We start from the raw sequence: 121,896 nt of genomic DNA on the forward strand, positions 1-121,896 counted from the left end.
GTTCAAAAAAGGGAGCCAATATGGTCTGGTCGAAAAAAAAAATTGCAGGGTGGGGTTGTTTTTATAGGGAGGGTCGAAAAAAAAAAGTCTCGACCAATCAAACTAACGCTATGATTTTCAAAGGGTATTGGACGAGTCGGAGGAGGGGGTGTTTCCTTGAAGGTTATTGGTTGAAACTGAAGCGGGGGAGGTCCTTTCGTCCTCCGTCGGGGGTGTGGTCTCAAAGGACAACTTTCTTCTCGTCGTCAGCATGCTTTTCCATTGTCGACTGCTTCGGAACAAGTCGTTTATTTTCTCCTTCATCGACGCCATTCGCTCTCGCCATGCCACGATGGGTACGACCACCAACGCTGTAAACACCCCGCATTCATCGTTGAAAGACTCCAGGGAAAAGACATCGGGCTCGGTCCACTGAGCCGGATAGGTACCGGTGATTTTTGGAGCACGGAGACTGGCACGTAAAAACCAACGACCCGAGGCTGAAGATTTCGTCTCCCAGGTAGCGCTGAACAGAATTCTTCTCTCATTCAACTCATCCATCGTCGGGTAAGTAAACAAGCTTCCTTTTACGCGTTTATCCACCGGTGAAGGATCACGCCACAGGAAATCGGGCATTGCCAGTCTTAAAACTTCCCAATCCACGGTAGATAACGATGAAAATATCGAGAAAGGGCTTCCGTCTCTTCTTTCTTTTAGCTGAAATAAGCAGATATCCCCCATTTCGTATCTGAATACAAATCCAAAAGATCCCTCCATCCCGTACGCTTCCAAGTCCCATTTCTCACGCAAAGACTCGGTCGGCGGCATCTGAATACGATTTAGAAACACTCGACTTTTTTGCGGAGCGTCAATGTAAGTTTTATTATTTTTATAAATCGACACAGGCGTTTCACTAATCATGACCGAATCGAACAAAGTCTTTACGCTAACGTATAAAGCTCCAAATAATGACTAAGCCTTACACCGCCCTTTTGTACCCCTCCTCTGCGTGTGTGTGTGTGTGTGTGTGTGTGTGAAGTGCGTGCGTGTCCACATCTCCACACGTAACATTCCCAGCCATCAATACATCGAAATCTGGAAGTTGTTTCAAACGATCGTAAACATTTAAACTATCAAATATATGGTCACATGCTGCTCAGATGACATTGCTTTCTTAAAAAACTGAACCCTCCTTTGTTCCCTCGTCAGGTCTTAACTCCACCCTCTTCCTGGTTTAACCACTCCCACCGCAGGTCTTAACTCTGCCCTCTTTCTGTTTAAAACTCCACCCTCTTCCTGGTTTAACCACTCCCACCGCAGGTCTTAACTCCACCCTCTTCCGGGTAAGCCACACCCACTTGACCTTGACATTTGAACCTGACCTTTGACTTTGACCTTTAACCTTGACCCCTCATAAATCATTTACCTTTGAACTTGACCCCTCATAAATCATTGACCTTTGACCTTGAGGGGTCATAAATCATTGATTTATGGGGGGTCATGAATCATTTTTGACTAAAGGTATCCCCTTAACTTCTCTCCTGGTCCTTCAAAAGCCATTAACTTACCTGTGCTCTATCAACACATTTTATGACGGAAGGATTGCAAAAACAACTGTTTAACGAGCAGCCTGATGAAGCCAAACAAATTTGTCTGGGACAAAAGGAAACTGAAAGAAATCCAAATAATGATCCAACAAGAAAACCTGGAAAACACACTAGGAACACATAAGGAAAAGCGCGAAAACAATCCAGCTACTGAAGAGGGAAAGCAGGGCGGGTATTAAGTCACATGAATGGCATGAAGGATGTGCGTTTGATCAAAAAGCAAGGGACACATTGTTGAAATACATTTTTGATTAAAGGCATACTACAGTAGACACTACTTATATAATGCAATAAATGTATATTATTAATACTAGTTGGTGGAAGGACTTTTAGTCACATCAGCGAGCTCACCCCACAATTTATACTAAGAGTAAGCAATATCACATCTGGGAACGTTGATTATTCCTGGCAAACTGCAAACTTGGGAGTTAAAATACTGTATTGATGGATTGTCATTGTCCGTAACAACATATAAACTGATTGCATGTGGGACAAGAAGCTTACAGCTGCACACAGAATATATAAAAGGTTTTGGAAACTACTGTATTTAGAATAGCATAGAATAGAAAGTACTTTATTGCTCCCTAGGGGAAATTCAGCATCACAGTTCGCTCACAATAAACAATAGACACTGAGGTATTTTTGAAAATGGTAAATGGGTTGTGCTTGTATAGCGCTTTTCTACCTTCAAGGTACTCAAAGCGCTTTGACACTACTTCCACATTCACCCATTCACACACACATTCACACACTGATGGAGGGAGCTGCCATGCAAGGCGCTAACCAGCACCCATCAGGAGCAAGGGTGAAGTGTCTTGCTCAGGACACAACGGACGTGACGAGGTTGGTACTAGGTGGGGATTGAACCAGGAACCCTCGGGTTGCGCACGGCCACTCTGGCACTGCGCCACGCCGTCCCTACAGCATGATTATTAATATAAATACAGTCTATTATACATTTAAGTACAGTCAAAAGGAACATATGCATTATACAGTCTGATGGCTGTCGGTATGAAGGACTTCCTGTGTCGTTCCATGTTGCATTTTGGGATTAATTTTCATATTAATCATGTCCAAAACAATATATATTAATGTATAATTTACTTTCTGTGTATGTCTGCAAGATGTTTGTAAGTGAAGGCCTTCCCAGATTGCAAATGGAAACTCTCACCACCCTCTCGAACTTTCTCCAAACCCAAATCTGTCTTTTAAAATGTACACTGTTTAAATAAACATCTTGAATGAACGACATTGCTATTTTTGTTCCTAAACACAGTCAAAAAATAAACTTTGTAAACAGTATATAGATTCACCTGGTCACAACATTAGGTACATCTGCTCACTCTTTAATCGATAGGGAGATGCATAAAAATGTCCGTTATTGTGCACATGATAAGATTAGATTAAATAATACTTTATCCTACCTTTTCTTGTGTTTCCTCAAAGCAAGACATAAAATCATCTTTGAAATTTAACGGCAAATCCAATTTTGTACTGGTCCGTCTTAACAAAACAGTTAGGAGCTCTTACCACTTTGGCTGCGAGCTAATGCTTGATGTCCAAATAAGTACGTCCACCTCACTGTGACATCACAACGTAGCTGATTTTTAAAAAAGACAACATAACAACATAAAACGGCAAGCAACATCACACCCAACTACTTGAATTTTATGATTTATTTATTTATTATTATTTTTTTTTTCTTCCTTTTTTATTTTTACTTATCAATCAATCCAACAAAACAATACACAATAATACCATGATAATACAATTCCAATTCCAAAACCAAACCCGGCCCAGCAACATTCAGAATAGCAATAAACAAAGCAATTGAGAGGACACACAAACATGACACAAAATAATCCAAAAGTAGTCAAACAAAAATGAATAATATCAACAATAGTATCAATATTAATAAAAACTCCAATATAGCAATAATTAGGACTATCTCATTGACATTATTATCACAGGCATTTATAAAAAAAATAAAAACATTTAAAAAATGAATAATAGTGTCACAGTGGCTTACACTTACATCGCATCTCATAAGCTTGACAACACATTGTGTTCAAATTTTCCACAAAGATAAAATAAGTCATATTTTAAGTTAATCTATGTGGAGGTCATCCTCCCGTGGGTCCACCTGATGCCGACAAAACATCCACGATAGCCCAGATGTCTGGTGTTAGAAATGTCTTTTTATTTGGCAGCGCACACACGCTCGGAAAACACACCAAACATTTCAGTTCCGCTCTGTGACTTTCCAGTCTCTTGCAATGTCTAGTGCGCGTCTGTTCTATAACTCCAACTCCCACACTAGTGTCTCGACCCGGCTGCTGCTAATAAGCATGGCAGGTGATTGGATTATCAGGCCCAGCTGGGTAATCCAATCACCTGCCAGCTGTGCTTCGAGGCCGGTCCTTCCACACCCCACTCTGCGGCAGGCCCGCATACCACGCCCCCTTCCACAATCTTATAGTTAAAACTCATTTAAATAATGGATCCCATATTCCAATATATGACTCATTATTATCTAAACTAAATGCAGTTTTTTCTTCTGATATCATCGACATAGCGTGTGTATACCAGTCAGTATGAGTTGGACTATCAACACATATCTATTTATTTAATATTACCCTTTTTGTTAGGCTGCATACTGAAAGAAATGCATTTTTACTCTTTGATGAAACATTACTAAATTGATGCAGATCACCAAGAATACACGTTTGCAGTGTCATTGGGATGTTTATATTTAGGAATGTGATTGCTTCTTTTGTTGTTTCCATCCATAACTCTTTTATCCTCTGACATTCCCACAATAAATGAACAAGATTTCCTTCGGCTGCCCGACACTTGTTATCTACTACACTAATTTTAAACAGTTGAGAAGATGTAAAAGGCAATCTATTCAAAATCTTAAATTGACTCAGTTTATTTGTAATGCTTCTGAAGGGCTTATTGGCATTTTTCCAAATATAATTTCATGATTTGTCCCTTTCATCCAAAATGTTTAAGTTAACCATCCATCCGAACGCATGCATCATTTTTTCATTAGACGAAAACCAACATAGATATTCAGGATTGATTTCAAGGTACGCCGGCCATTTTATATTCCAAAAAGGCAAGCAGTCATCACAGAAATATTTAACAAGGTTTATGGAGTACGAGGTGGTCTCTTCCCGCTGAACCCAAAATGGTTGTACAATAACGGGGTGTAGTTTTCACAGGGTGTGAAAGTGGTGACTAAACCCACCGCTGATCTTTCGCGTCTCTAAACCAAACCAGGAGTAGAACTGTGATGACAAACTAAATATTCGTTGCGTGAATCATTGGATTCTCTGTGGTGGAGTATCTTTCACACAGCGAGGCCATCATCTCTCTGCTCTGCCTGGCTGCAGTACCAGCACAACCACAAAGTTGGGTGCAGGTTCATACACCCTGTTTTCTACTACGGTCTAACAGTAATCCCTACAGACTGAAATATAGAGAACAAGTTTAATATTGATTATAATTTAGTTAATTCAATTTGGGGTGTTGGGTGAAATTTGTATGGGAACAAAACAGTATGACAGTCTCATCTTTCATACTGGAAAGTTAAATACTTTACAGTACATGATAGAAATGGTCAAATGTAGTATTGTAAGTTGAGTCTATTTTTCTTTCTTTCTTTTCATTAGATTTTAGAAAAGGCTGAACGTGTTGTTTTACGAGTGACCTTTCATGTAACTTTTTTCACCTGCACCGTCACATAATGTGTTTGGTGTGTTAAAGTTAAAGTTAAAGTACCAATGATTGTCACACACACACTAGGTGTGGCAAAATTATTCTCTGCATTTGACCCATCACCCTTGATTACCCCCTGGGAGGTGAGGGGAGCAGTGAGCAGCAGCAGTGCCTCGCCCGGGAATTATTTTTGGTGATTTAACCCCCAATTCCAACCCTTGATGCTGAGTTCCAAACAGGGAGGTAATGGGTCCCATTTTTATAGTCTTTGGTATGACTCGGCCGGGGTTTGAACTACGAGGTCATGAAAAGTGTTTGAATTGTAATTTTCAATATTGCACGGTGGAATAGTGCCTATGTAGCATGTTGGTCACGCAGTCAGGAAATTTAGGGTATGAATTTTTGCTTGGGCATCTCTGTGTGAACTTTGCTCATTCGCCGATTGTGCGTGTGTGTGTGTGTGTGTGTGTGTGTGTGTGTGTGTGTGTGTGTGTGTGTGTGTGTGTGTGTGTGTGTGTGTGTGTGTGTGTGTGTGTGTGTGTGTGTGTGTGTGCGTGTGTGTGTGCGTTTTCCTCGGGTACTTGGCTTCCTCCCACATTCCAAAACCATGCATGCTATTTTAGGGTGATTGGAGACTCTTGGATTGTCCATAGCTGTAAATGGCTGCTAATCTACTGTATGTACAGTATTTCTGCTTTTTGCTGAAGACTAGTTCACCTGAATTTCTCTGGGTTAGGCTGCAGCTTACTCGTGGCTTTGATAGGGTAAGCAGTATAGAAAATGGGTAGACTGTTTTTGCTTTTCAAAATACAGTAAAACCTCTAAGTTCCAGAAATGGGGTCAATGTTTGATTCATGTGAGGTTTGTCATGTTCTTGCTTGTTTTTATCCCCAAATGTTTTTTTGTTTTTTTAATGCTTTGCACAACACATTTGTGGAAATAAATTAAGGCCAACAGTTTTTTACTTCTGAAAAAAAACTTTGAAACTGAAAAATCAAGTTTTGATCAGTGTATTCAAAATAAAAATAAATGCACACATTTTTTGAGGCCGAATATAATTATGATTCACTCTGGGAATTAATGGGATGCAATTATTCATTTATATTTTTCACTTTATTATGTTTTGAAAGTTAAGATTTTTTTTTCTTAAGATTAAAATATTTCTTTATACGGTTTCAAACTACAATGTTGCTTATAATAGCGAATTTGGTAACACTGCTTTTACTCATAGTAGTCTTAAAGGCCTACTGAAATTAGATTTTCCATTCTATGTGTCATACTTGATCATTTCGCGATATTGCCATATTTTTGCTGAAAGGATTTAGTAGAGAACATCGACGATAAAGTTCGCAACTTTTGGTCGCTAATAAAAAAGCCTTGCCTGTACCGGAAGTAGAAGCCGATGTGCGCGTGACGTCACCGGTGTGAGGGCTCCTCACATTGATTACAATCATAGACACCAGCGAAAATTTCCCCATTAATTGGAGCAAGAATGAAAGATTTGTGGATGAGGATAGTGAGAGTGAAGGACTAGAAGGAAAAAAAAGAAAAGAAAAAAAAAAGACGAGGTCAGTGGGAGCGATTCATATGTTATAAGACACATTTACTAGGATAATTCTGGAAAATCCCTTATCTGGTTATTGTGTTACTAGTGTTTTAGTGAGATTATAAAGTCATACCTGAAAGTCAGAGGGATGCGGTGACCGCCAGTGTCTCTGATGGAAGCCATGGAGGAGCCAAAAAAGTCGCAGCTGCCTTTTTGACAGCTGCAGGAGAACGCAAGCTCCGCTCATGTCTCCGGTAAGTGCCGACATATTACCACAAATTTCTCACCGAAACTTGCCGGTTGACACGTGGTAGAGAAACATGTTCGCTTGACCGCTCTGCTCCATATTAAAGCTTCACAACAAAAAAAGAAACACCGGCTGTGTTTGTGTTGCTACAGCCAGCCGAAATACACCGCTTTCCACCAAATGCATTCTTCTTTGTAGTATTTATTATTAAGTGAACAAATTGCAAAAGATTCAGTAATACAGATGTCCAGAATACTGTGTAATTATGCGATTAAATCGGACGACTTTTAGCCGTGAGTGGTGCTGGGATAAAATATCGGCTACAACCAATAATGTCACAAGCACGCGTCAACATAAGCGCCATCATTCCGCAACGTTTTCAACAGGACACTTTGCGGGAAATTTAAAATTGCAATTTAGTAAACTAAACCGGCCGTATTGGCATGTGTTGCAATGTTAATATTTCATCTTTGATATATAAACTATCAGACCGCGTGGTCGGTAGTAGTGGGTTTCAGTAGGCCTTTAAAGTACACAACTGTGCTGCATCCAAAGGTGGCTAAATAAAGTGGTAAAAGTGAACCTTGCTAGGAGATGACAGTTTTGACCTTGATTGCTATTTTCAGTCAAGTGCTCTTATTTTGGTTGTACTTCCTGTTGGATTCCTTGTTTTTGCTGCACCTTTACTTTCTGATCTGCTTACTGCCAGAACACTTGTTTTACATTCGTTAAATTAGCCTACTTAGTTTCACCTGTTGCTACTGCATCCTTTTGCTTTGTACCTTGACAAGTTTGTCTTCCGTGCACTTCCATGCTGCGCCAGATATGTTCTGCACTTCCTGTGTTTTTCAATTAAATCAAAGCAAATAAAACTGTATGTAGAACTTTGCAGGCACAGGCAAGTGGCTAACACAAAGTACTTTACCAAAAGAAACAAAAAACAATAATGAAAGAAGAGACAAAAACACACGCACACACACACGCACACACACACACACACACACACAGACACACACACACACACACACACACACACACACACACACACACACACACACACACACACACACACACACAGCACTATTGATAATAACAAAGCAAAAACAAAACATGGAATGGCACTGAGGATTTGAGGAAAAACGCCAGCCTTGAGGCGGGCGGCCACACTGGAGAACAACTAAAATTAACGCCATTTAAAAAAATATCTAATAAAAACCCTATGATAAAATATATGTAAAAAAATTACATGTAAAAATATAAATATTACATTGATAAGTAAATAAAAACATAACATTGAGAGAATGATAATAGAAATATTGATGCTTAAGATAGAAAAAAACACAATCAAATTATAAAAAACAGACGATTAAAAGTTAAAAGCCTGACTAAAAAGGTGTGTCTTTAGCCTTTTTTATTTAATTTCAACGCTGTCTACAGTTCTGAGGCTCTCTGGCAAGCTTTTCCACAGGTGGGGGCCATTGTGACTAAATGCCGCCTCACCGTGGGTCTTTCTTCTGGTAATTGGTAAAGCTGAAAGGCCAGTGCTAGAGAACCTCAGGATCCATGAGGGTTGATACTGTAAAAGCAGGTCAGATAGATAAGAAGACGCAAGGCTATTAAGACATTAAAAAAAACGAGTAATAGAATTTTAAAATCAAAATTGACTTTTTGCCTGTACTTCGCCCTTACAGTTCTGCATCCTGGTGTCCAAACCAACAACGTCAATATAAGAATGTAGCAAACGCTTGGCGAAGTGCAATAAAACAAAATAACTTAAACATGCAGAAAGTGTTGACTTTCTAACAAAACATTACTTTTCAAATAAATAATTTCAGACATGGTCCTGTGGTTTGGGACCTCTGGTGTAGTCCCATAAAATGTTGGGTTGAATTGTTTTCGTTCATATGTTCCCTGAAGATGACGTGATCAAGAAGGCCGTCTATTTTTTTGGCTAAACTTTCTGTCATGATTTTACGACCCTCAGTTGAAGTATGAATCTGAGAAAAAATATATATTTTAACCCAAAATAAAGATGTGAAACTGAAAAAGAAACATTTCAACCTGTAAAAAATAATATATACTTTTTTGTCATGAATAAGCGTACCCTGGACAGGTCATTTTAAAGTTTTTAATACAATGACAGGAACATGAATTTGCTTTAATGAAATGTTTTTAAACCTTTTGCTTTTTGAAACAGCTCAACGCGAAAAGGATATAAACATGTTGTTAAAGAGAATTAAAAAAAATAGTTGCAGATTTTGTAAGAATACAGAATTTGTGATACTGTTTTAGGAGCACTTGCATTAGGAGGTGAGGAGCTACACTTCCATGTTTAGATATCAGTTTCATGCATTAATAACACAAATGTGTTAATAAATAAATGATGATCATGCTTTGATTGTCATAGATGTTAGGTGATATTTTTTCTACATGAATAAATGTTTGCATGTTGTAGAAGTGGCCCTGCGATGACGTAGCGACTTGTCTAGGGTGTACACTGCCTTCCGCCCGATTGTAGCTGAGATAGGCGCCAGCGCCCCCCGCGAACCTAAAAGGGAATAAGCGGTAGAAAATGGATGGATGGATGTTGTAGAAGTTAGTAGTAGCAGTAGTTTATTTTGGACTCGTTAAAAAACAAAGCAAAAGAAAAAAAATGGAAAAAGGAAATAATCCTTTTCAACATTACAGTAAGTTACAAAAATAGAACCAAATATTTCACAATGAAAACACATAAAAAATGAAAACACATGATCGTTGGGTTTTTTGTTATCCAAAAAGGAGTGGGAAGACATAAAACTTATTTAGCCAACCCCTTATTTTATAAATTAAATAACTGGCTTTCTTATCATCATTATTGTTATAATCATCCTCATCGCAGTCTTGGAAGATCCTTGATTTCCTGTGCCTCGGAGTCAGGTCTTGTCGCAGCGTCTCCTGTGGCTGTGCAGGCCAATTCGTGAGAGACATTCCCGGCCGCAGATGTCACATATCCAGACTGGTCCCATAAATGTTGCCAGTGTCGCAGAGCCCAGTTTCTTTCTCTTTGTCCTCTTAGCCTCATGATGTTGGTCCAGGGTGGTTTCTGACTTGAGCAGCATGTGCGGAGTGCCTGCTGCCACTCAAGGCGGTCCTTGGCTGCATCTTCCCAGCTGTCGGGGCTGATGTCAAAAGACTTGAGGTCTTGTTTGCAGACATACTTGTAACGCAGCTGGGGACGGCCAATCGGCCTCTTGCCAGTTGTGAGTTCAGCATAGAGGATGTCCTTTGGGATTCGCCCATCGTCCATCCATCGGACATGGGCCAGCCAGTGGAGACGTCGCTGCCTCAGTAGAGAGCACATGCTGGGAAGCTGTGCTCTCTCCATGATTGATTGGCTTATGATCCTGTTCCTCATGATGATGCTCAGTAGACGCCTAAGGCAGCCAAGATTGAAGATGTTTAGCCGCCGCTCTTGGTGGGATTATAGGGTCCAGGTTTCACTTCTGTACAGTACAGTGCTGGTGACACAGGCTCTGTACACCTGCACCTTTGTGTGGATAGTGAGCTTGCTGTTTTCCCATACTCTTGCTGTAAGCTTCCCAAAAGGTGAGGCAGCTTTTCCGATGCGGCCAGTGAGTTCGGCATCGAGTGACAGGCTGTTGGTGATGCTGGAACCAAGGTAGGTGAAGGTGTTTATGGTTCCAGGGTGTAGTTGTTGATGGTGATGAGGGGGGTTCGCGTCTTGGTTTTGCTCAGACTTATGGTCAGGCTGAAGTCCCGACAGGCTTTGGTGAACTGGTTCATTAGGGTTTGCAGGTGCTCTTGGGAGTGTGCTACCACTGCTGCGTCGTCCGCAAACAGCATGTCCCAGATGACGAGTGGCCTGACCTTTGTTTTGACTTTCAGACGGGCAAGGTTGAATAATTTTACTGTCTGTCCTTGTGTGAAGGTAGACTCCTTCAGTTGCTCTACCAAATGCTTGGCGCAGGAGGAGGGAAAAGAAGATCACAAACAGGGTGGGCGCCAGCATGCATCCCTGCTTGACACATCAGCAGATTTTGAAGGGGTTTGATGTGGACCCATCGAACTGGATGGTGCTATGCATGTCAGTGTGGAAGGATTGGAGGATGCAAAGGAGTTTGAGGGGACAGGCAACTAAAAGAGGCCACTCCTGCTCTCAAGGTTGAAAGCTTTCGTTAGGTCAATAAATGGCATCTACAGTGGTTTTCTCTGCTCTCTACACTTCTCCTGCAGCTGTCTCAGAGAGAAAATCATGTCAGTGGTAGACCTTCCTGCTCTGAACCCTGCTTGAGATTCTGGTTATATTTTCTCAGCGAGAACATGGAGTCTATTCAGTGCAACTCTGGCAAAGAGTTTACCAGTAGTGCTGAGTAGAGAGATACCACAGTAGTTGTTACAATCACTCCTGTCTCCCTTATTCTTGTACAGGTTTATGATGGTAGCATCCCTCATGTCCTGTGGGACAGCACCTTCACTCCAGCACAGACAGAGGAGATTGTGGAGTTTGTCAAGGAGAACAGGCATTCCACACTTCAGGATTTAGGCTGTGATTATATCACTGCTAGATGATTTATTGCATGCTAGGCTGTCAATCGCTTTGCTTAGCTCCTCAGTTGTTGGTTCCATGTCCAGTTCTTCCATTACTGGTTGACACTCAACATGGCAGAGGACTGCATCGGAGACAGTGTTGTTGCTGGTGTAGAGTTCGAAGTAGTACTCTACCCAGCGATCAAGTTGTTTCGAGCGGTCAGTGATGATTTCTCCCTGGGCCCATTTCAGCGTAATAGTTGTGTGATGTGATAGTCAAAGCGCATTTTTGATGCTGTCGTACATGCCTTTGATGTTACCGGAGTCAGTGGCTGATTGGATGTTGCTGCAAAGCTGTAGCCAGTAGCTGTTAACACAGCGACGGGAGGCGTTTTGCAGTTTTGATGCTCTGAGAGCATGTAGGGTCTTGTCACTCGACGTGCATTTGTAGTTGGTAAGGGTGATATGCTTTTCTTCCAGTATCGGTGCCAATACAGATGCGTTGGCTTCGAACCAGTCATTGGACCTTTGCAATCTTTTGCCAAAAACCGTTAGGGCCATGGTGTGGATGGTGTCTTTTAAGCCTTACCAGTACTGCTGGGCAGAGGAGCACTGAGGTAGTTGGTGTGGTGGAGGGATTCCTCAAAGGCACTGTTGAAGGAGGCAGTTGTAGTTGGATCAGCTGCTTTGCTGCTGTCCTTTGGGTTTGGCTCTGTAGATATTTTTTTCTGTAGTTTGACTCTACAGCAGACGAAAGAGTGATCGATGTCACAGTCTTGGGTGTCTCCAGGAGACTTTGTGGCGGGGTTTGGACTGAAAGTATGAGTTAGTAATGCAGGGATTGTGAAATTTGCAGAACTCAAGGAGACGCTGCCTATACTCGTTTATTCTACTAATGCCATGGTAACCCAAGCAAGATGGCCATGAGTCGTGATGTGAGCCAACTCTTGCGTTAAAGTCACTAAGCAAGTAGAGCTGATCTTGTTTGGGGATGTTTGGTGGAGAGGCTTTGTACCAGCAGGAGGAGGCTTATGCACTCAGCTCCTCTTTTCACCCACACAGGGGCTAGGTGGCGGCAGTAGCTGTAAGCTGAGAGTAGCAAATAGGGGCACCAGGCAGCATGCACCAACTACCCACCTACAGCAACTCCCATACGGTCTAGCGGTTAGGATTCCTGGTTTTCACCCAGGCGGCCCGGGTTTGACACCCGGTATGGGAACTTCTTCTTTACCATGAATTGATTAATGTAGACCCCTACTTAAACAAGTTAAAAAACGTATATAAGTTTAACTCGATCAAACATGCACTTCTGCCCCAAATCTAATGCACTGACGCACCACACGCACCCTGTGCGCGAGCACTCAGATACATTATTATATACAATGATACATTTACTAGTTGAATTACAATATATCATCAATAATATTTTACCCACTTTACCTACTTTTCTTTGGCACAAAAATAGAGTAAATACGTACAAATTAAACATACAGTATATAATCACATGAATACAGGTACTAATTGATGATTAGGCCAACCAATAACAAGTAACCACCCAAATAATTAGAATAACAATAATAACGTAAACATTTAATTGCTGGAACCCTCGTTCTTGTATATGTTGAAAATCATGTCTTTGTATCGTTTTTGTTAAACAAAATTAAGATCGGAAATTATTTTAATTCCACATCCATACTGTTCCATAGTTTAACCCCACATGTTAAAACACAAAAAGCTTCTTTGTGTTTGTACATTCAGAATTTTAAGCTTGAAATTACCCCTTAAATTATAACCCCTTTCCCTTTCAGTGAAAAACTTTTGCACATTTCCTGGTAGCAAATTGTTTTTGCTTTATATGTAATTTGTTCTGCGTGTGGTTCCACAAGATTTTTAAATTTCAACAGTTTTGAATACAAAACAAATGTATTTGTGTTATCCCTATATTCTGCCTTATAAATGAACATTATTGCTTTCTACTGCAGGGTGATGAGTAGATATAGTTTACTTATGTAATTATTGCCCTACACGTCTGCACAGAAGAGCAAATTAATGGCATTCATATCTCTGCATGACAATGTTTTAACCTTCTCTACGTACTTATTAATAAAATGTAATATTCAGCCTGTTAGGCACTCTGCAATTGTGGACAATCAATCAGAACAGGTTGTAAAATATTATACCATAGCAATGGTATTGTGCAGTCAACTGTAATTACCCAATGTGGGCCGCAGAGGGCAGTGGCAAGCATGCCTGCACTATTAAACCTAGTCTCAGTGGTAGCGAAGAAGAAGACAAGTTTGTTCAAAGAGTCTTCTTCCTTCACATCGCCGCTGCCATTACAATATCCATCCATCTATTTTCTACCGCTTCTTCCCTTTGGGGTCGCGGGAGGCGCTGGTGCCTATCTCAGCCACAATCGGGCGGAAGGCGGCGTACACCCTGGACAAGTCGCGACCTCATCGCAAGGCCAACACAGATAGACAGACAACATTCACACTCACTTTCACACACCAGGGCCAATTTAGTGTTGCCAATCAACCTATCCCCAGGTGCATGTCTTTGGAAGTGGGAGGAAGCCGGAGTACCAAGAAGGAACCCACACAGTCATGTGAAGAACATGCAAATTCCACACAGAAAGATCCTGAGCCTGGGGTTTAACCAAGGACTGCTCAGGACCTTCGTATTGTGAGGCAGGCGCACTAACCCCTCAAACACCGTGCTGCCCGCCATTATAATATACAATACTTGATTTAAATCTGCCAGAAAACATTTATTTAGGTAGAAATATCACAGAACAACAAAAAGTAACGGAATAGCATGATCGCATCATAAGACGATTTTTCGTTGTTTTGTTGGTTGGATCGGATAGGAAGCGCAGCACTATTTTTGTGAAGCCGCCAACCGGACGCGTGTGTTTGGCATGAGAAAAGACTTGTCATGTTTTGACGAAAATCTCAGATAAAATTGACTTAGACTTTTGCTGAGCTTGTATTCCATTCTACTTATACAGTTTGAGTAACAATCTACATTTTATATTATAAGTGCACTTAACTGTAATCCGAATACCGATGTGAAGCTTCTCCTCACTCCAAACAGCGATGCACGCTCAGTGTTCGCTCCAATGATGTCGTCTCGGGCGGATTGAAGGTAAAATTGTCTCGTCTTGCCCGGAGGACGACTTATCGTGGCTTTGGATATGAGATTTCCATAAGGTCCCCCTTTCGTTGTGCAGTTCTGCTAGCTAATTTCAAGCTTGTGGCTCAACAGTACCTGGACCTATTGCTCATTTCCCCAAACAACGGAACGGGCAGAGGGTCAAAAACGTTAATTGCACGTTTAAAAAAAAAGATCACCGTTAAAGGAACTTATAGTTAACGCGTTATTATCGCGGTAACTTTATCAATCCTAATTAAAATATATAAAAGTGAAAGATGAAAATGAAAAACTACTCAAAAGAATTACCAGAGTTACTCATAATTGATTGAAATGAAAAAAAATGCGTGCACCATTTTTTAATTAGAATACACTATTTTTCACTTGATCTTTTAGTTTAAAAAATGTTCCTTTTCATGAACAAAATGCTTGACCCTAATTTAGCTCCATACACATTCCGCTAGGGACAGGTGGCTTTACAAATGTGTGATGTAACCGGGAAAAATCATAATTTAGTTGTTTTCTTTTTTGATCTACTTGATCTACGTCAGCTAAAGTTTGATAAAAAATACAAAAAAACCTTGAGCTGAATCCCAAATTATATGTTGTCTAAGGAATGTATAACATTACAGTTGAAGGAGAAAAAGTACCAAAGAGCTTAGTGCTCCATCAAAAATCTTTTATATATAAAAAGGTCTGGTTAAGACTAAGATGACGACAACAGGATATTTTTCTGTGTTGGTCAGGTCAAAGCACATAACGCTTGGTTCAAGTGGACGTTTTCCGCTATAAAATAAAGGAATCAGATCCAAGAATCCAACGACGGGGCATTCCCGGTCACGGCTGCCACTATTGCAATGTGCCACCCTACAAAGGCCTGCACCATCAGCCAGCTGTAATGGGCTTTCTGAAGGCAACATCAGAGAAGCGAATGCGGTCACTCGTGGTTAACCAGTAATTATTTCATGAGCTGAGCTCCTAAGCCTTTCTCCAAACCAACTCGAGGTTCAAAGCAGTGGTGAAATTTCAGGACGAGGCACCTCCGTCATGCTACCCGTTTTGAGTATTGTGGTGTTTGTGGATTGACCAAAATTGGTCCAGGGTTCCTGATCAATAAATAACAAAAGAACATGGGGTTGTCTGCTGATGGAAGTTGGAATGTGTCGACAAGAGACTTTCTCCGACCACGGACTATGGAATATATGGTATACACATGACACGGTTTATCTACTCTAATCTTATGAATATATTGGCCTGTGACATGTTCTAAATCAAATGATTGCTCAAATGTATTGCCCATACTGAAGCTGCAATCAACAGACAACATGGGATGAATGAAAGATGTCCGCAAGTGATGGTAATCATTATTTAAAAGCAGCGTTCCGGAAAATGTTCAGTCCTTAGGGCAGTGGAACCTAAATGAAAAGAGTCTGCCTGGAACCAACCCTGGATCAAGCTGGTCTGTTGTGATGGCACAATCACTGGTGAAATGTGCAACATGTGTTGCCCTCAGCACACAAACAGTTTTGTTGGTAATGCAGTATTTTGTGGATTATACAGAATTCTAGGTACTGGATTGGACCAATCCCAAATCCATCCATCCATCTTCTTCCGCTTATCCGAGGTCGGGTCGCAGGGGCAACAGCCTAAGCAGGGAAACCCAGACTTCCCTTTCCCCAGCCACTTCGTCTAGCTCTTCCCAGGGGATCCCGAGGTGTTCCCAGGCCAGCCGAGAGACATAGTCTTCCCAACGTGTCCTGGGTCTTCCCCGTGGCCTCCTACCGGTTGGACGTGCCCTAAACACCTCCCTAGGGAGGCGTTCGGGTGGCAATCCCAAATTGAACTTCAATCCAAATGAATTAGTTTGAATCTCAGGTTGAACCTTTCGGTGGGGAGGCTGCATGTTCTGATATTTGTTCACTTCTGGCACTGCGTTCAACAACATGCATGTTAAGTTCATCGGAGACTCTAATTTTGTTTATTTGTCTTTCTATGCCCTATGAGTCAAAGTCAAGGCTTGCGGGCCAGATACGGCCCGCGATTGAATTATCTATGGCCTCTGGGATGATATTTGATTAATATTAGAACCAACCCGCAGGCCATAGCCGGCTGCTGCTGTTTTGCACGCACCAATACTCCATCAGTGTTGGCGCTAGGAAGTTTCAAAATAGTCACAGGGACCCCATCAAGTCAGAAAAATGGGGTCCCACAGTCAATTTTTGGGGTCCCACTTTTATGTAACGGTTTTAAAAACAAATGATAAATGTATGCATTATCATGTTATATCTCATATTATATATTGTGTTTTGGAAAAATGTTATCATAAATGTTACTTAATTCATAAAAAAAATAATACAAAAGGAAACACATTTTTATACGTATGTAAATTTCATTCATTCACTTTCTTCATTCCTTCATGGATCTAAACTTTACCGCTGCCGGTATTTTTTTCTCCCTATATTTTTATTGTAATATTTTCAGAATGTGTTTTTTTCTATTTTTGGCCAAAGTAAGACAAAGAAAACAATCTGAAGTTGTCTTTATGTTTTAGTTTTAATGCCATGACTTTGATAGTCCAGCCCGCATGTGCACAGATTTTCGTCCATGCGGCCCCTTAGCTAAATTGAGTTTGACAACCCTGACCTATGCCCTGTGATTGACTAGTAACCAGTACAGGATAAACTCTTCTGTAAATGAACGAACCTAACGCATCCACTCACCACTTCCCGGAGGACACGTTTGTAGAAAAAAAAAAAAAAACAGGCTTAACTACACACAAAAAAAAAAAAAACTGAGCACCCAACATTACATCAGCTTTTTTTAAATTATTTTTTTTTTATCAATTTATTTTTCCTCAACAAATTGTACTAATGCCTTGTGATTGGTGATTTACTTAGGACTAGTTCAGGATGCAACCCACATCTTGACCACACTCAGGTTCTAACTCACCCATGACCCCGTCTGCTGTCCAACCCATTTCAGGGCCGATTTGACCTGTATGAGATCTCTCAGATATCCGAGTGCAACATTTTCTGTTGCGTCAGGATGTCCCAAGTTTTGTGCGACTATAGATGCATATTTCCCCAAAACATTTGGGTTGAATTAAGAACTGTACAATCTCAGTGATAATTCACGTAAGAAGTACCACTATTCATTAGCGTTTTAATTTTCAAAGCAGTGCGGTGGGCTTTGTACTGTACCAGGACCTGGGCTTATCTATGTATGTCATTGTTTTACATTGTACTTGCACTACAGGATCACAATCTATTCTATTTTTCTTTTAATTCGATTTATATTTATAATCTAATCCTCTGAACTATTCTTTCCATATCCTTTGCTACTTAAATTATCATGTGTGCTGGCATGACAATAAGATGCTTTTTTTTTTCTCGCTGAGAAACATTTCCTTAATGTCACTAATAACAAAAACAAATCTACCAGAAAACCAAAGTACATTGAGAGACTTGTTTTATACCTGGCAACATCACACATTTGTGTGGCCACTTGTTGCTAAGCAGAATTTATGGAGCACAGTACTTAAGTACTCAAAACCAGCACTGCCACAGTAACTTTGAAAAAGTAATCTGATTAACGATGACCTTTTTAAAAAGTTACTTTACTGATTACTTTGTCTTAAAAATAACTACATTAAAGTACAAGTTACTGTATTAGTTGTATTTTGTCGCCAGTACAATGCAAAACAAACCTTAATCTTGTAATCAATAGTGAAGTGTATTATATTTATATAGCGTTTTTTCTCTATTGACTCAAAACGCTTTACATAGTGAAACCCAATATCTAATGTTTACCATTTAAACCAGTGTGGGTGGCGCTGGGAGCAGGTGGGTAAAGTGTCTTGCCCAAGGACACAACGGCAGTGACTAGGATGGCGGAAGCGGGGATCGAACCTGCAACCCTCAAGTTACTGGCACGGTCGCTCTACCAACCAAGCTATACCGCTATATTTTGACAAAAAGTCCAAATAATGGTTTGTTTTCTTAACAAAAAAAATCAAATTTCTCTACTCTCTCCTTTGTTTTTTATATTTGTGTTTATTGCTGCTTAGGATTTTTCAAACCATTAGTCCAACTCAATTACCTTGCTTAAAATGTTTTAACTGGTGGAACAAAACAACATATATACTGTACATAAAATACAATTACAATTATATACAAGTAATAGTATAAAATAAATAGTACAGTCTAATAATACAGGCAGACTCAATGAAGGACCCACCAACATCTCTTCTCTTTTCATTACCTGAACATATTCCAATTGAGGTCACCTCTGTGTCATGGTAGACAAAGGTCTGATAAAGGGCGCATTTGGGGGCTCAGGACAAACATAGTCATTGTGGCTCTCCTCATAACATGTTTCATTTACCACGTTGTTACAAACTACTATGCAAGCTGCAACCGACCGCACAATGACTATTTTGTATCCCAACCTTTACTGTAATTGATCGGAAAATTAACATCATATTCGCTAAGGAAATGACAAAAATAGTAATGCTCAGTGACTTTGGATAAGTAACTTTATTCCAATTACTGGTTTGGAAATAAAAACGCATTGGATTACTTGTTTCTGGGGTTCCTGTCGCTGGGCGGTCTGACTCCGTGGGGCCGGAGGTCTCTTGTTCCCTGGGTACCGCAGCTGATGTTTTGGGTTGGGCTCTCGCTACACATACAAACTCACGTACAATTATTTATGTACACATACATATATGTACATTCATTCATACATACATACATGCACACATTTGTACTTACCCACATACTTTGTACATAGGTATATACACTCCCACATACACACGCACATTCACTGTACAAACATGCATATACACATACAGTACTATACATATACAAGCACATATGCATACATACACTCATGCATATACTTACGTTTCATCAAATGTATATTAACTTTGTCTCCCTAGAGCAGGGGTCGGCAACCTAAAACGTTGAAAGAGCCATATTGGACCAAAAAAACAAATCTGTCTGGAGCCGCAAAAGATGAAAAGTCTTATATAACTGTTATAATGAAGGCAACACATGATGTAAGTGTCTATATTAGCTATATACAAGCCTGCTATCAAAATTATTTTAAAAGTCCTATATAAATGTTATAATGAAGACAATACATGATGTAAGTGTCTATATCAGCTATATTAGCCTACTATCAAAATGAATTTAAAAGTCTAATATGAGTGTTATAATGAAGACAATACATGATGTAAGTGTCTATATTAGCTATATAAGCCTACTATCAAAAAAAGAGGCATAATGATGCAATTTGTACATACAGCTAGCCTAAATAGTATGCTAGCATTGATTAGCTTTCAGTCATGCACTGACCAAATATGTCTGAATAGCACTCCAACAAGTCAATAACATCAACAACAGCGATCACGCACTGTATAAAATGTTTGGTGGGCAAAATGAGACAAAGAAGGAGTGGAAGATTTTACATGTAAACAAACTGTTGCGTCACAGTCCACACTATGGTGAGTTCAAGAACCTCCAAAATTAACAGTACAAAACAATGTTCACCAAATACTCTCATCGGTGAAGCATACACACAAACATGTTAAACAGTGGGCTTTCTAACACTTGGGAAGGTTTGTTTCCCCCATCTTTTACCAATTTCAATCCTTTTTGAAAAATGCCCCAGGTAGCCACTAGGGCGGCACTAAAGAGCCACATGCGGCTAGAGAGCCACGGGTTGCTGACCCCCGCCCTAGAGGAAACTGGATAAAAGACGGCAGACTGACAAAACTTAACCTATTGTTACTATAACAATCTACAAGGTTAATACAGTTTGCTTCTCTTTCTTCCCCTCCATTTATCTGCTTTCTTTTATAAATCAAGTTATCATTGCGTATATGTATTGTTGCATTTGAAACAATTGTACTTTTGATAATAGAGGTAATTATGATTATTATTAATTATCAATATAGCTATTTCTTTTGGTATTTGTATTGTTCCATTTGTAGTGTGATAGTGTTCATTGTCATTTCTGTGTTATTAATGTTCACTTCACTAAGTGCTTTTCTGCTATCATTTTGTGTATCGTATTTGTACATATTGTATTTTGTGATGTTGTTCTGTTGTTGTTGTCATCGTCGTCGTCGTTGTCGTTGTTGTCTTATCCCCTTGTAGTCCCCACAATTTCACTGACTGTCTTCCTTTTTTTCCTTCTTTCTATTCCCAATTGCTTCGGTCCGGCTATGCCAAACATTATTATAAATCAATTTAATCAAGTCAAATACATCAACAATAGGATTTACCTGGGTGGCTGGACAGGACAAAAAATATATAATTATTGTTACTAAAAAAACATGGTAATATTAGCAGTACTAAGTAACGTATAACTGGCATTGCTGCTCAAAACCCAATGAATGACAAGGGGGTCAGACTGTTCAAGAACAGGAGGTGTAACAAAGGAAATTACAGCAGTATAATTATAATCAGACAAATGTATTTATACTGCTTTATTATTCTAATCCATCAAAAATACAAAGGTTTCTTGTGGAGTCTCCACAGGTTACACCCCATCAGATACGTTGCCTAGGTTTGCTATCATCCGTAATGTGTATTTCCTTCTGGGAGTGTGCAAGGTTGTGTGAGTTTTCAACAATCTTAAGTATGCTTTAGTGGGCCCTTGTCCCTCCTTAAAATGTGGTTTCAATGTTGCCGACTCCTGCCGCGAGGGGATTTCTTTCCAAGGTTCTGTTTTAGTGATTAACTATATTCCTCCGAGGCAGCCCAGGATTGAAATAGCTAAATAAAGCCTTTAGTTCGGCCAGTATCTGCGTGTATTCTCGGAAGTTAAGACGGTTGATGTGGCTGTGTGATCCATCATGGTCACGTTTGTTCTTTTGAAAATGTCATATTTCTATAAAGAATAGTTGCGTGCGGAAAAGGCCACCCTCCTGTAGCTTAGTTTTGTGTGTTTAACGTCCCCATGATTGCAACGTGGTTTCCTGTTAAATGACACAACCGCGAATCAATTGAACCCAGCGAGATGGGAAGAAAAGTGTTATCCTTACTATTTCATGAATGTAAAGAGAAAGGCCAAAAACAAACCAATGCAGACACGTCAGAGGAAGAGCTTGGAATGGCAGCGCTGTCATGCCTCCCATCCTGCCCAGGGCACTTGCAAAAGAGACACAGCCGTAAACCCGCTTCAATGTTCTTTGCTTTTGCCTTCTTTTTAGTGGAACACATTAAAAACGGTCGAAGGCCTTTCTGTGGTCACACGCTGTTCCAATTTCCCCTTCTTCTCTTTTCTCATCTCGTCAAGGAGCTGCCAAACTAGATGTCTGAATGAACTCTGAGCTGACATAACAGCAGCTTGGTCTCATTCAGTGGTAAATTTCTGTTGATCTTCTAAAAAAAAAACTCAAGGAGACCAAGGTTTAGTTTTTAACAGACTGAACATAGATCAATACCTCCGCAATATAAGAGCTGAATCTATTGTGTGGTGTACTCATACACTGCAGTCACATTAGCAGATAATTAAATTTATATCCACACACAATCAAGACCTGATGCACATCTGAGTCTATCTAATTCCATCTGGGGTTTTTTTCTGCTTGACGTACCATGACGCATATCCGCCTTAGACCTGCCGTAGCTCGATGAATGAAAATCATGCAGCCACTTCAAGACAGACAGGTTTGTAAAAAAAATGTTTTAAAAGCTTCAGTACACATCTTAAAATCAATCGGTTGTATCACAGTTGCGCTTTGCAATTGTTTGCTACAGTTGTGACCTCAAGATGCTAAGACAGGAGACGGCTATACTGGGCTTGCCCAGCTAGGACGTGCACAGCACAGAACAAGACACCATACAGAATCCACTGATCTAGTTGTGTTCTAAGGACACTGATGATTGAAAACCAATAACATGTGTGTCCTGATTGCTAATCAGGGCAGGTGTGGGAGCCAGCGGTCAGTGGCAGATGAGGAAGCACACATGAAATGGAAACTGAGTGTGGTATGGTATACTATGCTCTTTATGGTCATTGCACAAGTACAACAAAATTTCATTTACAACACAAACCTGTTCAAGATTAGACAAACATTACACAGGAGACAGAACAGGAAAGGTAATGGGTCGCCACATAAAACATAGGAGAAAAGTAGATGCTCGGGAAAGATGAGTTAAAAAAAAAAAAGGATAAACGACTCGCCTTCTATTGGGCACAGACTGGGGCTGAGAAAAAAACTTGATACCCAATAAGCACATCTCGACATTCTACATAGAAACCACAAGACTTGCAACAGGAGGGGAGAGGACAGGCATCCTTCCCGAAGCTGCCAGCCACTAGGGCGCTACTCTGTTTTCCTTCATACCATGTGGGGTTAAGCGGCGTGGGATCGGGGTGGGGGTATGTGTGTATATGTAGCCATGGTCCATGGTATATGTGTTAAGTCTGCCTTGGACTCATTCTGCAAGTAGTGTCAAAGGAACAGAGTTTATCTTTCCAGGTGTTGTGGACAGGAAGGAGTTCGTTTTCGTCTTTGCTGCACTGTCCTAAAGGGGAATCTTGGAGCAACGACTGTATCAACTTCCAATTTGTCAATACAGGGGACCGCTTACTCTAATCAGCAGATGTCATGATATTATGATATCGTCTACATCTTTGACCTGAAATGGTCGCCAAGCACGCTGCAGTCAGCTTATCCCAAGAGTCCATCGTATGACCCGCAACAACCGTTCCGACAGGACAGACAGGTTACCCTGAACACGAGATCTTGTCAATTTTGTTGAGAAGAAAGTTGATCAATTCAATTGTTTGGATTTGGAAAGCAGTGCAAAAAGAGACAATAAGAAAGTGAAGACAAGACAAAACAAAGAAGCAAGCAGAGCAGACATGGAGAGGGGAAGGAGAGCGACCATCTTTGCAAAGAGCCAAGCGCTAGACAAAGACTAAACATGAATACACAGGAAAACACACAAGTCAAACCTGTCATGAGCAATGCTGATAGTAATCGCCCTCAGTAAAACAGATACCATTCGAAACAAAGAGAGGGTGGACTTGGTGATGGAGGGTCGCCCAACTGGTCTCCCGCCATTAAGGGCCGAAGGAACAGCCACCAGTCCAGGCCATGTGTCTTTGAAGTTAGTGCGAGGGTGACAGGTGGTGGCAGAGAGTGGAAGGCTGCTCGCTGCAGCTGGTGAAGAGAAGGACCAGCCGTGAACGCTCCAGCAGCCGCGTGGCATGGAGGACGACCATGAAACAACCACCGCAGAGACAGACATGCACAGGATCAGTGCTCCAGTAGCCACGGAGGCCCATGCCCAGGCGTTGCTGCTGTTGTCACGCAGGACGGCCTTGGAACGGTCACCGTCGCGGTCGACGAGAAGGAGTAAGACATGCGCAAGATAGGCGCTTTGTCAGCTGGCATGGAGGCAGGACAAGTTGTAGTGAAACCATGTGTTGGCGTGGAGCAGGAGGTGGCGGTGGCGTCGGGAAAATACCCACCACAGACCCACCGGAGATGAGAGAAGCTATTCTGCTTCCCGATGGACTGGACTCCCGCAATATCTGTTAATTCAAAAATCAAATAATTATACCCACTTGACATCCACTGCAGCCGATCACCCAGATAGAGGGGTCCCTCCATCTGCGATCCCTTCTCAAGGTTCCCTCTTTTACTCCAGTTGGGTTCTTCTGAGTTCCTCCTTTCCCAAATGTAAGTTTAGATCAGGGGATCTAAACGTATTTAAATTTTAATTTCCCCTCGGGGATTAATAAAGTATTTCTGATTCTGATTCTGATTCGGGGATGTTGTTAGTTTGTGAAGCCCTTTGAGACACTTTTGATTAAAGGCTTAATGAAACCCACAACTACCGACCACTCAGTCTGATAGTTTATATATCAATGATGAAATATTAACATTGCAACACATGCCGATACGGCCGGTTTAGTTTACTAAATTACAATTTTAAATTTACCGCGGAGTGTCCTGTTGACAACGTCACGGAATGATGACGAGTGTTTGTGACGTTAATGGTTGGAGGGGACATTTTAGCCCAGCACTACTTACGGCTAAAAGTCGTCACTTTTCATCGCGCAATTACACGGTATTTTGGACATCTGTGTTGCTAAATCTTTTGCAATTTGTTCAATTAATAATGGAGACGTCAAATAAAAATGCTGTTGGTGGAAAGCGGTGGATTGCTGCCTTTAGCACCAAAACACAGCCGGTGTTTCTGTGTTTGTTGTGAAGCTTTAACACAGAGCAGTCAAGCAAACATGTTTCTTTGCGTCAACCAGCAAGTTTTTGGATGGGCAAATTGTGATATTAAATCGGCTCTTACCGGAGACTTGAGTGGATTACGCAACCTCATCATGAAGCTCAAAACGGCACCTGTGATATTGGCTCCTCGGCTTCTCTGAGAGACACTGGCATTCACCACAGCCATCCGACTTTCAGGTATGACTTTATAATCTCACTAAAATACTATTATACAATAAGCAGATAAGGGATTTTCCAGAATTATCCTAGTAAATGTGTCTAATTACATCTGAAACGCTCCCACTGCCGCCGTCTGGAGCCATCGCCTTTTTTTAAATTAACTTTCCTCATCCACGAATCTTTCATCCTCGCTCAAATTAATGGGTAAATCATCGCTTTCTCGGTCCGAATTGCTCTTACTGCTGGTGGCTCACATTATAAACAATGTGAGGATGTGAGGAGCCCTCACACCGGTGACGTCACGCGCACATCGTCTGCTACATCCGGTACAGGCAAGTCTTTTTTATTAGCAACCAAAAGTTGCGAATTTTATCGTCGATGTTCTCTACTAAATCCTTTCAGCAAAATTATGGTAATATCGCGAAATGATCAAGTATGACACATAGAATGGACATGCTATCCCCGTTTGAATAAGAAAATCTCATTTCAGTAGGCCGGGCTATGTTAACAAATTTTGATTGATTGGTTGTTGGCCCTACGATGAGGTGTCAACTTGTCCAGGGTGTACAATGCCTACTGCCCAAATGGAGCTGAGATAAGTTCAAGCGCCCCCCGTGACCCCAAAAGGGTCGAGCGGTAGAGAATGGATCAATGGATGATTATATATTTGTGATTTAAAAAAAGAAAAATCACAACTTCACATGTGAAAACTGGCTTATTTATTTCAAAACTGCTTCGAAAATGCAGAAATAGGTGGAGTTTCTAATGCATCTCCCATGATAATCAACATGATTTATTGAAAAAACATGAACACTGGCTGTTTTAAAGGTAATTTCCTTTTTCCTTATCAAGATCTACTTAGACACGCACTTGTGGCTCTTCTCATTTCTATTGCTGACTATTCCAGACCAACAATACATTTTCATCACTGTAAATTACAGACAAATCTACTTCTGCTGTGCTAAAGACAAGAAAAAAAGTTTTTATTCCCGGTGGCTGACTTGAAACCAGTTCTTTTCCTGCACATTCTCTCATGGAGTTTCTATACCTGAAAATGGTGCGGAAATCCCCACGCACACTGTAGGAACTTGATGTTATTCTGTCCATAATTGATTTATATTTAGGCAGCACTGACATACAAGACAATCTGCCTTTGCTGGCAGTTATTCACGTATAAACTGTGATGACTTCATTAGCAACTGACTTTGTCGATGTTTTAGTGTACACAATGTGTGCATGACTGTGTGCTTGGCTGTCACAGGGGAAACTCCACACGCTAAAGACCTCTAATAAATGGATCACTTGTGTCTTGTTTTGTCGTCATTATTATTAAATATTTCCCCTGTTGGAATTCTCTTCGCGAGCAATCATGTACCGGATGTCACATTATTTGAAATGATTGTTGTTGCAGCCTGCCAGGTGCCCATCCTCCCGACATGCCGTGGTTAGCGTTTTACATCAGAGCACCATCAAGTATCCGTTTGGTGACTCACACCCAAGTGGGTCCATGACTAATGATAAAGATTGTTCCAAACTCCTGTGGCTACTTTTAGATGAACAGGAAAAGACAGGCAGGATCACTTGAAGCCTGTTTGGTTTTGATGGATGGATTCTACATACCGCCTCAGTGATTTTTGTGATGATTATCTTTCTAACTTAAACCTGATTTATGACTGCTGAGCAGCGGGGTTGTGTTTGCTCCAGTAGTGGAATCAAAGTTAATTAATTGGACATATGAAAGTGTTCAGTGAAGCGGTGTTTTGTATGTAATGTTATTCCCCAAACACTGGAAACAACTGGACTTTTTTGGCAGTTCGATTGTAACCCATTTGACCATTCCACTAAGCGGCTTTTCTATTCTACGGCAGGATTTAGCATTTAAACATTTGTTTTTGTAGTACAATTAAATTAGATGATAAATTAAACAACTGAATATGTATTGTAGAAATTCATGTTTTGACACTCAAGTAATAATGCCCATAAAATAGAGAACGTTGAAAATAACTTTGATTATTCTAATTTCACAATCATTTTTCTGATTGGAAGTAATTTAAACTGGATGTTTTATGTAAAAGTTTAACATACTTAACAATCTTAGGACATTAAATTTTGATTATCCTCAAAGCCAAACCGGACATAAGAGTCCTTAAATTTTTAAAGAGCTTAAAAACATTTGTTCCCCTCAAATTTTTTCAAATGTTGAACTATTTGAAGGCCTTTTGATTAGATAATGTCACAGGTGTAAATTAATTAAACAACTCATGTCTTGAGCTTATTTTCACTAATTAAAAACTGTGACATAATTTGATCTAAAGGCTTTCAAAGGGTTAAATAAAAACCTTACATGTTTGGTACATTTCAGCTATAAATGTACAAAAAAAAATATGAAACCAAAATGTTTTAATGCTCTTTGAGGAACAAAGGACTTTTATGTTCCCTTTTGGCCTTGTGGAATAACTGCCAGAGTACCGAACACCTGTGAAAGAATTAAACGTTGATATTGTGTCAGGATTCTCACTGACAGTTGGGTTATGTTTGTTTTTTTTCTCTGTGTTAGTCTTATTTTCTGTCAGCGCTCTTATTTTGGTCCCTTTTTCTGCAAGTCTCCCTGAGCGCTTTTTTCCCTCACCTGTACCTGATTGGCAGTCTAGCACACCTGGTGGCAATTGCCAATCAGGCTCCTATTTATACCTGCCTCCCACTCCAATCAGTGCTGGAGCATTGTTTGTTGTATGTTGTGGACTGCTTGCTGTTCCAGTTCTCTCTGGTTCCCTGTTCTCTTGTTAGCTGTTTCTTGTATGCTGTGAGCCATTCCTTGTTTCGTGTTCCTGTTTGCTTTTTCCTCTCTCCTGGTTCCTGTTTTACCTGCATTTTTTTTTGGACATTAAAACCATGTTTTCCTGCACCAAGCCTGCCATATCTGCATCTTGGGGTTTGTCAGCACCACTTCTTGACATATGTTTAAATGAAAGAACAGCCTCTGAGAAAGAACATGCAAAATGGTGTAAATCTATGGCCAAAACTTTTAATGAAAGGACACACAAGTCAGCCTTTGTCATACAAGTATAAAGAGAAGTTAATCACTGTATGATAAAAATAGACACATAATGGGGAGGAAATGCTACCTTGGTCATTACCATAATATGCATTCAGCTGCATGCATCTTATAAAATAATAAAAGTATGTATGGTATACTACTTACTTACAGTATAGTATCTTCTTTAATTCATAATTATCGCGGTACTTTATTAGTGCCTGTACACTGTGCAATCCTAGTATTGACTATGATTTGTGGTGGTATTTTATCAGTTTAATATCAGTATTGGATAATATTTATGGCTCCAGTATAGTGTCGAAAGGGAAAAAGTTGTATTTGGGAAACTCCTACGTAAGGAAACATTCTTGGTCTCACAGTCAGTTACAAAATATGGATTTTATTTATTTATTAATTTTTTTGTCCTTCTCAGGCGAATCATATAGTTGATGTAGATGCCCATATTGGCTATTCAGATTTACTTTACAAAAGTGAAGTGTAGGATTCTTGTCTTGTTGCCTTATTTGTATTTGACTTTATTAAATGCATTTATATTATCATTTGGTGCAGCTGGGCCGGAGCAGGAGGGGATAAAAAGAGAAAAAAGGAAGACAGAGGGGGAAATTGTGGTGATAAGAGGGGGATAAGACAGAGAGACAAAAACAACAACAGCAACAACAACAACAATAGAGCAACATCAGCAAATATGATGTGTACAAATATACTGGTAAAAGTGATAGCAAAGAAGCAGTTAGCGAAATAAATAATACAGAAATAATGAGCATTATTATACTACAAATGGAACATTACAAATACCAATAGATATAGCGCTATTGATAATAAACAATACCAATAATTTACCTCTATTATTAACAATACAGTTGTTCAAATGCAACAATACATATACGTAATGATAACTACAGATAGAAAAGAATGCCGAAAAATGGTATCTCAGCATATCAGTTAGAAAGTATTGAACAGGTGCGGTACCCAGGGAACAAGGGACCCCTGGCCCAAAGCAGGCAGGCCAGCCAGCGACAGGACCCCCAGAACCAAGCCCGCAAGGGGCCCCTGGCCCCAAGCAGGCAGGCCGGCCAGCGACAGGACCACCAGAACCAAGCCCACTATGCTGCCAGGCAGGCCAATGGCAGGCCGCAGACGAGGCACTGGAGAAGCAGGAGACCCGATCATACCCGAAAGACGGGATGCCCTGTCCCGATGGGCCGAGAGAATTCCTGAAGCCAGATGGGAAGACCGCCTCGCCGCATAAGTAACCGGGTCCACACCAGCCCAACCCTTCCCAGAAGAGCACAACGGGGGCGGCTGAAGATGGAACATCCAGCAAGTGCCTCGGCAGAACCTCCCCCTGAGGAAACAAAGAAAAAAAACCCAGACAAGCCCACAACCAGACGACTGCAAGACATCGGGCGCAAAGAACGGCGCGGCAAAGGGTGAGGGCAGGCCCGGGCTGACACCCGACAAGCCAACCATCATGACAACAAACTAAAACGAAGCCTGCAAGTCCTCCACCCCAACAACCACTACGCGCATGAGCCGTCCCAAACCACAGTAGCGGCCACCCCCTCCCACCAGACTCCGCAGCCAGGGGCACCCACACCACAAATAAACAGCAGCAAAGACAACCGCTGCAATTACTGAACTCTTTTTCAAAAATGCACATAATAGATAGATAGATAGAGAGATCGTGTAAAAAAACAAGCTGGCACCCGACCAGTATTGACATGATACAAAAGAACTCCACAGCTAAATTCACGCCAGTTTCCACAAAGAATGTCCCAAAAACCGAACAATCCGAAAGTGCACAGCACTGTTTATTTTCACAAAATTGACATTTCACTGTGACCTTAAATCTTTCAAAAAAAAAATGTTCACAGGGATATCTTGATTCATCCTTGGCAAATAAACTTTCAGACCTTAACGGCTGTCCTGACCTTTACGGAGCAAGGCTTTTTAATCTTGCCCTGCTGAGGTGCATCTTGACTGATCTTTCTTGTGTGTTCTGCTCACGTAATGCTTACGTTCTACCGGAGCAGCTCACTGTTGTGCTGCCAGTGCTCCGTCTGCTCCTCTCATCAAAACCAGTAAGCCCGGGAAATGGTCACCTTCTGTCCTTTTTCTCTCTCCAACAGGACCTGTGTTGACATATTTGGGTCATCAGACAAGGAGAGCGTGACACTCGCTGGCAGGAAAAGAAAGTATGTCTTTAGAAAGAAAATTGGATGGTAGCGAAAACGATAACGACTGACAGGAAGAACACAAGTAATCAGACCGTGGCTCTAATTTGCCTACTTCCAGAAAAACTAAACAGTCTGTGCTGCAAAGGGGCTGCACAACCACGCTATATCTTTTAGGGCCGTAATGATGATGATGATGTCATGGAGTCGGACGCCAAACAAAATGAGATGAGCAATAGTTCCATAACTTTCAAGCAAGAAATGCACAGAAACTGTTGACAAAGATACAAGACATGATATCAAAATGTGTGTTCGGAGATTGTACAATATTTATAATAGTGACCATGAAACATACAGTAAGTGACACTGACGGAAAACCGATGATTGAATTACAACTTTTCTTTTGCGTTGAATACTTTTTACCCAGCCATGTAACTGCTTCTAAACAGATTTGCCAAGGCGGTTTCCAAAATCTAGTGTTTTAGTGCTAACATTTACATATAATATTTAATATTTACATTTAAGTGCAACATTTATATTTAACATTTTGATTTGACTTTTATATATAACATGTATTATTTAGATTTAGGTATAACAAATATATTTTACATTTTCATTTGAACTTAATTAAGCATTTAATCTTCAGATTTAGATGTGACATTTACATTTACATTACATTTAGATTTAACATTTGGATTCGTCATTTAAATTTGGTTTAACATTTGGATTTACAAACCCCGTTTCCATATGAGTTGGTAAATTGTGTTCGATGTAAATATAAACGGAATACAATGATTTTCAACCCATATTGAGTTGAATATGCTACAAAGACAACATATTTGATCTTCAAACTGATAAACATATTTCTTTTTGCAAATAATCATCAACTTTAGAATTTGATGCCAGCAACATGTGACAAAGAAGTTGGGAAAGGTGGGAATAAATACTGATAAAGTTGAGGAATGCTCATCAAACACTTATTTGGAACATTCCTCAGGTGTGCAGGCTAAATCGGAACAGGTGGGTGCCATGATTGGGTATAAAAGAAACTTCCATGAAATGCTAAGTAATTCACAAACAAGGATGGGGCGAGGGTCACCAATTTGTAAGCAAATTGTCGAACAGTTTTAGAACAACATTTCTCAACGAGCTATTGCAAAGAATTTAGGGATTTTACCATCTATTGTCTGTAAAATCATCAAAAAGTTCAGAGAATCTGGATAAATCACTGCACGTCAGCAATGATATTACGGACCTTTGATCCCTCAGGCGGCACTGCATCAAAAGCCAACATCAGTGTGTAAAGGATATCACCACATGGGCTCAGGACACTTCATAAAACCACTGTCAGTAACTACAGTTGGTCGCTACATCTGTAAGTGCAAGTTAAAACTCTACTATGCAAAGCGAAAGCCATTCATCAACAACATAAAGGAACACCGCCGGCATCGCTGGGCCCGAGATCATCTAAGATGGACTGATCCAAAGTGGAAAAGTGTTCTGTGGTCTGACGAGTCCACATTTCAAATTATATTTGGAAACTGTGGACGTGGTGTCTTCCGGAACAAAGAGGAAAATAAACATCCGGATTGTTATAGGCGCAAAGTTCAAAAGCCAGCATCTGTGATGATATGGGGCTGTTTTAGTGCCCAAGGCATGGGTAATTTACACATCTGTGAAGGCACCATTAATGCTGAATGGTCCATACAGGTTTTGGAGCAACATATGTTTTCATCCAAGCAACGTTATCATGACCACCCCTGCTTATTTCAGCAAAACAATGCCAAGCCATGTGCTACAACAGCGTGGCTTCGTAAAAAAAGAGTGCGGGTACTTTCCTTGCCCGACTGCAGTCCAGACCTGTCTCCCATCGAAAATGTGTGGCGCATTATGAAGCGTAAAATACGACAGCGGAGACCCCGGATTGTTGAAGAACTTAAGCTCTACATAAAACAAGAACGGGAAAGAATTTGACTTTCAAAGCTTCAACAATTAGTTTCTTCAGTTCCCAAACAATTATTGAGTGTTGTTAAAAGAAAAGGTGATGTAACACAGTGGTGAACATGCCCTTTCTCAACTACTTTGGCAAGGGTTGCAGTCATGAAATTCTAAGTTAATTATTATTTGCAAAAAAAAATAAAGTTTATGTGTTTGAACATCAAATATCTTGTCTTTGTAGTGCATTCAATTGAATGTGGGTTGAAAAGGGTTTGCAAATCATTGTATTCCGTTTATATTTACATCTAACACAATTTCCCAACTTATATGGAAATGGGGTTTGTATATATATATATATATATATATATATATATATATATATATATATATATATATATATATATTTATATATCCATCCATCCATTTCCTACCGCTTATTCCCTTTGGATCGCGGGGGACGCTGGTGCCTATCTCAGCTACCATTGGGCGGAAGGCGGCGTACACCCTGGACAAGTCGCCACCTCATCGCAGGGCCAACACAGATAGACGGGCAACATTCACACTCACATTCACACACTCGGGCCAATTTAGTGTTTCCAATCAACCTATCCCCAGGTGCATGTCTTTGGAAGTGGGAGGAAGCCGAAGTACCCGGAGGGAACCAACGCATTCACGGGGAGGACATGCAAACTCCACACAGAAAGATCCCGAGCCCGGGATTGAACCCAGGACTAATTGTGAGGCAGACGCACTAACCCCTTGCCCACCGTGACGCCCTATATATATATATATATGTATATATATATATATATATATATATATATATATATATATATATATATATATATATATATATATGTATATATGTGTGTGTGTGTGTGTGTGTGTGTGTATAAGATAAGGAGAAAGTTGTTTTATTGTAATTTTACAGTATTTCTGGTTTTGATTTCAACAGCCCAAGAAGAAGATCCATCTTCTGGAACCAAAAATATGCTGAAAGCAATCTTCACTCGCTGAAAAAGACATGCTTTCTTCTGGTGTTTAAAAAATGACTCCCATGCATATAAGTGGCAAATACTTTGCACACAACAATAGCACATGTTGTGGTGAAAGGGACGTCAGATATTTAACATATGTATGCAAATTAAGGACGACAAAACTGAAACGGCTGTCAACACCAGCATGAACTTCAGCATGAGTCTGAATCAATCAGTCATCAAATCTGCTTTTCATCATCCCAGTCCTTCCCCTCCCTTCCTCAAATGTGCTGTATTCATATGTTTTGCCATAATCCCTGTGGAGGGTGAGAGATTTAATCTGCAAGTGACATTTAATAGTCATTTCTAACGGAAAACTGAAGAAAAATTATTTTTTAAAAATGGACACAAGTATCTCAATGATGTAGTTTTCTTCAGGGAAGAGGTACAGGAATTTAACCCTCCGAGGGAATTTATTGTGTAAAGTTTTTAGGGAATGACAGCCAATCTAGTTTGGATGTACAAATGAGGATCATTTTGTAAAGACTGTGGAAAATAATAGCACTTTTTGGCATCTATGATCAAGACACATTTCATTCAAAGTCTTTCCATCATACTATCTGTCAAAAGACAGCTGTTTGCAGTTTACTTCAATTGTCCAAACATTGTTTTTTTTCTTTACTTTTCACAATTGTCTGTGATTTTGTCATTAGGCGCGTTTCATAATATCGAAGACCCCAAAAAAACTGGCAATGGACAGTTGGGAAAACATCTCGATTTAGAGTAGTGTAATGATTAGCTATACCTAAATGCAGCATATAAAGCTGTGGGTACTCCGGCTTCCTCCGACTTCCAAAGACATGCACCTGGGGATAGGTTGATTGGCAACACTAAATCGTCCCTAGTGTGTGAATGTGAGTGTGAATGTTGTCTATTTGGCTACTACAGACTCAATCCCCTGAGCATTTGGTGGTTTTCTTTAAACTTTTAAGGATTATTGTAGTATTACTCTCAAAGAACCCGGTACATTTTGAACAATATTCAACCCAAGATTGCAACGTTATCTGAGTTTCAATGTCAAATTAGTTGCATGTTTCAACTTTCTGTCATGATCATCTCACAGGACAATTTGGACTTAATGAATACTTTCCTTAGTTTCTTTATTACTTCTTTGTTGTTCATTTTGTTTTACACCTGTTTGCCTCCAACACTTTGCTTGTCTTAGCGCTGGCTTCCTCACCTGTCCCTGATTGGGAATCTGGATGGTTTTTATCCCAGCCCTGTCATTCAGACTAGACTGGATCATTTTGCTTTGATTGCTCTGTATTGTAAGTGTTCAATAGCTTCCTTATGTTTCCTGTGCATTTATTTCCCTGCTGAACTATATTCATTTAGTTATCCCTAAAAAATGTTTTTTTTACTTGCACTTCGACTGCACTCTTTGCATCCTGGGGTCACGCCAACAGCAACCATGCGAGGCCGTAACCCTTTCAACTAATTCTTAACTACTGTGTTGTCCTAATGTTGTCAAATTCTATGGGTCGCTGTGATTTAAAGGTTGTATTGGTGCATGTTTTTGAACAACTTTACGTTCATCTGATTGAACTTGCCATGCGGCGATGAGGTGGAGACTTGTCCAGGGTGTACGCCGCCTTCCGCCCGATTGTAGTTGAGATATGCAGGAGCTCCCCCCGAAAACCCAAAGGGAATAAATGGTTGAAAATGGATGTACGGATGGATGGATGAACTTGCCACACCATGCACTCCATGCTTTAAGGAGACTAGTTATTGCACAAAGGTCTGTAAAGGCATGCTTCGTTTGTTTCAGAGAATTCCCAAAACCTCATGAACAGAGATTAAAAACCAGGCCCATCAAATCTAACGTTAAAGTAACTTTCCTTCTTGCTTGTCAGGAACTGACAGTAGAGCGAAGATGATCAATCAATCAAAGTTTACTTATATAGCTCTAAATCATGAGTGTCTCAAAGGGCTGCACAAGCCACAACAACATCCTCGGCTCAGACCCCACATCAGGGCATGAAAAAACTCAACCCAATGGGATGACATTGAGAAACCTTGGAGGGCACTGCAGATGTGGGGATCCCACAATGCACCAAATGTTCTGCAAATATTTTGAGGAAATAGATATCTGAACTGGGCTTCACGGTGGAAGAGGGGTTAGTGCGTCTGCCTTACAATACGAAGGTCTTAAGTAGTCCTGGGTTCAATCCCGGGCTCGGGGTCTTTCCGTGTGGAGTTTGCATGTTCTCCCCGTGAATGCGTGGGTTCTCTCCGGGTACTCCGGCTTCCTCCCACCTCCAAAGACATGCACCTGGGGATAGGTTGATTGGCAACACTAAATTGGCCCTAGTGTGTGAATGGGAGTGTGAATGTTGTCCGTCAATCTGTGTTGGCCCTGCCATGAAGTAGCGACTTGTCCAGGGTGTACGCCACCTTCCGCCGGATTGTAGCTGAGATAGGCACCAGCGCCCGCCGTGATCTCAAAGGGAATAAGCGGTAGGAAATGGATGGACGGATTGGGAAAAAAATAGATCATGAATCCATAGTTTTTAGTGTCAACATTTAAACTTTTTTTTTTACTTTACATCCATTTGCTTTTCAATTCTCCTTGTCGGGTGAGTTTTTGTAATAGTATTTTTAGGCTGTTAATAAATTTGCTAAGCCACTTAGGACACCCCTGGTCTAGACTTACACAGACTTGAGAAGAGATTTATGGCTCTTTGATGGGAGCCGTTCCTGTCAAAGAGCTGTTCAAAAGACTTGCTGGTTATATATATATTTTTTCAAATATCAAGAAAACTATCACTGGCACCAGTAATGTATCACAATAATTCTAATTTACATATTCTACTAATTTGTACTCTATTGGTGGAAATGATTTTGAGATATTATTATAATTTGGGTTGTGTTTTTTTTGTATGTATTAAACAAGTTGGTACCATAGTTCCATGAGTTCACCATTTTAATAATAAATACGAAAAAGAAAGTTCTGGCACAATAAAAACTATGCATACTACCCCATGCATATTTATTTTTTATTTTTACATACACAGAAAATATTTGCAAATAAGAGTCAAATGTTTATGATACATATAAATACAACTGGAATAAAAAATGTGAATACAAAACTGAGCTACAATATCTGCTGAAATACTGTTTTTTAGGCAGTAATATCTCTTCTTTGTCACGGTTGGGTCGCATGTTTATGAGTGGGTCGTTCTGCCGGACGGCAACTCCGGAGGCAACATTTAGGTGAGGAAAATGATTTATTGCTCATAAATAACACAGGATACAGAAATATCAGCTACCAAACAAAAGAGAGGCATGCCGATGGCACAGGGGGTTAAGGCAAAAACTTGAGCAAAGAAGCAGGAATTCATCCAACATAACTTGGTGCATACAGCAAACAAGGAAGCCAGATTGAATGTGGCGAACAACAGGGAATAAGTAGCTCTCATCGTGTTTGGAGGAAAAAGAATACTGAGTTGCATCCCAAGAACACCACACCTACTGTGAAGCACGGGGGTGGAAACATCATGCTTTGGGGCTGTTTTTCTGCTAAGGGGACAGGACGATTGATCCGTGTTAAGGAAAGAATGTGTTGTAATCCGGTTTCCGGATCACACATCTAGTTTGCTTAAGTCCTTTTGCATTCCCCTACTATGTTTTGGTCTCTACCGATTCCGTTTGTTAGCGCAATTCCTTGTTTTGTATGGTCACCATGACAACTTAATTTGCTCCTCCTGCACGCCCCGTTCACACACCGGTTTTTAATTATGTTCTCTGTATTTAAGCCCACCTGTTACCTTTGTTCAGCCTGGCTGTTTCGTTCGCTCAGTGCGACAGTTACGTGAGTTATTTTTCCTCTTTGTATGTACTCTGCTAAGTTATAGCTTAGCTTCGCGCGCTCGGCTCGTTCTATTATCTGGACTTTGAACTCTACCCTTGCTAACAATTAGCATTTAGCTTTCCGTGCGGTGGCACACCTTTTCTTTTCTCTTTGTCAAGTGTTTTGTTGTATTTTATGATTAAAACCAGCTCCTACCTTCACTCCTGCTTGCTCCAGTCTTTTGGCATCTAGAGGCCGACACCTCCGCGCATCGCAATGCGTTCCACAAAACGTAACAGAATGAATGGGGCCATGTATCGTGAGATTTTGAGCCAAAACCTCCTTCCATCAGTGAGAGCTTTGAATGGTTGACCAAATACTTATTTTCCACCATAATTTACAAATAAATTGTTTAAAATTCCTACAATGTGAATTCCTGGATTTTTTTTTCACATTCTGTCTCTCACAGTTGAAGTGTACCTATGATGAAAATTACATACCTCTGTCATCAATTTGAGTGGGAGAATGTGGCTGACTAAATACTATTTTGCCCCACCGTATACACATAACACACATTTTTAAAATATTTTCGGTTCCAAACAAAATATGTAACCTTCAGCTGATGAACACATTCAAAGACTGTCATAAATAAAATGCATGTAGCTACGCCAAGTTCTGTAATCATACAGAGATTGTGTAACATACTGTCTAGTGTACGTTTTGGGCAAATATACTGTACATTAAAATAATTGAAAGGCACATCTGATGTATACATACTGTATAATGTATATACATTACTTTTATTAACTCCTTACGCTGACCCAACACAAAAAACATGGTGTAACTTTGAGCCATGGAAAAAAAAAAATTATCCATCAGTGATGCATGTTTTTCATCTTATGTCCTTATACTTTGTCAAATGATGTCTGTAACTTGACCACTTTACTGCGGCTTGACGTCAATTTGTTTCCGAGTTGGAATCAATTACTCGTCATGGTATCAGCGTCAACATTTGGAGTCTGTACGAATTTCTCGTGTCACAGTTTAACCGCCACATCACTGGGAGGATTTATGGACCGAGTATGAGCCGCTCTCTCAGACTGTCATGGACCCATACGTCAAGTCCCGCAGCCTTGCACTTTTCCCTCACGTTAGCGTCTTATCTCACACATCAGGCTGACAAAAACACTTCCCCCTGCCAGCCTTATTTGCACACATAGTTGTGTACTGCGATGAAACACCTGTTAAACGCGCCTTTCGTTGTAATCCAAAAATCTATGAAACACACGTGACCAGCCTTGCTGAAACTCAAAATCAGTCTTCCAATGCAAATCTGTCCTTCTCTTGTCGTTCCGTAAGTCATCTACCACAAAACTTAATTTGTTGTGTCAGTGATTTATGCAAGATCTCTGTTTGGTGCCAGGAACTTAAGTCGCAGTCTTATATCTCTCAGTGTTATAAAACAGGGAGTAGCATAAGTCACAGAAAATTCCGCTATGTTTTCTTTTCATCCCACGAGAGTCTTTTCATAACATTAGGGAGGGTGCAGCCACCCCCGCTACCTCAAGAGGGACAAACGGTAGAAAATGGATGGATGGATGGTTATGGTTCAGAGCAGATCAAAGTATGGAAATCAGGTGAAACTGTTTGCCCCGTCCAATTCATTCAGACATGAGACCCACTATGACCTTGTATTTTTCTATACCGCTTGTCCCCATGGGGTCACCAATGAGCTGAAGTCTATCCCAGCTGACTTCAGACAAGAGGCAGCTGGGATCCACCCTGGACTGGTTACCAGTCAATCACAGGACACATGAAAACAAACAACCGTGCACACGCACACACCTTCCAACCTAAAAAACATTTAGAGCAGTGGTCTCAGACACGCGGCCCGTGGGCCAATTGCTGCCCGCGAGACCTTATTCTGCGGCCCCCACCTTAATATGAAAGTTTAAAGGCCTACTGAAACCCACTACTACCGACCACGCAGTCTGACAGTTTATATATCAATGATGAAATCTTAACTTTGCAACACATGCCAATACGGCCGGTTTATTTTACTAAACTGCAATTTTAAATTTCGCGCGGAAGTATCATGCTAAAACGTTGCGGCATGATTACGCGTGCGCGTGACATCGCGCATTGTAGAGGACAATTTGTTCCAGCACCGTTCACAACTATAAGTCGTCTCTTTTCATCGCATAATTCCACAGTATTATGGACATCTGTGTTGTTGAATCTTTTGCAATTTGTTCAATGAATAATGGAGACGTCAAAGAAGAAAGCTGTAGGTGGGAAGCGGTGTATTGCGTCCGCCTTTAGTAACACAAACACAGCCGGTGTTTCATTGTTTACATTCCCAAAAGATGACAGTCAAGCTTTACTATGGAACAGAGTGGTCAAGCGAACACGGTTGGATTGGACCACACACACAAAGTACAGTGTATTATGCAGCAATCATTTCGAAAGATCGTGCTTCGCATAGGGTCCCTTGCGAAGGGCAGAGATGGGCATCGCCACCACCAGTCAACTGGTGCTAAAGAAAGGTGCGGGCCAGAGCTTCAGGTTGTACAGGTACGACCATATAATCTCACTAAAACACTGGTAACACAATAAGCAGATAAGGGATTTTCCAGAATGATCCTAGCAAATTTGTCTAATAACATCTGAATCACTCCCACTGTATAGTCTTTTTTTTTTCTAGTCCTTCACTCTCACTTTCCTCATCCACGAATATTTCATCCTCGCTCAAATTAATGGGGAAATCGTCGCTTTCTCGGTCCGAATCGCGCTCGCTGCTGGTGGCCATGATTGTAAACAATGTTCAGATGTCAAGAGCTCCACAACCCGTGACGTCACGCGCACATCGTCTGCTACTTCCGGTACAGGCAAAGCTTTTTTATCAGCACAAAACTTGCGAACTTTATTGTCGATGTTCTCTACTAAATCCTTTCAGCAAAAATATGGCAATATCGCGAAATGATCAAGTATGACACATAGAATGGACCTGCTATCCCCGTTTAAATAAGAAAATATCATTTCAGTAGGCCTTTAATGTTAGTGCGGCCCGCAGGTTTTATATGAATGGTGCTTGACAGCGTTGTGTGCGGAGCCGAAGGAATCCACCAATCACGGTGTGGTATGTGGCTCTCGAGGGCCGAAAATTTACGTCACTTGCGTCATGCAAGCAGAGAAACGTTTTGCCGCTTTTCCACTAGACCTGCACGCGCTCTTCCTCCCTCGCTCACTCTCTCTCTCTCGAGCTCTCTCTGTCACTGTGCGTGTGTTTCTCTCTCTCTCTCCCTCTCCCGGCGCCGCTGTAACAGTCCGGGCCGGGGAGCTGAGCGGCCCGATAGCTTCCCAAGCACTCCGCTGAAGGACCGAGCGACAATGCAAAATTTTGGTGAAATGGACCCCTGCGCTGATACTCCGACAGAGAGTCGCTGGGCGAATCGGACGTGTAACAAATTAGTCGTGATGTTAGCCCGTTCGGGGCTAATTGTGCTACCGTAACTGTAAACTCCATAGCATATTTAGAACCACATTCTAGCTGCCGACATAACAACATACAACCTTCACCGGGGCTACCGTGCATGTCCGTCACTAATGTTGCATGCTGGGTAATGTAGTTCGTATATTCCCTAGCTCATAACATCACAGTAAGTATGTGTATACATTGTTGCTGACTGGAGAAATCGAATTATTATTGTTATTACTTATGACTGATTTATTTACTTAATTCCTATTTTCTTCGTTTATATTTTGATTTTATTTTGTGTTGAATAAAAATAAAGACATTTAAAAATATATATTTTTTAATATTTTCTTGCGGCCCAGCCTCACCCAGACTCTGCATCCAGTGGCGCCCAGGTAAATAAAGTTTGAGACCCCTGATTTAGAGTCTCCAATTAACCCAGAGAGCACGTTTAGTTATTTCTCATCCTCCATTGACTTGTAAGGAACACAGTTTATTTGCCGTCATTAAGGCTAGAAGTGGCTTTGCACTGTGGAGGGACGTTAGCAACTAGTGAGAATGGTATATTGCATGGAAGATCCGTTTGTTCACTTGGCGCTGTTAAATTTGCAGGACGCAGCTAGAATGTGTCATCAACATGAATTTTCACCAAATAATGATACTATTAAAAGCTCCATTGTCGGCCAAATCTATGCCATTTATATGGTATTTATCCTGAAACCTTACTCAACTCAGATGTTCCAACGGTGAAGCAGATGTACTGACCGCTCGTTCAACGTGCTGCAAACCCGACTGTTTTAATTGAATTTAAATATGCATGTTTAAAAATGTTTATGTACAAACCCTGTATCTATATGATTTGGGAAATTGTGTTAGATGTAAATATAAACGGAATATAATGATTTGCAAATTCTTTTCAACCCATATTCAATTGAATGCACTACAAAGACAACATATTTGACGTTCAAACTCATAAACTTTATTATTTTTTTGCAAATAATAATTAACTTAGAATTTAATGGCTGCAACTCGTGCCAAAGTAGTTGGGAAAGGGCATGTTCACCACTGTGTTACATCACCTTTTCTTTTAACAACACTCAATAAACATTTGGGAACTGAGGAAACTAATTGGTGAAACTTTGAAAGTGGAATTCTTTCCCATTCTTGTTTTATGTAGAGCTCTGCTGTCTTATTTTACGCTTCATAATGCGCCACACATTTTCGATGGCAGACATGTCTGGACTGCAGGTGGCCCAAGAAAGTACCCGCACTCTTTTTCTACGAAGCCACGCTGTTGTAACACATGCTGAATGTGGCTTGGCATTGTTTTGCTGAAATAAGCAGGGGCGTCCATGAAAAAGACGGGGCTTAGATGGCATCATATGTTGTTCCAAAACCCCAAAATCTTTCAGCATTAATGGTGCCTTCACAGATGTGTAAGTTACCCTTGCCTTGGGCACTAATACACCCCCATACCATCACAGATGCTGGCTTTCGAACTTTGCGTTGATAACAGTCTGGATGGTTCGCTTCCCCTTTGGTCTGGATGACACGATGTTGAATATTTCCAAAAACAATTTGAAATGTGGACTCGTCAGACCACAGAACACTTTTCCACTTTGCATCAGTCCATCTTAGATGATCTCGGGCCCGGAGAAGCCGGCAGCATTTCTGGATGTTGTTGATAAATTCGTTTCGCTTTGCATAGTAGAGCTTTAACTTGCACTTACAGATGTAGAGACAAACTGTATTCAGTGACAGTGGTTTTCTGAAGTTTTCCTCAGCCCATGTGGTGATATGCTCTAGAGATCTATGTCGATTTTGATACAGTGCCGTCTGAGGGACCAAAGGTCACAGTCATTTAATGTTGGTTTCCGGCCATGTCGCTTACGTGGAGTGATTTCTCCGGATTCTCTGAACCTTTTGATGATATTATGTACTGTAGATGTTGAAATCCCTCAATATCTTGCAAATGCACTTTGAGAAACGTTGTTCTTAAACTGTTTAACTATCTGCTCACGCGGTTGTGGACAAAGGGGTGTACCTCACCCCATCCTTTCTTGTGAAAGACTTAACATTTTTTGGGAAGCTGTTTTTATAACCAATCATGCCACCCACCTGTTCCCAATTAGCCTGCACACCTGTGGGATGTTCCAAATAAGTGTTTTATGAGCATTCCTCAACTTTATCAGTATTTATTGCCACCTTTCTCAACTTCTTTATCACTTGTTGCTGGAATCAAATTATAAAGTTAATGGTTATTTGCAAAAAAAAAATTTTATCAGTTTGAACATCAAATATGTTGTCTTTGTAGCATATTCAACTGAATATGGGTTTGAAATGATTTGCAAATCATTGTATTCTGTCTATATATACATCTAACACAATTTCCCAACTCATATGGAAACGGGGTTTGTACAATGATGGGCATGACTGAAATCTGTCGTTCGACAGTCTGCACTAATTCACTGGTAATTTCCCAGATTGTTGGAGGTCGCAGTACTTACCAGCCACACAGAAAGAATTGACGTGCAAGTCAATCACTGGGAACACGAGGGACGTTTCGTGTCAAAGTGCAACCACATGTCTGGATGAAGTGTACTACAAAAACAGAGTGACACCCAAAACTGCGAGGTGGAGGCGTGAGAAAGACTGAGGTGGTTTTCTCAACACCCATCTGACAGCTACACCCACTTGACATCTTTGCATCCTACCCTATCTGATATTTCGTCAAGTCTGAGGTCATTTTGGGCAACGTTAATAGGACTTTAACCCCGGATTTCCTCGAGATACGTAACAGCTGCTGAACGGCAACGCAATGGAATATCTCTGAGTGTCGCCATTCGTCATTAGCCACCGGCGGGCGTTTGTGACGAGTCTGTTTTGATTCAACTTGTGGAAAAAACGAGGGCTTTGCCTTGCAGAACAACGACTTTATATTTTTATTAGATGCAAGCAAGAAACAGCGTTAACAACATCTCAGGTGAGGTTTGTACACACACACTTCTCATTCAACTCTCATTCATCATGTCATAGTTGACACAGGTCCTCCAAATAACTGTTTAGTCTATGCCTGTAACATCCTTATTTCATTTTGGACCTCTCGAAACAGCATGTACACATCCATTATTGTCAAATTACGTCTGCAAACTTTTCATGAGTTGACTTCAGGTCTGTCGCCCCTCATAAGGACGTTTCAAGAAGTAAAGTATGAACCACTGTAAATACGATCATGTATTTTGTGTTGGTACATGACTTCTTGTCCAGCACATTTTTGCTGAATTGGTTTCCCGCACTGGGGGGGCTAAGAAAAATAGGAGTTTTGCACATATTTATTTAGCACAGGCCTGCACGATTGAACAGCCATGCCTGTGTTGTGCACAGAGCGCATACTTGCCAACCCTCACGAATTTTCCAGAAGACTTCGAATTTCAGTGCTCCTCCCAAAAATCTCCCAGAGCAACCATTCTCCCGAATTTCTCCTGATTTTCACCCAGACAACAATATTGAGGGTGTGACGTGATAGCACTGTCTTTGGGGTCCTCTACAACCTGTTGTCGCGTCTGCTTTTTCTCCACACAAACAGCATGCCAACCTGGTCACATATTGTATACGGCTTCTACAGACATGTAGGTGACTGCAAGACGTACTTGATCAACAGCCATACAGGTCACACTGAGGGTGGCCATATAAACAACTTTAACACTGTTACAAAAATGCACCACACTGTGAAGCCACACCAAACAAGAATGACAAACACATTTCGGGAGAACATCCGCACCGTAACACAATACAAACACAACAGAACAAATACCTAGAATCTCTTGCTGTCCTAACTCTTCAGGGACGCTACACTATACACCGCCGCTACCACCAAACCCCGCCCACTTTGAATGGAAAAATGTGGGATAGGAAGGCAAACTGATAGTAGGGTGGAATAATAGTCAAAACATGATTGGCCTGATTTACTAAACGCTTGCATGTACTGAAACACGTGCAAACTTGAGAGCACACGCAAAGCTGATCTTGACGCTAAAGCGCTTTGACTTCCTTAAAAAAAAGGTAGAAAAGCGCTCTACAAGTAGAACCCAATGTTAGACGTGTGCAAAGTGGATTGTGTCTGTTAAGTGAGCATGATAAGGTGTGCAAATCATTTTGTGTCTCTGTCATCATTAATATGCAAAATAAATGCTTGTCATCAAAACGACCACAATACAGGTAGGAGAAAATGCAAACTAAATTATTTAGCACGCGCAATGTGATTTATCAATACTCATTACTGTTTTCCGAGCCCTATTTTGAGTTTTATTGAACACGTGTTAGAAGGACGTGTGAACTCCATCCACACAAGGATGCAGGATCAGTGCTGGCGCTGCACAGTCCATGGACAGACGAGAATCCTCGGTCCAGTTTGTGTGTGTCAACATTTGGGACGGTCTAAAATAAAAAATATTAGGCATATCGTAGACATACTCTGCAACATCATTTTAAACTGTTTATAGCTGCAAGAGGAGTTAAGAGGCTGATTAAAACAAATACAATTGATGCTTTTTTGTGTCCTTGTATTTTTTTAATGCTGTTTTTCCTTTTTTTCACATACAATGTATATTATTAAAATATTATTTAAATAAAATTCAATTTCTTTAAGTGTGATTTTTTTGTGTCCTGAGAAAAGTAAAAGTGCAGCTTCTCTCCAATTAGTGCACTTTTTGCGTAGCCATCCCTAAACTTCAATGCCTTTTCTTAGCGGCACTTGCCTTTTGCTTATTTTCGGTTTAAACATTAGATACCTCTTTACCTGCACACTGCCTCCCGCTGTCGACTGCATATTGTGATCACCACAAACCATGTTCCTGACATCTACAAAGCAATTAGCTGCCTGCTGCCACCTACTGATATGGAAGAGTATTACACGGTTACTCTGCCGAGACAGCACAAACACTCAATAACGGCCCATTTGTGGATTATAATTACTGGTTTGCCCAATTTTTTTTTAACCCAATTAGGTGAACGTAGATAATCTCCCACCACACACCAGACTGTATCTCATGGTACACTAGTGTGCTGGGGCACAGTGGTTGAAAAACACTGGCCTAAATGACAATGAAAGATAATATCGAGTTGGATCGTCCTATTTACAATTGCGTTTTGGTCTGACCCTCCAAAACAGAATTTCATGTGTTTGATAAAAGTTAGCTCTATTATTCACAATCAAGGCTGCGGTATAATCAAAGGCGGCAAAGTCTGTGGCTTCAGTGCCAGGTCTAAAGACTAATAAGACAACAACAATGGTGATTCAATATTTTACAAGGACAGGTGTGTTTATTTGTATCCATATTTCATATTACAGTTTGATTTATTTCCCATTAGAATAAGGTGTGGGGGAAAAAAACTTCACAAAAACAAATACTTGCGTATTCCTAATGTTCATAAAAGCTGATGCAACATTTCTTTGTGAAACTGTGGTTAAAAAAAAAATGCAAATGACTCAACCGTACATACATCACTTAACTGTAACATGCCCCGTTGCGCCTCATTTGCATCACGTGTCAGATCAGATTTTACAAATGTTCCCGACAGCACACACAGCACAGTTGAATGTGCATCGTGGGACGTTTGTGTCACCAACTGAAAATGGATGAACGGGTGTCACACGAGAAGCGAGTGTAACAACTCGAGTAGAGGTTAGGGTCGGTTTAAGGCAACAGACCGATGGCTGACATTTAGCAACAGAGCAGGTTGTGTAAACTTGAGGAAAGCCACCAGTCACGCTTGAAAAAGACAAACTTTTGTCTTGAAATGAAGTCGTGTCTGAGTAAAATGCTTCCTGGAAGAATCACCAAGGACTGAACCAAAATCAGCAAAGTTTAAGGCAGATGTAAACACCCATCCTTCACATGACCACATAAACTGTACTTTGGGTCACGCATACTGCATTTCTATGTCCAGCACATGTCTACTTTTGCTAAAATAAACCATACCATGACCTTTCAGTGACCTCAGTCCAAGTGAATTGTATGCACAGTTAGAGAAGACTACCTGTTCTCACACAACCCAGCTATTTTACAAAACGACTACACTATCTTCTTTCCGAATTGAAGAATTAGTATTACACTACATGTTACAATAAATTGTATTATTTGCCACATAGTCTTTGCAAATCTTTGGAATAAAATCCTACTTTTCTGAAGAATATTGTACCAGACTCCATTTTACAAAACGGTGTGTGGAGAACTACAACGATCTAAAATTGGTACCCTTTTTATTTAGTTAGAAAAGTCCATCTATCCATCCATCTTCTTCCGCTTATCCGAGGTCGGGTCGCGGGGGCAGCAGCCTAAGCAGGGAAGCCCAGCCTTTCCTCTCCCCAGCCATTTCGTCCAGCTCTTCCCAGGGGATCCCGAGGCGTTCCCAGGCCAGCCGGGAGACATAGTCTTCCCAACGTGTCCTGGGTCTTCCCCGTGGCCTCCTACCGGTTGGACGTACCCTAAACACCTCCCTCGGGAGGCGTTCGGGTGGCATCCTGACCAGATGCCCGAACCACCTCATCTGGCTCCTCTCGACGTGGAGGAGCAGCGGCTTTACTTTAAGCTCCTCCCGGATGGCAGAGTTTCTCACCCTATCTCTAAGGGAGAGCCCCGCCACCCTGTGGAGGAAACTAATTTCGGTCGCTTGTACCCGTGATCTTGTCCTTTCGGTCATGACCCAAAGCTCATGACTATAAGTGAGGATAGGAACATAGATTGACCGGTAAATTGAGAGATTTGCCTTCCGGCTCAGTTCCTTCTTCACCACAACGGATCGGTACAACGTCCGTATTACTGAAGACGCCGCACCGGTCCACCTGTCGATCTCACGATCCACTCTTCTCCCACTCATGAACAAGACTCCTAGGTACTTGAAGTCCTCCACTTGGGGCAGGGTCTCCTCCCCACCCCGGAGATGGCACTCCACCCTTTTCTGGGGGAGAACCATGGACTCGAACTTGGAGGTGCTGATTCTCATTCCGGTCGCTTCACACTCAGCTGCGAACTGATCCAGTGAGAGCTGCAGATCTTGGCCAGATGAAGCCATCAAGACCACATCATCTGCAAAAAGATTTTACGCAATTTATGATTTCAAAGTCAGTGTTTTTAGACTGTGGAAGGAAAACAGAAAAATCACAAGTGGAACATTAATAGTGTCTTTACATCTTGTGCAGGGAGTTTAGAGTAGAGAGTAGTGGTCCTTGGCTTATTTGGCTCTTTAATGACAAGCTTCAACCAAAATTGTGAAGATGTTTCTCAAATATTTTCTATTCAATGAAAATATAATGCAGTTTGAACTGGAGGTAGTGCAAAATAACAGTGTGCTAGCACAAAACCATTTCATGTCTGTCAATCTGTGTTGGCCCTGCGATGAGGTGGCGACTTGTCCAGGGTGTACACCGCCTTCCACCTGAATGCAGCTGAGATAGGCTCCAGCACCCCCCGGGACACCGAAAGGGACAAGCGGCAGAAAATGGATGGATGGATTTCAGCAACTATACATTTTTATCTACAAACTCAAAATTATATTAGCAAAAATCAGTGGTGTGCCGTCAGGGCCAGCAAGGCCTTCTCTGCTGGCCGAACATAACCACAAACCATGATCATGATTGAAGATAAGAGTAATTCGGCTAGCTTATGTTGCCATGCTGTACCAAATCTGCCCAGAGCCTTCAGAATTAACAATGTGGGTGTAAGTGAACGGGGACATACAGTGATAGACAGTTGCAAAAACCAATCAGATCACGCCATGTTGTCAGTTAGGGCTTCTAGATGGCCAAAGGCAGATATATAGTAATGTTATGAGCTAGATAAAATAAGAACTCCATTACCCAGCATGTCACTATAGTGAAGAGCATGTGCAGTAACCTCCTTTGGGTAGCCATGCCGGCTACATGAACTTTAAGAACTCAGCCAACACTCATTGTCTGCATTTTTTATGATTAGACAAGACGACACATATATTTGCAAGGCCATTTTCGAGAAGGATATTTAAAGAGAAACTACATCTTGTGAGATGGCATATACTGTACGGCGTTGAATGGGTTCTACAAATTGTGAGTTCATACATTTCATTTCTTAATTTTTTCAACTTTGATATATGCTTTTTTTTATTTCAATTTTGACAGTACCACATAAGAGATATTATAATTGCTGACACGGATTTATTGATTTTTAAATGTGCCAGAAAATAACCTGTTTTGTACACTGTTCATGTGGTTTGATGCCCAGTAAATGTGTTTCTGTATAGTATTTCTCCTGCAATGGTCATGTGGTGACATCAATTAAGGTATTTTTTTTAGAGGTAATCAATGGACACAGGATATCACGGAAGGCCTGGATGGGAAACGCACGGCCCACCTCTGGCAAAAAGTGTCTGTAAAGATTTTTTTTATTTTTCTTCCACTAGCGTTTAGTTTATTCTTGTTAGCCCAGCTGACAGATCACATGTTCTTTATAAATACTCCAGCCAAGTTCCAAATTGTAGAGCCTTGAAGTTAAACCTTTATTTATGAAGCCCTCATTGTACAATATTTTGAAGTTAGGAATCACAGACCAAATAAAAATATAGTTTGGTGTACAAACCTTGTCTTAGTGTGCTAATGTCACATCCTCCTATTTGGTGCTTTGTAGCACATCTCGGGTCCTCATGTTGGCGTTAACCACTGTGCTAATTGCTACTCTTTGTGCTTTTTAAGTGTTTTTTAGTCTTTTCACAGCATAGTGATTTCAAACACCTGATATAACCCTAACCCCAACCCTATCATTTGTGAGGACCAAAATATTTGACTCTGACATGTATACATGTAAATTTGCTAAAAAAAAAAAAAACTAGCATGCGAACATCAGCTTGTTAGCAATTGACTAAAATTAGCAAGGAGCATGTTGAATTTGGAATGCTTTTAATCAGTTGAGAAATGTGGTAATTGTGGTAGTGTTACGATTCGGACGCATTTTAAATATGCAATTTGTCACCCCCGGATGCTGCAGGACTCGGACAAGCAGGAATTGCAGGTAGGAGCTGGTTTTAATACAAAAATGAAATAACACTGGTACAAAAGAACAACGAAAAGCGTGCCGAACGCACAGGAGCTAGGCTAACACTTAGCACTGAGTCAAAGTCCACAAAGACGTTCCGACCGCGTGAGAAGCTAAGACATAACTTAACGAACGTAACCGTTGCATGGAGCAAACAAAACATCCAGACAGAACTAAGGTAGCAGGCCGGTTTAAATACTAAAACAATAATCAAAAACAGCTGTGCGTCAGAAAGTAAGTGCAGGTGAAGCAAATGAAGTCGCCATAGTGATGAATACAAACAAGGAAGTGCACACAACTCAGGAAACAGAAGAGTCCAAAAACAATAAGAAAACACACAAAAAGGACTCAAGAACAAAACCATGTCCAATCCGGGAGGCGGATCGCGACAGGTAGTTTACAAAAATAGTTATTTCAAATGGGGAAAAAATGTTCCCGAAAATATGGAATTCCTGTAAATGTGGGATTTTTTTAAAAGTAAAAAAATGGTAGAGTGCCTGTCATGAATGAGCCGAATATTTTCAAAACGAAACTTTCAAATACATTTACCATAAACATTTTTTTTTTACAAATTTGCTGGCTTGATGCTAATTTATATTGAAAATCCCATATACTCAATAGTGATTAGCAAGTTCACATAGTGATTTCAAACACTTTATATGACAATGAAGTAAACAACTGAGATCTACATTCTACATTAGCAGCTGATATAGATTGAGCATAAATACTGGCAAACATGTTGATCCTCAACCATGAATAGGACTGGCACATCAAACGTCCGAATGGTATTGATTGATTGATTGATTGATTGATTGATTGATTGATTGATTGATTGATTGATTGATTGATTGATTGATTGATTGATTGATTAAAACTTTTATTAGTAGATTGCACAGCACAGTAAATATTTCATACAATTGAGCACTAAATGGTAACACCCGAAAAAGTTTTTAAACTTGTTTAAGTCGGGGTCCATGTTAATCAATTCATGGTAAGCAGACTACTAACAAACTTTGCTGGTCTTCATCTTTGACAGCAAGTTTCAGAGCTTTGTTGCCACTTTGCTGCATAAAACTAATTTCATTCAGAATAAATGACCAACGAGTTAAGAAATACGGGTTCTCTACGTTACGTTTGGTCTTTACTTTTCTTCCTTCCAAATGTGAGTGAGTCTGCATTTGATTCACAAGCATCGAAGCAATCGTCGAGTTGCCCACTATGAGTAACATCTTCGAGGTTAGTGGCTTTCCTAATGAAATGAAATAATGTTTCAATTGCTGACTTGCTTTGATCATCTTAGCGCAACAATTCCTGCGGTCTAACTGTACTAGTTGGCCTCAGATGATGTCTTTTTTCAAATTCCTCTCGGTGATCTTTTGTTTTCAGGAAATCCAAGGAAAGAATGAAAACTTGGAAATGCATCCGTCTCCCCAGATTTATTTTTGGTGAGGTGAGATTTCACAATATGTGTGAAATGGTTACAAGCCATTTCCTGCAACCTTTGCTTCTCTCCTTGTTTTTACAGGCTGATACCATTCTTGGTGGTTTCTAATGTCAATCAAAGCTGCCTGAAACCCTTGTCCAAGCAACAAAGTAGTCTAATTATTACTGCTTCAAAATCATTTGATGCTATTTGCATGGGAGAAAACACGCTTTGTTACTGAGATTGCAGTAATGGTCAGTGATGGCGGACCAGCATTGACTCTTTATAGTTCTGTGCATTGTTTTTTTTCTTTTTTAAACTTTGCCATGATATTATGCTAAGCTATTTGTCAGTGAAGGATTAAAATATTTGTAATGCTTACTACATTTATTGCTAGCATGCACATACACCTAATGCACTAATAAAATGAGTATATTGATCTTACTAACTAAGCTAACTCAGTGGTCTTGTGGTTAGAGTATCCACCCTGAGATCAGTAGGTTGTGAGTTCAAACCCAGGCCGAGTCATACCAAAGACTATTAAAATGCTTGGCACTCAGCATCAAGGGTTGAAATTGGGGTTTAAATCACCAAAATTATTCCTGAGCTGCTCACTTCCCATGGGGTGGAACAAGAAAATGGGTCAAATTCAGAGGATAATTTCACCATACCTAGTGTGTGAATGTGTGTGTGACTATCAGTGGTACTTTACCTTTACCATTATATTTCTGCATGATAGTTATTGTAATAAATCATTAGGTATTACTGTGGGGGAGACAGAGACAGCCTCTTTGTGGCCTCCCCACAAGTAGCTTACAGGTTCAAAAAGCCTACAAAATCGAAACTAATGTCTTTAACACATCCGCAGACCGCAAAAGCCTAGTTGGTTTAGCGTTACTGCAGCTCAACGTAGAAGGCCTTAGCACAGCTAAACTCAACATCATCGAATAGATCGTCATTAAAAAACAAGGCGACTATAGTTTTATTGCAGGAGACACATTGAGATATTACTGTAAATGGTAAATTGTAAAACAACACATATAAAGAGACACACAAAAGAGCCCTGACATGACGGTTAGACCAGAGTTAGATGATACAAAATGGTAAATGGATTATTGCGCTTTTCTACCTTTTAAGGAACTCAAAAGCGCTTTGACACTATTTCCACATTCCCATACCCAGACATTCACACAATGATAGTGAGAGCTTACATGCAAGGCGCTAACCAGGACCCATCAGGAGCAATGGTGAAGTGTCTTGCTCAAGGACACAACAGACGTGACTAGGATGGTAGAAGGTGGGGATTGAACCAGGAGCCTTCAGGTTGCTGGTAGAGCCACTCTCCAAACTGCGCCACACCGTCCCCGAAACAACCCAACCCCCCTTCTGGAAAAGGATATCAGACTTTGTGGAGAAAAAGAAGACAGACATTGTGCGAGGAGCCAGAGGGAGCATGATGTCTCCCTTTCCCTGCTCCTGGCCATGAGGGAATTGTATTTCTTTGCTTCAAACAAATAGACTGTCAAATAAATCTAAGACGGTGAATCTGAAAATTGAGAAGGACTTGATGAGCTTTGTAAGAGATTTAACAAACACGCGTAAGAGAAAAAGTTATTCACCACTTATCAGTTGTTACATCACTGTTGACTAAGAAGACCACTAGTGTGGGCCTTGGAGTCCGTCCATCCAGCCATCCATTTTCTACTGCTTGTCCCTTTCGGGGTCTCTTGTGGGGCTGGAGCCTATCTCAGCTGCATTGGAGTCCATCCATCCATCCATCTATCCATCCATTGTATACCGCTTGTCCCTTTCGGCGTTGCGGGGGGTGCTGGAGCCTATCTCAGCTATAAACGCGCAAAAGGAGGGATACACCCTGGACAAGTCGCCACCTTGTCGCAGGGCCAGGTTACTTGCCTATGGAATAATAATGTTCATCACCCCAATACAATTTCTCTCTCTCCGTAATTCCAAACCTCGTTATTTAGCATTTTTGTTCAGCTTGTAAACACTGGTGGTCTCAGAGAAATTTGTGTTGATGTTTTATCAGAACCTGATGACACATGGATAATACCTTACAAGACTTTTCTTGACAAAAATGTTGCTCTGTCACAAAATAAATGTAATAAACAGACAATCCATTCAATCAACTTGCAAAATGTGTTCTTGTGCCTACACATTTTATTAACAGTTTTGTGCTACTAAACAGTTTAATTTAGGCAGATTACTTTAGTCTAGTAGAGCAAGGACAAACGCAGAAAAGTATTAATTCTGTTGGAGATCATTTAGTGATGATAATTATTCATCTTCGTCATATCCTGAGAAGTTCAACCATTTGTCAATAGTTTGTCAGATGTCTTATAGTCCTCCAGGGACAAAGCTTTTGTTATGATTTTACTGGATGTTAAGGAGTACAGACAGGGCAAGTCATACTTGATGGAAATGCGGTTCAGAGCAGACAACTAAATCTGTTAATGCCCTTATTTTGTAATTCATTTGACTGAATGACATACTTTTGCTCTTTGAAAGTCATTATTGGAGCAGGGTAAAATTGGTTGTTTTGTGGTATGTTTGCCAATATAGAATCACCTTTCAAAGTAGGAATGTTACTCACACACTTAATTAGAAAAAGGAACACAAACCAAATGTAAACTTTTAGCTTTATAAGGCTTGCACGTACATGTGCACATTGCACTCACTGATTAGGAATGTAGAGAAAGCCCATATGAAAGGAAACCTAAGAATGAGTGTTTTCACACACACACACACACACACACACACACACACACACACACACACTAATGTGCAGTCTTTTGTATCCATTAAATATTTAATAATAGTTGTAAACCATTTATATGTATTAATTGTAATTTGCTCTAGGGCTTTTCTACACAATTAATTCTAAGTACTGTTGTGTAAAAAGCAACTAAAGCAAATTTTGAATACATATAAACTGAATACATGTGGTACCTCGGTTTTTAGACACTTCACTTTTTTTATGACATGGTTTCTGACAAAACCTGTTAAGATTTTAACCGTTTACAGTCCAAATTATTGTGCGACCAAACTTGGCATTTAACGCATTTTGTGTAACCATTTTGTCATTGTGAGTAATGGAATGGCCAAACAAAAAATCCCTCGTATTGATCACTTAGACCCTGACCTACTAAAGGTTTGCAGCTACTAAAACATGTGCAAAACTGATAGCACACACACAGCTTAAAGGGGAACATTATCACAATTTCAGTAGGGTTAAAACCAATAAAAATCAGTTCCCAGTGGCTTATTTTATTTTTCAAAGTTTTTTTCAAAATTTTACCCATCATGGAATATCCCGAAAAAAGGCTTTAAAGTGCTTGATTTTCGCTATCTTTAAATCCACCGTCCATTTTCCTGTCACATCATTTAGTGATGCCAACATGGCGGATAGTACAGCAAGATATAGCGACATTAGATCGGATTCAGACTCGGATTTCAGCGGCTTAAGCGATTCAACAGATTACGCATGTATTGAAACAGATGGTTGGAGTATGGAGGTAGATAGCGAAAACGAAATTGAAGAAGAAACTGAAGCTATTGAGTGAATAGCTATTGAAGCTATTCAGCGATTGCCTTCTAACCAACGATTGAGTGTCTTAGGGTATCCATACATCTCTGTGCCATGTCTGTCGTAGCATCGCCGGTAAAATGTGCAGGAGCAATTTAAATCAGTCGATTGGTAAGTGTTTGTTTGGCATTAAATGCTGGTGGAGTGAAAGGCTGGATGCAAATATAGCTACAAATTTACATACAACTAGCCTAAATAGCATGTTAGCATCGAATAGCTGGCAGTCATGCCGCGACCAAATTTGTGTGATTAGCACATAAGTCAATAACATCAACAAAACTCACCTTTGTGATTTCGTTGACTTTATCATTGGAAATGCATCTGCTTTGAGTGCCGCAGGGTATCCTGTGCCATGTCTGTCGTAGCATCGCCGGTAAAATGTACAGACGAGGGACTTTCGGATCTTTTGACACTGGTGCAACTCTAATCCGTCGATTGGTAAGTGTTTGTTTGGCATTAAATGTGGGTGGAGGGAAAGGCTGGATGCAAATATAGCTACAAATGAGGCATAACGAAGCAATATGTATATACAGCTAGCCTAAATAGCATGTTAGCATCGATTAGCATGCCATGCTAATCGATGCATACTCCACGTAAGGCAACTTGAATCCGTCTCTGATCATCTTGTTACACCCTCCGACAACACACTGACGAGGCATGATGTCTCCAAGGTACGGAAAACAGTCGAAAAAACGGAAAATAACAGAGCTGATTCGACTCGATGTTTGTAATGTGTTTGAGAAAATGGCGGATTGACTACCCGAGAGCGAATAATAGAAAGGCGTTTAATTCGCCAAAATTCACCCATTTAGAGTTCGGAAATCGGTTAAAAAAATATATGGTCCTTTTTCTGCAACATCAAAGTATATATTGACGCTTACATAGGTCTGGTGATAATGTTCCCCTTTAACTACTGCCCTCATGCGCAGAAGATTGTGTCTCTTAAGTGAGCAAAAAAAAGGCGTGCAATCCATATAGCGTGTCTATCTTCAGGAATATGTAGAATATATACTGATTATTAGTACGCCCACAAAACTGGGAGGGGAAGACTAAAACTTGCATTTCGATCATTTCAGACGCACGAATGTTCTGCAGTGTTGTGCTCGCCTGTCCGCCATAAGTGTACTAAAAATAGGTTGTGTTGTCTGGATTGCAGAAAAAGTGTTACAGATTATATATGTGTGCTGTTAGTTCACCAACATCCCACACAGGTTGGAGACCATAACATGAATGTGGAGTCAAATGAGTGTTTCCAAGGCAGATTGGATCTTGAACAGGGTTTGGACATTGAAACGTTCACATAATGAACATTTCTCCATAAGAAACAATGTAAATATGAACCACGACAAAAGTCCTTATTTTAGTTAAAGTTTGTACACTTTAAACACAATATAAAGTGCTATACAGTACTGTATATCAAACAAATAACAAAGAGGTGATGAACTAACTATTTCTTTATTAACAAACCAAAACAACAACAACAAGTTGCTGTTCTTTGTATGCGCTGCTTTGCAAACACACAAAAGTACCTTTGGTGCCCTCACAAACGATCAGAAATCACAAACGTCCTTATTTTTAACAACCATATTGCTAAAATAATAAACATTTAAAAACAAAATAATAATAGTAAACACATTGGCAAAGGTCTTATTGTGAACTGCTCCTTTGCTCGAGAGGAGAGAAAGGAGCCGACAATGGGAGAAAAGGTACTATGCGGGGGAGGAACCCGCCGTGTGGGTGTGTGTGTACGTTGGAAGAGGCGCCGCTGAACAAGAGGTAAATCTTCTCCTCTGCTGTGAAATAAGTCCGCTTTGGCATCTTTTTCCAGAATTGTCCGTCCTCATCACAATTAAAAAATTGCTGTGATATGAAGCTAGCTTCCTCAGTCCCTTCAATACAAGCAAGCACAAACTGGTTGGCAGCGGAACTCAAAGTGAATTAATTAAAAGTTCGTACACAGAGACACACAGAGTCGTCTGGGACACAGAGTCGTCTGGCACAATCTTAAAGTTTGTAAACCAAAAAGGTTGCAAATAGAGGAATGTGTAAATCGAAATGTCCTCTGTACATGCAAAACTCCATTAACTTAAGGCGATCTGCTGTACTTTTGCACTTTTTATCAATTGTAACAAAAGATAGCGCTCCTGAATGTAAACAAATGCCATGGGTGGATCTACACCTAACATCCAATGTAATGATACCAAACACAATAGCGTATCTGGTTTACTACAATGATTACATTGATATTTTTTATCATCACAAAATCTTTTTTCCTTATTTTAAAATGCATGCTATGTTTATAAACTCAGGAAATACATCCCTGGACACATGAGGACTTTAAATTTGACCAATACCATTTTTTTGTGGTCTCCATTATTAAGAAAATTATCGTAATCCATTTTTGTACCGATACGGGTACCTAAATATTGTTATCGGGACAACCCTAGCACAAGCTATTTTATTTTTTGAACACGCTGTCTAGCGCGTGGTATTTGGATCTTGGTAAATCAGGCCCTTAGTCTATGTGCTTGTTTTGTTGGGTACAATTGTGAAAAGTAAGTAGAAGTAGCACTTTCATAAATAAGTTGAGAAACACTATTGAAATCAAGAAATAACTTGTAGAAAAGTATGAAGATTGTTTTTGCTTGGCTTTCTATTTCCCCCTTCTCTCTCTGCTCTTTGCCAACAATAGTCTTTAATAAACATAAAAGTGATGAAAGTATTTTTTATTGGAAAATTGCTTTAATTTTCAACCAATTCAGTTTTTCGTCCGACATTTTGCAACACATTCTGACAAAAACTGATGTACCACCCTCAATTACATACTTTTTACGAATGACATTGATTAGGATGTATACTTAAATGTTGTATTTGTGAGAGTTCAGTATGCACTCACTGTGTTGGCCGCAAAAAGGCATGTTTTTGGCTTTGGTTGTTCATCACAGCAAGTCTTCTCTTCCCAACCAGCCAGCTGAAAGCCAGGATAATAAAAGATTTGCTGAACCAAAGAACACAGGTTTTGAAATCCATGAATTCCACAGCCGGAATGATATACTAAAGTCTTCAAAGCTTTAAAAAAAACATTAGTTGATGCCAAATAAAACATTGGTCTGACTCTATCCATGTTACTTATCAAGAGAATGAACCCAAATTGTTTTCGAGCCTTTGTCTGTATAAGACATAAACTGAGTTTCGGTACTAACTAAAAGAAACAAACATAACTATCAGCATGAAAAAGTGATGACTGAATAACTCTGACATGTAACAGGCCTGTATCATTTCCTCTCAAGAGCACAATGTGTGCAATAGTTCAATTAAGTTGTTCCATCGCTGAAAACAAAAATGTTTTGTCATCTCCCAACTGGTCCACCGGTATTCGACAGATTTTTGTCTGCAAATACAAATAACATTAACAAATGCCAAGCATAACACAGGCAATGAAACAAGCAGTGAGCTCAAATTCAAAGAGCTGTGTTCTAATGTCTTGATTACCAAACTCAGTCCCTCAGGGAGCAATTGACTTTAAGAGATGTGTTTTCTTTCTCATTAATACTGAATTGATAGTATTAACCTTGCTGTACCCCAGATCATGTGAATGCCCTTGATTAGAAAGTAAAGTTCACAAATTTTTTTAGTTTAACATGCAGCCCTAACCACATCTCTTTCAAATGTGTTCTTTGTTCCTTTCTTTCTCCTTTCCAAGTTTCTTTTTCTTTCTTTCTTATAAACTCCCTTTTGTATCTCTTTATTTTATTCCCATCCTCTCTTCTAATCCAGTGGTTCTCAACCTTTTTTCAGTGATGTACCCCCTGTGAACATTTTTTTAATTCAAGTACCCTTTAATCAGAGCAAAGCATTTTTGGTTGAAAAAAAAGAGATACATAGGTAAAATACAGCAAAATGTCATCAGTTTCTGATTTATTAAATTGTGTAACAGTGCAAAATATTTCTCATTTGTAGTGGTATTTCCTGAACTATTTGGGAAAAAAAAGATATAAAAATAACTAAAAACTTGTTGAAAAATAAACAAGTGATTCAATTATAAATAAAGATTTCTACACATAGAAGTGATCATCAACTTAAAGTGCCCTCTTTGGGGATTGTAGTAGAGATCCATCTGGATTCATGAACTTAATTCTAAACATTTCTTTACAAAAAAAAAATATTTAACATCAATATTTGTGGAACATGTCCACAAAAAATCCAGCTGTCAACACTAAATATTGCATTGTTGCATTTGTTTTCACAGTTTATGAACGTACATCCATATTTTGTTGAAGTATTATTCAATAAATATATTTATAAAGGAATTTTGAATTGTTGCTATTTTTAGAATTTTTGAAAAAAATCTCACGTACCCCTTGGCATACCTTCAAGTACCCCCAGGGGTATGCGTACCCCCAATTGAGAACCACTGTTCTAATCTTAGCAAACGTAGGTCTCATATGTGTGTTCAAGCAACATATGCCAAGCAATGCGTGCATGCAAAGATTGTGGGTGTTGTCAGAAACATGCATGTCTGCTACCTTTCATGGATAGCAATTTTCATGATGGAAATGCATGAATTGGCCTTGTAGAATGTTAACAGACATGTCACTTCAAGGATAACAGTGCCAGCCTTCATTAAAACAGTAGGCCAATTTGAAAGTATGAACTTAAAAGCCTACTGAAATGAGATTTTCTTATTTAAACGGGGATAGCAGGTCCATTCTATGTGTCATACTTGATCATTAAGCGATAATACCATATTTTGGCTGAAAGGATTTAGTAGAGAACATCGATGATAAAGTTCACAACTTTTGGTGCTGATAAAAAAGCCTCGCCTTTACCGGAAGTCGCAGACGATGACGTCACAAGGGTGAGGGCTCCTCACGTCCTCACATTGTTTTTAATAGGAGCCTCCATCAGCAAGAGCTATTTGGACTGAGAAAACGACAATTTCCCCATTAATTTGAGCGAGGATGAAAGATTCATGGATGATGATATTGATAGCGAAGGACTAGAAAAAATAAAGAATAATAAAATAAAATAAAAAGCGACGGCTCCGGGCGGCGGCAGTGTGAGCGTTTTCAGATGTAATTAGACACATTTACTAGGATAATTTTGGAAGATCCCTCATCTGCTTATTGTTTTAATAGTGTTTTAGTGAGATTGTAAAGACATACCTCGAGGTCGGATGGCTGCTTTGAACACGCAGTGTCTCAGAGAGAAGCCGAGGAGACAAGCTCACAGCTGCCTTTTAAACAGCTACTGCAGGAGGACGAATAATCCAATGATGTCTCCGGTAAGATATATGTCGCAATTTTCCCATCCAAAAATATGCTGGTTGACGTAGAGAAACATGTTCGCTTGACCGCTCTGTGTTAAAAACAAAGAAACACCGGCTTTGTCTCGGTGCTAAAGACAGCTGCAATACACCGCTTTCCACCAACAGCATTCTTCTTTGTATTCTCCATTATTAATTGGACAAATTTCAAAAGATTCAACAACACAGATCTCCAAAATACTGTGTAATCACGCCATGAACAGAGACGACTTTTAGCCGTGTTTGGTGCCTCGCTAATATGTCCCTTCCAACACGTGATGTCACGCGTACGCGTCATTATTCCGCGATGTTTTCAACAAGAAACTGAGGTAATATTTCCTGACAGTCCGTGACGTCACGCGCACGTGTCATCATTCCGCGACGTTTTCAACACGACACGTCGCGGAAAATTTAAAATTGCAATTTAGTAAACTAAACTGGCCATATTGGCATGTGTTGCAATGTTAATATTGCATCATTGATGTATAAGCTATCAGACTGCGTGGTCGGTAGTAGTGGGTTTCAGTAGGCCTTTAATGTAAATTGGACACATGTTCTCTAAAACTTCTCAGGGCATTCAATGGATCGGAACTGGACTGTGCAGTTTGTCTTAGAAGACGTTTCACCTCCCATCTAAGTAGGCTTCATCAGTTCATGCTCAGACTTAGATTGGACAGAGATGAACCCTTTGTACTAAGATTGATCAGATTCAACCAATTAGACTACACCTGACAAATCTAAGTCTATTAGCATAAACTGGTGAAGGCTACTTGGTTGAGACAGAGAACATTTTGTAAGACAAAGTAAACCAATTAGACTTAGATTGGTCAGGTCGAACCAATTAGACTAGATCTGGGTCACCCACATTTGCGGTCCTCTCCAAGATTTCTCATTGTCATCCCACTGGGTTCAGTTTTTCCTTGCCCTGATGTGGGATCTTAACCGAGAATGTCGTTGTGGCTTGTGCAGCCCTTTGACACACTTGTGATTTAGGGCTATGTAAATAAATATTGATTGATTGATTGATTGATAGTTGATTTATATTTTCTGAATATATTATGTGATAATGTTCATCGACAACTCATTGGTGTTCATTTTCAATCTATCAAGATAGAAAATATATAAATCAAAATCAAACTACAGTATGTTATTAATATAGTTTGATCATTTTCCTCGACTGATGTACTAACATTATGTGGTTTATTTTTTACATAAGTAGCATCATCTACAAAGAGATCAATAATTGCTATTGTGACATTCATTGGACAAATTTAAAACAGCTGTTTTTTTTCATTAAAAATTTTCAGGGTAATATTTATACTTGGCAAACTCATCCCGCGGGCCGGATAAAACCAGTTTGCAGGTCTGATCCGGCCCCCGGGTCGTACGTTTGACACCCCTACTCTACATGCTTCGTAGATCAGCTTTGCATCGTTAGCCCTCAAATTTGCCCGTGTTTTACTCCACACAAATCTTTATTATAGCAGTACATCTAAGAAGGACAGCTCCAGACTTGAGAAACTGATCAGGCGGGCCGGTTCTACAATCGGAATGAAACTGGACTCACTGGTGATGGTGGCAGAGAAGAGGACTGCAGACAAACCAGTGAGCATCCTGGATGATGCCAGTCACCCTCTGCATAGCGTTATCAGTAGCCAGAGGAGCCTGTTCAGTGCTAGACTGCTTCATCCCAAGTGCAGGACTAAAAGACTAAAAAACTCCTTTGTCCCACACGCCATAAGACTGTAAAACTCCTCTCTGGGGCGGGGGGCGGGGGGTACTAGGATGACAGGGGATGCAAAACAACAACAGTGCAATACGTTTTCATAACATGGTCACTACTGCCTACTTTCACTTGTTATATTCTTATTTTACTGTTATATTTTTATTCCCATTGTTACTTTTTATTTTTTATTCTTATTGTAATATTTCTCTATTTTGTTTCCATTTAAACCCCCATTATTTATTTTTTACTTTTTTTTTAAATTGATCCCAACTCTGTACACTGCTGCTGGAATTTTAATTTTCCTGAAGGAATCAATAAAGTACTATCTATCTATCTATTTATCTATCCAGGCCCTCAGTGTAGCTTGCTATTCAGAATTTAGTTTGATGGGTTTTTGAATTGAGCTCTGTAGAATGTGAGACCCTGGTAAGTGTGGCTTGACAGCATGACAAGGAGCAGATAAGAGCATGTAAACAAGCGTGGGTGCGTGCATTCTACTGTCTGTGTTTTCTTACATTCAACATGTCTGCTCATTAGTGCTTCACTGGCCTGCTGTCCTTTGGTTACGTCTCTCCGAAGGCATACCCTGGTACCGAAGAGGCAACACGGTCAATATAATATCTTAAAAAATAATAGTTTTGATAGATCATGGCAGGAAGATGCTCAACAAGCTTGCTGTTACTTTGTCTTACGGCCTTGTTCTGCTGCCTTTTTGCCTCTCCAGACGTCTGCAGCAACTCCTTCATACCTGGAGCTAAAGGTAAATATGACCACTTGTGCATTGTGAATGTGTGATTAAAAAATATAACATTGTAATTCCAAACTATAGGTTTTAGCTATGTAAATACTTTCCCATGTCTTTTTAACCAACTGCTATTTAACTTGTAGACTTCTTGTAAGCGGGTCGTCATGTAAATGTCAGTAAGTGGTCAAATGGAAAAACACAATGGAAAATTCTGAGGAAACACCAAAATAATTCTCCAGGAGTTTATAGAGTTGATGATGAAGGTAGCCAGCGTGGAATGTCCTGTAGTTTAACAGCGAGTTCACCCACTGTCTTTTGGAGGGAATGCCTTTTGTCTTTTATGACATCCAGTAGGTCATTGCTCTGCTGGTTCGGACAGACCTTATAAAAACGCACACCAGGTGATGTTAAGTATTTATTTCTTCCATTTCAGCCCAGGCAGATGCAAAAGTGACATAAGATGACGTGATGGAAGTGAGCTAAGAAGTAAAGACCATGTTTGTGTCTGCGTGTGCTGAAAAAAAAAATCCCCTTTGTAACTTTGTGTATTTAGACAGCTGTCACAATACTGTAGCGATTATTTAGACAAGACGCATCTCAGATACGACTGACCTCAAAATGTGTCTGTGACGTCGTGCGCCCACGTTTCTTCGTATTTTCAGCAGCGTCACGTAGGCTTTTTTTCCAATGTTATGCACCTCGTTGGATGTGTCACCTTATTGTTTTTTTCTACGAGTACTTTCTTCTACATACTTTTTCTTGTGAGGCAACCTTTCAGAATCCCTCAAAAAAACTCCTAAATTGGCCACAATAATGATGATGATGATCATACTCTATCAGTTTTGATTGCGGCAGTTAGTTAAGTAGTAATTTAACAGTGTAATTGTACGGTATTAGTATAGTATCGCGATACTAATGAATCATTTTCGGTAATATACCGCCTCTGAAAAATACCGATCCCGCACTGCCCCGTGCCCCGTCGTCGTCACGTCGTGTCATTGCTGGTTTTACGAGCAGACGAGCATGTTCGGCAGCACACAATCACAGAGTACTTACAAGCAGACACAGTGTGTAGACAGATATGGGAGAACGGACGCATTTTGGATTAAAAACTAACGATAAAGGTGAAGTTATAACACTGAAAAGCCCTCAGGAAGAGATGCTTTAAGACATGCTAGCTAGCTAGTGGCTAAAGTCCAGCCGCTGTGGGCAGGCAGTGTTTTAGCTACTTCTAAATAACTCATCTTAAAGTATGTTCCATACAAGTATCATCCCTGCAGGACGAGGAATAGCTAAACATGCTTCACTCCACACCGTTGCTCACCGGCGTCAAATTGTAGACAAACGCCACCTGACATTCACTGTAATGATACCAAGTACAGGAGCGATATTACTGTGATTAAGTCGATATTTTTTTGGTATCACAACCTCTTTGTTTTTTATTTATTTATATTATGTTAATAAACTCAGGAAATATGTAAATGGACAAATGAGGACTTTGAATATGACCAATGTACGATCCTGTAACTACTTGATTTCGGATTGATACCTAAATTTGTGGTATCATCCAAAACTAATGTAAAGTATCCAAACAACAGAAGAATAATTGATTAATACATTTCAACTGAAGTGTAGATAGAACATGTTAAAAGAGAAAATAAGCAGATTTTAACAGTAAATGTAGAAGTAGATTAATAATTTATTTTCTACCACTTAATAATTTTGACAAAATAATACAATGGAAAATGACACAGTATGTTACTGCATATGTCAGCAGACTAATTAGGAGCCTTTGTTTGCTTACGTAATACAAAAGACAAGTTGTCATGTATGTTCACTATTTTATTTAAGGACAAACTTGCAATAAGAAACATATGTTTAATGTACCCTAAGATTTTTTGTTAAAATAAAGTCAATAATGCAATTTCTTGTGGTCCCCTTTATTTAGAAAAGTACCTAAAAGTGTCAAAATAATTTTAGTACAGGTACCGGTACCAAAATATTGGTATTGGGACAACACTAAGTGTAAGTGAGATGTGTTATATTTATATTACTTTTATTTACCTACACATGAGAGGCAAAAATACCTCCACTTAGTATGACATAATGCAGTTTTACACAGCTGCAAACTATAACCACAACTGTATTGTTACAACTGTACAGGAAATACCCACATTAAAGAATATTCCTGAACAGTATGCAGTTGGATTTTATGAACAAATATGAAGCCGGTAAAAAAATAATAATAAAGTGATGTTAATATGCACCAATGCAAACAGGTTTGTTGCTATCCTGCCTTTGCCCAGCACCCAGGCTACAAAGTGTCCTTGGCAGCCACATCAGACATCACGTCTTGCCAAAACCTCTTTTGCATGAACTGTACAACTCATTTGTTTTTGACTCCAACAATGATCTCATAAATAATAGTTCAATGGACCTTTTGGTTTTAGAAATGAAATAGCTGTGGCATATATTACCATGTAAAAGTCTTCGACCAGCATTTGTTTTTATTGTTTTAATAAACTTTATCACAGTAGTCATTCTGAAATAATAAAACAGTGAATAAAAGGAAGGCTATAATTGGCAGAAGAAGAAAAAAAATTCCAATTTAGTCAATTTCCATGCATGATACAATAATAGTAATGCTAATAATAATAATAATCTTTGCAAATTAATTTGGGTCCTTGTGGTGTTCTACATCACCCGCTCAGGCCCATATTACCACTAAACTATGTAGATCGGTGTCACATGGACCAAGGAAGAATACATTATTTCTTGATGGTGATTAATACAGGAGTTTATTATTTCAGTTTGGGTCACTATATCATTAAAGCAGACAGTAGATTTAAAAAAAAAAAAAAGCTTTTATAATTGTAAAGGACAATGTTTTATCAATTGATTGCAATAACGTAAATTTGTTTTAACTATTAAACAAACCAAAAATTTGACTTATTTTATCTTTGTGAAAATATTGGACACAGTGCGTTGTCAAGCTTATGAGATGCGATGCAAGTGTAAGCCACTGTGACACTATTGTTCTTTTTTTGTGTCTAATGATAATGTAAATGAGGGATTATTAATCACTGCTATGATGAAATTATAACTAATATTGATACTGTTGTTGATAATATTCATTTTTGTTTCACTACTTTTGGTTTGTTCTGTGTCGTGTTTGTGTCTTCTCAATTGCTCTGTTTATTGCAGTTCTAAGTGTTGCTGGGTCAGGTTTGGTTTTGGAATTGGATTGCATTGTTATGGTATTGCTGTGTATTGTTTTGTTGGATTAATAAAAAATACAAAAATAAATAAATAAATACATAAAATAAAATAAAGAATTAATTTTTTTAAAAAGGAGAATCGATTCTGAATCGCTCAACGTGAAAATCGCGATTCAAATTTGAATCGATTTATTCCCACACCCCTAGTACAAAGTATTTCAATGGTTGGAATCTGAGCTTTTGAATGATATGCCCTTTACTATGGTAATCTAATTAGTTACTATTGTCATCTAATTAGTTACTATGGTAATTTATGTCACAGCAGCTCAGACGAGCCACCAAGCAATGTGGGTGGGAAGCGTTTCCACAGAAGCGGAAGGAGATTTTCACATCAAAGTTCTAAAGCTTAGTGATATATCAGATATATCAGATTGTAGGTGGGTTTATTTTGTACCCTTCGCGTTCATATTTCACTGTTTGTTGCATTTTTGTTGCGTTTCACTTGATTGTAAAATAGGTCGATCGAAAGCGGGTGTGACCTTCATATTTTGTCAATATTCAGTGTTTTATTGTTCATAGAAAAATCTAAATTTCCATTATGTTTTTTAAGGTGGTCTGTCATAACGTTTTTAGCATTCAATCAGACATCATTGTGAGGTTTTGTATTAGTGTTCCTAAAAATAGATATACCGACCCCCAGACACCTTTTTTTCTCTAAATGTGGCCCTTGAGTCAAAATAATTCCCCAGGCCTGCTTTAAAGGAACGGCCAATCCACCAGAATCACAATGGCACACCTGTCTGTTTTTCATCCTCTTCAACCAGGAAGTAACCTGCTAATGAACAAACACAAATAGCACAATGTTCACTTTTTACCTTGAAGATCTACTAAGTGATATTTGAGTTACAGTATATGTGCTCAATAAAGTATTGCAAAAATATCTAATTGTGGCCTAAGACTTTTGTGAATTACTGCATAATCAAAAATATTAATCCAAACAAACTGTGTGTACATCATAACTTACACACAAAAAGACAAAAGGCCAAATTGGATTGTGTATTGTTAACATGGTAAAGCTGTTCCATTTTAGAATATGCCCGCAAATGCTTTTTTTATTTTGTTTGTTTGCTAATCCTTTCTTTGTATGAAGGAGATCAAGGTGAGATCGGAGAAGAGGGAGATGAGGGAAAAGTGGGGAAGAACGGCCCTCCAGGAGTTCCAGGTATTTTGTTAAATTACAGTTCTGTTTCTTTTAAATTAACAATTTTTATACTGAAATGATTTGCACCAAGTTTTATCTTCATACAAGAGGTGTTGTCCAGGTCCACTTCCCATGGACTTAAATAAACAAGAATTGCCAGAGTCATCTGGTAGTGGTAAACCCAGCATCAAACAATTTACTGTTCACTCGTAAACATCATAACATCATCAAAGCTCACCTTTAAGCATTTACGCACAGCGCCAACATTTGGCAACTAGGAGATGATAGAAGAAAGGTTAAAAAAAAGAAGATAAATCTATTTGTTGCAGCATCGGACAAAATCATGTTTAAAGGGGGACATTATCACAACTTCAGAAGGGTTAAAACCAATAAAAATCAGTTCCCATTGGCTTTGTTTATTTTTCTAAGTTTTTTTCAAAATTTTACCCTTCATGGACTATCCCCAAAAAAGCTTTAAAGTGCCTGATTTTCGCTATCTGTGAAGCTACCGTTCATTTTCCTGTGACGTCATCCAGTGATGCCAATACAAACAAATATGGCTGATAGCACAGCAAGATATAGCGACATTAGCTCGGATTCAGACTCGGATTTCAGCGGCTTAAGCGATTCAACAGATTACGCATGTATTGAAACGGATGGTTGGAGTATGGAGGCTGATAGCGAAAACGAAATTGAAGAAGAAACTGAAGCTATTGAGCGAATAGCTATTGACGCTATTCGGCCATGTCTGCCTTAGCATCGCCGGTAAAATGTGCAGACCAAACAATCGGGACTTTCGCATTGACACTGGAGCTACTTAAATCTGTCGATTGGTAAGTGTTTATTTGGCATTAAATGTGGGTCGAGAGAAAGGTTGTATGCAAATATAGCTACAAATTTACATACAGCTAGCCTAAATAGCATGTTAGTATCGATTAGCTGGCAGTCATGCCGCGACCAAATATCTCTGATTAGCACATAAATCAATAACATCAACAAAACTCACCTCTGTGATTTCGTTGACTTTATCGTTGGAAATGCATCTGCAGGTTATCCATACATCTCTGTGCCATGTCTGCCTTAGCATTGCCGGTAAAATGTGCAGACCAAACGATTGATTGTTAGCATATATTAGCATGACGTGCTAATCAATGCATATTCTACGTAAATCAACTTGAATCCGTCCCTGATCGCGTTGTTACACCCTCCGACAACACACCGACGAGGCATGATGTCTCCAAGGTACGGTATAATAGTTGAAAAAGTGGAAAATAACAGAGCTGATTTGACTTGCTGCATGTAATGTGTTTGACAAAATGGCGGTTGACTACCTAGGTGACGTCACGTTTTGACGTCATCGCTCCGAGAGCAAATAATAGAAAGGCGTTTAATTCGCCAAAATTCACCCATTTAGAATTCGGAAATCGGTAAAAAAAATATATGGTCTTTTTTCTACAATATCAAGGTATATATTGACACTTACATGGGTCTGGTGATAATGTTCCCCTCTAAGTTTTACTTTTGCATCACACGGGACATATTTGTGATGCATTTAAAGACCTCAACTAAAGTTTGAAACAGAGGCGTCGCTAGTTTCTAAAGACAGGGGAGGCTTAGCCCCCAGTAGATGCACTAATAATACTGATAATAAATATATTATTAAGGGTGTCTCATTATGATTAATATACACTGACTATAATCCTGGATGAATCAGATAATCTCTACTTTAAACATACTACGTGTGTGTATAAGGCACAGTAACGTTAGGTTTAGTGTGAGGTGGGCGCCTTTCAGGAGTCTAATAATAATAATAATAATAATAATAATAAATAAGTATTAATAAAAAACTAAATGGTACCACCCAAAAAAAAATTGGGCACCAAACGAAGCCTTGAGTTTTAAGTTAAGGTTTGCCTTCTACCCTACTTTGCTTTTTTGATACTTTGCCTTTTCGCTTTGTAAGAGTTGACCTTCCTTCCATCCATTTCCTACCGCTTATTCCCTTTGGGGTTGGGGGGGAGCTGGTGCCTATCTCAGCCACAATCGGGCGGAAGGCGGGGTACACCCTGGACAAGTCGCCACCTCATTGCAGGGCCAACACAGATAGACAGACAACATTCACACTCACATTCACACACTAGGGTCAATTTAGTGTTGCCAATCAACCTATCCCCAGGTGCATGTCTTTGGAAGTGGGAGGAAGCCGGAGTGTGAGTTGACCTTGTGTAAGCTAAATACTTGATTGAAACTGCCACAATGTCCCTTAATTGTGGGGTAAAGCATCAAGATATTGAAACATGACACTCCCATTTCTTTACGCCGCTGCGATGACTTTTAGTCTTGCGTGTTAAGCCATAACCTGACCTCAAAAATAAGTCCTTCATCTTCTGTGAAGTGCTTGAAATTGAGGAATGTCTTTGCGGTTGAATATTGGCTCTCTTGGTTGCTTTGTTGGGTCTCTGGCCATGCTATCTCCACCCCAGCGGACGATGGCCTGGAACACCACAGAGGCCACCACAGTATATGTTTCTCAAAATTTGTATTCATAGCTGTATGTAGAAGTGGCTGGTTGTATCCGCTGCTTTAATGTCTTTAATGTCATTTGTTTTCTTTGATGTTTGATGTTTCCCTCTTCCACACATGTAAGCGGGATGTGTACTATGGCTATGAGTTGTTGTTGGTTTTTTCCCTTGGCCTCAGTCTGTACCCCCTCTCCAGGGCCCAGGCTTAGACCGATGTTTTTTTTTATTTTTATTTTTTTATTTATTTTAATCTTCTAATTTTTTCTCCCATTCCCCCCCACTTGTTTACCTGTATCTCACCTTTTTTGTAAGGGGCGCTGGAAGCCGCCAGACCCATCAGCGATCTTGTTCTGTCTCCCTGTAATGTTTGTCTGGTCTTGAATGGGATTGTGCTGAAAATTTTAATTTTCCTGAAGGAACTCTCCTGAAGGATAAATAAAGTACTATCTAATCCATCTATTGGTAAAGGTCAGGAGAATAAAGGGTCGAAGCATTGCATAGCCCCAAGACCGTCCGGCTTATGGGCAACAATATGCCCTTTTCCACCAAAAGTTCAGGAACTTTAGAGTCCTAGGACTACAGATTCCTGTAAGGGTGTGGTTTGTGTTTCCACCGCATTACACAGTTCAGGGTAGTTTATACAAATGAGGCTGATGACGTATGGAGGAGTGGTTTATTATATTTCACAAGTTCCTGGAAAAGTTCCTGTGGTGGAAAAGGGCCTACTAGAACAGGAACATTTCCCATTTACCTGGGTAAATGAAGTCCCCCCTGTGTTTTCATAAAAAACTACCTGTGTATATTTAGTCCTTAATTAACTTTTTTGCCAGCTAGATAGGACTTTTGGTAGGTTCCCGAAACTTTATCAGGGGTGGGCTTTGCTGTCAAATGCTATTTGGTTAAACCCAAATGGGGGCGTTCCTAAAATGTATTTTTTTAAACAAAAGCTGGACCGCCATTACAGAATGCTGAATGACTTTTTTACATTTCACATTTCTTGTGCATGTGTATTACAAAAAACTTGACAATAGAAAGAAACAAGGTCAAAGGAAATTTCCGACTTGCAGGAACTTGAGTGAGCATATTTGTGCGGATTCAGCTCATCTTTCCACTGAAGAACGCTGATATTGACCACAAAGAACTACCTGACTCTCATGAATTCATCTTTACTGAGAGGACGACTTTCTGACTGTTGTGGACATTGTGGACAAAAGCCTGACTTTTTATGAACAATTCGGTCCACTTTATTTTTTTAAATCATATCGTTTTGTGTATTACTGCTTTGTATTTCATTTAATTACTTTTTAGTGAAACATCTTTGTTTTGTTTTTTTACATGTTACAGTGTAGAAATATAGTAAGCCACTCCTCCATACATCATCAGCCTGATTTGCATAAACTACCCTGAATTGTGATATGCAATGGAAACACAAACCACACACTTCTATTTCCTAGAACCGGAGGTTCCAGGAACCTAAAGTTCCTAAAATGTTGGTGGGAAATGACCGATTGTAATAGGAACCAAAGTGTTTTACAAAAGATGAACCCTCAGCCTCTCGATTTTCATGGCCTACCTTAATTGAGCCATCTGAGATGCTTTGTTGGTCCTGATAATTTTGTGCATAATAATATTTTTTTAAATAACTCTAAGCAAGACATCCCATTATGGGATGTCTTCCCAAGAGGTTGGCAAGTGATAATGCTATAAATAGGTTTTAGTCTCTGGATCAGGGGTAGGGAACCAATCGCTCTAGAGCCAGACGTGGCTCTTTTGATGACTGCACCTGGCTCTCAGATAAATCTTAGCTGACATTGCTTAACATGATAAGTAATGAATAATTCAGCTGGTAATCACAGTGTCAAAAATAACGTTAAAAATACAAACCATTCCCATGCATTTTAATCCATCTATCCGGTTTCTACCGCACCTGTTCAAGAAGTATTTTATTTATTTTTGGTTAACCTCAGAATAACAATGTTATTAAAAAGAATAAGAGACGTATTATACTCTAAAAATGTTGATCTTTCTTAAAATGCACGCATGTAGTTGTATTCAGTGTTAAAAAATATATATATATATGGCTCTCACGGAAATACTTTTATAAATATTTGGCTTGTATGGCTCTCTCAGCCAAAAAGGTTCCCGACCCCTGCTCTGGATCATTGATATGGAGCCATGTTTTGACCAGCATGATTAGTCCTCCTGATTGTCTTGACACTTGGCCAAGCGAGCTTGGTAATGATTGCTAATTATTCTGTTTCTGGAAACTTAAAATAGTTATGAGGAATAGAAGTTTGATTTACATTATTCTTGATGTCTTGGGTGGTTATGCATCCACCTTCCAAAAAGGCAGCCTCAAATGCCCAATGGAATCTTTATACACTACATGGTCAAAAAGTAGGTCACCACCCAGCAGGCACAAGACATTAAAACAACGTTGAGAACTTGTTGAATTAGGTCCTGACGTTGAGCAACTCAACCATAACATTGGAACAACTTGCTTTTTGACAACATTTAATCAATGTCTCCAGACTTGAGAAACTGATCAGGCGGGCCGGTTCTACAATGGGAATGAAACTGGACTCACTGGTGACGGTGGCAGGGAAGAGGACTGTTGACAAACTAGTGAGCATCCTGGATGATGCCAGTCACCCTCTGCATAGCGTTATCAGTAGCCAGAGGAGCCTGTTCAGTGCTAGACTGCTTCATCCCAAGTGCAGGACTAATAGACTCAAAAACTCCTTTGTCCCACACGCCATTAGACTGTACAACTCCTCTCTGGGGCGGGGGGCGGGGGGTACTAGGATGACAGGGGATGCAAAACAATAACAGTGCAATACGTTTTCATATCATGGTCACTACTGCCTACTTTGTCTTGTTATATTCTTATTTTACTGTTATTATATTCCCATTGTTGCTTTTAATTTTTTATTCTTACTGTAATATTTCTCTATTGTGTTTCCATTTAACCCCCCATTATTTACTTTTTACTTTTTTTTTTTTTTAAATTGATCTCAACTCTGTACACTGCTGCTGGAATTTTAATTTTCCTGAAGGAATCAATAAAGTACTATCTATCTATCTATCTATCTATCTATCTATCTATCTATCTATCTATCTATCCATCTATCTATCTATCTATCTATCTATCTATCTATCTATCTATCTATCTATCTATCTATCTATCTATCTATCTATCTATCTATCTATCTATCTATCTATCTATGTCAGGTTCTGACGCTGGTTTGACCAACGAAATTTGGTAATTTCCCAACAAACATATAGATCCAACATTGGACATCAACGTTGTCTCAATTTACAAATACAACTGTAAGGATCTCCCATTGGAAGATTACTCCATACTCCATGGTGTTTCAAGTTATTTGACCTGGGTAGCACGGTGAAACAAGGGTTAGTGTGTGTGCCTCACAATAAGAACGTCCTGGGTTCAATCCCTGGGCTCTGGGTCTTTCTGTGTGGAGTTTGCATGTTCTCCTCATGACTGCGTGGGTTCCCTCCGGGTACTCTGGCCTCCTCCCAACTCCAAAAACATGCACCTGGGGTTGATTGGAAACACGAAATTGGCCCTAGTGTGTGAATGTGAGTGTGAATGTCGTCTGTCTATCTGTGATGAGGTGGAGACTTGTCCAGATTGTGCCCCGCCTTCTGTCCGAATGCAGCTGGGATAGGCTGCAAAACCCGTCACTATACTATACTGTATTTTGGGGATGGGTACCTTTCTCATCTGAAGAAATATGGTACCAATTTCCAGCAGATGGCAATCAGTACCGGTTCTCAACGGTACCAATTGCTGGTACCATTGTCTGTGTCAACGTCTTAATAAATTGTCATTTGTTTTTTAATAAAATCACAAACTTATGTAACATTTGTCTCTGAACTGATAACAACCATGCTTTAACACTTCTGAGTCTGATTAGGTATTATATAGTAAATGTGAATGGCGTGGCGCAGTTGGGACTGTAGCCGTGGCAGCAACCTGAGGGTTCCTGGTTCGACCCCCATCTTCGACCAACCTAGTCACGTCCGTTGTGTCCTTGAGCAAGACACTTCACCCTTGCTCTTGATGAGTCGTGATTAGCGCCTTGCATGGCAGCTCCCGCCATCAGTGTGTGAATGTGTGTGTGAATGCTTTGAGTACCTTAAAGGTAGAAAAGGGCTATACAAGAATAACCCATTTATCAAATGTTACATGCAGTAGCAATTAAATGATGTTAGATGGCAGTAGTGTATAAATTACTTTGAGTTTCTTTGTCAGGAAGTAGTCTTTGCCAAGAAGCTGAATGTGTCATTCTTGTCTTTTGTTGTGTGTTTGTACTGTATTACACACCAGTTGTTTGATTGTTACATGCTTCCTAACAGCCTTTTTATGCAAGCACATACATGTACACTGCAGAGGACACCGCCTTTAAAATTGTTTGTATTTGCAGATTTTCGGACTAGGGTTGTATAGTACCATCCATCCATCCATCCATCCATCATCTTCCGCTTATCCGAGGTCGGGTCGTGGGGGCAGCAGCCTAAGCAGGGAAGCCCAGATGTCCCTCTCCCCAGCCACTTCGTCTAGCTCTTCCCGGGGGATCCCGAGGCATTCCCAGGCCAACCGGGAGACATGGTCTTCCCAACGTGTCCTGGGTCTTCCCCGTGGCCTCCTACCGGTTGGACGTGCCCTAAACACCTCCCTAGGGAGGCGTTCAGGTGGCATCCTGACCAGATGCCCGAGCCGCGATACAAATTAATCATATTCTGTACTATACCGCCTCTAAAAAGTTGTCCTGTATGTTATACTATTTTATTTAAGGACAAACTTGCAATACGAAACATATGTTTAATGTACCGTAAGATTGGTTGTTAAAATAAAGCCAATAATGCAATTTTTTGTGAAAAGTATCGAAATACCCAAAAGCATCGGAATACATTTTGATACCGCAACAGGGACAGCACTGGTTTGGACATGCATGTCAATCACACACACAACACTACCATTGTTGCACCTGCGAGCACAAACACACACACACACACACACACACACACGCGCGAGCGCGCGCAAACACACACACACGCGCACACTCACACACACACACACACACATGGGAACGTCACTAATTACTTGCAGCTTGTGTCTCTCCACAAATCTTCATTCAGTAATGTTATGAAAGTAAGTAAATGTGACTTTGCCATCATAAGTGTGTATATACTTATTGTGGCAACATCACAGCCTCTCAGTTTGTCAGGAGCTCAACAGATGACGCATACATTCCCAGTCTTAATTTAGGAGATTTTACAGGAAACAGTGGCTTAATTTTGGAATGTTAACAGGGACTACCGGAGAGTTACTGCTCTGGAAACAAAAACAATGCGTTGCTATTGGTTTATTAATGTCAACAAATGTTGGTGGGCTTTTTTAGTTGTTGTTTTTTTTTTTAATTGACATTAAAGCTCTTTTAAACTGAGCTGTGAATTTGTTGTTGTGAAAGTTAATTGCTGTGTGGCCCCATGTTGGGAAAGCCAGCAGGGAAGCACATGTTGACAAATGGAAATTGTGCCTCAGGAGGTTAGTTTGATGTAAACCAGTTCTCTGTGCTCTGTCCAGTACAAGGCACAGGTCCAGTACTTGATCGTTACTGAAAAATCTGAGTTCAACTCAGGATTGTGATCAGAAAATTCCGTTCACCGTCTGATTTTTTATTTTTTTTAAGTAGCTCGAGGTGGTTTCAAATGTGTCTTCCTCGTGAATAATGAGCGCTTCCACCTTTTTAATCCACTGGCAGCTGCACGGGGAATCCAGACGTTAAGCCAGTTGGAGGGTTTGGCCATTATAAAGAGCAACAGTAGTGATAGGAAGAGCTGTTATCTAAAAGATGTATGGACGGTTAAACTGGCAAGTAAGCACAGGGAAAAATACCATGAATTAAAAGCAAGCAGTCGGAAGAGAGAGCAACGGATCCAATTTCTTCATATAGCTGAGGATTCGATTCTCCGGGCTTAATTTTCAATTTGTTCTGTGTAAACTGAAGTATTTTTAGTGAATTTAGATTTTGACAATCCTAGTACATTGTTAAGATGAAAATCAACTTGTAAAAGGGTTAAACTTGGTGTGTGTCTGCATGTCTGTCTGTCAGTGTGTGTGTGTGTGTGTGTGTGTGTGTGCGTGCGTGCGTGCGTGCGTGTGTGTGTGCGTGTGCGTGCGTCCAAACTCTCAGAGCAACAGGCCTCTAGTTTGTTTGTTTAGTTTAAACATCATTAATTGCCAGTGCAATAGTTTTGTGGTGAATTAATCACAGTCTACATGCCAATCCCAACTTTAGTGAAGATTTGAAAATAGAAATTACTTTAAAGGCCTACTGAAACCCACTACTACCGACCACGCAGTCTGATAGTTTATATATCAATGATGAAATATTAATATTGCAACACATGCCAATACGGCCTTTTTAGTTTACTAAGTTGCAATTTTAAATTTCCCGGGACTTTTTTCTTGAAAATGTCGCGTAATGATGACGTGTACGCTGAATATGAGCGCTGCGTACACACACAGCTAAAAGTCGTCTGTTTTAACGGCATAATTACGCAGTATTTTGGACATCTGTGTTGCTGAATATTTTGCAATTTGTTCAACTAATATTGGAGAAGTCAAAGTAGAAAGACGGAGTTGGGAAGCTTTAGCCTTTAGCCACACAAACACATGGTGATTCCTTGTTTAAAATTCATGGAGGTGAAACTTTAGCATGGATCCCAGCGGACATGGATCCCGACCGAATGTCAACCAGCAGGTTTCGGTTAGAAAATTGTGGTTAAAAAGTCAGTTCTTACCGGATATCAGCTGAGCTTGTGCCGTCCATACAGCTGCCGTCGACTTCCCCGAGACACTGCGCGTCAACACCCGGCTGTGGACGTACACTTCCTGCTATCAGGTACTGTTAAACTCACTAAAACACTAGCAACACAATAGAAAGATAAGGGATTTCCCAGAATTATCCTAGTTAATGTCTCTAAAAACATATGAATCTGTCTCAATACAACACGATTGCAACCGCGTTTTGTTTTTTTTAGCTTGTTTTTTTTTTTTTTCCATCAATATCCTCAAACACGAATCTTTCATCCTCGCTCAAATTAATGGCGAAATTGTCGTTTTCTCAGTCTAAATAGCTGTTTTTGTTGGAGGCTCCCATTAAAATCAATGTGAATATATGAGGAGCCATCAACATGTGACGTCATCGTCTGCGACTTCCGGTAGAGGCAGGGCTTTTCTCCAGTTGCGAACTTTATCGTGGATGTTCTCAACTAAATCCTTTTAGCAAAAATATGGCAATATCGCGAAATTATCAAGTATGACACATAGAATGGACCTGCTATCCCCGTTTAATATAAGAAAATCTCATTTCAGTAGGCCTTTAAATTACCGTATTAGGTCGGTGAAAAATCCACATTGTGTGTGCTTTGACTTTATGGACTCTTTGGAGTCATTCTACTTTCTTTTTATGGTTATTTAGGCTGGCTGCTAATTATAATTATTATTAATCCTATTTTGTCTATAGTTAACTTGTGTGTACCTTAAACAGATCATTTAAATATTTTAATACTATTAACTTGGGACTGGACAATTTGCTTTATGCAAAGGTTTGTTTGGTAAATAATATGCTTGTGACGACCGGGTTGCATCGTGATGCGGGGGTTTGTTCTCCCAAGAATGCAGATCGGGCTTCGGACACAGCGTGCAGGTAGGAACAAATGATTTATTTAGAAATAAATCAGACTTTAACAAAGAAAAATGTGCTCATAGCACTAAAGGCAGAAACTAAAGGAGCTGGAGTGGGAGCTAGACGGTAAAAAGAGCCTACCGTGGAAGATAGCAGGTACAGACCAGGAAATAAACGTTGTCATCTGTTGTATGAAACAAACTAGGGTGCCAGACCGAGTGAGGCTAGGGCATGGACTAAATAGCCCTGTGAATAGTGCCTGGGCAAATGTTGCGTGTCCCGAACACTAACCAGAGGCAGGTGAACACAATCTGCCATGAAGGCAACTGAGACACACAAACTCAAAAGGTGCTGAGAACACAAGTGAACTGAAAAATGTAAACAGACTATTATCTGGGCAGCAGATCATAAAAATGCTTTTTTAAACACTCTTCGACAGACACTATCTCACACAAGCAAACATACCGTCTCACACATGCTTACCGCTTGTGGTTCACTTAATAAACTAACCATACATTAATGAGAATTAAAAAAAACTGTGCCTCCTTAGTCTTCATGAGAGTCCGTTGTAAACGTTCTAGCGGGATCTGTCTTTGTGGAAGAGAAGAAGTACCCTTTGTATCAGCTTTCAGCTTAATGGCTCCACTTGCTCACAGCGACGGTAGATGGAAATAACTTTGGTCTTGTCAAGAGAGCGACCTGCCAGGGTTTTGAAGTTAAACTTGCCATTTGATATAATATACTGTACACTTTTGTTTGTCCATTTCTTCTTGCTATTCATGGCTCAACATCAGCTGGAACGTCGCGGCTTTGGACTGAGGGTCATTTTTTCCCATAAAAAAATAGCACAGTTAAAATAAATGTTTGTTAAATCGTTATTATCGCTTTTACTTTGACAGTCTGACTTATAAAACGCTCGGGTTGTGAGTCCTTGCAATAACTTTTCATACATCATTTGTTTCAAGTTTGTGCCGCTGAGCCGCAATGTTTCAAGGAAGTCAGTGCTTCAGATTTTGTGTATTGCAGCTAACCAACACACACAAATCAACCAACAAAGATGGATGGGAACAATACAACTACGCAACAGTGGGAATCCTTCTGATTTGGATTTGTCTCAAAAAAAAAAAAAAGGAGAGAACAATTAATAACTAGGAAACAAACAAAACAAAATAAAAATAATCAAATGAAAAACAGATGAACAAAGCAAAACAAAAAAAGACCCTGGACATGCACCAACTACTGTAGGATTATTTATTATTTGTGTAATAATATCTAACTAAGGGGGGCTATCTAGTGAGCACAATGACAAATAAACAACACAGCTGCAGGCTGCATTCAAGGGGCCCTCTACACCCTCATGCCACTTGGTGTTTCCGGCAACTAATTAAACTTTTTGTCCTCTTGCTACTGGGTGGTGCTGCACTAAGGATGTGACAAAATGCACAGCTTCTGAGATTTCTATTCATCATTAACTCCAATTAAGACCTGACTTTGAGGAGTTAATTTATTAATGTTTGCATTTTTGTAGCGATTTTTCAGACAGACCATCAATTTTTTTCACCATGCTGTGTCCACATCCTTTGGCAGGGGCTAAAAGGCTTCATAATTTGTAATCACCCATCTGTTTAGTATCCGTGACTAGGATGTAGGCTCTGTTCCTAAAGTCCTTATAGGGCAATGATTCTCATACTGTGGTACAAGCTGTAAGCGGGCTCTATCTAGTGGCATCTAGGGGGACGGCGTGCCGAAGTTGGTAGAGTGGCTGTGCCAGTAATCTGAGGGTTACTGGTTCAATCCCCACCTTCTACCATCCTAGTCACGTCAGTTGTGTCCTTGGGCAAGAGACTTCACCCTTGCTCCTGATGGGTCCTGGTGAGCGCCTTGCATGGCAGCTCCCACCGTCAGTGTGTGAATGTGTGTGTGAATGGGCGAATATGGAAATACTGTCAAAGCGCTTTGGGCTCCTTAAAAAGGGGTAGAAAAGCGCTATACAAGTACAACCCATTTACCATGTACGTCAAAGAAGTCCGTAAATACAGTGTTTACTGTATTGCTGTGCTGCATATCACATCACATCCGGATCACTGAGTACGCGTGGTGGTCAATCCAGCGCTTGTTCTTAGTACTTGGCGCCATTTAGCCTTTTCAAAGAAAAAATGCCCTATTCTTGCGTTGTTTTCGGCTATACGAACCTTTCAAAACGGGAAAAAGAACAACGTTTCTTCAGACTTCCTCAATAGGTAATCAAGAAGGGCAGGAGACTGCAAGATTCTACAAAACAACGAAAAGAATGTAGCATGTACGCCAGTCTGAGTGAGCAAAGTCGAAGAACGTAAAGGTTTGTTTGATATACTTTTAATGTGTATTATTTCCAATTTAAGTATTATCTTGATATCATTTATATTTCTTAAAACATAGATATGGTGATGGAGAGAGTAACATGCAGCCATTTGTCAGATGGAGAGTTGTGGGGAGGCGGAGCCGGCGAACGAGCAGCAGGGCAGGGCAAGCCGGAGCCCGGCCCAAGATGGCGGCGAGGAGGCGGCCACGCCGACCGAGCGAAAAGGCGGGGCGTGCTGGGAGCGAGATCAGGTGCGTGGATTGCGCACCGGGACTCAATTAATCTATCTCCTCTCGAAGTATAAAAGAAGAGAAAAAGGAGAGAACGGCGCGGAAGGAGTTGGAGAGCCTGCAGCAGTGCATGAGGAGCGGAAGCGACAGAGAGCAAGACGGCGACGACGACGAAGGGGGCGGCTGAAAAGCGACCGAAGAGCGAGCAGTGGAGGAGGAGCTGAAAAGCGACCTGACCTGCAGACAAGCCTGATTGAAACATAAACAAGAGTCAAACCTGATCAATCATGTCCTTCCTTGGTGGTACGTTGAACCCGCACGACAGCGAGAGACTGTCACGAGAGTTTTTCATGGTAAATCACCAACTCGGCGAGTGTAAATAAAAAAAAAATGCAAATGTGAACAAAACCTAAAAGAGTTTATTTTTTACCAAAGAAAACAATAATAAAAGAAGCTTTCAGCACATACACAATGTTGACGTCTAGAGTTATATTTTGATAAAGATGGGGAAAATCACGCTACTCGTAAAGGGCGCGTGCAACAGAAACATGGCAGTAGATGCAAAGTTAAGTCATGAAACACAACCTTACCCGAGCAAAAACAATGCATATTTCTATGTGAGAGTCTTGATACCAATTTTCTTTACCCAGTCACACACAAAGAAGTTGTAGATATCCATGCTTGTTCAAGTTTCCATCTGTTTTGTCGTGTAGAATGGCTCCTGGGAAGGCGACCGACGTACAATCCTTGATATCACTCGACAAATCTATTTTTGATGAAGTATAAGGTTCTAAATTTGAGTTTTTTGCTTGTATCTGCTTTTTGCAGGAATATTTAAGCCTCTTTTGTACTGAGATAGTTTGTTCACTGCTGCTTGCGGTTCAACAGCCATCTTGGCTTTGTTGATCATCACTGGTTTTCGCTTCCGGGAAGACGCCACGTGAAAAAATAGAAACAACAGTACGTAGAGTATCATTGTAGATGATGTTTGTGCATTGCGTTTGATGTTACAGAGGCATAAATATTAAATACATGTGTTGAATAAAACCGCTGCCTTGTTTTTATTGAAAACTTAACCTACTGTATTTTAATGTTGGTGGTTATAGTGGTACTTGGAAAATCAAGTGTTTTCTGAGGTGGTACTTGGTGAATTAAGTTTGAGAACCACTGTTATAGGGAGTTCCTGTCATGTCTGTGTGATTGTTTAGTTTTTTGGTCACTCAGTTCCTTTTTTTGCACTCCTTGGTTTGTTTTGTTACCATAGCAACTCATTAGTTTTCACCTGTCCTCATGTCTCGCACCTGTTTTGACTGATTATGTCACTGCCATTTAAGCTGTCTGTTTCGGTTTTTCGTCCTGGCCACATCACCTTCTACTCACCCTCCATCACCTGCTACACACCTTGTAATCCATGCCAATGATCCATGTCCCGTTCTCGTTTTGTTTCAAAGTAAGTTGTCTTGTTATTTATGCCACAGTGCAAGTTTTTGTTTGATGTTCATAGTTTTGCCTTAGTGCGAGTTTTGTTTACACAGCCAAGTTTTTGTACCGCCATTGTGCACGCCTTTTGTTTGCCTTTTTTGTAGTTTGTTAGTGTAAGAAATAAAGATGTATTTACCTTCATGCCATCTTTGGTCCACTTGCATCTCGGGAAAACAACCACCCCTTAGTCCAAGTATTGACAGTCCTCAAAATCTGGTTTTAGCCCAAGACTGTGGGCCAAAACCTAATTCCTGTTTTCTTGCAAGAATGGGTTCTTGAGACTTTTTTGAATAACTGTGAACAAACAGGATTATTGGTTTGATTATTTACCATGAATTGATTTACGTGGACTCCGACTTAAACAAGTTGAAAAACTTAATAGGGTGTTGCCCTTGAGTGGTCAATTGTACGGAACATGTACCGTACCATGCAATTTACTTATAAAAGTTTCAATCAATCAATCACAATGGTAAAACTGGTGGTGTGGGCTCATTTTCAAAATATTGGCAGGTGGCACCAATGAGCAAGGATTTGGAAGTCATGTTTGGGACCAGGGGCGGTTCTAGGCATGCTTCTATGAGGGGGCAGTCAGAAATGTGAAGGGGGCATCATGTGTACACATCATGCTCCAGCACATTTTTTTCTGTGCTTATAGTAACGATGCTTTCTTTATTGAAATGGGTCTTTAGCTATGTGTCCAACCCCAACCTGGAGTAGTGGATTGCACTTTGTCAGGCCTCTACCTTTAGACCTGTCCAACTTGGGTGTCCCACCTGAAGACTAAGCTCTTGCTGGTATAGCTCTTACGGTCACTGAGGCACGCAAACCCCTTGACCACAATAAGGTGGCAATCCCTCAGGGGGGGAAACTGAAAAATGAAAATAAATTAATAATATAAAATAAAACATCCTTCATCCAGATTTTATCAACCAACAACATAACATGTATCCTAACTGGATGGCCTAACGCTCAAATAAATTTTGACCCAAAGTAGGACTTCACACACTACAGTCAATATTTACAAAACTGAAAGGTAGTCTGATGAATAATGATAAAAAAGAATCTCAAACTAATTCATAAAACAGAACAGATTTACAGTAGAACATTTTTTTCTTTTGTATTTATTTTTTTTGGGTTGTTTTTTTGGGGGGGGTTGGCAACTTAACAGCTCAAAAACTCCTTTCTCTCCACTCCTCTCTCATTTCTCTCTCATTTCTCTCACTCCTCTCAACTCTTCTTTTTTCTCTCTACTCCACTCTACAACAGCAGTTTCCGGTTTCCCTTTGCAAAAACTCTCACAAATTCATCCATGTCCAAGTTATTTGTTATGGACTTCTCATGAGCCAAGATCACCAGCTTCCTCTTTCTCTTGTGTAACATGGTGCGACGATAGGGGGTTAGAACCCGTGACAATGTGGAGAAGGAACTCTCACATGCAGCTGAAGACACACCAATTACCAGAGCTGTTACGTACAATTTATGCAACTCAGGAAAAGCATCCCTGTATTCCTGCAGGTGTTTTCACATCAGTGGACAGGTTTGTTTCATTTGGACATTTCTTGAGCAACATCGGTTTTGATATATGGATTTCATTTTTCAGACTTGCATTGTCTGCCACTGTGCCAGCCAGCACAGCCAGAGGGTACAACTGGGTTGAATCTAGAAATGCACCACATTTGGGTGCAAGATTAGATAAGGCTTTCATCAGATCAAGATTTCTCTGTGAAAATTTAGTTTCCATTTCTGAAATGGCTCTACCAAGGATGTTGAGCAGAGATCTTTTCAGAGACTGATGGGGATTAAGGGTAGGATCATCATCACCTGTATGGCCCACAGTTGAGAGCACAACACTTTGAGCAAGGTGTTTGCTCATTGTTCTCCTTCTCTTTGGAGGATGTGAATCATCTCCAGCCACCACCTGAGATAACTCTGCCCAATAATCATCTTCCTGAATGTTTTTTAGGGACTCCAGTGCTGCACCTACAACCTCAGAAGCACTGCACATATCCACAGACTGAGCCTGTAGAATTGAATTAGCTGGTTTCAAGACACCAAGCACCCGCACTAGAAACTTTCCAGTCTCAAAGAAGTGATGCCTCTTAATTTGACATTGCAGGCCTGATGCTTCAGTGCACAGGTCAACTGCAGCATCATCATCCTCTGTCATCTCAGATAGGATACTGAGAATATGGTCTTGATTTTCAACAATGCACCTTGTCACCTCATAGTGGCTTGTCCATCGGATTTCAAGCAACCTTTAAGATGAGGTGCATCATACTTGGACACATAGTGGTGCTGAAAAAACTTGAGAGGTCAAAAACCTTTTTGGGCAGGGTTCACTCTGCATGGCATGCACAACTACCAGGTGCAGTTGGTGGTTGTAGCAGTGGACATATGGGACATATCTAGCAAGCTTCTATTGGAGTAGAGCTTGTACACCACCTCTTACCCCGCTCATCACAGAAGCCCGCTAGTGCAGATCATTTTGTCAACTTGTAATGTAGTAATTTTGTGAGTTTATTAAAAATTGCTTTCTGAAATTTTGATTTGAAGGGGCAAGACATTTATTTAAGGGGGCTCTGCCCCCTCTTGTCCATGTTTGGGACCCCATTAATTATTTTAGCTGGCCTAATCTGCTTGCTGGAAAAGCATTTTTTAATAGTATAATCAGGGCATAAACACTTTATGTAGGGATTTAGGGCCACAACCATGAGATGAGGGAATTTGATCAGTTGAAGTCAATAATTATGTGCAATGTCTAATATTTAGTGACATTTGGAGCCTTGCAGGATTTAATTTAAAGTGCATCTTTCATCAAATTAAATTCTACTATTATTAAGGATCGAAACAGCCCAAAAATTGTTTTGGGTCACAAAAAGCCACTGAATATTTCAGTTCCTTTTTAAAAAGAATACAAACATAATGTTTTTAAAAATAAAAATAAATATTAACACAATGTAAAGGTTAGTAAAAAAAATTAACAAAAAAAAAACAACCAAAAAAACAAAGGAATAACTTTAAAATGTTAAAAGTAGTTCCAATACGGCCTTTGCAATTATATTGTTCGGTACTACAGCCCTAATTAGGGATTGTACATCATTGTTGGTATAGTCATATTTCCAGAAAGACATAAAAAGGAAACAAAATATCCTGCATAACAAGTTTATAAAGAAATTATGACAATTCTTTACCTGAAAAATCTTCTCTTCTTACTCTTCATTGCCCAGGAGCGCCCGGACAAGCAGGGCTCAAAGGAGAGCTTGGTCCTCTGGGAAAGACAGGACCAGGTGGAGATAAAGGTAAGGCAGTCAAGTTGTTAGATCTGAGAGAGTTAATGCAATAATTTGTCTAAACAGATATGCGTCAAATACAACCCATGGGTCAAATACGGCCCATTAAGCTTTTAAAAATTACCTTTTCAAATTACCGTGAGTATAGAAAATATTCCGATGGTTGGAATATGCACTTTTGAGTGATATTACAGTAATCATAGGGACTATGCATCACAGCTGCTCAACACAGAGGAGGCACGAAGCAGAGTGGGTCTCTGTTTGTTTACAGAGCAACCAGCCTAAAACAGTATTTTACAACAAAGCTTTGCAGAAAAGTTATATTATATTAGATTATGGGTGTTTTTTTACCCTCTGTGTTCATATTTGGCCGTGTTTGTGACATTATGTATGTACACATTTTTCAAGTCAAAATAATTGCCCAAGTCTGGTCTAGACTATATGTTAAATACCCCAAAACAGCAATTATTTCTCGTTGTGAAGAAAGTGAGTCTGTCTCTGTTTTGTGTAATCCACCATTTCAGACATCAAAAGAGCACCTACTGTAGTCAAATCATTTAAAAAATGCGCCGACATAGGAATTTAGCTCTGTATGTTTACTATAGATTTCAGTCACGTAGAACTGAACTGCATCATACTGAAAAGGGTTTCTACTATCCTGGCTGCTTTAGTTGGCCCCCTGGAAAATGAAACTATCTTAAGAAACATCAGATCAGAAGTAGACATAAGAAATGAAGCGGTTGTTTTCTGAATTATCGCATTTCCTTGAATTGCCGCCGGGCATATAGTATGCGTCTGTCTTGAATTACTGCCGGGTCAAACTCGCTTCGCAAAATAATTAGCGCATGCTTAGTATTACCGCCGGGTCAAACTCATGACGTCATGAGTGACACTTCCCCTGTCATCATTTTCAAAATGGAGGAGGCTGATTTCAATAATTTGAAATGGCATAAAGGGAAGAAGATTAAGAGCTATTCAGTAGGATTTTAGGTCCAAGTTATGGAATACCGGTATGCTAAAAAGAACAGTAAGCCGCTATGTTTTATTAATATACCTGTGGAGCCGACTGTCCGACAGACAGGCAGGGCACGCTGGAGCCCGGCCCAAGATGGCGGAGAGGAGGAGTGGAAGAGCGACCTGAACTGAGGTTTTATTGAAAAATAAGCAAAGTCAAACTGCTGGAGCCATGTCCTTTCTTGGTGGTCCTGGGAACCTGCAAGACGACGGCTTGAGACCGTCACAATACCGTAGCTGCGTCTGTCAAATAAGATAAGGAAGACTTCTAAAAACAAGTCATTGATGCTTTTGATCAGACGGAGCTGCCATGGATTTAATTTATAAGTAAAGATAAGACCATAATAACGTTTTTTTTTTATTATTATTAAATGTGCTTTTCATGATGGTATCTGTTCTGAAGGTTTGCCTATCAATGTAACAGGTCTTTTAAGTTCTACAGATAGGAGATAACTTCTGTTAAGGGATTATTATTATCATTATTATTATTATTATTATTTATTTCTATTTAATACGTGTCGTATGGGAGGGTAAATGTGTATCTTCAAGTTGATTAACCGTTGCTACGGTTATGGTTGCTACGGTTACGGGTAGTTCCGTTTCCGCCGGCTGGTAGAAAAAGTGTTAAAAGAGCTCCGGCACTAACAGGCAGTAATACTACATGGAAGACAGTTTACTACGATTGCAGATCGGAGAAATAACCACAGTGTTATAAATGACAGTGTATCAGTTGCACTAGTTGAAGTTTAGGATGTTTGGGCGCTTCACGTTGCCAGTATACGTGAAGTGTATGCTAACCGCCAGTAAGCTAACCGCAGCTCGCACTTGTGTTTGTGTGCTGCTCCGTGACTTCACCAACGGCAGGTTTAGTCACGTTTGCCTTAAGTTCGTTATATAGACCCTCTCCCCTGTGACTGTGTAATTTGGAGAGCGAGTGTGGGACAGTATGGATAGTTAGTTATGTGCTATTGTTGCTAAATTGCTGCAAGGGATGTGGACAGCGCGAGGTTGGCGTGGCCATTGCACGCGCTCACGGACTAGTCGACAGAGAGGTGACTCAGGACGAGGCCGGTTCTCCTCTCGCTCCAGACTGTACCTCCTTAGGCATGCTAAAGAAAGCATCCAGCCTTTCCCTCCACCCACATTTAATGCCAAACAAACACTTACCAATCGACAAATTTAAGTTGCTCCAGTGTCACAAGATGCGAAAGTCCCGATCGTTTGGTCCGCACATTTTACCGGCGATGTTAAGGCAGAGATGTATGGATATCCTGCAGATGCATTTCCAACGACAAAGTCAAATAAATCACACAGGAGAGTTTTGTTGATGTTATTGACTTATGTGCTAATCAGACATATTTGGTCGCGGCATGACTTCCAGCTAATCAATGCTAACATGCTATTTAGGCTAGCTGTATGTACATTTGTAGCTATATTTGTATCCAGCGTTTCAATCCACCCACATTTAATACCAAACAAACACTTACCAATCGACGGATTTAAGTTGCTCCAGTGTCACAAGATGCGAAAGTCCCGATTGTTTGATCTGCACATTTTACCGGCGATGTTAAGGCAGAGATGTATGGATATCCTGCAGATGCATTTCCAACGACAAAGTCAAATAAATCACACAGGAGAGTTTTGATGATGTTATTGACTTATGTGCTAATCAGACATATTTGGTCGCGGCATGACTGCCAGCTAATCAATGCTAACATGCTATTTAGGCTAGCTGTATGTACATTTGTAGCTATATTTGTATCCAGCGTTTCAATCAACCCACATTTAATACCAAACAAACACTTACCAATCGACAGATTTAAGTTGCTCCAGTGTCACAAGATGCGAAAGTCCCGATCGTTTGGTCGGCACATTTTACCGGCAATGCTAAGGCAGACATGGCCGAATAGCCCTCAATAGCTATTCGCTCAATAGCTTCAGTTTCTTCTTCAATTTTGTTTTCGCTATCTGCCTCCATACTCCAACCATATGTTTCAATACATGCGTAATCTGTTGAATCGCTTAAACTGCTGAAATCCGAGTCTGAATCCGAGCTAATGTCGTTATATCTTGCTGTGCTATCCGCCTGGATAGCATGTATATCACTGGATAAAGTCACAGGAAAATGGACGGTGGCTTCACAGCTAGCAAAAATCAGGCACTTTAAAGCATTTTTTCGGGATATTCTTTGATTGGTAAACATTTTTTAAAAACTTTGAAAAATAAAATAAGCCACTGAGAACTGATTTTTATTGGTTTTAACCCTTCATAGATTGTGATAATGTTCACCTTTAAGATTAGATTATTACGTAGTGAATGATTCGAGCATCCCCCTAAGGTAAAAATACAGTCCTTTACAGGCTGCCGTACAGTATCCTTATATTACACTCAAATTTTTACTGCATGCCTTTGGTAAGTGCCGGAGTGAGAAGAGGCTTTAAAATAATTAGCGCATGCTTACTTTTACCGCATGCCTTTTGTAAGCGCAGGAGTGAGAAGAGGTTTTAAATTAATTAGCGCCCCGGCGGCAATTCAAGGAAAAACGGTATTTGGAATTGTATAGGCTACAGGGCAGTATGGCAGAGCAGGGGTTAGTGCATCTGCCTCACAATACGAAGGTCCTGAGTAGTCCTGGGTTCAATCCCGGGCTCGGGATCTTTCTGTGTGGAGTTTGCATGTCCTCCCCGTGACTGCGTGGGTTCCCTCCGGGTACTCCGGGTTCCTCCCACCTCCAAAAACATGCACCTGCGGATAGGTTGATTGGCAACATTAAATTGACCCTAGTGTGTGAATGTGAGTGTGAATGTTGTCTGTCTATCTGTGTTGGCTCTGCGATGAAGTGGCGACTTGTCCAGGGTGTACCAGGCTTCCGCCCGAATGCAGCTGAGATAGGCTCCAGCGACCCCCCGCGCCCCCAAAAGGGACAAGCGGTAAAAAATGGATAGATGGAGGGCTGTATAGGCTACAAAAGTTTGTTTTCTTGTTGCCATTTCCTATCCATATTTCTACAGAAATACGATACAGGCTATTTCAGGTGATCTCATAGAAAAAGTATGTAAGTCATGCTTTTGCGCTTCTGGTTTTTATTTAAACATTTTCTAATAAGATATAAACACCTGGTATATAGAGTGAATAAATACTGTAATGATTTATTTGGTTTGTTATATAACAGTATTTATTGTGTTTATTTTATAACAAATAACCAAATACACATGGTATATAGAGTGAATAAATAATGTAATCATGTATTTATTTTGTTTATTGTATAACAATATCTATTTTATTTATGATATAACAAACACATACACCTGGTATATAAAGTGAAAAAATGATGTAATTATGCCTAATAGTTAATAATATATACATGAAAACACACATGTACTATACAGTAAATTGTAGTGTATTTACTGTTTGCAACAAGCCAAACTTTGACCTTGAAGGTATTGTATTGTTTTAGTTTTACATGTGTTTTCAATGCAATTAATTGTTCGTTTTAAAAGGTCAATAAAGGTCAGCCGAATTGAATGTATATTGCTATTATATTGTTAACTCTGTTCCCTCCAAATTAGGATGTAGACGTGATTATTTGCACTGTAAAATGTGCAGCTAGCTCATATACATCATCATCTAAAATGGTGGGGAGATCATCCATCCATCCATCCATTTCCTACCCCTTATTCCCTTTTGGGGTCTCTGGGGGCGCTGGTGCCTATCTCAGCTTCAATCGGGCGGAATGCAGGTACACCCTAGACAAGTCGCCATCCTCATCGCAGGGTGTGAAGATCATCAAGTCAACTTCTACACTGCTATTCCTCGTGTAATATCGCCATCTGTCTGTCATATTGTGCAAGTGCAACAAAATACAATCTGATTACACGAGCTGTCAGAAACAGTTGAGAGGTTGCACAACTCCTGCTGCTGATCTAAATATTAAAGGCTGTGATATAAAGTCCACCTGCTTCATCAAGGGATGGAGAGGACAAACTGGCTAAGTTTACAGCATATGATGAAAGTTCTGTCCGCTAGATTTTGGTTTTATTGAGAACAACAAAGCAAGGCATAAATGTGCTGTGTGTCTTCTGTTACAATGTTTATTTTTATGAAAATCATTTTAATAAGGGGCAGTATGAAACAAGGGTATTGTGTCATTTTGATCAAGTTGAACATATTTAGTAAGCTTGGAATAATGGGTGTATTTGAATCATACTATAATGTGTTAAAAAAAAATTAAACTACCTTTATTTCTCTGAAGGGGACAAAGGAGAAACCGGTTTGGATGGAGACTTTGGTTTGAAGGGGAAAGCTGGTAAGACCCTTTTATTTTCAAACTGTAGCAGTTCAATACTTTGAATAGTTTTACAGTATGCTCACAACATGGTGTGAGGTCCGATACAGTGGCTCACTGTATTTTTGCCATTTTTATTTTTTGGCAAAAAAAAAAAGTTAGCCAACAATTATTAGGCGTATTTTATTTTATTTGTTTGTTTTTTAAAAACTCGTTTCATTCTCCTGAAGTTGATACAAAGTTTTAGGCATGTTTTAACCAAATATAAAATATACACCATGATAACACAGCATAGTGCAGGGGTCACCAACCTTTTTGAAACCAAGAGCTACTTCTTGGGTACTGATTAATGTGAAGGGCCACCAGTTTGAAACACACTTAAATAAATTGCCAGAAACAGCCAATTTGCTCAATTTACCTTTAACTCTATGTTATTATTAATAATTAATTATATTTATCTTTGTGGAAACACTGATCATCTCACAAAAAATATAAACCATCAAACATAGTTTATCTTCAATTTCGACTCTTTAAAATTCAAAATTCAACCGAAAAAAAGAAGAGAAAAACTAGTTAATTCAAATCTTTTTGGAAAAATTAAAAAAATAATTTATGGAACATCATTAGTAATTTTTCCTGATTAAGATTAATTTTTGAATTTTGATGACATGTTTTAAATAGGTTAAAATCCAATCTGCACTTTGTTAGAATATATAACAAATTGGACCAAGCTATATTTCTAACAAAGACAAATCATTATTTCTTCTAGATTTTCCAGAACAAAAATTTTAAAAGAAATTCAAAAGACTTTGAAATAAGATTTAAATTTGATTTTACAGATTTTCTAGATTTGCCAGAATATTTTTATTTTATTTCAATCATAATAACTTTGTAGAAATATTTCACAATATTCTTCGTCGAAAAAACAGAAGCTAAAATGAATAATTAAATTAAAATGTATTTATTATTCTTTACAATAAAAAAAAGGAAAGATGAGGAAGGAATTTAAAAGGTAAAAAGGTATATGTGTTTAAAAATCCTAAAATAATTTTTAAGGTTGTATTTTTTTCTCTAAAATTGTCTTTCTGAAAGTTATAAGAAGTAAAGTAAAAAAATAAATGAATTTATTTAAACAAGTGAAGACCAAGTCTTTAAAATATTTTCTTGGATTTTCAAATTCTATTTGAGTTTTTTCTCTCTTAGAATTTAAAATGTCGAGCAAAGCGAGACCAGCTTGCTAGTAAATAAATACAATTTAAAAAATACAGGCAGCTCACTGGTAAGTTCTGCTATTTGAGCTATTTTTAGAACAGGCCAGCGGGCAACTCATCTGGTCCTTACGGGCTACCTGGTGCCCACGGGCACCGCAATGGTGACCCCTGGCATAGTGTATGTTCTCCATCTATCCTTGTCCTTAAATTGTTGGGAGTACATATACATTTTACAATGTAAATTGTGTTTTAGCATGTGAGGCATATTAGAGGGCTTAAAAGGGAACTGTACTTTTTTTATTTATTTTGCCCATCATCCACAATCCTTGTGTGAGACAGGAACACACGTCTTTCCCTTTTCTGTGCATTCTAAGAGGTGAAAAACTGATAGTAAGAGGCTGCTAACAATGTAGATGATGGGATATGATCTATTACACCTATAAAGCGCTCGAAAAACAATCCAAAAACATCAAGCAATGTTTTATATATGTGCTGTGAGTACATATGTAATGTAGTAAAAAGCGACGTGAAAAATGTACAGCATTTTGTCATTTTAAGCATTACCAAAACTTATTTTCTGACCGTATTAAATTTACAGCCAGCAGCTAAGAAAAGTAGTTATTCGGTGTCATCTCTTAAAATTAAAACTACGCTACAGTGTGGTTAGTATGCAGGTCACAGCATGTAAATCAGATTGTGTTGGCATTTCTTAAATGTTTTTTTTTAACCATACACCTGCATTGTTAGCCACGTTGTACCATAAGTTTTACCCTATTTAGAATGCACATTAAAGTGAGAGACCGGTGTACCACAAGTAGGGGTTGTGGCTGAAAGGCAAAATTTTCCTCCAAAAAGTGCAGTTTCCCTTTAAACCTGAATTATACTTTTATGCAACTTCCTTTTGTTGTGAGCAAGAAATGGCAATTCAAGTGTTATTGGAGCTGAAACTAATCAGATGTGTTACAACAGTCATTTTTAATGCAAATGTTGATGCAAAATCAGAGGAGAATGTCAATATCTGACTTTAAGGTTTTACTACTTACGTATAAAATACTACACGGTCTAGCTCCAGCCTATCTTGCCGATTGTATTGTACCGTATGTCCCAGCAAGAAATCTGCGTTCAAAAGACTCCGGCTTATTAGTGATTCCTAGAGCCCAAAAAAAGTCTGCGGGCTATAGAGCGTTTTCCGTTCGGGCTCCAGTACTCTGGAATGCCCTCCCGGTAACAGTTCGAGATGCTACCTCAGTAGAAGCATTTAAGTCTCACCTTAAAACTCATCTGTATTCTCTAGCCTTTAAATAGACCTCCTTTTTAGACCAGTTGATCTGCCGCTTCTTTTCTTTTTCCTATGTCCCCCCCTCCCTTGTGGAGGGGGTCCGGTCCGATGACCATGGATGAAGTACTGGCTGTCCAGAGTCGAGACCCAGGATGGACCGCTCGTCGGGACCCAGGATGGACCGCTCGCCTGTATCGGTTGGGGACATCTCTACGCTGCTGATCCGCCTCCGCTTGAGATGGTTTCCTGTCATCGGGACTCTCGCTGCTGTCTTGGATCCGCTTGAACTGAACACTCGCGGCTGTGTTGGAGCCACTATGGATTGAACTTTCACAGTATCATGTTAGACCCGCTCGACATCCATTGCTTTCGGTCCCCTAGAGGGGGGGGGGGGGGGTTGCCCACATCTGAGGTCCTCTCCAAGGTTTCTCATAGTCAGCATTGTCACTGGCGTCCCACTGGATGTGAATTCTCTCTGCCCACTGGGTGTGAGTTTTCCTTGCCCTTTTGTGGGTTCTTCCGAGGATGTTGTAGTCGTAATGATTTGTGCAGTTCTTTGAGACATTTGTGATTTGGGGCTATATAAATAAACCATGATTGATTGATCTCCATACGCAGGAAGGTTTGGAGCGGGAGGTATGATCCAGCACAGCAGATGCCAGCGCCTCCACACAGGAGAATAATATAGTGTCTAAAATAGACATATTCCCCATCCATTGAAATGTATCTACCTTTTTGACTGGAGGTCTCAGAACGTAACCCCTGCAAATAGCGGGGATCCGCAAAATAGTACTTTCTCACTCTTTTGGGCTGTACTCAGCTGAACTGCAAAAAGAAAACAATTCTCTCATTGACATGGAACCTGTATCCAAATACCTAGGCACTACATGTGACTGTGGAAAGTACCGGAGGGTGGCAGGACAGATGGATGTCAGTGTAGGCAAGCTGAGGAACGCACTCAAGTTTGTCAAGAATGGTGAGTTAAACAGTATAAAGTATACTTAAATTTGATCAAATAAAACTTTCCTTTTGCAATGCATCAATTCATTCATTCATTCATGTAGCTCCTGTTATTCTGTGAGTTAAAACCTATCTAAAGTTAAAGTTAAAGTACAAACCCCGTTTCCATATGAGTTGGGAAATTGTGTTAGATGTAAATATAAATGGAATACTATGATTTGCAAATCACTTTCAACCCCTATTCAGTTGAATATGCTACAAAGACAAGATATTTGATGTTCAAACTGATAAACCTTTTTTTTGTGTGCAAATAATCATTAACTTTAGTTTTTGATGACAGCAACACATGACAAAGAAGTTGGGAAAGGTGGCAATAAATACTGATAAAGTTGAGAAATGCTCATCAAACACTTATTTGGAACATCCCACATGTGTGCAGGCTAATTGCGAACAGGTGAGTGACATGATTGGGTATAAAAGCAGCTTCCATGAAATGCTAAGTAATTCACGAACAAGGACGGGGACAGGGTCACCAATTTGTAAGCAAATTTTTGAACAGTTTTAGAACAACATTTCTCAACAAGCTATTGCAAGGAATTTAGGGATTTTACCATCTACGGTCCGTAAAATCATCAAAAGGTTCAGAGAATCTGGAGAAATCACTGCACGTAAGCGATGATATTACGGACCGTTGATCCCTCAGGCGGTACTGCATCAAAAACCGACATCAGTGTGTAAAGGATATCACCACATGGGCTCAGGAACACTTCATAAAACCACTGTCAGTAACTACAGTTGGTTGCTACATCTGTAAGTCCAAGTTCAAACTCTGCTATGCAAAACAAAACCCATTTATCAACAACACCAAGGACCGCTGCTGGCTTCGCTGGGCCCGAGCTCATCTAAGACGGGCTGATGCCAAGGGGAAAAGTGTTCTGTGGTCTGACGAGTCCACATTTCAAATTATATTTGGAAACTGTGGACGTGGTGTCCTCTGGAACAAAGAGAAAAATGACTATCCGGATTGTTAGAGGCGCAAAGTTCAAAAACCAGCATCTATGATGGTATGGGGGTGTATTAGTGCCCAATTTATACATCAGTGAAGGCTCCATTAATGCTGAATGGGCCATTCAGGTTTTGGAGCAACATATGTTGTCATCCAAGCAACATAATCATGGACGCCTCTGCTTATTTCAGCAAGACAATGCCAAGCCACATGTTACAACAGCGTGGTTTCGTAGTAAAAGAGTGCGGGTACGTTCCTGGCCCGCCTGCAGTCCAAACCTGTCGCTCATCGAAAATGTGTGGCGCATAATGAAGCGTAAAATACGACAGCGGAGACCCCGGACTGTTGAACGACTGAAGCAAAGACTAAAACAAGAATGAGAAAGAATTCCACTTTCAAAGCTTCAACAATTAGTTCTCTCAGTTCCTAAACATTTATTGAGTGTTGTTAAAAGAAAAGGTGATGTAACACAGTGGTGAACATGCCCTTTCCCAACTACTTTGGCACGTGTTGCAGCCATGAAATTCTAAGTTAATTATTATTTGCAAAAAAAATAAAGTTTATGGGATTGAACATCAAATATCTCGTTTTGTAGTGCATTCAACTGAATATGCGTTGAAAAGGATTTGCAAATCATTGTATTCTGTTTATATTTACATCTAACACAATTTCCCAACTCATATGAAAACGGGGTTTGTACCAATGATTGTCACACACACAGCAGGTGTGGTGAAATTTGTCCTCTGCATTTGACCCGTGCCCTTGATCACCCCCTGGGAGGTGAGGGGAGCAGTAGGCAGCAGCGGTGCCGCGCCCGGGAATCATTTTTGGTAATTTAACCCCCAATTCCTACCCTTTATGCTGAGTGCCAAGCAGGGAGGTAATGGGTCCCATTTTTATAGTCTTTGGTATGACTCGGCTGGGATTTGCACTCATAACCTACCGATCTCAGGGCAGACACTCTAACCCAGTGGTTCTCAAACTTTTTTTGTCATCCCCCACTTTGGACAAGGGGGAGTTTTCAAGCCCCACCTGCCCCCATCACCCCAACAGAACGCTAATGCCAAGCTCAACATTTTCAAATTTATTGAACATGAAGTAACATTCAAGTTGTATACATTCAAACTCAATAACATAAAATAACATCAAGTTCAACAATAAATAAAATAACTGTGCAGCTGTGGTATAACTTGCATCAAGTTCAACAATAAATAAAATAACTACTCGGCCAGTTTACTTTGAAAGAAATCCATCCATTTCCATCCATTTTCTACCGCTTATTCCCTTTCGGGGTCACGGGGGGCGCTGGCGCCTATCTCAGCTACAATCGGGCGGAAGGCAGGGTACACCCTGGACAAGTCGCCACCTCATCGCAGGGCCAACACAGATAGACAGACAACATTCACACTCACATTCACACACTAGGGCCAATTTAGTGTTGCCAATCAACCTATCCCCAGGTGCATGTCTTTGAAAGTGGGAGGAAGCCGGAGTACCCGGAGGGAACCCACGCATTCACGGGGAGAACATGCAAACTCCACACAGAAAGATCCTGAGCCTGGATTTGAACCCAGGACTGCAGGAACTTCGTATTGTGAGGCAGACGCACTAACCCCTCTGCCACCGTGAACCCCCTTGAAAGAAATCAAGTGGCTTATTGACGTGATTGGGGTGTGTGGTCTCGAGGTGTCTCTTTAATTTGTTGGGTCTCATGCTGTCTGCTGTTAGCGGTTTTAGACACAGAACACACAGGGGTCTCTCCTCTCCCCCCACCACCGTTGCCGTGAATCCAAGAGCAAGATACCCTTCATCATATTTTCTTTTCGGTTGGCTTTTTGGTTGATTAAGCCTGTCAGGTTTTTGTTTCTCTACAGGCGCCGGCTCTGGCTCGACGACCTTTGAGGTGCGAGTCACAAATTTAGCCATTTTGTGTAATTGTGGTTCACACATTAGCCTGCTACCCATCCGCGTGAAAGATTGTTCCACTTATCCCCGCCCCCATTAGTTACTGTTGCTATGTCTGTCAAACTTTCGCTCCTACCTAGAAATTTAAAGCCGAGAGGAAAAATAAGTAATTTACATTTATTTATATAGCGGATTTCACAGACGGAATCACAAAGTGATTTAGAGTGTGTATAGAAAATGAAAGCATAGTAAAAAAAAAAATCTAAGAATATAATAAAAAAAAAAAAATTTAAAGGGAAATTTACTCCCATTCTTCGCGGCCCACCTGTCATGTCTCTAATCCCCACCAGTGGGGCCCGCCCCACACTTTGAGAAATGCTGCTCTAACCACTAGGCCACTGATTAAGTGACCTCAGGTGGGTGCCAGCCATTCACACTCACAACCACAACTACAGCTATATCTAGCATCCTTCCTAGAATAATAATAAGTTACACAGTTAAAAACAACAAATGGCAATCATATGGTAATTGTCAGTACTATCAGAAAACAAAGACTAAAACAAACTTCAACCAAAGCTAGCAATGGTCATACTGGTGGAAATCAGAACAGCATGCTTAGTAGCCTAAAGTACGCCCAAAACTAAAGATGACACATTTTACCAAGCCTATAATATACACGAATGAGGAATTATTTTATCATGTGATTTCAGAGGTTTCACATTGTCATGATGACAGCCGTGCTAATGTTGGAACCCATTTCCTCAGCGTATCAGCATATTGGGAACGAAATAGGCACTGACACTACCCATAACCACATAGGTTTTATTTGTCGAAAATATATTTTGCCCTGTCAGTTCGAATACACTTCGACATACAGGCTAACGGGCATATATTTCCCCCGTTAGCCTATATGTCAATTAGTCAATTGGACAATATAGTTTACAAACAAATTGTCAATTTCCATTTATTTCAAGTAAAAAAAAAAACAACTAAATTCCTGACTTACCTATCAAAGAAGAAAATAGCAAGTTTGGCATCGGATAGAAAAAATCTTCTCCACCTTCAATCGTCTCCATCTTTCAAAGGCACCTTCGATACAAATGCTCGTTTTGTTCCTGGCTCTGTCATGAATAAGTTGTTTTTTTAACTGTATAATTATTATTCTACAAAGGATGCTGGATCATATTTACCGTTGTTGTGATTGTGTGTGTGAATGGCTGGCACCCAGCCGATATAAGCTACAACTCACAGAATAACAGGTGCAAAATGATTTATCTATTTATTTATTTTTGTCCTGTCCATCTTCTCAGGCAAATCATATAGTTGATGTAGATGTCCATATCGGCTGTTCAGATTTACTTTACAAAAGAGAAGTGTAGGATACTTCTCATGTTGCCTTATTTGAATTTGACTTCATTAAATGTATTAATATTATCATTTGGTGCAGCCGGGCCGGAGCAGGAGGGGATAGAAAGAGCAAAAAAGGAAGACAGAGGGGGAAATTGTGGGGATAAGAGGGGGATTAGACAGAGCGACAAAAACAACAACAGCAAACACAACAAAACAACAATAGAACAACACCAGCACATACGATATGTACAAATATGATCGTAAAAGTGATAGCAAATAAGCAGTTAGTGAAATAAATAATAATATAGAAATGACAATGAGCATTTTTACACCAAAACTGGAGCAATACAAATACCAATGGAAAAAGTGCTGTTGATCATGCACACTACCAACAGTTTACCTCTATTTTCAACAATACAGTTGTTCAAATGCAACAAGACGTATACATAATGACAGCTAGAGAGATAATAAAAAAAATAAATGAAATAATAAAAAAAAAAGGGGCTGCAAAACTAATGAATGAATGAATTGATGCATTGCAAAAGGAAAGTTTTGTTTTATAAAATGTAAATATACTTAAAGTGTGATTCTCCCTGGTCGTTGCCAGTCATGGTGGGCTTAACAGAAAATGAAGAGTACTACTACCTGCTGGTGAGGGAGCCCAAAAAGTTCAAGGAGGCCTCATTGAACTGCAAGCTAAGAGGCGGTGCCCTGGCCATGCCAAACACCATCACCTGTAACCGCCTCATGGCAGACTATGTCGGTCAGGCAGGACTCACACGGGTTTATATCGGAGTGCAGGCTCACAGCAACTACACAGTAAGTGATCATACAGTGTGGTTACATCCAACATAGAAGTTGCTGACATATGGAGGGCAACTATATAATATTGACAAAGAGTAAAATTAGTTGTTTAAAAATGTATAAATAATACAGTGTAGTACTTTATTTTATTCACTACACAGTATATTATTTTAATGTTGCATAACAGAAATCATGTTTAGGTCGTGTCAAAAGTAAGTGTCAAAGTTACAGCTTAAATGCAAATTAATCCGTCATCATTATCAATTAGATAAAGATATTTGTGTAATTAACCCATCTGCATCACCAAAATGAATCAAAATATCTGAAATGTCTCTGGCAATACTTTTCAGGTAGTTTTCCCAAGTCGAAGTGCACACAAACGGGAGACTGATCTCGTGTTCTGGCAAGACGTGCTCCCCTTTGGAATTCATGCACCCCCTGTATCTGTGCATTCATATGAATCCATGAATGCCATCTAACATCCAGTAGTACCTTAACTTACAGGCTTAATTGGTTCTTTGACTTAGCTCTTAGCTCAAAACACTAGTATCCGAAATCACCGTCGTCCATTGAAATGATTGAAGTCAATTTAATTAGTGCCCACACTCCAAAAAAAAACAGCACACGTTTAACAAGAAACGTGTCTTTTGAAAATAAAAATAAAAACCTTTTAAATAACAAATATTGCAAAAAAAATTAATAATAATAATAATAATCTACTACTCCAAACATCCAAACAGCTATAGTAATTTTATGAAGAAAGGTAAAAATATCTATCCATCCATTTTCTACCGCTTATTCCCTTTGGGGTCACGGGAGGCGCTGGTGCCTATCTCAGCTACAATCGGGCGGAAGGCGGGATACACCTCATCGCAGGGCCAACACAGATAGACAACATTCACACTCACATTCAAACTCTAGGGCTAATTTAGTGTTGCCAATCAACCTATCCCCAGGTGCATGTCTTTGGAAGTGGGAGGAAGCCGGAGTACCCGAAGGGAACCCACGCAGTCACAGGGAGAACATGCAAACTCCACACAGAAAGATCCCCAGGACTATTGTACAGCATTTATCCTTGGAGAGTGGACTTCTGCAATAATTCCTTTTCGGCAAAAACACCATCATCAGCTTTTCTATATTTTCATGGATGAATGTCTGCCATTTGGATATTATTTTAACATCTTTGGATGGGACAAACTGGCAGTGATACTCTCAAACTGCCTTGCCAAGTTGGTGACTTGCTCTGTAAAGTTTTTAAGGATTTATTTTTTTTAACTCAGTGAACATTTTCCACTTCCTCTTCTTAGCACTGTCCTTCATACTAACTTTCTTCCTTCCTATGCTTGGAAATCAAATTCATGTACATGTCTAACTATAAGTTAATGCCAGTGAGTAAGACCAGATGTTTGGTAGGATCTTACGGGCTTCACTGTGTTTGCGAAGCCAACTAATGTAGAGGTGCTTGTAACTCCAATTTTTGCTTGTAACTAAAAGCATAACAAGCCGAGAGACAGCTCATATCTCAAAACACTCTTAAGTAGAGGTAAGACTATCCCTAAATCTCAATAAAACTAAAATCCTGCTACTTTGTAACAGCAGAAAAGAAAGTAAAACACAAATACAAATAGAAGGAGGAAACATTGACAGAGTAACATGAACCACATTTTTCAGGGCAATATAGGATGATAAAATTAACTGCAAATCGCATATAAAAATCACACAACATAAATTGGCGAAAAATACTTCAAAATGCCATCCATCCATTTTCTACCGCTTGTCATTTTGGGGCGCGCGGCGTGCTGGAGCCTATCTCAGCTGCATTCGTGCGGAAGGCGGCGTACACCCTGGACAAGTCGCTACTTCATCGCAGGGCCAACACAGATAGACAGACAACATTCACACTCACATTCACACACTAGGGCCAATTTAGTGTTAAATAAATAAATGGGTTGTACTTGTATAGCGCTTTTCTACCTTCAAGGTACTCAAAGCGCTTTGACACTACTTCCACATTTACCCATTCACACACACATTCACACACTGATGTGTTGCCAATCAACCTATCCCCAGATGCATGTCTTTGGAGCTGGGAGGAAGCCGGAGTACCCGGAGGGAACCCACGCAGTCACGAGTAGAACATGCAAACTCCACACAGAATTATCCCGAGCGCAGGATCGAACCCAGGACTACTCAGGACCTTCATATCGTGAGGCACATGCACTAAATCCTGTTCCACCATACTGCCTATTTCAAAATGAAAAAGCAAAATACTTTCTATACCAAAAAAATAACTCTATATATCCTCTACTGCTCACTAGTGTTATCATATTTGAGTTATTGTGCAGAAATATGGGCAGGACACACACTAATCGTGTTAGAAAAGATGGCAGTTAGAATAAAACAGTGTTGGATATAGAGAACATCCAAATCCTTAATTTTTGGAATCTAAATTTCTTAAACTCAAAGATTTGTGCAGCCGCACACAACCAAAATTGTATAAAAAGCAAACTATAATCTGCTACCCAAGAATGTTCAACAATTCTTCTCAACAGCAGAGGGTAAATATAACCTAAGCGGAAAATCCAACTTAAAACATCTGCATGCACGTAAAACACTTAAAGGCCTACTGAAACCCACTACTACCGACCACACATTTCTCCATTTCTTGGATTCATACGGATTGAAGGGTGCATTAATTCCACTGGGGAGCATGTCTTGCCAGAACACCGGTAGTGACATGCTGCATTGATTTGTATCATTTAACTCCTTAAGTGCCTTTTTTAAATGTTACAAAATGAATACCAGCACATCTGAAGCCATTCGACGCAAAAGTGTTGCCAGTATGTCCTGTCATCCTGTCAATACATTTCTCCCGTTTGTTGCCATCAGGTTAAAACAAACAGTTCCCAGGATGTTCTTTCCAGTCTACCACGGGAGTTTACAGCTTGGAGTCTAGACGAGGAGCTCAGTCCTTCCAGTGCCAACTCAACCTGTGTGGAGCTGCTCAGCACCGGGACATGGGGACGTGTGGATTGTGACACCGCTATGTTTTTCATCTGTCAGTTTCCAAAAAGCAGGAGAAGAGGAAGGGCTAGAGGGGCTACCAACTCATCATCTTGAGTCATTACTCAGATCTTCATGCAAGTACAAATAAATAAATGATATATCCATTTTTTAAACCACTGCATGTACTATGTTCCTATGGGGGGCAAATGGGACAAAATTAAATAAGTAAATACATCTTTGAATGCTTACTTTTATGTGTTGTTAATTGATTATAATTGAAATTAAATACAGAAATGTGTTGTTGAATGTGTCATCATGTATTTAATGTGAAATTACATTATCATTGATTCCATCATTGATTTTATTCCTTCATGATTTCATAATTTTATAATTTCATGATGTACTAAATAATTTGAATAATTAATGAAAATGTTCACTAATTATTTAAAGATGTATTTATTTGGAAAATGTTGTCCAATGTCAGCGTTTTTTTTTTCTTTTTCATTTTAACTCAGCCATCAAAGTCAGTTGGCAGATCCTAACATCATACGTTACATATATAATAGTTAGAGATGTCCGATAATGGCTTTTTTGCCGATATCCGATATTGTTCAACTCTTAATTACCGATATCGATATCAACAGATACCGATACACACAGTCGTGGAATTAACACATTATTATGCCTAATTTTGTTGTGATGCCCTGCTGGATGCATTAAACAATGTAACAAGGTTTTCCCAAATAAATCAACTCAAGTTATGGAAAAAAATGCCAACATGGCACAGCCATATTTATTATTGAAGTCACAAAGTGCATTTTTTTTTTTTAACATGCCTCAAAACAGCAGCTTGGAATGTGGGACATGTTCTCCCTGAGAGAGCATGAGGAGGGTGAGGTGGGTGGGGTTGGGGGCAGGGGGGTTGACGTGGGGGCGGGGGGTGTATATTGTAGCGTCCCAGAAGAGTTATTGCTGCAAGGGATTCTGGGTCTATGTTCTGTTGTGTTTATGTTGTGTTGCGGAGCGGATGTTCTCCCGAAATGTGTTTGTCATTCTTGTTTGGTGTGGGTTCACAGTGTGACGCATATTTGTAACACTGTTAAAGTTGTTTATACGGCCACCTTCAGTGTGACCTGTATGGCTGTTGACCAAGTATGTCTTGCATTCACTTGTGTGTGTGAAAAGCTGTAAATATTATGTGACTGGGCTGGCACGCAAAGGCAGTGCCTTTAAAGTTTATTGGCACTCTGTACTTCTACCTACGTCCGTGTACACAGCGGCGTTTTAAAAAGACATCAATTTTACTTTTCGAAACTGAAACCGATACCGATAATTTCCGATATTACATTTTAAAGCATTTATCAGCTGATAATATCAGCAATTTGATATAATCGGACACCTCTAATAATAGTGACACTTTTAATAACACATTGACATATTTAACTCCAATTATAGCTAATTAATAAACCATTTAAATGTGCCATACCTAGTGTTTAGAGTGTCCACCCTGAGATCGGTAGGTTGTGAGTTCAAATCGCGGCCTAGTCATACCAAAGACTATAAAAATGGGACCCATTGCCTCCCTGTTTGGCATTCAGCATCAAGGGTTGGAATTGGGGGTTAAATCACCATAAATGATTCCCGGGGGTGATCAAGGGGATGGGTCAAATGCAGAGGACAAATTTCACCACACCTAATGTGTGTGACAATCATTGGTACTTTAATGTTTGATTTTTAGTGCGCATGCGTCGATCTACACTGCCGCTGCTGCAGTTCGCTCCGTCCAAGTCTCTTGTATTTGTTCTTTGTTCGTTTTGTATTTTTATACATTTTTTAATTTCCTCTACATTTACTTTCCATCAAGTTTTGCCCTTCTAAACATGCAGTTTAGAACTGTTTTGTTCGTCTTACTGACGGCGGGGACTCTGCTGAAGAGCTCAAACGGGCAACAACAGTGGAGAGGCTCTATCATCTACACCAGGGAAAAGTAGGTATAAACCATATATTCCTTCCGTCGTCATGGGTAATGTGCGCTCTCTGGGAAACAAAATTGATGAGTTGTCGGTACTTGCTGGTAGTCAGAAAGAATATCGTGAGTGTAGCCCAATGGGTTTTACTGAGACGTGGCTGCACGACGATGTTCCAGATAGTAACGTCTCTATTAACGGGTTCGAAATGGTGCGCGCTGACCGGGACCGAACCAACGGCAAGCGGAAAGGAGGAGGGCTGCTTTGTTTATTAATAATAAATATTGTCATCCCGGTCATAGTACAATAAAAGAACGCCACTGTGTCCCGAATATAGAGATGTTAGCTGTAGGACTCAGAACATATTATTTGCCCTGGGAGATTCCGCATGTTATCATGATGGCAGTATACATCCCCCCCTCTGCTAACGCTGCAGCCGCCAGTGACGTCATCCACAGCTCGATAGCCAGACTACAAACCCAGCACCCGGAAGCTCTCATCCTCATCTCGGGGGATTTTAACCATGTCACTATGGACAAATCACTACCCAACTTCACTCAGTATGTCAGCTGCCACACCAGAGGAAATAAGATCCTGGACCTGCTTTACGCAAACATCAAGGATGTGTATAGCTCCATAGCACTCCCAGAGCTGGGCCGGTCAGACCACAACCTTGTTTACTTCAACCCATGTTATGTGGCTCTGGTCAAAAGACTGCCTGTGACCAAAAAAACTGTGAGAAGGTGGTCAGAAGGGGTCCAAGAGACACTACAGGGCTGTTTTGAGGTAACTGACTGACAGGTGCTCATGGAGCTGCATGGAGAGAAAATTGACGGGCTCACAGAGTGCATCACAGGCTATATCAACTTCTATGTTGACTCAAATGTCCCATCAAAGACGGTCACCTGCTACCCAAACAACAAGCCGTGGGTGACCAAAGACATCAAAACCATACTGAATGAGAAGAAGAGGGCATTCAATGCTGGTAACAGGGAGGAGGTGAAAAGAGTTCAGGTGCTGCTGAAGACCAAACTCAGGGAGGCCAAGGAGAACTACAGGAGGAAGCTGGAAGGGAAGCTGAAGGATAACAACATAAAGGCGGTCTGGAGAGGTATGCAGACCATCACCGGCCTCAAACCATCGGGGGGTCGCGGGGTGGACGGAGACAAAGAGAGAGCCAATGAGCTAAACCAGTTCTTTAACAGGTTTGACAAAGTGGCTCTGACAAGCTCCTCTGACTCTGCGATAGTGGGGTAATTGAGGAGGGTGATGATGAGGAATACAGGGCATTGGTGGAGGACTTTGTCACATGGTGTGGAAAGAACCACCTCCAGCTCAATGTGACGAAGACCAAGGAGCTGGTTGTGGACCTGGAAAGGAGGAAGAGTACTTCGGCGACCCCTGTTTCCATCAGGGGGGTCGATGTGGACATGGTTGAGGATTATAAATACCTGGGAGTACACATCGACAACAAGCTGAATGGGTCAAAACCCGCTGAGGCCCTCTACAAGAAGGGACAGAGCCGCTTCTACTTCCTCAGGAAGCTAGGATCCTTCTACGCCTGTACAAAGATGTTGAAGATGTTCTACGAGTCGGTGGTGGCGGGCGCCTTCTTGTACGCCGTGGCTTGCTGGGGCAGCGGGCTGAGAGTGAGGGACACAAACAGACTGGAAAAGCTGGTAGAGAAGGCCAGTAACGTGGTGGGAGTGGAGCTAGACTCTCTGGCGGTGATGTCAGAGAGGAGAAGTCTAGCAAAACTCCTAGCCATTATGGACAACACCTCCACCCACTACACTCGGACCTTGCGGAGAGAATGAGCACGTTCAGTGGAAGGCTCAGACTCTCAAAATGCAACACGGAATGACACAGGAGGTCCTTCATACCGACAGCCATCAGACTGTATAATGCATATGTTCCTTCTTGACTGCACTTAAATGTAGAATATATGTAGAATATATTTATATTATTCATATATCATATATATAACATATATGTTATATATTATGTATTAGTATTTATTGTGAGTGAACTGTGGTGCTGAATTTCCCCAGGGCGCAGTGGGAGAGTGGCCGTGCGCAACCCGAGGGTCCCTGGTTCAAATCCCCACCTAGTACCAACCTCGTCACGTCCGTTGTGTCCTGAGCAAGACACTTCACCCTTGCTCCTGATGGTTGCTGGTTGGCGCCTTGCATGGCAGCTCCCTCCATCAGTGTGTGAATGTGTGTGTGAATGGGTAAATGTGGAAGTAGTGTCAAAGCGCTTTGAGTACCTTGAAGGTAGAAAAGCGCTATACAAGTACAACCCATTTATCATTCTATTCTATTCTATTCTATTCTATGCTATTTAAAAGCCTACTGAAACCCACTACTACCCACCACGCAGTCTGATAGTTTATATATCCATCCATCCATCCATCCATCTTCTTCCGCTTATCCGAGGTGGGGTCGCGGGGAAATATTAACATTGAAACACATACCATTACGGCCTTTTTAGTTTACTAAATTGCAATTTTAAATTTCACGGGAGTTTTTTCTTGAAAACGTTGCGTAATGATGACGTGTACGCGTGACATCAATGGCTGTTATGAATATAAAGTGAAGTGAAGTGAATTGTATTTATATAGCGCTTTTTCTCTAGTGACTCAAAGCGCTTTACAAACTGAAACCCAATATCTAAGTTACATATAAACCAGTGTGGATGGCACTGGAAGCAGGTGGGTAAAGTGTCTTGCCCAAGGACACGACAGCAGTGACTAGGATGGTGTAAGCGGGGATCGAACCTGCAACCCTCAAGTTGCTGGCACGGCCGCTCTACCAACCGAGCTATACCGCCGCACGCACACAGCTAAAAGTCGTCTGATTTAACAGCATAATTACACAGTATTTTGGACATCTGTGTTGCTGAATCCTTTGCAATTAGTTCAATTAAAATTGGAGAAGTCAAAGTAGAAAGATGGATTTGGGAAGCTTTAGCCTTTAGCCACACAAACACACGGTGATTCCTTGTTTAAAATTCACAGAGGTGAAACTTTACTATGGATCACAGCGAACATGGATCCCAACCGAATGTCAACCAGCAGTTTTCGTTGAGATATATGTGGTAAAAAGACGCTTCTTACCGGAGATCAGCTGAGCTTGTGCCACCCATAAAGCTGCCGTCGACTTCCCTGAGATGCTGCGCGTCAACACACCCGCCCGTGGACACACCCCTCCGACTATCAGGTACTGTTAAACTCACTAAAACACTAGCAACACAATAGAAAGATAAGTGATTTCCCAGAATTATCCTAGTAAATGGAAATTGTGGTTTTCTCGGTCCGAATAGCTGTTTTTGTTGGAGGCTCCCATTAAAAACAATGTGAAGATGTGAGGAGCCATCAACAGGTGACGTCATCGTCTGCGACTTCCGGTAAAGGCAGGGCTTTTCTGTTAGCTCCGAAAGTTGCAAACTTTATCGTGGATGTTCTCTACTAAATCCTTTCAGCAAAAATATGGCAATATCACGAAATGATCAAGTATGACACATAAAATGGACCTGCTATCCCCATTTAAATAAGAAAATCTCATTTCAGTAGGTCTTTAACTTTAACTTTAACATATGTAATATAGTGGCCAGAAATGGTACTGCATTCACAGTCAAAATTCTGTAGTCTTTCCCTTCTCGCGCTGACTGAGGTTGCCAGATACGCTACTAAATTCAGCTCGATCAACTGGGCGACTCAAAGGAACCTCAAATGTCCACTACCTCTTACGAGGGGTTGAGGTGCTGGGACCATAATAGCTCAATAGACAAGCCACTTTTTCAGTATCAAACCTCTAACCAACACATTTTACACAGAAATTAGACTATTTTTAGGAAAAAGTGCGTCATCTCAGCGTACAATATCACAACAAATGGCAATCATATGGTTATTGCCAGTACCGTCAGAAAACAAAGACTAAAATGAACTACAACCAATGCTAGCAATGATGAAAATAAGTAGGGCATGCTTAGCAGCCTAATGTACGCCCAAAACTAAGATGAGAAATTTTACCAAGATATGCCTATAGGCTACACAAATGAGGAATTATTTTATCATGTAATTTCATACGTTTCATACTGCCATGATGACAGCCGTGCTAAAGCTGCAACCCATTTCCTCTGCGTATCAGCATATTGAGAACAAAATAGGCACTAACATTACCCATATCCACATAGGTTTTATTTGTTGAAAATATATTTTGCCCTGTCAGTTCGAATACTCATCGACATACAGGCTCACAGGCATATATTTTCCCCGTTAGCTTATATGTTGATGTGTCATTGCTAGCATGCTAAGCATTACACTCGGAGTCAAGCACCATCACACATTCCTTAAAGAAACATACTAGCTTTGTTAGACACGATCATAGACTGTATTGGAAATTATAGTTTATATACGAAATATCAATTTCCTTTTCCATCCATCCATCCATTTTCTAACGATTGTCCCTTTTGGGGTCGCGGGGGGGTCACTGGAGCCTATCTCAGCTTGCATTAGGGCGGAAGACGGTGTACACTATGGACAAGTCGCCACCTCATCACAAGAAGACGTAAATGCCTGACTTACCTATCAAAGAGGAAATTAGCAAGTTTGGTGTTACATGAAAAAATCTTCTCCGCCTTCAATCGTCTCCATATTTCAAAAGCATCCATGACACAAATCCTCGTTTTGTTCCTGGCTTCGTCATGAATAAGTAAAAAATCGTAACGAGGCCTTTTAGATTTACTAAGGTCTGACATGTTTAGTAGCTTTACCAGTGGCACAAGCAAGATGAAGAAGGCGGTGCGTAACTGGCAACCTGGATGTGACACACTCACGGACTTTCTAATTGGTCAAACAGTACAGGGCGAGACATCGAAATGGAAACATCAATCCATCCATTTTCTACCGCTTACTCCCTTTTGGGGTCGCGGGGGGCGCTGGCGCCTATCTCAGCTACAATCGGGCGGAAGGTGGTGTACACCCTGGAGAAGTCGCCAACTCATCGCAGCGAAATGGAAACAATAACAACATTTTGGGGCTGTAAATCAAATTTTTAAATGAGTATATCCCAGCTGAACTTCTGTTATCAGTTATAAAGGTGTTCGAAAAGAACATTATTTAGTAATGCCTTTTGACATATCAGGGCAATTTAATGATGGCTTGACATGAAATTATTACATATAGCTCCTTTAAGTGATTATATAATGATCCATCCATCCATTTTCTACCACTTGTCCCTGATGTATTTATGTATTTATTTTTGTCTCATTTGACCCTCCATACTTTCCCTCACCACACATTTAAAAGTGTTTTCCTTTTACTGTGGATGTTAGAATGGTAAAATATCTAAAACTTAACTAATGTGTCATCAGTGAAGCCAAGATCTCCGATAAAATGTCACACACAAACAAGCCAAAGATTGATATTTACTTGATGTGTTGAATAGGAAGGAATCAACATTTTAAATTTTGCACTCTTATGCTTGGTGACTTCCTATTATTGCATTCAGGAAGTTTAGAGTTTTGCTGACTCTTCTGTAATGTTGCCATTTTTGAAGGATGGCTCTGCCACAGAGAATAAAGTCAAGCCAAATGCCATCTTTGAATGTCCATGTAAAGTGGAGTCCTATTTGTTTTACACAAAAGTACAATGTACAGTTTATATTAAGGCTGGCTTAAAATTAAACACCTATCACACATCATAACAACTTTTTCAGACTTCTCCTTTAAATTTATATCCATCCAAAAGGCGTGGCCACTGCTTTTTTTCCCTGATTCAGCAGATGCCCAAACCTTCATAAGGCCGCTTTTGACGCAAAACTTGTAAAACTTGTAGTGTGGAGACAAACAGGTGGGTGACTAAAGTGTGGTTACATTTTGCACACATGTCAGTGACATTTAACAGCAAGTCAGAGGCGATGAAAGCAGATGGTTGGGACGTGATGGACTCTGATTATAAATCGGAATGTGGAAAAAGACGATCAAGTAAGGATGCTGATGACATATTTAAAACTTACAACACATTGACATTGCTAATGGCTATTGTTTTTGTGTCACAGTGTGGTGGATTCGAGTTATAGCTCTGTTTTTGGGGCTGATCTATCTTCTTCTGCTGGTGATCATCATAGCTATGTTGGCCCAACGTGAGTACATGCTTTGACATGACTGCAAATCCAAACAACAATGCTAATGTGAGTGTGCGGCTGGCAAAAACGTTTGCATGCACTGCTAAAATAGATCACTACATGTTATGTTGGCCCTGCGATGAGATGGCGACTTGTCCAGGGTGTACTCCACCTTCCGCCAGAGTGCAGCTGAGATACGCTCCAGCAACCCCCCACTACCCTGAATGGGACAAGTGGTAGAAAATGGATGTTAACAATGACAAGATTTATATTATAATAATAATAATAATAATAATCATTATTATTATCATTATTATTATTATTAGCTTTATTGTCTCAGAGGAGAAATTTGTCTTGGGCATCAAGACACAGCGTTTTACATACATACATACATACATACATACATACACATACATACATACAGTACATACATACATACATACATACATACAGTTCATCTTACAATACAGTGACAACAGTGAACAGTGCACAGGTTTATCAGTTAGTTATGAGATCACACAAACAATCCCCCCGTATTGCACTACCCCAATATTGCACACCTTATTATTGCACTTGGTTATTACTGTAGGTTTCTTTTGTTAAGTGCTTTGATTGCCAGTGGGACAAAGGAAAATCTATACCTGTTGATTTTTTATGTTGCTGTTCTGTACATTTACCATTTGGCATCAACACAATTTCACTATGAAATATATGGTGTGGGTCACGGGGGATTTTAAGACCCTGTTTCCTCACAGTCTTGTTGAATATTTCTTGAAGGGAACAAGGGGGCTCCATGCCAATTATTTTTACCAGCCCTCTTGATAAGATTTTGAAGTTGGGTTTTAAGTTTGACAAACCAAACCATGTGGAGATGCCATAACAGATGACTGATTCACAAAAAATATTATAAAAAACATGTATTTAATTAATTAGAATCAAAGTTTTGGAACGGCGTGGCTCAGAAACTTGAGGGTTCCTGGTTCGACTCCAGCTTCTACAATCCTAGTCACTGACGTTGTGTCCTTGGGCAAGACACCCAAAACCTTGATCCTAGTGCCCTCAACACTAGTGTAAATGTTGCTTAAATTTAGATAACAGGTTTCTCAATTTAAAGCGCTTTGAGTCACTACAGAAAAAGCGCTATATAAGTTTGCCCTTTTTTTTTTTTTACAGATATCAGGCCAACACATCTTAAAGACACCGAACTGCCCATTAGTGTCGTCAAATCTGACAACCTGACTTCAAAATGCTTCCACCTACAAGGCAAATACAGCGCCCTGCTCGAAAGAAACAACCTGTTAGAGAACAATCTCTGTTCTCTGACTAAGGAGAAAGACAATGTCACAGGGGAGCGGGACACCCTACGAAATGAGCGAGACATTCTCCAAAGAGAGCGAAGCACCCTCCAGAGTGAAAGTGACACCCTCAAACATCAGCGAGACACCTTCAGGACTGAGCGAGACACCCTTCAAAATGAGCGGGAAGCCATCGGGAAGCAGCGCGACATCTTACAGAGAGCACAAGAAACCCAGCGAAACGAGCGAGAAACCCTTAAAAGTGAGCGAGACGCTCTTAAGAGTGAGAAAGAATCCCTCCAAAATGACAGAGAGACCCTCCAAAATGACAAAGAAACCCTCAAAAAGGAGCGAGACACTCTCGAGGTAGAGAAAGTATCCCTCCAAAATGAGAGAGGCACTCTCCAAAATGAGAGAGGCACTCTCCAAAATGAGCGAAACACCCTCCAAAATGAGAAAGACGTCGTCCAAAGCGAACGCGCCACTCTCCAAAAGGAGCGAGACACCCTCCAAAACGAACGAGACACCCTGCGAAATGAGAAAAATACCCTCCAGAACGAGCGAGACATCGCCACGAAAGAGCGCGACTCCCTGAGAGACGAGCGAGACCATCTGAGGCTGGTGTCCAGCAACCTGACCCAAGCGTTGCAGTTCCTGCAGAGTCGATTCGACACTGTGGCAGAAAGTCGCGATGGCTTGAAGGAGGAGGCTAAACAGTTGAATAATAACAGAGCAGGTGAGGCCTGCACAGAAACAAAAAGTTCAGACCTGTAATATAATAAGAAGGTTGAACCGTATTTGATCTCAAAGGGAATTGTTCAGCAAAGATCATTCACTATGTATTATTTGCCAAATTTACTGGCAAAATAGCGCATCTTCGATTCCCAGGTAAAGCTTGATCTGTATTTTTGAAACATTCCTTGCTCCTGATGGTAAGTATTTTTCAAGTTCTATCAACACCACTTTGCATTTGTTTATTCAAGTAAGGCATTGGCTTGACTAACTAAAAGATGCCTTGGGGGCCTTTTGGTATAAATTAGGCATGTTCAAACTTTTTTCTTCCACAGAGGGCCTCATACAAAAAAATTGAAGGTTTTTAATATCCTTTCTTTATTGTTTGTTAACCAGCATGATGGGTGTAGAGCAGTGTTAGGGAAACGGTGTTACTAACGCCTATACTTTTACTTTCAATAATTTTAATTATGCCGCTTCTACACTCAGCCAGCTAATGTTATCCAGGGTAAATCCCACCTAACCTTATCCTTGTCCACACACACACAATGGCCGTTTAAGACCCCCTACCACTGCGTGGAGAATGCGCACGTCATAGGCATCTCCAGTGTTGCTTTCTGTGCAAGTTCTTAAATTCAACTTATCTGAACAATATCCAGTGTTGAGGTATTTAAATTAACTGGAATCCAGTGTGCTGTGGGGCCCTATTGTAGTGAATCACACCTGAGCCATCATAAATTGATCAAATCTTTATTGGACACGTGAAAGTAAACAATGTGATAAAGAACATTTTACATCAATCAATCTAGGGATCTAGATATCTGGTCAGGACACTTCACCTTCATTGTCCATTCGTTTTTGGTGACTTTATATACTCTGAACCTAGATGTTGAGTCCGCGACATACATGGCAGTCAATAACTGATACAGTCGGCTTCGCCATTCCAAATGCTTTCGATGTATTCCGTAGTCTTCTCTCGACAGCCAGGTAATACAAAGCACACGCATTCTCGTTGACTCTCCTTTGACTAGTGGACAAAGTTTTTCGGTAAATAGAATCACAGCTCAACCGCACATTTGAAAGTTCTCTTGCCGTCTGAGATGTGTTGTATCCGAAATAGCTGCAATCGCGCGTTTTCTTCTCTTAAGGTATTCATGTGTGATTTTTACAAGCGTCTGTTCATTTAGAAGCATGAGACACACGGGCATGTCTGGATGACTCGTCTCCATCTTTCCAGTGGTTAGCTCCGGTTGTTATGAGGCTGGCTGTGGCGAGTTCTTTTTGACATTACTTCCTGTGTGGGGCACAGTCTTTCTGACTTCACTTCCTCTCCAACGATCAATGAGTCCATACAAAGCTAAGAGCCGGAGAATCAAGAAATAAACGGCGCACTTACCCATGTAAAAAATATAATATCCAAGGAGGGGAATCTTAAACGATGGTTTAGTGTGGCTGAAACGGGGCTTAGGCTAAATAATTGTTTGTTTAAGGGTTTAAACCACTTAGTGTAGACATAGCCTTAGTTTTGCGACACGTTTGATGTAATGCGGCGCATTACTTTTGATGTAGTTGGATGTCAACAAGACAGCGTCAGAAGCCCAGCAAGGTCAATGCAGGAAGTATTTTTTTTACTAATGAAAGCAACAACAAACACCACACTAAAATTAACTTGATATTAACTATAGGAGGAGGCACCATCACACAGCAAATAATGTGTGGGTTAATTACACACACTTGTACTACTACCCCTACTAAGAGGGAATCAATGATTGAAGCGACAAGCTTGCAATAGTACCCCGTTTGTGGACAAGGAGACTACAGCCATGGAAGCTTAGTCAATCTCTAACTAGTGCTAACACAATCCAGTGAAAAGATTCAACAGAGCTGCAAAAACTACCGCTGCTAAACTAACAAACACAGCTGGGGTAAAAAGCTGCTCTGAGGGAGCTTTTGCTGACATCCCTCGTCACTTGGCACTGTTTTTTTTTTTTTGTAAAGAAACGAGAAACTGTAACTAATTGATTCGACTTCTACAAAAATAAACTATATTCCCCATGCATTTTTTTCACAAATGTAAATACCTCTAAATACACATTAACATTGATCCAACTCATTCTAGTAGTTCAGAAATACCAGAGACACGTACCTACTAACTGTATTTTTTAAATAAGAAGATACCAAGCAATTAGAGTCTCCCAGGGCAACCATTCTCCCGATGTCCACCCGTACAACATTATTGGGGACGTGCCTTAAAGGCACTGCCTTTAGCGTCCTCTCTCACCTGAAAAGGAGACTATTATATATGTCTCCGTTATCCATAGGTTTATCTATAACTCATAAAGTAGGTAGACACGGAGCTATTTCTCAGCCTGTGTTTGATCCAGTCGGTACGTTAATACACTGACACACAACATCCAGATTCCCATCATGCATTGCTTCAAAACTACAGCAAGTAGTAATGTCCCAAAAAATAATAGAGACGAAGCAGAAGAACGAACAAAAGATATGGTGACGACGAGTAAGAAGAAGTACGTAATTATTTTTCCAATCATTTTGGAACTTGCAAGCGTACTTCTTCTTACTCGTCTATATATTGAATAACAAATAACAATGTGACCCTGCTCCCTATAGAAAAACTTTGTCCAGCTGACTGGATCAAATTCCAGGAGAAATGCTACTACATCTCCAAGATTGCTGACTCTAGGTCGTGGCAAACAAGTCGGAGAGACTGTCAGGACCGAGGAGGAGACCTGGCCATCATCACCACAAAAGAAGAGCAGGATTTTGTCACCACTAATAACGACCGCATCTGGATCGGGCTGTCTGACATAGATAGAGAGGGCAAGTTTAAGTGGGTGAACGGGCAGGAACTGGACTTTGAAGGATTCTGGCAGAAAGGGGAGCCCAATGACAAGAACGGACATGAAGACTGTGTTGAGATTTATCGTGCAGGAGGAGGATGGAACGATATGCCTTGTCGCGAAAAATTGTCCTGGGTTTGTGAAGATTAACATTGACTTTGTGAGTCTGCTCCTCGTGTTTGATTATACAGAAGACGCCATCATTTTGTATCTACTGTATATCCATCAGGCATCTTCACCTTCATTTCTTTTGCAGCGGAACTTCGAGCTATATCTAATGTTTTTCCTTCCACACAAAATAAATGATTGTTTTCAGCTTTTTCAGAACGTTTTGACAAATGTTTTGAGGCTTCAACTATTCAATGACATTAATTCAAATGGTGATTTTATGAATTAAACATGCACCTGGGGAAAGGTTAATTGGCAACACTAAATTGGCCCCAGTGTGTGAATGTGAGTGTGAATGTTGTCTATCTGTGTTGGCCCTGTGATGAGGTGGCGACTTGTCCACAATGTATCCCGCCTTCTGCCAAAATGCAGCTGAGATAGGCTCCAGCACCCCGCGCAACCCCGAAACAGCCAAGCGGTAGGAAATGGATGGATGGATGGATGGATGGATGGATGGATGGATGGATGGATGCCCTCGGTATTTCAAGTGTTCTGTGTAACCTCCACCTCATAAAGCACATGATTGCAACAAAAATAGGATGTTTTACATCTTTTATACCACACCGACTTACAGTAAAAGTTGACTCTCGATGGCAGTAAAAGCATCGAGCTCATTGTCAAATTACAATCCTGTCTTATTTCATTTTAGTTAGTAATAGCAATGTATTTTTTTAAGTTATAAAAACAAACACCACCAAAGTCTTCCTTCCTTATTCTCTTCTGTCTGCTCTGTTGTCCACAAGATGCAGACATTCTCCATGTATGTTTTATGCTTATCTATCGTAAACATCCATTTATGGTCCAACATGAGGTGGCGACTTGTCCAGGGTGTACCCCGCCTTCTGCCCGATTGTAGCTGAGATAGGTGCCAGCGCCCCCCGCGACCCCAAAAGGGAATAAGCGGTAGAAAATGGATGGATGGATATTTACCCTCGCACATTAAGAGTATTTGTGAACTCTTGAACGTGATTTATAGTGCACGTTTTTGTTGGTAAATGAGAAACGATGAACAGATAATTATCACACCTCAGCATCTCTTTCATGTAAACGCTGCCTCTTTGCTAGGTCAGCTTTGCAAATAAAAATATGTTCTTAATGGCCTTAATATTTATAAATAAATAATAAATAAGTATATAAATTGATGTAGAATAAGAAGTGAGAATGCGACGTCTTCCAGAGGGTGGGTACTCTCCCCAGCTGCAGGCTGAAGTTGAAGATTCACTGGAGTGGTTCACCCAGTTCTGCAACACAGGTCTTCAGGAGTCGGGCACACACCTTGTCTGGGCCTGCTGCTTTCCGAGGCTGTAGCTTCCTCAATTGACCTCTGACCTGGTCCGCAGAGATGACTATTCCCTGCATAAAGGTGGTGGAGGGGGGTGCTGCCATGGCTGGGGGGGGAGGTGCGTTGAGGGGAGAAGAAGAGGGGGTGGCTGCGATGGGGAGTGGGGGTGGAGAGGACACGGGCTGGTTGAACCAGTTAAAGAAGTTATTCATCTCATTGGCCCTCTCTATTGTCCCCCCAACAGCTCTGGTCTTTGTCTTGTGGCCTGTGATGGTTTTCACACCTTCCCAGACCTCTTTCATGTGGTTCTGCTGCAGCTTCTGCTCCAGCTTCTTCTTTGTCCTTAGCCTCCCTCACGTGTCATTTCACCTCCTGCTGTGCCGCTCTCATTGCCTCCCTGTCTCCACTCCTGAAGGCAGCTTTCTTCTTGTTGAGGACAGCTTTAATCTCTTGTGTTACCCAGGGTTTGTTATTAGGGTAACACCGAACATTCTTAGCAGGGCAGGTCACGTCCACGCAGAAATTAAAGTAATCCGTGAGACAGTGAGACACCAAAGCGTTTGTAAAAACTATGTGAAGGGCTTATAAAGACTCCACCCATCCATCCATCCATCCATCTTCTTCCGCTTATCCGAGGTCGGGTCGCGGGGGCAGCAGCCTATGCAGGGAAGCCCAGACTTCCCTCTCCCCAGCCACTTCGTCCAGCTCCTCCCGAGGGGATCCGGAGGCGTTCCCAGGCCAGCCGGGAGAAATAGTCTTCCCAACGTGTCCTGGGTCTTCCCCGTGGCCTCCTACCGGTCGGACGTGCCAGAAACACCTCCCTAGGGAGACGTTTGGGTGGCATCCTGACCAGATGCCTGAACCACCTCATCTGGCTCCTCTCGATTTGGAGGAGCAGCGGCTTTACTTTAAGCTCCTCCCTGATGACAGAGCTTCTCAACCTATCTCTAAGGGAGATCACCGCCACCCGGCGGCGGAAACTCATTTCGGCCGCTTGTACCCGTGATCTTGTCCTTTTGGTCATAACCCAAAGCTCATGAACCATGGGTGAGGATGGAAACATTGATCGACCAGCTCAGCTCCTTTTTCACCACAATGTGCGCATTACTGAAGATGCTGCACCGATCTGCCTGTCGATCTCACGATCCACTCTTCCCTCAGTCGTGAAGAAGACTCTGAGTTACTTGAACTCCTCCACTTGGGGCGAGATCTCCTCTCCAACCCGGAGATGGCACTCCAACCTTTTCTGGGCGAGAACCATGTACTCGGACTTGGCGGTGCTGATTCCCATCCCAGTCACTTCACAATCGACTGTGAACCAATCCAATGAGAGCTGAAGATTTTGGCCAGATGAAGCCATCAGAACCACATCATCTGCAAAAAGTAGAGACCTAATCCTGCAGCCACTAAACCAGATACCCTCAACTTCCTGACTGCGCCTAAAAATTCTGTCCACAAAAGTTATTAACAGAATCGGTGACAAAGGGCAGCCTTCGCGGAGTCCAACCCTCACTGGAAACGTGTCCGAATTACTTCCGGCAATACTGACCAAGCTCTGACACTGATCATACAGGGAGCGGACCACCACAATCAGACAGTCCGATACCCCATACCAGTGACGTGCGGTGAGGTTCATGGCTGGTGAGGCACTGACTTCATCACAGTCAGATTTATAAACATGTGAACCCTATAGAGTATCTTATTCACCATTTAATTGGCAGCAGTTAACGGGTTGTGTTTAAAAGCTCATACCAGCATTCTTCCCTACTTGGCACTCAGCATCAAGGGTTGGAATCGGGGGTTAAATCACCAAAATTGATTCCCGGCCGCTGCTGCTCACTGCTCCCCTCACCTCCCAGGGGGTGAACAAGGGGATGGGTCGAATGCAGAGGACAAATTTCACCACACCTAGTGTGTGTGTGACGATAATTGGTACTTTAACTTAATGTAGCAGGTACTTTAGCTAGTATAGAAGAAGTTCTCAATAATCAGAAGTCTAGATTACGACTCGGAGAGAGTAGGACAGACACAATTAAATACTTTAAACGATAGTGGTGTTATTCAAACATGTACAGTGCAACAACTAGTGGACAGACCAGGGGCGTCGCCAGACAGATTTCCTGGGGCACGTGCCCCACTGTTGATCTGCAGTGCCCCAGTAAAAATTTCACCAATAAAAAAAAAACCCTTCAGAATTTTAAGTCTACATAACATAGACAACAGCGCACATACCAGTTAGTATGGTAATTGATTGCTACTGTATTCACTCAACGAAACAATCAGCACATGGCTAGTTAATATGGTAATTTATTCACGTGTGGATCGTTGAGGGAGAGAGAGAGAGAGAGAGAGAGAGAGAGAGAGAGAGAGAGAGAGAGAGGATGAGAATCACTGCGTGAGGTAGGTAACGTTAGCCAACAACAATTTGTTAATTACATTATTTTGATTTTGATTTGACTCAAACTGTAACTCCTAGATGGATTTAAGAAAGTTATTCGCCCGCAGAAGAGAAGAAACAAGGAATGAGAGATGTAAGTGAAGTCCTAGCTAGCTAGGCAACATCATTGTCTTAAGTTGATGCTCAGTTAGTTAACGTTATTCCTTGTATCAAGACAAACATATTCATTTGCTGTACGAGCTGTCGGGGGAATTTCCAATGAACATGAAACATACCTAGTGGGCACCCGTCCTTAGTTCAACGTCGAGGTGAGGTTGAAATTATGTCGCGACGTCACTCAACCATATCCCAACCAAATCACAACCAACTGACCCCACCACACCATATGTTGCAAATCTGGTTTGTTTTCATCATTGGGGGACATCGTCTTTTCAACGTCGTTTCAACATGTACAATTCAACTTGCCAAACATTCTGCGCGCATCGGCCATTTGCGCCCGTTTTCAACGAAACCGCTGCTTGATGGCAGCGTGAACTAAAAGCCAAGCTTGTGCGCATGCGTGCTGAAGTATTTCCTTTCCAGTACAGCAAGCAAGACTAAGAGCGAAGATTTGAATTGGAAATCGAACTATTTCACTGCAAAGAAAACCATCGACGTCCATAAAGATTCAGGTTTGTACCTTGAGATAATACTGGTTATTTATATCGATATAATTTCGGCCCTTTCACAAGAGGGTTGCAGGAAAACGTTTATTTTGACTGTATAAACTGGACCTGAGCAAACATTTTTTTTCTCCCCAAGCAGACAACAATTTTTTCCCCCACCTGCCCAAAAGCAAACAAATGTTTTTCCAGGCTAACACAAAACAAACAATTTTTTTTTTGTTCTGTACCCTTTACAGCCGTGCCAGTCACTGTATTGATTTACTTCCTCTTGATTTTGATCTTCAAAACACCCGTCTGGATGGCAGTTAGGTTTTTCTGGCTCATTTTAATGTTTATTTAAAATGTTGCCAGTTTATTTTAAGTACAGGTACTTTTTAATTAGTTTGACTTGTTAGCAAGGCTTTGTCTCAAAAGGCAAGTCCACGGGTCGCCCATAAAAGGATCCATGTAATATTAAATGCTATGGTCTTTACTTGTTTTTTTATTTTACTGATAAGGCCAGTACTGCTATTACAAGAGCTTTTGTCAAGTATTGAAACTTCCAAATGGTTTCACTGTTGACCTGTTGGCCAACATGTATAATAAAATATATGAAAATAAAATATCCAGACAGATTTTGTTGAAAGATATTTTATGATTGACAATAAAAGACTGCACAGAGCGCAGAAATTTTTGGGGGGTACAAAGTTTTTTCTCTTGGCACAAGAAGGCAACCAGCTTTTTTTTTTTGTAGAGCTTACCGGAGCAAACTTTTTTTATATATATATACGTCAGGAGAACAAACTATTTATTTTTCAGTTTTTGCTAAACAATCTCTTTTTTTCCCAAAAAAAACATACCCTCCCCCACGTTTCATCTGGTCCGCCCCTAAGTCTACGTACATGTACCATTACCGGTAATTGAAAAGCAGAACGTTAATGCAAGGCAATGTACCAATGATTTCAGTTTATGCATATATGGAACAACACAGTACACTTGCTATGATACATATAAAACCAAAAAGGATAATTTTTTGATAAAACTGTCCTTCCATGTGCAGAAATTGGAGACAGTGGAGGAACTACTCGACCTTGAAGAGTCGATAAAAACTCAACCAAGCAAGAAAGATTTGCTGGTAAGTAATTATAACATTATAATTGTGTAGCTGTTTTTACATCGGAAATATTATTGTATTTAGATAGAAATTTCAGGTTATGAAATCGTGTAGATAAAACACGTGTAAATAAAACAGGCCCTATACTTGAATGTATATGTATGTGTTTGCCAGCTTCTTCCCCCAGTGTATGCTAAACCCATTCTCTTGTATATTTGCAGACAGCCAGGCTCTCAAAGATTGGTGAATATAACTTAAAGAGCTGTTTAAGCACCATCATGGACAGGTATTTTCCTCTTTCTTTTTATATATATTAAAAATAGGCGACGTAAGACCCAAATTCTAATCTATGAGTGCTAGATCGGGAATTATAATAAAGCAAAATTCCGTACTTTTTGGCCTGCATGTATGACTTGCGTGTTCAATTTCAGGCTCATGACAAATGAAATAATGTCCAATCTGAACATGAAGGGGAGAGGGGGGAAAAAATAGCTTTGCCGAGACGAAGCTGCTCGATGTAGTCACAGGTGAGTTTGTGCGTGTGTTTAATAATTACATTAACTTGATTGGGGTAAATCACATGCACCCTTAATTAATTTGTATTCTTTTTGCCTGTTTACAGCTAGTGTCTTGGATACCCAGAAGGGGACCGAAACGATGGTCCATTATGCCATAAAAAATAAACTGGAATATGCCCCTGGACGGAAGGGAGGAATAGGATGGGGATCACAGGCTAAATAAATAATTATATCGAATGACATTCTCCATTTTCTTTCTACCTAATTTTAATTTTGCATTAACAGGATTCAGCCTGGAGCTATATATGCACTATGTTTTGTTGTCTTTAATTACATTTATATATTGGTTGATATTACGTTGATAATTGGTTGGTTGATCTTAGGTTGAAACTGAAAGTTGAATCAACGTTGAAACATTGACGTAGATTCTACGTCGGTATTTAAACGTTGATCCAACTTTCATTTTCAACCCAAATCCAACGTTATTTCAACACGGGAAAGTAACATTGTTTCAACGTTGATTAAACGTCTCTGTTAGGTAGAAACTGAAAGTTGAATCAACATTGAAACATTGACGTAGATTCTACGTCGGTATTTAAACGTTGATCCAACTTTCATTTTCAACCCAAATCCAACGTTATTTCAACACGGGAAAGCAACGTTGTTTCAACGTTGATTAAACGTCTCTGTTAGGTAGAAACTGAAAGTTGAATCAACATTGAAACATTAACGTTGATTCAATGTCGGTATTTAAACGTTGATCCAACTTTCATTTTCAACCCAAATCGAACGTTGTTTCAACACGGGAAAGTAACGTTGTTTCAACGTTAATTAAACGTCTCTGTGCCCACTGGGTAATGTTGGTTATTGTCTGCTGGTACTGCATCAATGATGAGTGAGTTGAGTGCTTCTCAAATGGTTTATCTTCAGGAAGAAAAGCATTTTTCCATATCATCAAGTCGTGAGTCAAATCTTTAAATCATTCATGTTTATTTCACAGAAAAATAGCACAGTAGACTTGTCTTGTTAATCGGTGGGACTTTGACTAAAATAATCTTGTTTTGTCACCAGAAAAATGGCTATAGCTAAAGCATCTGGTTTTGTTTCCAGAAAAAAATAGTAACATTTCTGTATTTGTTTTCAGAAAGATGGCTGAAAATATCAGGTTTTGTTGCCCCATTTAGATTTTTAAAAAATATATTTCCATGTCTGTCCTGAGTCCTCCTCCAACTTGTTAGTCGGTTTGCCTTTTGCTAAAATACTCCCTAATAGTCACTAGAAAAATGACTAAAAATATCTGGTTTTGTTGCCACAATTTGATTTTTTTCTCCCTAAACTTTTTTTTTTTTCATACACACATCTGACTGCGACTCACTGAAAATGACACACAATCCACTTTTATGTCACGACTCACCAGTTGGG

The 121,896-nt window shown here is 40.3% G+C and overlaps 2 protein-coding genes and 1 long non-coding RNA gene across 3 annotated transcripts; all 3 read left to right on the forward strand.

The window, feature by feature from the left end:
* The first annotated feature begins 62,356 nt into the window (after positions 1-62,356).
* On the forward strand, positions 62,357-101,673 carry LOC133562199 (collectin-10-like). The gene is made up of 7 exons (XM_061916159.1): positions 62,357-62,560; positions 66,914-66,985; positions 84,485-84,556; positions 89,814-89,867; positions 93,217-93,312; positions 98,165-98,376; positions 101,251-101,673. Exons 1-7 carry the CDS (start codon positions 62,449-62,451, stop codon positions 101,479-101,481), a joined length of 849 nt encoding a protein of 282 aa, XP_061772143.1. The 5' UTR covers positions 62,357-62,448; the 3' UTR covers positions 101,482-101,673.
* A 7,474-nt stretch (positions 101,674-109,147) lies between these two features.
* Positions 109,148-114,677, forward strand: LOC133562198 (C-type lectin domain family 4 member M-like). The gene is made up of 4 exons (XM_061916157.1): positions 109,148-109,322; positions 109,397-109,480; positions 110,636-111,493; positions 114,121-114,677. Exons 1-4 carry the CDS (start codon positions 109,223-109,225, stop codon positions 114,498-114,500), a joined length of 1,422 nt encoding a protein of 473 aa, XP_061772141.1. The 5' UTR covers positions 109,148-109,222; the 3' UTR covers positions 114,501-114,677.
* Positions 114,678-118,782: 4,105 nt separating this feature from the next.
* On the forward strand, positions 118,783-120,691 carry LOC133561439 (uncharacterized). Its single transcript, XR_009808696.1, has 5 exons — positions 118,783-118,869; positions 119,903-119,977; positions 120,178-120,242; positions 120,388-120,483; positions 120,579-120,691. It is a non-coding gene; the product is annotated as an uncharacterized LOC133561439 (long non-coding RNA).
* Positions 120,692-121,896: the final 1,205 nt, after the last annotated feature.

This window comes from Nerophis ophidion, linkage group LG11, assembly GCF_033978795.1.
Source record: "Nerophis ophidion isolate RoL-2023_Sa linkage group LG11, RoL_Noph_v1.0, whole genome shotgun sequence".
NCBI lineage: Eukaryota > Metazoa > Chordata > Actinopteri > Syngnathiformes > Syngnathidae > Nerophis > Nerophis ophidion.

Coding starts and splice junctions, on each gene's coding strand:
- LOC133562199 (XM_061916159.1), top strand. CDS start 62,449: ATGGCAGGAAGATGCTCAACAAGCTTGCTGTTACTTTGTCTTACGGCC. Junction 62,561..66,913: donor CTTCATACCTGGAGCTAAAG/GTAAATATGACC, acceptor CTTTGTATGAAG/GAGATCAAGGTGAGATCGGA. Junction 66,986..84,484: donor CGGCCCTCCAGGAGTTCCAG/GTATTTTGTTAA, acceptor TTCATTGCCCAG/GAGCGCCCGGACAAGCAGGG.
- LOC133562198 (XM_061916157.1), top strand. CDS start 109,223: ATGTCAGTGACATTTAACAGCAAGTCAGAGGCGATGAAAGCAGATGGT. Junction 109,481..110,635: donor CATAGCTATGTTGGCCCAAC/GTGAGTACATGC, acceptor TTTTTTTTACAG/ATATCAGGCCAACACATCTT. Junction 111,494..114,120: donor GTTGAATAATAACAGAGCAG/GTGAGGCCTGCA, acceptor TGCTCCCTATAG/AAAAACTTTGTCCAGCTGAC.